The 137,080-nt window shown below is 35.7% G+C and overlaps 2 protein-coding genes and 1 long non-coding RNA gene across 6 annotated transcripts; 1 reads left to right on the forward strand and 2 right to left on the reverse strand.

The window, feature by feature from the left end:
- Positions 1-29,027: 29,027 nt before the first annotated feature.
- Positions 29,028-29,797, reverse strand: LOC141717153 (uncharacterized). The gene is made up of 3 exons (XR_012573542.1): positions 29,783-29,797; positions 29,573-29,649; positions 29,028-29,162 (listed from the first exon to the last, which is right to left on the reverse strand). It is a non-coding gene; the product is annotated as an uncharacterized LOC141717153 (long non-coding RNA).
- Positions 29,798-75,081: 45,284 nt separating this feature from the next.
- LOC141720941 (DNA (cytosine-5)-methyltransferase 1B-like) lies at positions 75,082-83,863 on the forward strand. The gene is made up of 12 exons (XM_074523644.1): positions 75,082-75,408; positions 77,475-79,116; positions 79,383-80,898; positions 81,091-81,255; positions 81,392-81,578; positions 81,749-81,860; positions 81,935-82,082; positions 82,170-82,367; positions 82,460-82,738; positions 82,826-82,987; positions 83,109-83,327; positions 83,474-83,863. The coding sequence occupies exons 1-12, from the start codon at positions 75,366-75,368 to the stop codon at positions 83,609-83,611; spliced, it is 4,809 nt and encodes a 1,602-aa protein (XP_074379745.1). The 5' UTR covers positions 75,082-75,365; the 3' UTR covers positions 83,612-83,863.
- An 808-nt stretch (positions 83,864-84,671) lies between these two features.
- Positions 84,672-102,978, reverse strand: LOC141720942 (uncharacterized). 4 transcript variants are annotated; one of them, XM_074523647.1, is made up of 22 exons: positions 102,883-102,978; positions 102,483-102,755; positions 97,811-97,873; positions 96,362-96,711; positions 96,189-96,270; positions 96,002-96,079; positions 95,861-95,920; positions 95,519-95,623; positions 94,990-95,100; positions 94,714-94,755; positions 94,531-94,623; positions 94,265-94,446; positions 92,497-92,774; positions 92,295-92,410; positions 92,156-92,198; positions 91,988-92,079; positions 91,499-91,547; positions 90,526-90,596; positions 90,299-90,418; positions 89,769-89,866; positions 87,217-87,262; positions 84,672-85,061 (listed from the first exon to the last, which is right to left on the reverse strand). In XM_074523647.1, the coding sequence occupies exons 2-22, from the start codon at positions 102,618-102,620 to the stop codon at positions 85,011-85,013; spliced, it is 2,268 nt and encodes a 755-aa protein (XP_074379748.1). In that variant the 5' UTR covers positions 102,621-102,755; positions 102,883-102,978; the 3' UTR covers positions 84,672-85,010. The 4 variants fall into 4 exon arrangements, with proteins under 4 accessions (XP_074379748.1, XP_074379746.1, XP_074379747.1 ...); XM_074523645.1 differs by having other exon boundaries at positions 92,295-92,416; XM_074523646.1 differs by having other exon boundaries at positions 92,295-92,416; positions 102,483-102,693; positions 102,883-102,962.
- Between the last annotated feature and the right edge of the window lie 34,102 nt (positions 102,979-137,080).

The following is a 137,080-nucleotide window of genomic DNA, read 5'->3' on the forward strand; positions in this document are numbered from 1 at the left end:
TAACATACTTGACACCTTTTAGAATCACTAGTCACAAATTAAATCACCCTTCTATCCTTAATTCCAAACTTTCTCACGGCATCTCTGAACTCTGTCATAGACCCAAACTTCATCCCCACCCGCCACCTTATAATCTCATCTTTTTGTCAATACCTAACAGTGGTCCTGATTTTCTTCCTCTTCTTGGGGTTTGGAGGCCCAACATAACCAATCCTAACATTCTCATATTCACTAGAAGATGACTCTGATCTTAGTTCATCAGAAGCAAAGTCATAGTCATCATCACTCATATTGTTAGGATTGGTTACTCTAACATCAGACTTAGATTTGTTAATGGTTAATGACTCTTTAATTTTTTTGCAATTCTCTCTATTAGTTCTGAGTTCATCTTCACTCTCTCCAAACTCATTATATAGACTATCTTCATCAGGATCAGAGCTATCTGTTTCTACATTATATTCAGGATCAGATGGATCACTGTCATCACTATATTGTTTTTCTCCTCCCCCGTTATCAGTGCCATAAATCACCTCATCTATCTCATAATGATCCACATACAGATCAATTCGACCTAAAGCTCTATGTATCTCAACCATCTCTCTCACTAAATTATCATGAAATAATAACCTTGTACCATTTTCCCATATTTTCCCATCAGTTTTGAAGTACACTAACTCACTAGGGTGATACCTAAATTTACCAGCAAACTCATCCAAATCTCTAAAAGATATTAAATCAGTGTCAAAATCCTCTACGCCTCAAGCCTTCTATTGAGAAAGCTCCCACTCTTGAGCTTAAGCCTTTACCTGAACATTTGAGGTATATTTTTTTAGGTGATGCATCTACTCTGCCGTTATTATTGCATCTGACCTTTCAGGTAGTGATGAGGAAAAACTTTTGAGAATTCTGAGAGAGTTCAAATCGGCAATTGGATGGACTATAGCAAATATCAAGGGAATCATCCCTTCTTACTGCATGCATAAAATTCTGCTAGAAGAAAGTAGTAAGCCTATAGTCGAGCAGCAAAGAAGACTTAAATTCAATCATGAAAGAAGTAGTAAAGAAGGAAATTCTGAAGTGGCTAGATGCAGGGATCATTTATCATATCTCTGACAGTTCATGGGTAATCCCGGTTCAATGTGTACCAAAGAAAGATGGTATTACTGTGGTAGAAAATGAGAAGAATGAGCTTATTCCTACAAGAACAGTCACGGGATGGAGAGTCTATATGGACTACAGGAAGCTAAACAAGACCACTAGGAAGGATCACTTTCCCTTACCCTTCATTGATCAGATGTTTGACAGGTTGGCTAGTCATGAGTACTATTATCTTCTGGATGGTTATTCGGGTTATAATCAAATTTGTATCGCTCCAGAAGATCAAGAGAAAACTACCTTTACTTGTCCATGCGGTACATTCGCCTTTGGACGAGTTTCTTTCGGTCTGTGTGGTACACCAGCCACATTTCAATGATATATGATGGCCATCTTTTTTGACATGATTGGCCAGAATATGGAAGTGTTCATGGATGAGTTCTCAGTCTTTGGCGATTCTTTTGATGAATGCTTGCAAAATCTCGGACATGTTCTCAAGAGGTGCGTTGAAACCAATTTAGTTCTCAATTGGGAGAAATGTCACTTTATGGTGCGTCAAGGCATAATTCTCGGGATAAGGTTTCTAGTAAGGGTCTTGAGGTGGATAAGGCCAAGGTGGGGGTCATTGAGAATCTTCCCCCACCTATTTCTGTCAAGGGAATTCGTAGTTTTCTTGGTCACGCAGGTTTCTATAGGCGTTTCATCAAGGACTTCTCGAAAATTTCAAAGCCATTGTGCACTTTACTAGAGAAAGATGTCCCTTTCAAATTTGATGACGAGTGCCTTGCAACGTTTGAGACATTGAAGAAGAGTCTAATCTCGGAACCAGTCATAACTACACCTGATTGGAATGAACCTTTTGAGATGATATGCGATGCAAGTGATTATGCAGTTGGAGTAGTTCTTGGGCAGTGGAAGAACAACATATTTCATGTGGTCTACTATGCTAGTAAGACTCTAAATGGTGCTCAATTGAATTACACTACTACGGAGAAAGAACTTTTAGCTATTGTCTATGGTTTTGAGAAATTTCGATCTTATCTACTTGGGACGAAGGTGACAGCTTTTACGGATCACGCCGCCATTCGATATCTTGTCTCGAAGAAGGACTCTGAGCCTAGATTAATTCGATGGGTTCTTCTGCTCCAAGAATTTGAACTAGAGATCAAGGACAGAAAAGGAACTAAAAATCAAGTTGCTGATCATCTCTCGCGATTAGAGAATCCTAATGCTACTTCATTGGATAAGACATTGATAAATGAGTCTTTTCCCGACGAGCAGCTGTTTGGAGTGCAAGAAGAAGAGCCGTGGTTTGCAGATATTGTGAACTACCTTGTGAGTAACATCATACCTTCCGTCTTATGCTCAAAGGAAGAAGTTTCTACATGAAGTGAAGTGGTATATGTGGGATGAGCCATTTCTTTTTCGCCAAGGAGCTGACCAAATCATCAGGAGATGTATTCCTTACAGCAAAACAGGGGGGATCTTGCGAGACTGACACTCAACGGCTTATGGAGGAAATTATGGTGGAGAAAAGACAATAGCTCGTCTCTTTAAGCAGGTTTCTTTTGGCCGACATTGTTTAAAGACGCTCATCAGTTCATTTTGAAATGTGATCGATGTCAACGTGTGGGTAATATGTCCAAGAGGGATGAGATGCCTCTTAATGTGCTTCTCGAGGTTGAGGTCTTCGATGTTTGGGGAATTAACTTCATGGGGCCATTTGTCTCATCTTGCAACAATCAGTATATCCTATTGGTATTTGATTATGTTTCGAAATGGGTTGAAGTTAAGGCGTTGCGGACGAACGATGCGAAAGTGGTGCTTAATTTTCTTCACAAGCAGATATTCACAAGGTTTGGAACTCCAAGAGTCATAATCAGTGATGAGGGGTCGCATTTTTGCAATCGCAAATTTACTGCTATGATGAAAAGGTATAATGTGAATCATCGCATTGCTACGGCTTATCATCCTCAGACAAATGGTCAAGCTGAGGTATCTAACAGAGAGATCAAGCGCATTTTAGAGAAAGTAGTGTGTCCATCAAGGAATGATTGGTCTTTAAAGCTTGATGAAGCTGTTTGGGCGTATAGAACATTATATAAAACTTCATTGGAAATGTCGTTGTTTTAGTTGGTCTATGGTAAGGGGTGTCATTTGCCGGTGGAGCTTGAGCATAAAGCTTATTGGGCTTTGAAGAAATTGAATCTGGACTTGGATGCTGCTGGAAAGAAAAGGATGCTTCAATTGAACGAACTTGACGAATTTCGACTTCAAGCTTACGAGAATAACAAAATATACAAGGAGAAAGTCAAGAGGTGGCACGATCGGTGTCTAGTGATCAAGAAATTAGTGCCAGGGCAACAAGTTCTTTTATTCAACTCTTGTCTCCGTCTTTTTCCTGGAAAGTTGAAGTCAAGATGGTCAGGTCCTTTCATAATCAAAACTGTGTTTCCACATGGAGCGGTGGAAATTTTTGAGAATGATCCGGCCCAAGCGTTTAAGGTAAATGGTCAGAGGTTGAAGCATTATTATGGTGATACGGCAACCCACGAGGTGGTTAGTGCCGTTTTATTATCTACTTGATCTCGAGATTCTACGTCGAGCTAGCGACGTAAAAGAAGCGCTTCCTGGGAGGCACCCAAGTATGTTGTACATTTGTAGGTAGAGGAAGCAAGAAGAAAAGAAAAAATTAAAAAAAAAATCAGGGCCAAATATGGAAGCTGAGTGCGCCCGCGCTGTTCTAGCGCGCGGCCGCGCCGTTTTTCCAGTAGCTGAGCGCGCCCGCACTGTCTGTAATAACCCCAATTTTTGGAATTTTTGAAACCCTTATGAATAGTGTTTTGCTGATTATGCTGAATAAGAAAACTTTTCATGCCACACTATGTAGGGGTTCTTTTATTGATCTTCTGGGATATTATTAGTACTCTATGTGGTATATAAGTGTATGTAAAGATCGTCAGAATCCAAATCCGAACACTTTGATTTTTCCCGAAAATCCACCAGATACCGAAAGAATTGAGTATAAGGTAACATAATTAAAAGGATTTAAATTCAAGGATTATAAGAGAGGATCATAAAAGGAATATAATGTATTGGGAAAGGTTAAGAAAACCTAAGTAATAAGATCCCGGGTATGATCCCTCAAACGATAAACGAAAATGAAAGTTAAGCGAACCGGATAACAGATCAGCGGTCATTAGCCAAGTAATTAAAAGCTAATCAAAGAGATTAGCGGGGATGATTTCATCAAACCAATGAGAAGAGGACAAAGGAGGGAGGGTGACATCACATAGTGACATAAGCATGACATAAGGGAAGGAATTGTTATATGATTGTGAGCCGCACAATATTTACCATGATTACAACCTAATTAACAAGCAAAACAAACACAAAAAAATCAAAAGCAACCAAAACAAAAACATTTTCTTCTTCCCTCACTCTTTGCTCTCGGCTTTTCCATGAAAAGCAAAGGAGAAAATTTCAAAAATAAAGCTACACACCTTCATAATTCAAGAGGTTTGTTTCTTTAGCTTCCATAATTCATAACTAAGATGAGCCATAAGTTTAAGCTCAAGATTCCATGTTTAACATAGCTAATCAATTCATCAAAGTTCTTGGTAAATAGTGTTTTCAAGAAACTAACTTTGTGTTTTCTTATGTTTTCTTCAAGATCCAAGCTTAGTAAAGATAGTTAGTGGTTATTTAAGGCTTCCTAAGTGATTCTCCACTCTCCAAGGAAGGTATAACCCCTCCAAACCCTAACATTACTTTGAGAATTAGGTTTGGTTTTGTTTGTTATAGTTCATGAGAGCATGATTCTTGTATGTTTAGAGTTTGGATAGAATTATTATGATTTTGGGTTATAAATCTTGGTTGTTGGTTGGTGAACCTTAAGTATAATTAGTAGCTCTTGTTTGAGATTGAATAAGTTGGAAAAATCATGAGGTTATGGACTGAGTTATTAAGGTTTGGATGAATTTTGGTGGTATTGGTGGTTATGGGTTGATTTGTGGTTGATTTGTGGTGGATTGGAGTAGTTTAAAATTTGGTAATCGCGTAAATATAGCCGTCGTAATGTCCGATTTACTTTAAGACTGTTTTGTTCTTAACAATCAGGACCCGTGAACTCACTGTTAGGTTTTGACCATTGCCATGATTAGATAGTTCATGTTACGAGCTTCGTTTTGATATATGATTCGTTTGAATCCGATGTACGGTTTAGGAGAAACGACCGTTTTAAGTAACGGCATTTCGCGACCGAACCATTACCCCTCGCCTTACTTTGAAACATAGGTTAAAGACCTTAAAGGACTAATTGGGGTATGAAACAATTATGTTAAGTGGATTAGGCAGTTGGTAAGGTACTCACGAAAAAATCGCTTTAAAATTCTTAATAGTTAATTTATTAAAAATGGTGGAGCTGAGGGTACTCGAGCGACTTAAGTAAATCGTTAAGCGTGAAAGCGAACGTTAGGACTCTAAATGGTTAAAGTCTAGTTTCTTAAGCGACCGGGGTTTAATTCCGACTTATGTTGTTGTTCATAGGTTATCGGACCCACTCTAAGCTTAAGTCTATCCGGGAGCACTCAGGCAAGTTTTCTACCCGTTATACTGTTGTTGTGATGTATATATGTATATGCATTATCTTGTGATAAGTGCATGATTGTTATTAAAAAATCTTGCAATATATTGGAGCATGTGATATGATATTTATATGCATGTTTATTTCGTAATCTTGATATCTAATTGTTGATTCAATACTTATTAGTTGCATAATATCTATGCTAGAGATAAGCAGTAGTTGCGTATACCCTGAGGATAGGGGACCCAAAGGTGAACCCTTTTCTAAAACCGGGAGTAGATGTTCCCGAGTATATGATATATATATAGTTATATATATATTGATATAGTTTTCAAAACTATTAATCGAATAAGGTTTATTCGATAACTTTATATTATTTAATGAATATTATTTTGAATATTCATTCGAGGGCTTATGACTCCGTTTATTTTATTAATGAATATTATTTTGAATATTCATTCGAGGACTTATGACTCCGATTATTTACTAATTAATATTCTTTATTTTATTAAAGAATAATGTTTCGATAATCAAACTCACTTTTGATTACTCAAATAAAGATATTACTTTCGTATAAGTATATCTTTGGTTATTTAATATTCATTTCAAGTATAAGTTTTACAACTTCTACTTCAATTATTTTTATAAAGATTATTCTTTATGGGAATATTATTTAAATAATAATATTAAGATATTTTCTAATATATTGGGACTGATTTATTTTAATAAATCAGCAGTACTCCAAACATTCTTAAAAATGTTTTCGAGTCTTCAAAATGATTTTTAAAGTTTAGAGCGGATCCCAAAACTCGTTTTCAAATTTAAGATCTTCCTTTTTGAAGGGGACTTGAATACTCGTTCAAAAATCTAAAGGATCCGGCTATGTGGTGTATTTTATATTCGCAACGAGGTTGCCGTTTTGATAAATGAATTGATTACTTACCCAACATTCGGGAAGTAAGTCCATCTATTTGAGTCGGCATAAGCAACATGGGCTCAGTGGGCGTCCATGAAAGTGTAAGTGGCTCAGTGGGAGTCCATCAAATGCGTAAGTGGCTGAGTGGCAGTCCAGCATAAGGTCCTATTACGACCAGGGTGATGACCAGTGGGGAATTCGTCCGTCTACTAGTAAAAAAGGTTACTTATTGGTATCTTTGCCTGATCAGCAAGATATCAGGTTTATTCCAAGGTTTTCTCCTTTCCAAATTCATTGGATATTGCAACTCTGTTTATAATTTTCATAACAGAGGTCTTCAAGGAGTGTATGAAATGTATATATATAGGTGTATATATATATCGGGACTTAATGAAGTATCTCGTAACTTCATTATTTATAATGATATTCAAAGATTGAATATATTCAAATCTTGTCTTGTAGTCTCATCTATGTGATGAATTTTTGAAACTAATTATAACTTGAACGGTGGTAATTCAAGTAGTATTCGGAAAAGATATAAGTATATTGGAGTATCTTGTAACTTCATCTTTTCAACTTATATCTGGTTAATGATTATCTTATGCATGACAAAGATTTTCACAAAAAAACGTTGAGACAAGGTTAGATATATGAGATCACCTTGCAATGATATTTTTATACAGTTATAAACTGGAACTCTGTGTATATTATGCATGGAAGAGGACTTCCAAGATTTTGAAAAGTATATATATATATATACATATATACTGAATATTTTGTGACTTGGTCGCGTTAAGATATCAAACTTGGTTCATTTATTCTTGACCAAGACTTTCAGGAGTACTATGAGAATGCTCATATATTGTTAATTATTATACATATTATTTCGGTGGGTTTGTTGCTCACCCTTGCTTTCTTCTTTCATCACACAACAATAGATAGACAAGATGAACAGGATCAAGCTCCCAATTCGCGAGCAGATAGGAAACACTCCACAGTTTCCTGTAGGCGTTGATGCCGTATAGCTGAGGTAGGATCTACCAATAGGCTAGGCTTTCAAATTTCGATGTACCAGACTTATGTATATTTATGAATTGTAATAATGGCAAAGAATATGTAAATTATTCAGAAACTCTTTTTAAGGTGAAATGGTTTATAATTGTGGAATAAAATGACTTGTGTTATTTTTGGTATTCATCTCTGAGACTATAACTTGTGGTGTGTGTGTATATTGTGGGGTCACAGTACGCAGTAGTTGGTTGACTGTTAAGATTAAGTATTGATAAGGGAAATGGAACTCGTGACAACCTGGATCCCCGACCCCGGATTTGGGGGTGTTATAGAAATGGTATCAGAGCTAAGCGTTATAAACCTCAGAGATGATGTGACGCTAAGATAATAAGTTCACTAAGATAATAAGAACTCTTGCCAAGTTCATAGTCGGGCTACCTAACGTAGTACTGACAGTTAAAACCCTTATGGGAACCCTTATAAATATCGTGATAGAAGCGTAGTTCATTATCGTATATGGTAGCGGGACTCCGAACCCTGAGGTTGAGGAGCAACAATGCGATGATGTTTTATTACTAATTGGAGATCAGATTATGGATCCGATAGAGCGTCCTAACGCGGGACCGGATGATGTTCATATTGAGGATGTAGCGGTTGAGGATATTGTCCTAGAAGGGATTGTTGCTGAGAAGAATCCCGTGGAGGATCCTGATAAGAATGAATAAAGGACCACTGATGAATTGATGACCATGGTTAGGTCGACTACCAGAGGTAGGATTGGTCGGTCACTACCAGAGGTTCGTTCAAGTTTGTAAAGATAGTAGCCCCCTTTAACGCGGCTTACTCGTAAGACTGAGAAGTTTGAATGGACAGAGAAATGCGAGAACAGCTTTCAAGAACTGAAGCAAAGATTGGTGATGGCCCCTATGTTGGCATTGCCGGATGGAAAAAGGAGATTTTGTGATTTGTATTGACGCTTCGCATAAGGAATTAGGGTGCTCTTATACAGCACAACAAGGTACTCGCGTACGCGTCAAGAAAATTAAGGGAATATAAAATTCGATATCCCCACCCATGAGCTTGGGCTCGTGGCAATAGTTTTTCCCTAAAGATTGGAGGCACTACTTGTATGGAGAGAAGTGCGAGATTTACATAAGCCATAAGTGCTCTAGTACATTTTCACGTAGAAAGAGCTCAACATACGCCAGAGGAGGCGGTTAGAGCTAATCAAGAATATTGATTGAGAGATTCTTTATCATTCGGGGAAAGCCAATGTGGTGGCTGATGCCCTTAGTAAAAAGGAGAAACTCATGATGATAATATCTTTGGGAAAGTTGATAAGAGATTTTGAGAAAATGGAAATAGATATGAAGGTAATCGGAGCCGGTACCGAAAAGCTGTTTGAGATTGCAATACAGTCCGAATTATCGGAAAAGAACATATTGTGCCAGAAAAAGTGATGAATGAAGGCAGAGAGCCAACAATTAGATAAAAGATTTATACCGAGAAAGATGATAAGGGAATAATGAGGTATTCCTATAGAATTTGGGTTCCAAATGTTCAAGAGCTTAAAGATGAGATCTTAGATGAAAGCTAGTTTGAGGAATAAGATTTAGAGCAAAACCTGAACGTGATAGTCGGGGAGGTTGACATCAAGATAGAAGGAACCCATAGCATAATGAAGTGGAAAACAAGGATTTTTAACGTATAAGATAACCCCGATTATGGGAGAAGGTTGGAACAGTTCATACTGAGAAAACAGAAGTTGAACAAGATAGGGAGAATCAGGATGGTACTCCTATTGGGAAATTCATGGACCTGCCTAAACAGAACTTAGACTATTATCCCCAACCACCACCCCGAGGAAATAATGTGGCGAGAAATTCTCTCAGGACCTTTAAGTCGCTAAGCTCTTAGAGTTCCAAGGAATAAGCTGACCCAGTCGAGGCAAGAGCCTGGCTAAAGGAAATATAGGAATCATTTGAAATTCTAAATGATTGACGAATCACAAAAGACTGTTTTGTCACTTACCCTCCTAAGAGAGAGGCCACCCGCTGGTGAAAGGCCAAGGAAGGCACGGAGCAAGAGATTATAATAAACTGATTTAAGTTCAGTCAATTGTTTTCAGGAAATTACTTCCCAAGGTTATGGAGATAGTGTAAAAGCTTTAGAGCCAGAACAAAGGCAGACGAGTATGATGAATTATGAATCTAAGTTATAAAAGTTATCAAGATTCATTCTGAGGACACGAATCCAGAATGACGGGATGTTTGAAATCAATGCTTATGTTGTGTTGGTTCATGAAATAATGATAAGAGAAAGGAAAATAAAAAGAAACTGAAGTGGAAAGGAATATAAAGGCAATAGAGTTTGAGGTATGATAAGGGAGTTGGGTATGAAGAAACCCTAAAGACTCGTAGCAATAGAAATAGAAAAGTATGTATTCGTCAGGATGAGGGTGATTCACCATGAGTTAAAATTGATGGTTGAAGGCATAAGAGATACATATATTTTATCCCCTGTAAGTTGGGAGGATTCGAGGAAACCTTGAGATAGTTCGAAGGATAAATAATGAGACACGGATAGACTGAAGAGACAAGAAAGTAGGAAATTAGGAAAATTGGATGAAGGGAGTGACCTTCAGGAATGTGAAGTGTAAGACCGGTGGCATGATACCCAGAAAGGGAGACACCAGGCATGAAAGACATCCCAACATTGAGATGACTGTTGAGATAAACAACAAAAGTAAATGAGGAATTATTAAGAAGAAGTTCACGTTGAACACGACCAATATCTTCCAGGACATCCCTGTTGTCATTACCAAATTAGGAAAGAAAAGCGGGTAACCATTGTTATCTTTTGAAGGCCATATGTGTTGACCTCAGTTTGAATAAGGATGCTATTGTGAAATTGGTATAGACTATCGAGGTGGGAATGATTGAATAAGACACCCTTATCAGGGATATATGACTTGATTTATCCATGGGAGGATGCATGTACCTTTTTAAAGGTGGAGTTAAGGATAGAACATCGGTAACTTGAAACGAATCCTAGGGGAATGCATAAAGGTTGGCATCCACCCTTAATAGGGACAGCATGAGTTTTGACAGTATGAATTGGAAAGGATCAAGGTAACAACAACCTTTAAAGATCAGTAAAGAAATTTTTCAGAAGTACATAGACAATGGTTCTAGTATTAGTAAATGGTATTTTGATATGCCCTGTATCTAGAGAATACAGGAGGAACGATTTAAGGATAACCTTAGAGGTTTTACAAGGAGAAAGGTAATATTCAAAATTCTCAAGAATAGAAATGTTGATAAAGGAAATATGACGTAATTATAATGATGCCAAGTGGGGCACGTGTTAAACCATGAGAAAGTATGGGTCGAACCAGTGAAGGTCGAAATTGTTCAGGGCAATTAGGGCCTAAGATAAAAGATGTTCTAAGTATGATTGAGAGTCAGTCGTGATAGTGATTAACCTCTAAAGACTGAGGTAATAACTTATGGAAAAATGATGATATTTTTTTTTTACTCATCAGATTTTAAGGAAAACATCTTCACATGAGCAGTGATTGAAATGAGGTAGAAAATTTATTTGGAGGTGGTTAAAATGACATTGACTGTAAGGAAATTTTACTATCAGGAAAGGCCAAAGAGGTGGCCGACACTTTAAAGGTAAGAGGATAATTATAGGCGCTAGTGCCAAAAGAATACAGTGATGATGGTTAAAGCTGTAAAGGTTGTATTATGGTTTGGTAGATTGACATTCCTTCTGATGACTATGCAATACCCAACCGTAATAGTAGTTGGTAAAGGTTTAATTCGTGTAATCGCCATGAGCGGGCTATCCATCTCAGAAGGTACTATCTTGAGATAAGCCAGGACCATGTTTCAAAAAGGACTAGACGAACCTTTGAGTTAAGTCTTCTATTTAAGGCATATGATTAAGAATGGTATTAACCTGCTATCGTTGTATTGATTGAAACTCTTCTGCAATTTTATCTGCTTCATATCATGAAAGTACGTCAGAATTTGGAGTGTTCTTCATGAATCATGAATGGTGATTATGTTACCTCCTTAGAAGAGTTCGATACGATATGTATGGACTCCGTATGGTTAGCTATTAAGACCTCATGGAAAATGAATGACGACAGTAGGTCAGTGGTGGACCATAGTAATACAACAATGATTCTGCGAGTAATGAGCTGATTACAACCGTGAGAGTTGTATTGGAATGGATGTTGAGATTGAGTACCACTAATTGGGTCGTGTTGACATATAAGTTATCTTTGATAGAAAAACTAGGTCTATTATTTACCTATTGAATATTTATTCCTTCTTATCAATAGAGAGTCGTATTACTATACGAGGAAGGTTGCGATGCAAGCATAGAATTCTAGTAACGATGATGTCTAGAATGAGATCCCAGATTCAATTTTTGATATCGAGGGAGTTTCAAAGGTGATTGTGTATAAGCTCGAGGAAGAGCATGGGTCCATAGAATGATGGACGGAATAGAAAAAATATTTAAGCATGTGAAATGCGATGCGATAATACTTGATATATATACACATATGTTTTGTTCTCCTATGATAAACCTCTATAGTTCAGAGGTAGGTTCCAAGCCAGATATTTTGTGGCAGTATATTTTTTCATATATATAATTCTCTTCAATTCATTCTTTTCTCTTCTTTTCATTTCATATAAACTGAGAAGAACAACCCTTCCAGAAGGGGAGGTATTGCCGAATGACTTTCTATTTGTGTGATAGAAGCCGAGTAGGATACCAGCTGCTGTTTAATTGCTTGTCAAGTACTAAAGGTTGGCCACCTTCTGTACTAACGATGTAATATAACAAGTGTTCATGATCATAGTGATCTCTCAACAAATTCCTTTACTTCTATATGATTGATCAAACTTTGGAAAATAGAAACAGCTGAAAAAGGAGTAGTAAAGTTATGGTGGTATCCGGAATGGAAACACATTCGTGATACTAAGGTTGATGTGGTTATTAAAGGGTTATAGAACGCTAACGAGCAAAAGTATAACCAGTATAATATTAGGAATGGAAGGTAGTAGCGATTACGAATTGGAAAAGAATGGGTATTGAGAAGCAAAAGCTCTAATGCTAAAAGCTATAATGAGAGTCTGTGCAAAAGACTTGAAAGAATTTGGAATGATCACTTAACGCGGATTGAGTTTTCTTACGACAATAGATCATATGTCATTATCGAGATGTCGCCTTATGAGATCCCTGAGGGAAGAAAATGTCGATCTCCCTTATGTTAGGATGAAGTTGTAGAGCGCAAGATGCTCGGACCCGCAGTAGTCCAAAGGACGAGGGATATAATATATTTAATCAGAGAACGGCTGGTAGTAACCCAAGATGGACATAAGAGGTATGCTGATTTGACTTGAAAGGACAAAGAGTATGAAATAGGGGACCTAGTAATGTCATCGGTACCCTTGGAAAGGATTGATGAGGATTGGAAAGAAAGGAAAGTTTAAGTCCATGAATTATTGGACCCTTGAATATATTAAGACGTATTGGGAAGTTAGCATATGAGCTAGCCCTACCCCCGAACATGTAGCAAGTCATAACGTGTTTCACGTATCAATATTAAGGAAGTGTAATTCAGATGCCAGATAAATAGGGGCATATGAGCGCATAGACATGCAACCAGACGTAACCTATATGGAGCAACCAGAAAGGGTTATAGACTGAAAAAGGGACAAGTGCTTAGGAGAAGAGTTATCAAACTAGTCAGAATTTGATGGTAGAACCACAATGTAGAAAAATTACGTAAGAGTTAGAAAGTGCAATGCTAAGAAAGTATCCCTACTCATTTTCTATCTGATTCCGGGACGGAATCCTTTTAAGGAGGGGAGACTGTAATAACCCCAATTTTTGGAATTTTTGAAACCCTTATGAATAGTGTTTTGCTGATTATGCTGAATAAGAAAACTTTTCATGCCACACTATGTAGGGGTTCTTTTATTGATCTTCTGGGATATTATTAGTACTCTATGTGGTATATAAGTGTAAGTAAAGATCGTCAGAATCCAAATCCGAACACTTTGATTTTTCCCGAAAATCCACCAGATACCGAAAGAATTGAGTATAAGGTAACATGATTAAAAGTATTTAAATTCAAGGATTATAAGAGAGGATCATAAAAGGAATATAATGTATTAGGAAAGGTTAAGGAAACCTAAGTGATAAGATCCCGGGTATGATCCCTCAAACAATAAACGAAAACGAAAGTTAAGCGAACCGCATAACAGATCAGCGGTCATTAGCCAAGTAATTAAAAGCTAATCAAAGAGATTAGTGGGGATGATGTCATCAAACCAATGAGAAGAGGACAAAGGAGGGAGGGTGACATCACATGGTGACATAAGCATGACATAAGGGAAGGAATTATTGGATGATTGTGAGCCACACAATATTTACCATGGTAACAACCTAATTAACAAGCAGAACAAACACAAAAAAATCAAAAGCAACCAAAACAAAAACATTTTCTTCTTCCCCCACTCTTTGCTCTGGGCTTTTCCATGAAAATCAAAGGAGAAAATTTCAAAAATCAAGCTACACACCTTCATAATTCAAGAGGTTTGTTTCTTTAGCTTCCATAATTCATAACTAAGATGAGCCATAAGTTTAAGCTCAAGATTCCATGTTTAACATAGCTAATCAATTCATCAAATTTCTTGGTGAATAGTGTTTTCAAGAAACTAACTTTGTGTTTTCTTATGTTTTCTTCAAGATCCAAGCTTAGTAAAGATAGTTAGTGGTTATTTAAGGCTTCCTAAGTGATTCTCCACTCTCCAAGGAAGGTATAACCCCTCCAAACCCTAACTTTACTTTGAGTATTAGGTTTGGTTTTGTTTGTTATAGTTCATGAGAGCATGATTCTTGTATTTTTAGAGTTTGGATGGAATTATTATGATTTTGGGTTATAAATCTTGGTTGTTGGTTGATGAACCTTAAGTATAATTAGTAGCTCTTGTTTGAGATTGAATAAGTTGGAAAAATCATGAGGTTATGGACTGAGTTAGTAAGGTTTGGATGAAGTTTGGTGGTATTGGTGGTTATGGGTTGATTTGTGGTTGATTGGAGTAGTTTAAAATTTTGTAATCGCGTAAACATTGCCGTCGTAATGTCCGATTTACTTTAAGACTGTTTTGTTCTTAACAATCAGGACCCGTGAACTCACTGTTCGGTTTTGACCATTGCCATGATTAGATAGTTCATGTTACGAGCTTCGTTTTGATATATGGTTCGTTTGAATCCGATGTACGGTTTAGGAGAAACGACCGTTTTAAGTAACGGCGTTTCGCGACCGAACCATTACCCCTCGCCTTACTTTGAAACATAGGTTAAAGACCTTAAAGGACTAATTGGGGTATGAAACAATTATGTTAAGTGGATTAGGCAGTTGGTAAGGTACTCGCGAAAGAATCGCTTTAAAATTCTTAATGGTTAATTTATTAAAAATGGTGGAGCCGAGGGTACTCGAGCGACTTAAGTAAATCGTTAAGCGCGAAAGTGAACGTTAGGACTCTAAATGGTTAAAGTCTAGTTTCTTAAGCGACCGGGGTTTAATTCCGACTTATATTGTTGTGCATAGGTTATCGGACCCACTCTAAGCTTAAGTCTATCCGGGAGCACTCAGGCAAGTTTTCTACCCGTTATACTGTTGTTGTGATGTATATATGTATATGCATTATCTTGTGATAAGTGCATGATTGTTATTAGAAAATCTTGCAATATATTGGAGCATGTGATATGATATTTATAAGCATGTTTGTTTCGTAATCTTGATATCTAATTGTTGATTCAATGCTTATTAGTTGCATAGTACTTATGCTAGAGATAAGCAGTAGTTGCGTATACCCTGAGGATAGGGGACCCAAAGGTGAACCCTTTTCTAAAATCGGGAGTAGATGTTCCCGAGTATATGATATATATATAGTTATATATATATATATTGGTATAGTTTTCAAAACTATTAATCGAATAAGGTTTATTCGATAACTTTATATTATTTAATGAATATTATTTTGAATATTCATTCGAGGGCTTATGACTCCGTTTATTTTATTAATGAATATTATTTTGAATATTCATTCGAGGACTTATGACTCCGATTATTTACTAATTAATATTCTTTATTTTATTAAAGAATAATGTTTCGATAATCAAACTCACTTTTGATTACTCAAATAAAGATATTATTTTTGTATAAGTATATCTTTGGTTATTTAATATTCATTTCAAGTATAAGTTTTACAACTTCTACATCAATTATTTTTATAAAGATTATTCTTTATGGGAATATTATTTAAATAATAATATTAAGATATTTTCTAATATATTGGGACTGATTTATTTTAATAAATCAGCAGTACTCCAAACATTCTTAAAAATGTTTTCGAGTCTTCAAAATGATTTTTAAAGTTTAGAGCGGATCCCAAAACTCGTTTTCAAATTTAAGATCTTCCTTTTTGAAGGGGACTTGAATACTCGTTCAAAAATCTAAAGGAACCGGCTCTGTGGTGTATTTTATATTCGCAACGAGGTTGCCGTTTTGATAAATGAATTGATTACTTACCCAACATTCGGGAAGTAAGTCCATCTATTTGAGTCGGCATAAGCAACATGGGCTCAGTGGGCGTCCATGAAAGTGTAAGTGGCTCAGTGGGAGTCCATCAAATGCGTAAGTGGCTGAGTGGCAGTCCAGCATAAGGTCCTATTACGACCAGGGTGATGACCAGTGGGGAATTCGTCCGTCTACTAGTAGAAAAGGTTACTTATTGGTATCTTTGCCTGATCAGCAAGATATCAGGTTTATGCCAAGGTTTTCTCCTTTCCAAATTCATTGGATATTGCAACTGTGTTTATAATTTTCATAACAGAGGTTTTCAAGGTGTGTATGAAATGTATATATATAGGTGTATATATATATCGGGACTTAATGAAGTATCTCGTAACTTCATTATTTATAATGATATTCAAAGATTGAATCTATTCAAATCTTGTCTTGTAGTCTCATCTATGTGATGAACTTTTGAAACTAATTATAACTTGAACGGTGGTAGTTCAAGTAGTATTCGGAAAAGATATAAGTATATTGGAGTATCTTGTAACTTCATCTTTTCAACTTATATCTGGTTAATGATTATCTTATGCATGACAAAGATTTTCACAAAAAAACGTTGAGACAAGGTTAGATATATGAGATCACCTTGCAACGATATTTTTATACAGTTATAAACTGGAACTCTGTGTATATTATGCATGGAAGAGGACTTCCAAGATTTTGAAAAGTATATATATATACATATATACTGAATATTTTGCGACTTGGGCGCGTTAAGATATCAAACTTGGTTCATTTCTTCTTGACCAAGACTTTCAGGAGTACTATGAGAATGCTCATATATTGTTAATTATTATAAATATTATTTCGGTGGGCTTGTTGCTCACCCTTGCTTTCTTCTTTCATCACACAACAACAGATAGACAAGATGAACAGGATCAAGCTCTCAATTCGCGAGCAGATAGGAAACACTTCGCAGTTTCCTGTAGGCGTTGATGCCGTATAGCTAAGGTAGGATCTACCAATAGGCTAGGCTTTCAAATTTCGATGTACCAGACTTATGTATATTTATGAATTGTAATAATGGCAAAGAATATGTAAATTATTCAGAAACCCTTTTTAAGGTGAAATGGTTTATAATTGTGGAATATAATGACTTGTGTTATTTTTGGTATTCATTTCTGAGACTATAACTTGTGGTGTGTGTGTATATTGTGGGGTCACAGTACGCAGTAGTTGGTTGACTGTTAAGATTAAGTATTGATAAGGGAAATGGAACTCGTGACAACCTGGATCCCCGACCCCGGATTTGGGGGTGTTACACTGTCCAAGCGCGCGGCCGCGCTGGTTTTCCAGAAGTAGAGCGCGCCCGTGCTGTCTCAGTGCACGGCCGTGCCGGGTCTGATTAAGGCGGCAGTTTATTAAGAGAAAATCGGGATTTTAATTCCAAAATCAATTCTAACCCGATTTTTACTCTTCCACACCCCATAATTCCCTCTCCCAATCAATTCCATTATTGCCATAATTCCCATAATCAATCCCACTTCTATTTCTTATTAAATTCACACCCCTCCACCTATAAATACATACACTTACATACATCTTCTCCACCAATTCACAAACTCTCAAACACATATTCTCTCTACATGCTTAAGCTTTTATACACTTTTTTCTATCCGATGGAACTCAAAAGATAGAGAACTCAAGTTGGAAGCAGCACCACCGATTCATCATCTGCTGGTGGTATGAGGCCTAGGTTTTCTACTCCTGAGGCTGAGGAGGAGTATACGAAGCTTCTCTCGAAGCCTATTTCTAAGGAGAGAGGATTTCTGCCATCCGGGAAGGATGGTAAGTTGTTGGAGATGATTCTCGAGATGGGCTGGGTACCTTTTTGTGAGGCTCCCGCTGCTGTGCCCATGAGTATTGTGCGGGAGTTTTATGCCAATGCTAAAGCGGAGAAGAATGGCTTTACGGTGGAGAAGGGGATGACTGTTGAGTACAGTGCTGAGGCTATCAGAACAGTGATTGAGCAGCCTGCGGGGAAGGTGGGACAGGACACTTGGAACGATAAGACTCCGGAGGACTTTAACTTGGATCTGATCGTTGCTACTCTATGTGTGCCTAAGACTCATTGGAAGTTCAAGAGGGGCATTACTGATTACTCCGCGTTCCATGCTTCATGCATGAACAGGTTTGCACGAGCTTGGAACTCGTTTATTTGTGCTAACATCATGCCATCTTCGCATGTGCATGAGATTACTGTGGAGCGTGCTCGTCTGCTATGGGGTATTCTTCAGGGTTATTACATTGATTTGAAGATGGTGATCTATCAGGGGATCTTGAGATTTTTGAGGGGTGGTACTACAGGTGCTATTCCTTATGCGTCCATTGTGACAAAGTTGTGTGTGGCGGTTGGTGTTTATTGGCCCATACATGAGTATTTGCAGCTTTCTAGTGCTCCTATCGACAGTTCTACGCTGCACAGCATGGTTGAGTGGTATGGCGCCAGCCCGATCCTAAGGGGCTTGGTTATTCTTATGATCATCTACCATGAGGACGTCCAGCCCCTCAGTCATATGTCGGTGGTACACAGCAGGCTAGTAAGGCGGCTTGGAGAGCCAAGTTTGGCGAGGAGGTCGGTCCACCGCAGCAGCAGCAGGAGCAGATATGGGAGCTGGTTTGAGTTCGATGCATTATAGGCGTCTTGCGAGGAGGATGGATGTGATGCACGACATCCACAGTCAGTTTGCACGCGATCTCACCCAGGCACTTGGGACTGCATTTAGAGCTACGTGAGTTGACATCCAGTGGCCAGTTTTTGGTCAGGATTCCGTGTATCCACCTCCGGACACACCTGACACTCCACCCGTTAAAGGTGATGATTCTGATTCTGAGTAGGTATGCCTGATTCCTTACTATTACCTTCACTGAGGACAATGAATATTTTAAGTTTGGGGGTAGTAGTCTAAGGAATATGTTTGTGTGAGTCTCATATAGTTTGCATGTTCATGATAGTTTTATTTCATATAGTTGCATATATTTTGTCATGTAGTTTTTTTTAATATTTGGTAGTTTTTATAATAATTTGTTCATGTAGTTTCATGCATTTACATTATACTATGATTCCCTTAGATAATTTTTCCGATTAATTGGTGATATTGATGCTAGTGTAGTGATGTCATATTTAATAATGTTAAGTCTTGTTGGATTGATTTGCATGCTAGATACATTTGTATTTCACTAAGTCTTATAGGTTGCTACCGTGCTAGATCATAGTCATGATTTGTTGGTTTTTCGAGATTTAATTGCTTGTTTATATTTAGAATTTAGAATATTCTCTTAATAATAAAAGACATGGATATTTAAAAATTGGAGGAAATTGGATTTCATTGCTAATTGTGTGGCTAGGTGTTAATTGGCTAGTAGCCGGCTCATATTTTTATGAGTATTCTATGGTTGAATGAGATGGAGCGAAACGCACTCATTCAAAAATTGAAAAAAAAAAGAAAAAAAGTAAGTGTTATGTATAATTGATCACGAGTGGGCTCTTTAGTACTCGAGTTATTAAGTTCTTAGAGGACTTTGTGCCTAGTGACCTAAGGCTTCTACAGTCTGGGATCCGCTAACCTAACGCTCGCTACAGGGGTGCTATTGTATAAGTCTTTTGTAGACCTCACTTATTGCACGATCAAATAAGTATATGAGTTTTGTCTTGTTTAAATAAAGCATGAATCCATGATTAACTCCGATATACGAATTGAAGTGTTATAAGTTATTTTGAGTCTAGCTTTTATTCTGTGTATAAACTTGCGGTTGTCTTGATAAGCAGTGAGTCATGGTTGTCGATCTAGTTGTGATAGTACATATGTAAGCATTTGCACACACGCACGTCTCTGGTATATAAATTGATTTATGAGATTTGACAGATTTTTATGAGAATAATTGCATTTGTTGAGGTGTTGCTAGTTTATTGGTTTAGTTATGCTTTGGGGATCATTGCATTTGATATTAGTTGCATTCATGCATTTTTATTTCTTGTTCTTTGAGTCTGTTTATGCTTGAGGACAAGCATCGATTCAAGTTTGGGGGTGTGTTAAGTGGCATTTATGACACTTATTTATGCTCTAATAAGCTTTGAGTTGGTGTATTTGTACTCAAGTTATTTGTGTTTTAACGTGTTTTCAAGTGTTTTTGCATTTTAGGCATTACTTTGTGAATCAGGTGAATTAGCATTATTTTGATGCTAATATGGTATTTAGAATGTGTTGGAATAAAAGTTTGAAAGACTAGCTCGAAGCTGCAAGGAATAAAGAAAAGAAAGAAAAGAATTTTTGGCAGAAGGCAGGCGCCCCCGCGCTGGTATTGCGTGCGGCCGCGCCGGGGGAAATGAAAGTCAGCGCGCCCGCGCTGGGTCGGGAGTTAAAAATCCTGATTCTTGTGTAATTCGAATTCTGGACTCCTGGGAATGCATGGACTGCTATATAAACATAACTTAGGTCGTTTATATATATATATTCAGAGATTCAGAGTTTTCAAGACATCAAGGAAGGAGAAGACGGCAAGAGACCTTTTTGGCACAATTCAACGAAGGCAAAGACGATCTAGTTTATTCTTGTGAATCTTTGTTTTGAGTTGTAATTTAAATGCTTGTTTCTTGTTGCTGAACATATATTCTTGTGTGTACTTGGTTTTATTTTTCATATAAAGACTGCGTTTGATATATCATGTTTTCATGGGAACCCACGTTGGCGATGAGTTCGATTATGGGCTAATCGTTATTGTGGGGTTCTAGCGGATTTATTTATGGATTTCTTTAGTTAAATTGTTTGATGCCTTAGTATGTGGTGATTGTATGATATCCTAGTTATGGTTGTGCTTATTCATCTTGTGAGCGTCGCGTACTTATAAGATAGCGTGTTAATTCTTAATGAAGCGAAAGTGAATTTAAGGATTTAGAACTTGCCATGTGTTAGGTATGAATACAATACAGAGGGGGGGGGGTGAATGTGTTTTGCCTTAAATGTTTGATTTTTGATCGACTCAGGCTTTAGCAGTTGGTTGTTACCAATGATTTAGTAGAATAGATGTTAAACATAAATAATTGTGCAAATATATAAAACAAAGATCTTCAAAACTCACTTAATTTTATATTAAAAATCAAGCAGTGTTTTGCTACAAAATCTCTAAGTTCTTGTTTTAGAACTTAGCTTCTTTCTTGAGAGAGAACACACAATTTTCTATCTAGATTGTTACATTTAACTAGAGGACCAGTGTTAACTTTATAACTCAGTTAACTGCTGGTTTACACAGTGGATAATAAACATGTTGTTAGCTTTTCTAAACTGTCACTTGTCATTTTTATTTATAGAAAAGCAAATCTTCCATTTCTGGCTTAGCATATCTTTAGCATCCCGTGTTTACTTTAATCTCCTCTGTCAGTTAATCTTTGTCATTGATCTTGCACATCTCTCAAGCTGCTTTTTGTAGATTTGTCAATCCAGTTGTGTGAATTGTTTGTTGATCTGCAACCTTGGATATTAAACTGTTCTGCAATTTTGTACTTAGAGAAATTTCTTCACTTCGAGATCTCCAATTAAGCTGTAGAGAACTCGACATCTCGATAGGCATGTTGGCTTGTCGATATCTCTGAAACTTCATTGATGTCTTGACTTATCGACAACTCTGAGTTCTCTAGTGAATTTTGGTTTATCGATAACTCAGAGTTCTCTAATGGACTTTGGCTTATCGATAACTCAGAGTTCTCTAATGAATGTATACTTGACGATATCTCTGAGTTCTCGAATGGGTATCTGACTTATCGATATCTCCAATAGCATTTCCTGAGTTCTCGATAGGCAATTCCTGAGTTCTCGAATGACTATTCATGAGTTCTCGATAGGTCTTTCTGAGTTCTCGAACGACTTCTCTATAACACTAATTATGTGACTTGTAGAGCTCTTGACTTGAATGTTTTTCACCAAAAAGAATTATTCAACTCCAAGCTTCTTCATAATCCTTCTGAGGCATGACCTTCTTGATCTTCTTCCAGATAGAATTCTTAGGCTTGACACTGTTTAGAGAAAAATGCTCCAGTCTGCTCCATTTACATTTTACAGCCATTAAGTGTTACAAGTATGAATTACAGATTAAGGTTACAATACAACTAATCTTAGGGTTGTCAGTATGACTTAGTCTTGTTATGATACAGGCATGTCTTGCACAACACCATGCTAGCATAGGTTCATGTATTGTTATTCATGATTCGTAGGTAATTTTACCCATCTTACTTGCCCTATGTAATCACGATAGATAACTTGTGCTTAAACCGTTATGTTGTCAAATTCTATAGACATATAGGGTCTCAATATAATTGGTGCCTATTCAGCTTCTATCTCTTTTGTGGATGTCTGGTAGAATGGTACTCGTGCAACGAAAGTTGGCGTTTATCAGTTTTGTGTTGTCTGATTAGTGTCATCACCATTACAAGCTAAGGTTGAGAATAATAAGGCTATTGAATGAAGTATTTAATGAAGTTAGAATCCCATGTTTTTCATATATATTAATCCATTCTACTTTATTCTCTTAGTTATAATTGTTAGCATAATTCTTAGTTATAAACATTCTCACTTGTTGTGATAACTCGAATTTTTGAGCCCACGCTATGTAGTGCATGAGAAAATGAGTTTCGGAATTGATATTACGACTATACGTACCAAATGAGTGTATGTAAACGCTATTAGTTTTCGAAGAAAATGAACTTTGAAAAATGACCGTATTTACGACTTATCGAGGATTACGGGAATCACAATATAATTACGAGATTAAAATCCTACGGATTTATATTCAAGTAGGATAAATAAAAATATAAGGAATAAATATGAAAGGAATTACATCGCGAACCAACTACGAGTAAGTATTACGGAGAACGTTTAAGTAACCGAGCGAACGCGTAAACGATTAAATAAACATAACGCACTAACTAAACCATGATAAGGAAGTAACCATGGTTACTTCATCAAATAGTGAGCTACCCATAGGATGACCAAGCTAGCTAGAAAATAGTGAGCTAAGGAAGCTAACCTTGTAGTTAGCTTGTAAGCTAGCAAGCTACAAAGATATGTCCATGGATTTGGCAACAAGGAATAAACCTAGAATGCTATCCTAGGAAGAATAAAATCAAGTTGCAAGATATCAAGTCATCTTCCAAGAAGCAACCTATCCAAAGCATCCAAGAGAAGCAACCAAGTAGTATAAATACCCTCCCCCCATCCCCATTTTAGCTCCCATTCGGCAATTTGAAGAAAAAAGGGAGAACTGGAATTCAAAACTCCAAGTTCAAGCTCTTGTAAAATCACCCAATTAATTCCCAAGCCTCCTAGCAAATAAACTAAGGTAATAAAATTCTTTCATCTCTTTTTTTATCAAGGTTTGATGGGTGGAATAAATTTAAGAAACTCACAAGTGAATAGTGTGAATAGTAACCTCTCTTTGGTTTCTTGATTTCAATGGTGGTTTAGGTTCTAAAAATCATACCAAGCACTTCCAAGCCTCCACCATCCTCAAGAACACGTCTCAAGCTTTCAATAAAGGTAAAAATCTTTGGCCCAACTTTATTTAAGGTTTACTTTTAAGATCCATTTAGTATATGGTAGTAAACCTAGTTTACTAAGTAGTATTGATGAAATCTTGGTGTTTAAGTTAAGTAGATTAAATTTGGTTGTTGTTGCCTCAATAACATGATGTTCTTGATAGGAGTTTGTGTGTTGATGATGATATGATGATTGTTGGTGGTTTTGTTGATAGTTAGGGCGCAAACGAAACCCCGATCGTAAACGTAACTTCGTAAAACCAACAAACCGTAACTTTACGTTTCTGCAGAAAGTCCCAAAGTTGTAAACTGTATATTTTTGAAAAATAACCTTTTTTAGGATATAAAATGTTATAAGGATCGTTTGGGCACTTGAATCGCTTGATTTCGATTTACGGATCAAAAGTTATGGTCGTTTTAGTAAAAGTGATTTACGCGACAAAAACTGCTACGAATTACGAACTTTGAAAATATAAAGGATAGACTTAAATGTATTCATAAATCATGAAATTATTACAGAGAGTAAAATATTGAGTTTCCTAACTGCCATAAAAATTTCAAGTCAAAATAATGATTTCTCAATTTTATAAAAATGTCGGAGCCGAGACCGCGCGAGTAGAAACCGCAAGAATCCTTAAGCGGAGCCGACGACGATAATGAGAATGAACCCAAGGTACTTAGGAAAATGAAGTGACAATAATGTGAATATGACTTAAAAGAAATATTGAAGGTAGTATGAGTTGAGAGGGTGCAAAATGAGTAGCGCATAAGTGCGAGATACCGTAAATTAGAATGGAACCTAACGAAATGAAATGTGTTTATGGTTATAGATTTCCGAGCGGAACCTAGAGCATCCTCCACCTCGAGATACCCAGGCAAGTTTACAAACCCAACTCCATTTTTCTGTTGTGTTGTGAAAGGATTTTTTTACTATCATCACTTAAATACCATGTTTGCCATGATACGTAGTTGTTGAATTTTCGCATAATGTAGCGATGTTGTACGATAAGTATATATCGTGAAATCTTATTTCGCTTTAAGCGTGACATATTATATAAGACCGAGGATCGGTCGGGATTTAAGATAAAACCCAGGAATCATTTCGGAGATATTATAGGACGGGTATAAGTCCATAATAGTATGTTTTAAAGGGACTCATCATCCATTTACGAAACATTATAACACCTCGAACTTTTATTAAAATGATTTTCCCAACAATCATATCCCCTCAACTATATTTTATTGTTCGGATAATAAATATTATATATGTATTCCTTTATTATGGGAATAGTATACTCCAACGTTTATTTATTTCAAACCCGATTAATCATTTAGATAACTAATTATGTAGACACAAACTAGTTGATGAATATTATTTTAAATAAATCTTTTAGAGAATAAACTCATTCGAGTTATGATTAATATCAATTATCATTTAATCATTTATAGACTACTATTATTATTTATTAAAGGGTTTTATCATTGATTTAAAAATCATAGATCCTGATATAAAACATACTTTCTAATTTAAAAGTACCATTCGAATAATTTCAGATCGTCGGTGAATATTATCCCGACTTATTAATATTTTGAATATAGTTTCAAGGAGAAAATTTTCCCCCTTATTAATTATCTGTTGACAACGATCAACTCACATCCTTAGTACTTCCTCCGAAACTTTCGGAAGTACCTATATATATATACAGTAAAGTTATGTCTATCAACAAGCAAAACGCTTGGAGGAACTTCGATGTGGTTCGAGTTCTCGAGACATGATGGGATTTCCTAAAGGACAAGGGAGGGGTAGAATCCAAGTACTTCGTGTATTGGATAGGCTATTAGTACCGTAGGAGACGGTATAATATGTACCTATGAACCTGCGAAGTGTGTGTATACCCGAAATGAGGACACATAGCCCGTATGCGGCAAGGGTGATACCCGAGAGATGACGGTTTCATCCTTCTACTAGTAGAAAAGGTTACTATTTCCGTAGTACGACTGATCATCGTATGCGGTGGCTCCATTGAATGTCCAAATTCTTCCAATTGGAATTGAAATTCAATACCATAACCCAAGCCTAGGTGCTGGGATTACTATTAAGGTATTCGCAGGTTATTAAAACCCCCCTTAAAGAATTATTTTCGTAAGAAGGTGTGTGACACCAAGGAAAACTATTTTCAAATAAAACATATATATAATATATGATGTTATCATACAGTCATTTCCATATTGTACATTATTATGCTGAGCATTATAGCTCACACTTGTTTTATTAAATTGACACAACACAACAGTGAATCAAGATGCCTGCCATGAGAACCACAGCCAGGAAACGGGTAGGAAATTGCCAGTTGTTCCGTAGATTGTTTGGTGTTGTACCACAGGTAGTCAGAATAAGTTGGATTAGTTTTCAGTTGTTTATAGTTCGGCTTATTTATAAGTATGATTTATGTTAGATAAGAAACAAAAAACGTATATTTGGCCGGCGGACTAGCCTTACCTAAAGGTCACTCCCCGGTAAGATTAATTACTTTTGGATTGTAATAAATATCACTTGATGGTTAAAAATTACTCTAGTTATGATGGTTCATTTCGAAGATAATAACCTGTAAGTGTGTGTGTGATAAGTGTGGGGTCGTGAAGCGTGAGTATTTATTTATTGTAGTGTGAGTTGTGTGAGTTTTAAAAGAGATGTGTCCTAAGTCCATTCATGTATGATGATTTAGGAATAACTTTTATGTAATCTGTTTTGATTTCATTGATATTAATAAAAGACTTGTTTTGGTTTTATTGCGGGCTTTATCTATTTAAGTGTTTAAATAAGATATACCATAGTTTAGAGTAAAGCTTTTTATGGATTATGATGAGATCATAATAATGAGACCTAAAAGATGATAACTCTAAATTTAAATAGTTCCTGGTCGTAGGATTACTAACTGGTAATTACTAATCCGCAAAGATCGGTACATACTATGCTTGCTTCATTATGAAGGATGTCTGTTCTCATAGACATTTGTGTGGTGACACTATAGCTAGTATGTAGGTGCTTATTATAGAATAAGTTCATTGAACATGACTCACACAGCTGAACAACAGATAGATTTCACTCACGTGTCAGTAGTTATTCACATAGTGATATTTGTACAAGTATCCTTAGACTTGAGGACATCATAGTCATCTTGTGTACACTGAACTATGCTTTGGTTTAGTTCTTAGTCTCCAGGGACAATTATAAGGGCTCTACTGGGTATAGGAATTTGTACACGAAGATAGTGTATGATCAATAAAGGATCTACCCCTTCCAGTGAAGGAAGAGAATGTTCAATGCTGATCCACTTATGCTAGTTCAGGAATCTCTGGCCAGAGTGAATGAAATTAGAAAGGAGTTTCTAATTTACATTAAATAGAACTAAGCATAGTGAATGGGAAAGCAAATGATTAAATAAGATAGGCTTGACACAAGTTCCATGCCTTATATTTAATCATGACATTGCAGGGTAGAAGGAATTGATTGTACGGTAACTACTCACTGAATATCTTCTTGGTATTCTAAGCAGTGAATTCGTATTATCCGGATAGTCGCGATATGCTGAGAAGTATCCCTCACGATGTAGAATAAATATGATTAATTTAATAATTAATCATATTTAATGAATTAGAGAATTTATATAAATAATGATAAAATAGTTTTAATATTATTTATTTCTACTACCGGCTTAATATTGAACCTACATGGTCACACCATAAAAGAGAATGATTTAAAGGTGGAGGAATTAATTAATAATGGCTGGTAATTATTTATTTGTGAAATAAATAATTAATTAGCAGATTTAATAATTGATTAAATGAGATTTAATTAATTCTTAATATTATTAAATTAAGAATTTAATTTTGGAAATTAAATCAAGTGAGAGAATTATTTTTCTAAAGTGTTTAGAAAAGGGATTAATGATTAAAATATGTTTTAATTATTAGTTAATTGGTTAATAAGAATAATCAATTAAAGGGTTAATAATAATAATATTTTATGGAAAATTTTCAGCTGAAAATTTTGCCTATAAATATACTATTATAAACCCTATTTGCCTCAACCCAAATAAAAAAACCCTAATTCTAAAGTAGAAATAGAGGGAGGCAACTAATTCTCTCAACCTCTTCCTCCTCCATTACAATGATCTCTTGGTGGATACCGGTGGAGTGCTTCACACTTGAGGAGCAGCTGCTAGGGATCTCCGCTCATCGTTCTTGGATCGCTATTAGAGACCTCCATCTTTCCATTAACGTAAAGCTTCTTAAGGTAAACATACTGAACTACAAATTAAATATTATTTTTCGAATGGATCCTGCGGAGGGTTTCAGTTTTTTTTTAAGATTTAAATTTACGTTTTCGTTGCGTTTATGTGCTAAAAACCCTTCAAGTTTAAGATGGCGTGGCTTCCGAGACTCCTGACCCCGGGTTTTGGGGCGCCAGAGAAATGGTATCAGAGCCTTGGGTTATCAAATCTTGGAAATGATAGGATATAAAATACGTAGACATAAGAATAATAAAGTAATCAATTAGAGCTCAAGTCGAGTTCGTCGTCGGGCTACACGGGTAGTCTTGACTGTTTTACCCTCAAGGGAATTTCAACTCTAAGTTAGTAACACCTTGCCTATTGTGTCAGATACCTGTGGAGCCTAGGAGGGAGGTTGATCTTGTTGATGATGTCATGATTCCTGAGCGTGACCCTATTCCCGAGCCAGAGAGCCCACCCATTGATGATTCAGACAATGACCCTACTGAGGAGGTCCTAGAGGAGGAGACTGAGCTTCCTGTCCCCGTAGCTAATGGCGTAGTCTGGAGAGATGTAGAGATGTACCCACACCAGGCTATTCGCTCTCCTACACCACCCCCAAGGATCCAGAGCCCTATGTCCTATACTGATGATGATGAGGAGGAGGCGATACGCGCACAGTTCCATGAGGTCCATGACATATCCTTTAGCGACCCAGATTCACCTCTACCACCACCGGCGACCATGCATGTAGCCGTACACGACTGGATAGTGGGTCAGTATAATGCTGAGATCACTGCGGCATCTGCTCGCATTGCGGATTTATGCCAGGAACTGACAGCTGAGAGAGCCACCTGACTAGGATACCCAATTCACTCAATATTTGCTTACACAACCTTAAACTTAAATAATAATATATAATTCTTACAGTATTCCAAGTATTATAACCAAAGTTCACGATACAACCAAAAGTCTATTACACAAGCATTATTCATTAAGATACTATACGCGTTCATCATCTACTAAGCCTTAGTTCATCACATACTTATCCTTTCCCGAACATCCTTCTCCAAAGTTCTTTCCTGTGGAAGTTAGTGACATAAACGAGTGAGCTTAAAAAGCTCAGTAAGCATATATAGTAGAATTCAACTGAGGTTTATCCAAGAAATCAAAGTTCATCAAACAAATATTCGAATAAAGAGACATGAAAGTTACTACAATCAACAAAAATTCATCATATAGTTCTCACAAGATTAAAACTGAGTATTCAAGCATGACAAGTTCATCAATTCATCAAGTTGGGATCCCAGCCAGCTAAACAATTGGTTTAGCTTACTTCCAAAAAAAGGAAGTATCATCATCAGTTCATCAAGTATCAGTGCAAGAATACTCATTTTCCATCAGTGAGTTATCAGTCCGATCAAATCAATCATCATATAAGAATCAAAACATCAACAGTGAAATACAGTAAAATAGTACAGTATATACTTACCTTAAATCGCTTTTAATACAACTTCTAAAACAATTTCTTTCTCGAGTCTCAAGTCCCTTTATTCTTGACTTAGTACCCTAACAACGTCATTCACAATTCTCAGTAACATGATTTTATTAATAAATTAAAATCTAAATCTTACCAAGTAAATTCTAATATTTACTTAATTTAAATAAAAATGATAATGGATGAGGGCGTAGGAAGACTTACCAACTAAGGAGCTTTCTTTTAGCTTCGTCCTTCCTCTTTATAAATAACTCACTTCATTATCTTATAGGTAGTGAAACTTTACTACTTCTTTTCTTTTTCGATGTGGTACTCAATTTGACAAGTTTAAAAATAAATTTTCCATTTTCCAAAACAAGTCGCAAAAACGGACAAGTAACTCCCAAGGCAACCCCCATGCACACAGCAAACTTGAATCTTGCTCAAGGCAAGGTGCACACAAGTGCACTTGCACCTTGGCAACAAATTTGCTAAAGACTTCCCAATTTATTCTAGTTTATCTTCTATTTTCTTTCCAATGTGGGACTATGACACTCTCATATGCTCTTACATCCCAAGTCCCACATTGTCTATGTTTTGAAGAGACTCACTTCCCTCATCTGTAAAAACAAGGCTTGGGCAACACAAGCCTTAGCTAAGTCTTAACATTCTTGGTTCCCACATTGACAATGAATAGACACAAGGCTACACTCTTCTCCTATATAAAGGATGGGGTAGCAAATTATTTATTTTTAACAAGTGTTAAAAGGATTTTACTTGGCTTCTATAAGTCGAAATCCTTAAATAAGCTAAAAATTCTTTTTATTAAGATTACTAGATTTTGAGTTTGATCTGATCTAGTCCAATTTAGTCCCACATTGACTAGATTATGCTTATAAGACTTACTATAACTCTATATAACTCACACAATAGTGTCGTTTTGAGTTATAGTTTAGAGACAAGTTCAAATTTATCCCACATCGAGAGAGTTTTGAAAAGAACCACCTCTCAATTCTATTTAAGATTATGGGGTTCAAAGTATTGAAATCATATCAACTTATATATTTGGGGCTCTTTATAGCCGAAAAATATAAAATATTTGGAGCATTATTAATGCAAGGAAAATTAGTTCAAAATTTTAAAATGCAAGAAAAATACAAGGCACTAAAATGTGTTTGGATGTTTAAAACATGATATTATTTAGTCCCACATCGAAATGGGGTGAAACTAGGCATCTAACATTCTCTATATAAGTAGGTGCAAGAAATTTTTAGAATCATATTTTGTGCACTTGGAACATTTGTTATTTCATTGAACTAAGTTCACTTGTCCCACATCGAGGGGATTAAAGTGAAGGTTCCCTTACTTCTCTATATATGCACACATTAGCTTAGCATAATATGCTAAGCTCGGGGCTAACACATGTTGGCTCTTTGAATTAGTTCAAAATTTTCATCTTTTCTTCCTTGGGCGCCAAACCCTCAATTCTCATTCCTCTCAATCTTTCCGCGTTTCTCTCCCTTTCATTCCTTTTCTTTGGCCCTTGATTAATTTCGGGCTTGACTTATAGTTAAATTTTATGGGAGCTTCGATCAAAGAAGCAAACCAACACTCAAGATTAAAATAAAATTTTATACTAAGTATTATTATTATTTAAACAACTTAAATAATATAATAAGAGTACTTTATTATATTATTCAATCAAATGACTTAGGATATTACAGATAGTGACTGAGAGACTAGTGACTAGATGTAGACCTTGAAGAAGGCTGGGTGACTTGTCACCAATTTTGATAGGATAGCTAGTAGTAGATAGCGATCCTAGCCTTTCGGGGTACACGGCTTATGTATTTTCATTTCAGTATTCAGAGCTAGTAGTGATAGATTGTAATCAGGCATGTATGAACTCGACTAGCTGTTTCATCCCCCAAGATATAAATGGGAGATCTTATATATCTAAGCAGTTATTAAGAAATGATGTCTATATTATTGCACTTTATAAAATCTGTTAGATAATAAATGACATACTTACATATGAATAAAATAACCTAACTGTTATAATTATGTGACCAATTCTCTTTATCAGAACAATGTCACCCCGTAGAAGAGGAACCAGGGCACAGCCTGCAGAATCTGTTAACCAACAACGAGGTGACCCAGTAGTAAATGAGGAGAGTGAAGAAGACCTAGACTATAATGAATATGATGAGGAAGAATATGCAGAAGAAGAGGCTGAGGATACCCATCAGGGAGGAAACCTCATGAATGAATTTATGGAACTGCTAAGAGCAAATCTGAACCAACAGCCTATTCCACCACAGCCCCATGCTGCCCAACCGACTGCAGCTACTGCATTTAGAGCCTTCAAATCTCTCAAACCCCCAGAGTTTCTAGAATTTGCTGACCCCATTGAAGCACGGGCCTGGCTCAAAGAAATAGAAAAGTCCTTCGAGATACTAGGTGTTGAGGAATGACATAAGACCATTTTCACTTCTTACATGCTGAAAGGAAAAGCTAACTATTGGTGGTAGTCCAAACGAAACCTAGAAACTGATGTTGTGATTCCATGGGATAGATTTACCCGACTGTTCTTAGACAAGTAGTTCCCTAGGTTTATGGAAACCCAGATGGAGATTAGGTTTCTGGAGTTGAAACAGGATAAGATGACTGTGGCAGAATATGAGGCCAAATTTACTGAGTTGTCTAGATTTGTGCCTGAGTTTGTGAATACCGAAGAAAAGAAAGCACGAAGGTTTCAGCTTGGTCTGAAACAATGGATATAGAACCGAGTAGCAGTGTTAGAGCTGACAGACTATGCCACCTTAGTACAGAAAGCCTCGATTGTTGAAGCTGGTAGTGAGCAGATTATGAAAGAAAAGGAAAATAGAAAGAGGAAAATAGGAAGTCAAGGGATAGGAATCGGGAACGGGAGCCTTCTAGGCAGGTCTGTCAGGGGAGCGGTGTCACAACCTGCACGAGGCCCCGGATTCAGAAAGGCCCCGAGTGAGAGCGTTGGCCAAGGCGGCGGACAATCTAGGGCAACATTCCATAGCCAACCACGTGCCCCAATACCAGAGTGTCAAACCTGTAAGAAGAGGCACCTTGGAGTGTGTACCCAGATAAGAGCCCCTCTGAGATGTTACTGGTATGACCAAATCGGACACCTTGCCAACAGCTGCACCCGGTCTATTGTAACATTTTCCAATGTGGAAAGGTAGGACACATGAAGAAGGATTGCCCAACGTTAAAGCCCCCAGCCTCAGGGATGAGCAAAGCTGCATCCAACCGATCCCCAGCTGCTAGGACCTTCAACATGACTGTTCAGGATGCTGTCCGAAACACTAACGTGATAGCAGGTATCCTTTTTGTTAAATTCTGAACATGCAAATGTCCTATTTGATTCTGGAGCAACCAAGTCTTTTATATCTCAAGATTTTGCTAAAAAGTTAAAACTTAATGCCATACCCTTACGTGAGGTATTACGAGTGGAAATAGCAAACAGAGAAATAATCCTTGTAAATCAAGTACACCCTAAGTGCAAGTTGAAATTAGAAGGGAAGATCTTCGAGGTCGACCTAATCCTATTCGCGTTAGGAGAATTTGATGTAATCTTAGGAATGGATTGGTTATCCAGTAACGGAGAGCAAATAGATTGTGAATGGAAGAAAGTAAAGATAAGAGTGCAGAATGAGAAAGAAGTAGTGTTTAAAGGTCAACGACAGAACCAGAAATTTTTGACCATGCTTCAGGAAAAAAGATTTTTAAGGAAAGGTAACAAGGCCTATTTGGCTTATGTGGTAGATACCAAGAAGGAAGTCCCCAATATACAGGACATACCCATAGTAAACAAATTCGAGGATGTATTTCCAGAAAACTTACCAGGATTACCACCTGACCGAGAAATAGAGTTCGCTATAGAGTTAGCACCAGGGACGACACCAGTATCCAAGGCCCCATATAGGTTAGCCCCAGTTGAGATGAAAGAACTAGCTTCTCAACTGCAACAATTATTAGATAATGGAATGATAAGGCCCAGTGTGTCACCATGGGGAGTGCCAGTACTATTCGTAAAGAAAAAGGACGGCAGTATGAGATTATGTATAGACTATCGAGAGCTGAATAAACTGACTATTAAGAATAGGTACCCTCTTCCCAGAATTGATGACCTATTCGACCAACTCAAAGGAGCTGTACATTTTTCCAAAATAGATTTAAGAACAGGATATCACCAGTTAAAAATCAAACCGGAAGTGTTAGGTCCCAATTTGTTTATAGAAGGGGGGGTTGAATGCAAACAATACCGTTTAATCGAATAAAATACGGAATAAAAATGTGAAACAAAATTCAAGTTAAATAAAACTTTTATTAAACTTGAAAGGTGTTACAACTACGGTATCGGTTACAAGGGATTAATCTCAAATCAATTATTACAAATCTAGAATAAATTCGACATGAACTTTTTCTATTTTTGCAATTAAAAGATCAAATGCTAAATGCGATTTGAGATTAAGTTCTAAGGATTTTAATCCGCTAGATTGATACACAAGAACAAGATAAATAATTCTAGTGGATTGGATTTAACTTTTCAATCTAGAATTTTGATCTTGAATAAAGCAGATGAAAAATAAAATGTTGAGCCTTTGTTTTCTGCTGAGTTCTTAACTTGTGTTTTCTGTTGAATTATTGCATGAATATCTTCTGATGTGTTTTTGTTGTTTAAGTAAACAGAACAATCCAGTTTACTCAGCAAGACTTTCGGCAAGACAATCAAATGAACTGGTATGACAATCCATTTGAACTGGTAGGACTTTCGGTGAGACTATCCTCTTGAACTAGCATGACAATCCCAATAGCTAGCAAGACAATCAGAATGAACTAGCAAGACTTTCGGTATGACTATCAATTGTCATACCGATTGTCATAGTAGTTCAAATCACATTGTCTTACTGAATTATTAATAGATTTTAATCTAATAATAATTCTGAAAATCCTTAATATTAATTCTGAATTAATTAATCAATTAATCAATTAATTCAATTAATCAATAAATTAATATTTGCAGATATAATTTATTTTCTTAGTTAAATTATTTGACTTAATTAATTAATAGAGAATTAATACTAATCTTAAGCAGCAACCATTCTTCTGAAAATCTTCTGAAAATTACTGTCAATTATGAATCAATTCCACCACTTCAATGTTGACACTCGATGTACTGTCTGGTTCATGAGTGACTAACTTCCGTGACGTTTCTTCAAGCCTTGACCTTGATACTCTTGATTTTCTTCAGATTAAATCCTTGTAATTAATTGATACCCTAACGAGATCTCTGTCACTTGATTAAATCCACAATCTTGATTTATATCACTGAGGCTTGATCAATTTCTTGAGCTTCTTCCAGTGAATTAAGTCTTCAAGTCTGTAGATGAATAATGTTTCTTAACCCTTTGACAGATGTTACTTTGTGAGATCTCTCTGACGATAGATCCACTATTTACTTATTACATTCTTATTTGAGTTGAGTTATATCCTCGAATATACAAATAGGCTATGCCATATGCCTTTCAATCTCCCTCTATTTGCTTGTTAGACAATAACAACAAATACCTAGAGGATAACTTAACTAACAAATAAGAAAAAGATATCAACAGTAATGCAAAGTAAATAGCAGAAAAGTTCTGGATTATATTTAACATTTTCCAGATTCCAAAAGAAATTTACAAGTGAATACAAGAAAGATGTTCCTCTAGCCTGAACATATAACTACATTAGACTATCTTGATTCATAAAGCTCTAATCATATTACATTGAGTTTTGAGCTAATTGACTTCAGTTGTCTTCTCTTCTGACTTCACCTTCTTCTAAATCTTGAAGCAACTCTTTGTCAAAGACACGATCCTTTTCTGAAGTGAAGCTTGCTGGTCTGACTGGTTGAACTCCAACTGACTTCAGCTTATTCTTGATCTGATTGTACCTTTTAATATTCTTTTCACAATAAGCTTGAATCAAATCAGCAGCTTGAGTCTTCAACATGGATGAGTATCCAGCAGTTCTTAAATGATGTTCCATCCAGACCAGATGCTTAGCTGAGTAGTCTTTAAGAGATTGTACATCTAGCTGACAGATTTGAAGACAATCAGACTTAAAGAATCTCACCTGATGAGGATTGTTGACCACTTGAGGACTAGCCCTGCTGGCAAACTCTTTAAGCCTTTCTCGAAGAACTTCATTCAATTCTGAGCTTCTTTTTACCTTGTTGAGAAGAACCCAAATCTCTGACAAAGAACGATTCTCAAACAGATGAAGTGACACCTTGAAAGATCCTTCACTCTAACAATATACAAAAATGCTCATCTCATTTAGGGATCTATCAAAAGCAGTTGTGATCCTTGAGACTTCAGTCTTGATAGCATTCATGTACATGTCATTGTTAGGATTTGAGATTTCCAGCTTGTCAAGAAGATGTAGAAACTGTCTATCATTGTTAGTGCTCAGCTGAGGCATATCAAGTACTCTCCTAGCTTCATCCCATTTTTCACCAATCTTCAGTCTGACATCTCTTCTCCTTTCTTGAGCCTTAATGTCATGAAGACGTTGCTTTTGAAGAGTTTCTGTTCTTTGTATGTCTTTCCTCATGTCAATGATCTGGGAGACCTTTTTGAGTTCAGCTTCTTTTCTTTTCATCTCTGACTGCTGCTGCTGAAACTCTTTCTCAAAGATAGGATCCACTATAGCTTCCTCTTCCCATTCTCCAAAATCACTTTCCTCTTCAGCTTCAAATAAACCATCTTTATCTTCCAAGACTGGTTCAGTGGGAATGTCAAAAATATCAAAGTCATCATGTTCTCCACTGTAATAGACATCATCAGCCTTTCCTTTGTCCCCAGCAGAGGTATCTTTTTCTTTCCCCTTTCCACTACTCCCTTTCTTCTCCCCCTTAGTTGAGGGATCCTCTACTGACTTTCCCTTAGATCCTCCATGACCTCCATCACCTCCCGAGCCTGAGCCTCCACCAGACGGCCCTTCAAACTAAGTCATTTGTTCTTCATTGGGACAGTGAGAATTTTTGATCATGTAGTACAGGTGCTTCATCCCTTCATTCAGATGTTCCATACCTGTCTCTATCTTCAAAAATCTAGAGGAATCCAGTGAATGATTCATTTCAACCAAATCTTCAAGAGAAGTCATCCTTGTATGTAGAGAGCAGAAGTCAGAAATGTCATCAGCTGATAAAGTTGGAGTTTCCTGAATGGAATTGAGCTTTGGTGTGACAGTGTTCTTGAGATCTGAGATATCATTCCTTATGAGTGCCAGCTGATTGTTGACAGAGGTGGAAGAAGAAGACCGTTCAACCACTTGTGCTTTGAATGCTTGAGCTTCAGCTTGACTTTTAGCAAGTTCTTCTTTTAGAGCAGCAATTTGAGCTAACAGGTTTACAGTATCAGTGTCTGTGTGTGCTCTCACCTGAATTTCACTCGTGTTTGGTTCACTCACCTCACGTGCTTGTGTTTCTCTCAATATAATTGCTCGTGAGGAGTCTTCCTGTTGCTGCTCTTCTGTACCTGCAGTTAAAATCACCCTAGCCTCTTCAAGAGAGGTCAGTGGTGGTGCAATGGGAATTCGCGAGTCCCGATCCTCATTCAAACCTATCATTTCATGTGAAATAGATGTCTGAATTGCTTCAGGGATAGATTGACCGAGTTGCCCTCCACTTTCTCCAGATAAATCTACGAGTGGAGAATCCTGTGAGGGAGCCAGAGGTGTTTGATCTGGGAGGGGAGAAAATGACTCTATTAAGGGTGGCTGAGAGTCAGATTTTCCCTCAGAAGCATGTGACTGCTCTTCTGCCGTAACTATGGCAGGCACTGTAACAGACTCTATGTGCACTCCTCGCTCTGTGTCCTGAGTATCATCTGTGGGTATGTATGGTTCCATTGTGAGTAATGGAATTGTGCTTGACTCAGTACAAGATGCCATGGCCCTATGGCGAATTTCAATAGATTCATCCTGTTGAGAGAATGTCTCTAGTAACTGTTCATTGGCCATTTCAAAGTCCATGTCCTGTTGGGAGGACAAAGATGGGCTTTCAGATGCCTCAGTATAAGTTCTTCTTTTCTTTGGAGGAGGCAGAGCTGAGGGTTCACTCACATTTAACAATGCACTACTTCCTATTAACCTTCTGGGTAACATTTTAGACAGTGGGGGAGAGGTTGAGATAGAATGTGACTCTGTGTTTGGCTCTATGACCTGGGATTGAAGCTGTGGTTCTACAACTTCATGGTCAGCCCTATCAACCACTGGGGGTCTTTCAACAGAAGTAGGAATGGAGTGAGAGTGAGGAATTACTACCTGTAAAGGAAGAGCATCTGATGTTGGAGGAGCCTGGGTGGCTTGAACCACTGGAGGTTGAGGTTGCTGTTCATGACCGGGAAGATTGAAAATAGGTAAAGGAATATAAGTGGCCATGAAAGCAGATACAAGTACTGGAACTTGCATGAATTTAAAGGTTGTATCTTGGCGGGTGTAAATCTTTTTGCTTACTGGAGGGGGTTCGGTTACTGCAGAGTTAGCAAAAAGGGCTTTGTGTTCAGGTGTGAGAAGATGATCTGCTATAAGCATGAGAAAACGAGCATAGTAACATGATACCCTACGATTTGTAGAATGATCACGTAAAGCAGTAGTGAGACGTCTCAAGAGAATGGGAAAAAGTAGTTTGCCAAAATTGATCCTTTGATTGAAAACAACCGCAAGACCAATATACTGCAGAGTGGAAGTGATGTTGTGAAAGTTGGATTTAGTGCAGTTGGCAAACACTTTAGAAAGAGTATCGAAGAAAATATCCCATTCAGACACCAAATTGGATTTTGAAAGTTTGGTTAAATTGATCACCCCCTGATAGTGAATAGCATAGAAAAAGTTTGTGATATCATTTTCAGAGGGTAAATTACAGAAATTGTCCAATGGAAAATTTAACGCCTGATTGATGACTGATTCATCAACTACATACTGTGTGTTTGCCACGGTGAATGAAAAAGATTTTGAATCATCGGCCACAGTAGAGGTTATGCAAATCAGTCTAAGCAGATCGACATTTAAAATCACATTTGATTTAATAGCAGAGCTAACAATCGAATGGTCATTTAAAAATCTAATCCAAGGCTTAAATTTTTCCACATCACATTTTTCCGGATTAAAATAACCAACCTGATTATGCGCGATAATTTGGAAATTGAGAGCCATTTAAAATAATAATAAGACACACACTTTCAGAATTTTAAGAATAATATTAAGAAAATTCGAATTAATTAAATTAATTTAATAATTCGAATTAAATTAATTATAATCAAAAAATTTAGAAAGGAATGTATCTCGTTAAAATTCCTAACTCACAAACACAGATTTGAAAAACCAAAAGACACAAAACAGAAATTGAAATTAAAATTAAAAAAAATACCCAAATTCAACACACACAAACTGATTTTGAAAGGAAAAAAAAATTGATTCGAGAAAAAAAAAATTTGAAAAAATTTTGGCAGCACTCCTTTATGTATATACTTGTATGTATATATAACAGGAGTAAATTGCTGAGTAAGAACTCGAGCACAAGAGTAACAATGGAGATCTGTTGGTTCGAAGAGAGAGAGAGAGAGAGAGAGAGAGAGAGAGAGAGAGAGAGAGAGAGAGAGAGAGAGAGAGAGAGAGAGAGAGAGAGAGAGAGAGAGAGAGAGAGAGAGAGAGAGAGAGAGAGAGAGAGAGAGAGAGAGAGAGAGAGAGAGAGAGAGAGAGAGAGAGAGAGAGAGAGAGAGAGAGAGAGAGAGAGAGAGAAGAGAAACTGTTGAAATTTGAAAAATAAAATGAACTGAACTGATGAAAATAAAAAGAACAGACACAAAAACCATTAAGTAGTATAACTGGTATGACAATTCGGGATTGTCATACCGATTGTCATACCAGGTAAAAGAAAGAAAACAAATAAAAGAAAAAACACTAAATTTATAACTGGTATGACAATATGATAGTCATACCGATTGTCATACCAGTATAAAAGAAAAATATATATATATAAGTTTATAACTGGCAAGACAATTGATAGTCATACCAATTGTCTTGCCAGTATAAAACTATACTGAAAAACACTAAAATGACAATTATATACTGAAATGACTTTCAGCAAGACAATTTCAATTGTCTTGCCGATTGTCATTCTGGAAATAAAATGTTTACAAACTGAATTAATATGTATATATGTGTATATATATAAGTACTGAAATGATTTTCAGCAAGACAATTTTAATTGTCTTGCTGATTGTCATTTCAGTAGAAAGACAATCAAATATGTACAGAAAATATGGAAAACTGAAATAAAGTCTTATATAAATAGTAGGAATTCAGAAAATATTTACAAAATTAAAATAATTAAAATATTTCAGAGATAATAATATTTTCAGTCCAAAAATAGATTTCTTTTGAATTTTAACAAATTAAATTCATAGAAAAATATTTTTAGAGAAAATAAAATATTCCGAGACATTAAAATTAACAATTTGAGTAAATAAATAAGATAAGATAATAAAAATTCCATAGAAATAAGCAAGACATATGATAAAATGATAACATAAATTTGTAAATGAATTTTTCCTTTATAAAAAATTCATTTGTAACTTCATTCAAGAACAGATCTCAGATATTAACTAAATTAATCACTAAAACTATTCAACATGCCCAATTTACCAACTAATCTGGTAAATGTGGATTCATCAAGTGGTTTAGTGAAAATATCTGCTATTTGTTCTTCTGTTGGAACAAAAAATAGTTCAACAGTACCACTCATGACGTGCTCTCTAATAAAATGATACCTGATGTCAATGTGCTTTGTCCTCGAGTGCTGCACAGGGTTGTTGGTGATGGCAATTGCACTTGTATTGTCACATAAAATAGGAATTTTGCTTAATACAGAGCCATAGTCTCGTAGTTGGTTCCTAATCCATAAGATCTGAGCACAGCAGCTTCCAGCAGCAATATATTCAGCCTCAGCCGTTGAGTTGGAAACTGTTTGTTGTTTCTTGCTGTACCATGAGACTAGCCTGCTTCCTAGGAATTGACAACTCCCTGAGGTGCTTTTCCTATCAACAACACTTCCTGCGTAATCTGAATCTGTATATCCAACAAGGTTAAAACCAGATTCTTTAGGGTACCAAATACCTAGATTTGGTGTTCCGTTAAGATATCTTAAGATTCGTTTAACAGCAACGAGATGAATATCTCTAGGATCCGCTTGGAACCTTGCACATAAGCATGTAGCATACATAATATCTGGTCTACTTACAGTAAGATAGAGTAACGAGTCAATCATACCTCTATAGCTTGTGACATCTACCTTAATGGAGTTTTCACATGGTCCAAGCTTGACAGCTGTAGTTGATGGAGTCCTTGCTGATGCAGAATCCTCTAGATTGTACTTTTTGAGGAGTTCCTTGAGATACTTGGATTGACAAATAAATATTCCATCTAACCTTTGATTTACTTGTAATCCAAGAAAGAACTTCAGCTCTCCCATCATGCTCATTTCAAACTTGTTGTGCATTAACTTAGCAAATCTCTTACAGAGATTATCATTAGTAGACCCAAATATTATATCATCCACATAGACTTGGACTAATATAGTATCATTCTTATGTTTTTTAGAAAAGAGAGTTTTGTCTATGACACCTCTAATAAAGCTATTTTCAATAAGAAATTCAGAGAGAGTGTCATACCATTTTCTTGGAGACTGTTTGAGCCCATAGATAGCCTTGAAAAGAAAGAAGACAAAATCCAAATGATCTGGATCTTCAAAACCAGGAGGTTGCTCTACATATACCTCTTCATCCAACTTTCCATTTAGAAAGGCGCTCTTGACATCCATTTGATAAACTTTAAAGTTTGAGAATGCTGCGAATGCCAGAAATATCCTGATGGCCTCAAGTCTAGCCACTGGAGCATAGGTTTCATCATAATCAATGCCTTCAGCTTGAGAATACCCTTTTGCTACCAGTCTTGCCTTGTTTCTTGTAACTACACCATCTTCATCTAGTTTATTCCTGAATACCCACCTAGTACCAACAGCTTTCTTGTGTGTAGGTCTAGGTACAAGTTTCCAGACTTGTTGACTTTCAAACTGATTGAGTTCATCTTGCATAGCAATCACCCAATCTGGATCAGTTAGTGCTTCTTCAATCTTCTTAGGTTCCATCTCAGAAAGAAATCCTGAGAACAGACACTCATTTTGAGTAGCACGTCTAGTTCTGACTCCAACATCTGGATCACCAATAATCAACTCAAAAGGATGAGCTTTATTCCAGACAGTCTGTCTTGGTAGATTTGATCTTGATGATTCGCCTTGAAACTCATTTGGATGTTGTGTCCTACTAGATGATCCTTCAGCATCTCCCCCTGAGTTGTTGCCATGTTGACTTGAAGATTCTCCATCAGTAGCAGTGGTATCTCCATTATTGCCAAAGTTTCCATCACTATTACCTTGAGTATCATCAAGATTAACAGGTTCTTCACCAGCAACAACCTCAGGTTCTTGACCATGTTCTGATTCTGAATCTGACATATCATCAAACTTCAGTTTCTCAGAAGGATCTTCAGTTTGGATACTAGGGAGTTTAGTGTCATCAAATGTAACATTGACACTTTCAGTTACTTTGTGTTGATCAATGATATACACTCTGTATAATCTTCTTCCATATCCAACAAAAATACCCTCATATGCCTTTGCCTCGAATTTACCACGACGCTCATCTCCATCCTTGAGCACGAAGCATCTGGCACCAAATATATGAAAGTATTTGATAGAAGGTTTCTGCTCATTCAAAATCTCATAAGGAGTTTTCATGAAGTCTTTGTTGATTAGAGTTCGATTCTGAGTATAACATGCAGTATTGACAGCTTCAGCCCAAAAGTACATTGGAAGACCTGATTCACTTAACATCGTTCTTGCAGCTTCAATCAATGTACGATTCTTCCTTTCTACCACTCTATTTTGCTGAGGGGTTCTAGGAGCTGAAAATTGTCTGGTAATCCCTTTGTCTGTACAGAATCCATTGAGAAGTGAATTCTTGAATTCTGTTCCATTATCTGACCTTATTGCTCTAACAGGGATGTTAGAATCTAACTCAATCATCTTGATATGATCAATCACAACTTGTGGTGTTTCATCCTTAGAGTGAAGAAATAAAACCCACGAATACTTGGAATAGTCATCAACTATCACAAGACAGTAACACTTCTTTGACATCGAAAGGACATTAACTGGTCCAAATAAATCCATGTGCAATAATTGCAGAACACCAGTTATGGAAGATGTGTCAGTGCCTCTGTGACTTGCTTTCTTTGACTTTCCTTTCTGGCAAGCCTCACATAGTCCTTCTGGAGAGAATTCCAGCTGAGGCAGACCTCTTACCAATTCTCTTTTTACAAGAGAATTCATTGTTTTGAAATTGAGATGAGAAAGTCTCTTGTGCCATAGCCAACTCTCATCTGACGATGCCTTTGCATAGAAGCAATTGACTTCAGGATTGCTCCCAGAGTTCATGTCATCTACGAACAGATTTCCTTTCCGGATTCCCATTAAGGAGGGATTTTCACTTTTCTTGTGCAGAATCTGACACTTCAGCTTGTCGAATAAAACATTGTAGCCGTTGTCACAGAACTGACTAATGCTAAGCAGATTGTGTTCAAGTCCTTGCACAACATACACATTTTCAATGATAACATTTCCAGCTAGCAAACAGCCATATTCCTCCGTTAAACCTTTGTTGTTATCTCCAAAGGTAACCACTGGGCCAGCTTTCTCAACCACATTTGATAGCAGGGCTCTATCTCCGGTCATATGTCTTGACGATCCGCTGTCAAGAATCCACACTACTGGTTGTACCTGTTTAATGCCCTGTAATACAAATGGATTAGACCTTCTTCGGAACCCAAGCTTGGCTGGGTCCGGCATACTTGTAAAATTGGCCTTTATCAGGCAAAACAACATTCTTAATTTTAATATTCTCAACGTTCTCAATGACTGAACATTTGACCTTGTGAACAGCCTTGACAAATTTCTGTTTAGGCTTAGGCACAAATGTCTCCTTTCTAGCTTTAGGAGGACTAGCAGTCTTAGACCTATCATGCTTTCTATTATTCACATGCTGACGAGGAGTAGTCTTATCATTAGAAACATGCTTACCATTAAAATAAGCAAACATCAGATTAAAAGCACAAGACATACAATCAGGAACACCACATGCTTTATGAGAGGGATTAACAATAGGAAACTTATGCATGGTAGACATGGCATTTGTGTTATCCAACTCATGTGTGTCTGAGTTAGTCTCAGTTGCTTTCACAACCTTGACTGGAACTTTTGACACACTTGACTTGGAGACAGCTTTCTCATTAGCATTATCTTCAGCACGGATTTCTTCTTGAATAATAAAAGAGGTCTCATCAAATGGTTCAGCAATTGATTCTTTATAGAGGGGTTCATCAACACCCTTAAGCACATGTGGTACTTCCCTGCCTTTAGCACAGACATGAGGAGGGGAGTTTATGCCTAATTTTCCAATAGCAGCATTGTAATCATAACCTATACCAGATGTTTGATTAACAGCTTGCTTATTGTAAAACTCTTTGGACTTCGAACAAGAATTAAAGTAAGTTTTAACCTTAGCCTCAAGACCGGTGATCTTGTCTTTGAGAATAGTTTCAAGTTGTCTATAACAGTCAACTCTATTCTCTAGAAAAGATACTTGTTCTTTTAATTTATCTTGATTAATGTGCACAAGTCTTAATTCATTGACCTCTTTCTCAAGGTCTTTAATTTGTTGATTTAACAATTCATTATCACGACGAGCACAATCTAAGGAACCTCCTAGATGATAAACTAATTCAGTATCAGTAAATTTTACCTCTTTTCTTGACGATGAGGTGTTTGCATCACTAGCCATGAGAGCAAGATTCCCAACTTCTTCATCATCACTGTCAGTATCATCCCAGCTTCTTCCCTTTGCCAGGTAAGCCCTTTCAGATTTACTCTTTTGATTAGAATCGTAAGAGTTCTTCCTTGCTTGTTTTGGCTTCCTGCATTCTGTGGCAAAGTGTCCCAACTCATTGCAGTTGAAGCATCGAATGGTGCTTCGATCAACCATCCCTGTTTTATACCCACCACTGCTGGTGTTAGAGGATGAAGATCCACCTTTCTGGAATCTGTTGTAGTTGGACTTGTACTTGAACTTGGGATTCCTTTTGATTCTGACATTTGAGAATCTCTTGACAATCAGGGCCATTGACTCATCCTCCAATTGCTCCAGTTCTTCCAAGGAATAATAATCATCTCCTGATTGATTTGTAGTAGGAGGATCAAATTCTGCTACTATCACATTATCTTCAACCTTGGAAGACTGTACCATTCTTTCTGACTGTTGAGATTGTTGTTGATATTGTGGTTGTTGTTGTTGTTCATCAGCTACTAGAGCAGTAGACGTGCTGACCACTCTTCCTTTCCCGTAAACTTCCTTCTACTGAATCTGCTCCAACTCATAAGTCTTTAACACACCATAGAGCCTTTCCAAAGAAATCTCACTCAGATCTCTTGCTTCTCTTATGGCAGTGATTCTATGTTCGAGATGAGTTGGCAGTGTTAAAAGGAACTTTTTGTTGACCTCCCTGATGGAATAGTATTTACCATTAATGTTCAGGTTTTTGATCAATGAATTGTACCTCTCAAACACTTCAGTGATTCCTTCTCCTGGATTGGATTTAAAGTATTCATACTCAGAGGTTAGGATTTCTAGCTTGTTCTGCCTAACTTCCTCTGTGCCTTCATTAATAATCTCAATAGTTTCCCAGATATGTTTGGAATCTTTACAATTCATCACATGTCTATTCATCAAGGGATTAAGGGAATCTACTAAAATTAATTGAAGGCTAGCATCCAGGGAGGCTTCTTCTATTTCAACAGGAGAGAAATCCTCAGGATCTTTCACATAAGTTCTCGCTTTGGTGATCACCACATCATTTTCTATTACCTCTGGTTCAATAACCATAGGAATTTTTGGACCCTTCTTTAACACTTGCAAATATTTGGGATTAGCCACTTGTAAAAACAGTAGCATCTTCTTCTTCCACATAACATAATTTTCTTTATCGAAAAGTGGAATTTTAACGGTTCCAACTTTTTGTGTAGTCATTATAAATTTTTTGAGTGAATAAAAAATTCAAGAAGTGAAAGAAATACAAAAGTCTAGGATCTAGATTTGTACGTTAATCAAAAGGCTCTGATACCAATTGTTAGGTCCCAATTTGTTTGTAGAAGGGGGGGTTGAATGCAAACAATACCGTTTAATCGAATAAAATGCGGAATAAAAATGTGAAACAAAATTCAAGTTAAATAAAACTTTTATTAAACTTGAAAGGTGTTACAACTACGGTATCGGTTACAAGGGATTAATCTCAAATCAATTATTACAAATCTAGAATAAATTCAACATGAACTTTTTCTATTTTTGCAATTAAAAGATCAAATGCTAAATGCGATTTGAGATTAGGTTCTAGGGATTTTAATCCGCTAGATTGATACACAAGAACAAGATAAATAATTCTAGTGGATTGGATTTAACTTTTCAATCTAGAATTTTGATCTTGAATAAAGCAGATGAAAAATAAAATGTTGAGCCTTTGTTTTCTGCTGAGTTCTTGACTTGTGTTTTCTGTTGAATTATTGCATGAATATCTTCTGATGTGTTTTTGTTGTTTAAGTAAACAGAACAATCCAGTTTACTCAGCAAGACTTTCGGCAAGACAATCAAATGAACTGGTATGACAATCCATTTGAACTGGTAGGACTTTCGGTGAGACTATCCTCTTGAACTAGCAAGACAATCCCAATAGCTACAAGACAATCAGAATGAACTAGCAAGACTTTCGGTATGACTATCAATTGTCATACCGATTGTCATAGTAGTTCAAATCACATTGTCTTACTGAATTATTAATAGATTTTAATCTAATAATAATTCTGAAAATCCTTAATATTAATTCTGAATTAATTAATCAATTAATCAATTAATTCAATTAATCAATAAATTAATATTTGCAGATATAATTTATTTTCTTAGTTAAAGTATTTGACTTAATTAATTAATAGAGAATTAATACTAATCTTGAGCAGCAACCATTCTTCTGAAAATCTTCTGAAAATTACTGTCAATTATGAATCAATTCCACCACTTCAATGTTGACACTCGATGTACTGTCTGGTTCATGAGTGACTAACTTCCGTGACGTTTCTTCAAGCCTTGACCTTGATACTCTTGATTTTCTTCAGATTAAATCCTTGTAATTAATTGATACCCTGACGAGATCTCTGTCGCTTGATTAAATCCACAATCTTGATTTATATCACTGAGGCTTGATCAATTTCTTGAGCTTCTTCCAGTGAATTAAGTCTTCAAGTCTGTAGATGAATAATGTTTCTTAACCCTTTGACAGATGTTACTTTGTGAGATCTCTCTAACGATAGATCCACTATTTACTTATTACATTCTTATTTGAGTTGAGTTATATCCTCGAATATACAAATAGGCTATGCCATGTGCCTTTCAGGAAGATATACCGAAGACTGATTTTCGCACTAGGTATGGACACTATGAGTTCTTAGTTATGTCGTTTGGGTTAACCAATGCACCCGCGGCCTTTATGGATTTGATGAACAAAGTGTTCAAAAAGTACCTGGATATATGTGTGATAGTTTTTATCGATGATATTCTGATCTACTCAAAGACAGAGCAAGAACACGCAGAACATTTGAGGATAGTCTTAGAAATCTTGAGGAATGAGAAATTGTATGCCAAGTTTTCGAAGTGCGAGTTTTGGTTGAGAGAAGTTCGGTTTTTAGGACATGTGGTGAGTAGCAAAGGAGTTTTAGTTGACCCAACCAAGATAGAGGCGGTATCCAATTGGGAAAGACTCAAGATGATAATGACATCGGAGGAGTTGATTAAGGAATTTGAGAAGATGGAAATTGACGTGAGGATGACCGGTAGGGGAACGGAAGGATTATTTGAGATTAAGCTAGTGCCAGAGCTGACTGAAAAGATACGAATATGTCAGGAAAAGAAGATGAATGAAGAAAGAGGAACCTTGATCGGTGAAGAAGTAAGATGCGAGAAGGACGAGAAAGGGATCATGAGGTATGCGTCCCGAATTTGGATTCCAAATGTGCAAGAGTTAAAGGATGAGCTGTTGCACGAAGGGCACAACTCTAGATATTCAATCCACCCAGGAAGTACGAAAATGTACCGTGACCTTAAGGAATATTATTGTTGGCCTAACATGAAGAGAGAAGTAGCAGAGTGGGTCAGCAAGTGCTTGACATGCCAGAGAGTGAAGGCGGAACATCAGCGACCTAGTGGACTATTACGACCCCTAGAGATTCCGGAATGGAAATGGGAGCACATAGCCATGGATTTTGTGATGGACTTACCAAGGACAAAGACTAATCACGATGCAATATGGGTTATCATTGATAGACTGACCAAGTCCGCACACTTCCTACCAATCAACGAAAGGTACACCGTAGACAAGTTGGTAGATATTTACTTGAAGGAAATTGTAGTGAGACATGGCGTTCCTGTAGCCATAGTGTCAGATAGAGACCCGAGGTTTAATTCCCGATTTTGGAGAAGCTTCCAGGAATATTAAGGCACCAGACTAAACATGAGTACCGCTTACCACCCCCAGACCGATGGACAAAGTGAACGGACTATTCAGACCCTAGAAGATATGCTAGGAGTGTGTGCCATTGATTTCAAAGGAAATTGGGATGACCACTTACCCCTGATCGAATTTGCTTATAACAATAGCTACCACGCTAGCATAGAAATGCCCCCGTATGAAGCTCTCTACGGGAGAAGATGTCGCTCTCCCCTGTGTTGGGAAGAAGTCGGAGAACACAAGATATTAGGACCAGAGTTAGTCTAGCAGACCAGAGAAATGGTAGGACTCATCAGGAAAAGACTGGTAGCAGCCCATGACAGACAAAAGAAGTACGCCAACCAGACCAGGAAGGATAGGGAATATGAAGTAGGAGATTATGTGCTACTAAAGGTATCTCCGTGGAAAGGAGTGATGAGATTTGGAAAGAAAGGGAAGTTGAGTCCCAGATTCATAGGACCCTTTGAGATTTTGAGGAGAATAGGACCTCTAGCTTACGAGCTCGCCTTGCCTCCTAATTTGCAACAAGTACACAACGTGTTCCACGTGTCCATGTTGAGGAAGTACCATGCCGATGCACGATATATAATAGAGTACGAGCAGGTAGATTTACAACCAGACATGACCTACATCGAGCAGCCAGTAAGGATAATGGACCAGAAAGAACAAGTGCTGAGGAACAAAACGGTGAAGCTAGTTAGGATCTTGTGGAGAAATCAAAATGTTGAGGAATCAACTTGGGAACTTGAAGACGCAATGAGGAATAGATATCCCCACTTATTTTCTAATTGATTCCGGGACGGAATCCTTGTTAGAGGGGAAGACTGTAATAACTCAAAATTTTGAGACCTTGTAAAACGTTTAATGAATGGTAACCCTGACAGACAGGAAAAAATTTTGATCCCACACTATGTAGTGCATGAGAAAATGAGTTTCAGAATTGATATTACTACTATACGTACCAAATGAGTGTATGTAAATGCTATTAGTTTTCGAAGAAAACGAACTTTGAAAAACGACCGTATTTACGACTTATCGAGGATTACGGGAATCACAATATAATTACGAGATTAAAATCCTACGGATTTATATTCAAGTAGGATAAATAAAAATATAAGGAATAAATACGAAAGGAATTACATCGCGAACCAATTACGAGTAAGTATTACGGAGAACGTTTAAGTAACCGAGCGAACGCGTAAACGATTAAATAAACATAACGCACTAACTAAACCATGGTTACTTCATCAAATAGTGAGCTAACCATAGGATGACCAAGCTAGCTAGCAAATAGTGAGCTAAGGAAGCTAACCTTGTAGTTAGCTTGTAAGCTAGCAAGCTACAAAGATATGTCCATGGATTTGGCAACAAGGAATAAACCTAGAATGCTATCCTAGGAAGAATAAAATCAAGTTGCAAGATATCAAGTCATCTTCCAAGAAGCAACCTATCCAAAGCATCCAATAGGAGCAACCAAGTAGTATAAATACCCCCCCCCCCATCCCCATTTTAGCTCCCATTCGGCAATTTGAAGAAAAAAGGGAGAATTGGAATTCAAAACTCCAAGTTCAAGCTCTTGTAAAATCACCCAATAATTCCCAAGCCTCCTAGAAATAAACTAAGGTAAGAAAATTCTTTCATATCTTTTTTATCAATGTTTGATGGGTGGAATAAATTCAAGAAACTCACTAGTGAATAGTGTGAATAGTAACCTCTCTTTGGTTTCTTGATTTCAATGGTGGTTTAGGTTCTAAAAATCATACCAAGCACTTCCAAACCTCCACCATCCTCAAGAACACATCTCAAGCTTTCAAGAAAGATAAAAATCTTTGGCCCAACTTTATTTAAGGTTCACTTTTAAGATCCATTTAGTATGTGGTAGTAAACCTAGTTTACTAAGTAGTATTAATGAAATCTTGGTGTTTAAGTTAAGTAGATTAAAGTTGGTTGTTGTTGCCTTAAGAACATGATGTTCTTGAGAGGAGTTTGTGTGTTGATGATGATATGATGATTTTTGGTGGTTGTGTTGATAGTTAGGGCGTAAACGAAACCCCGATCGTAAACGTAACTTCGTTAAAACCAACAAACCATAATTTTAAGTTTCTGCAGAAAGTCCCGAAGTTGTAAACTGTATATTCTTGAAAAGTAACCTTTGTTTAGGATAGACAATGTTATAAGGATCGTTTGGGTGCTTGAATCTGATTCTGATTTACGGATCAAAAGTTATGGTCGTTTTAGTAAAAGTGATTTACGCGACAAAAACTGCTACGAATTACGAACTTTAAAAATATAAAGGATAGACTTAAAAGTATTAATAAATCATGAAATTTTTACGGAGAGTAAAATATTGAGTTTCCTAACTTTCATAAAAATTTCAAGTCAAAATAATGATTTCTCAATTTTATAAAAATGTCGGAGCCGAGACCGCGCGAGTAGAAACCCCAAGAATCCTTAAGCGGAGCCGACGACGATAATGAGAATGGACCCAAGGTACTTAGGAAAATGAAGTGACCATAATATGAATATGACTTAAAAGAAATGTTGAGGGTAGTATGAGTTTAGAGGGTGCAAAATGAGTAGCGCATAAGTGTGAGATACCGTAAATTAGAACGGAACCTAACGAAATGAAATGTGTTTATGGTTATAGATTTCCGAGCGGAACCTAGAGCATCCTCCACCTCGAGATACCCAGGCAAGTTTACAAACCCAGCTCCATTTTTCTGTTGTGTTGTGAAAGGATTTTTTTACTATCATCGCTTAAATACCATGTTTGCCATGATACGTAGTTGATGAATTTTCGCATAATGTAGCGATGTTGTACGATAAGTATATATCGTGAAATGTTATTTCGCTTTAAGCGTGACATATTATATAAGACCGAGGATCGGTCGGGATTTAAGATAAAACCCGGGAATCATTCCGGAGATATTATAAGACGGGTATAAGTCCATAAAAGTACGTTTTAAAGGGACTCATCGTCCATTTACGAAACATTAAAACACCTCGAACTTTTATTAAAACGATTTTCCCAACAATCATATCCCCTCAACTATATTTTATTGTTCGGATAATAAATATTATATACGTATTCCTTTATTATGGGAATAGTATACTCCAACGTTTATTTAATTTAAACCCGATTAATCATTTAGATTACTAATTATGTAGACATAGCTAGTTGAGAAATATTATTTTAAATAAATCTTTTAGAGAATATACTCATTCGGGGTATGATTAATATCAATTATCATTTAATCATTTATAGACTACTATTATTATTTATTAAAGGGTTTATCATTGATTTAAAAATTATAGATCCTGATATAAAACCTACTTTCTAATTTAGAAGTATCATTCAAATAATTTCAGATCGTCGGTGAATATTATCCCGACTTATTAATATTTTGAATATAGTTTCAAGGAGAAACTTTTCCCCCTTATTAATTATCTATTGACAATGGTCAACTCACATCCTTAGTACTTCCTCCGAAACTTTCAGAAGTACCTATATATATATATATATATATATATATATATATAGTAAAGCTATGCCTATCAATAAGCAAAACGCTTGGAGGAACTTCGATGTGGTTCGAGTTCTCGAGACATGATAGGATTTCCTAAAGGACAAGAAAGGGGTAGAATCCAAGTACTTCGTGTATTGGATAGGCTACTGGTACCTAGGAGACGGTACAATATGTACCTATGGACCTGCGAAGTGTGTGTATACCCGAAATGAGGACACATAGCCCGTATGCGGCAAGGGTGATACCCGAGAGATGACGGTTTTGTCCTTCTACTAGTAGAAAAGGTTACTATTTCCATAGTACGACTGATCATCGTATGCGCTGCCTCCAGTGAATGTCCAAATTCTTCCAATTGGAATTGAAATTCAATACCGTAACCCAAGCCTAGGTGCTGGGATTACTATTAAGGTATTCGCAAGTTATTAAAACCCCCATTAAAGAATTGTTTTCGTAAGAAGTTGTGTGACATCAAGGAAAACTATTTTCGAATAAAACATATATATAATATATGATGTTATCATACAGTCATTTCCATACTGTACATTATTATGCTAAGCATTATAACTCACACTTGTTTTCTTAAATTAACACAACACAACAGTGAATCAAGATGCCTACCATGAGAACCACAGCCAGGAAACGGGTAGGAAATAGCCAGCTGTTCCGTAGATTGTTTGGTGCTGTACCACAGGAAGTCAGAATAAACTGGATTAGTTTTCAGTTGTTTATAGTTCGGCTTATTTATAAGTATGATTTATGTAAGATAAGAAACAAGAAACGTATATTTGGCCGACAGACTAGCCTTACCTAAAGGTCACTCCCCGGTAAGATTAATTACTTGGATTGTAATAAAAATTACTCTAGTTATGATGGTTCATTTCCAAGACAATACCTGTAAGTGTGTGTGTGATAAGTGTGGGGTCGTGAAGCGTGAGTATTTATTTATTGTAGTGTGAATTGTGTGAGTTTAAGATGGCGTGGCTTCCGAGACTCCTGACCCCGGGTTTTGGGGCGCCACACTTGTTATCGTCTTAGCATTGAATAATAACCATACATTGTTGCTTAGGTGCGTAATTAGATAGTTAACCAATACAGTCTATGTGGGATCGAATATTTTTATATCTTATACTACTTGCGAACTCGTATACTTGCGTGTAATATTAGCGCGTGTTTAGCGACTAACATCTGGAATGCGGAGCACTTGTGAAAGTATTATCAGTTGGGGGCGGCTATGGCCCTCTCCTTTCTATGATTGATTTTATGTAATAGACTTGTAGCAAATAAATTCCTCCTAGCCTGGGGGTAGTATATATGACTACGTACCTTGGAATTGATTCTCATATAAAATCAAGAGACATGTTCTAAATCCGTAGCAGAAGCAACAAATAAAGTATTTGTGGTCGAATAAAGCAAAAGCCTTAGGATATGCCATGTTTAACAGGTGCGTCCTCAATATTGTGACTTAGAAAATATTTTGATCTTCAAAATATTATGCATTCTAAGATGGTATTTACTTTTTAGGGCGCGCCCTAATGGTAGAAGTGCCTCATATAGTTGTTAACTTAGGAAATTTTACTTGCAAAAAAATCGAAGAATTAATGACAAAATAATCTGAAATCCAAAGCTATGAGGCATGCCTTGGAATTGGGTGTGCCCTAAATTTGATGACAAGGCGTGCTCCAAAGATTGATGCCCCATATATGCTTATTGAAGGCATGTAATTGGTAAGAATAAAAGCAAGATATGGTAAAGCCAGATAATTGTCATAAGAGCAAAACATGCAAAAAGTAAAGTACTTAGTTTTTACAATTTGCACAACTTTAAAAGAGGGATGGCACCTCAAGTAAGGATTTAGTTGAACATAATTTAAAATAGAGCCTTAGGGCGCGCCCTGTGTATCTTCACTTGGAGGAATTACTTGAAGAGGATCGGACCTATCAACTTCAGGCACGTCCTTGTCTTAGTTTGAGAGCGCGCCTGTGACGTCTTCTTCCAAACCAAGTTCAATCCTCCTTTCTTTGATTTCATCGGCATATTCCTTCTTGAAATTTTCCATTTCTACAACGATCTCCTTGCCGAACTTTTCAAAAGAATAATCTGGATCATTTACCACGAACCCAATCCTGTAGAAGTGAAATCCACAAGCAAAGGCGTCATCTGTAATCTCCCTTTTTTCATTCAACGAGTCGTCCCTCTGATGCCCTTCGAGGTACTCTATCTTGAGCTTTGTCTCTTCAAGTTTGGTATGAAGAAGTTCAGCTTTTTTGTTTGCAATCTCAAGTTGGGAACCCAAGTTATCCATCTTCCCTTTGAGAAAAGAGATTTGGGAGTCTTTCGCTTTAATGTCCTTGGAATTGAGAAGATCCTTATCTTTAAGATTGTTTTGGAGAATTTTATTATCTCCCTGCAACCTTTTGAGGCACGCCCTTTCCTCCAATAGGTTATCCACAACCTGAGTGAAGTGAAATAAAAGCTAGCAAGAAGCCTTGACTGAGGCCCTAGTGGATTCCTCCAAATCCATTACATGCCACTTATTAACCTCCTCATCTGTGACATAAAGGGATCCAAGGGGGCCTAGGTAGTTGAGGTCCATGGAAGTAGGATTAGAAGGTGCACTTTCAATCTTGGGTTTTTTGGAGCGCCCTATTTCTCAGTGAGATCTATAATCGTTTCTTTCGGAATAAGAGTCGATTGGGAAACATGAACAAGAATGGGGGTGGAATACTGAGTTTTCTGGGCATCTTTCTTCTGCACCCTTGCCTTCGGATTATCACCAGGGCGCGCCCCAAATGACTTTGGGATTCTAGGAGGGGCCATATTTGTGCAAGAATCAAGAAAATTTATTAGTGCAATAAAAAGAAAACTACATAATCTTCAAAAATTTATAACTGCTAAATGAAAATAGTAAATATGTGCAAATAGAGGAAATTATAATGGATCATGATTAAAGAAAGGGCGCATTCCAGATTGAAGGCGCGCCTCTTTAAAAAGCACTTAATGTAACAAAAAAGAAGTATCCCAAAGACATATCATAACCTTTGGCACATGAACATAATCATAATATGTATTCAAGATAAAGCAGAGGACGTGCCCAAACGCAAAGGCGCGCCTTATTTAAAAGTGCTTAAATTAACAAGAAAAAACAAGTTCAAACCTATAGGAATGTCACTCTGAAGAGTGGTGTCTTCAAATTATTCTTCTTCTACTTCATCATCACTGTCAACATCAATGACACGTGAAACTGTATTACCCTTCCTAAACTTAACATACTTACGCTTGGTCCCAACCAAATCCAAAAGAATACCAGCTCGTATTAGGTTATATTTTATGACAAGAGTTTTTAAATTCCATTTCTCTGCGGAAATCCTAAGTACAGCTTCTGCACGAGCTTTGGGCTCGCCCTCTAGCTCTTGCACATAAGGTTTGTCTATTATATAAGAAGCGTAAGATATAAGAAGAAAGAAAAAACTAAAAATAGAGAGATAATGAAAGTTAGGGCGCGCCCTTACTTGGTTCCGTGTTGAACTGAATCCTATTTCTGGGAACATCGTATAAATAGAAGAAATTCTCCTTCCATCATTTTTCGTGGCTAACCTTCCCAGATGAAAGGCCTTTCTTGTTATGCTGTTTATTGACTACTAAATAGTAGTAGCCATGATCAGACTTACGGAGGCTGAAGAAGTGGCTGACTTCTTCCATGGTGGGTGAGGGAAAACCTAGATCCATATATAATATATACAAGGCCAAGACAAATTTGTAGCTGTTGGGTGATAATTGAGGAGGTGTCAAGTCGTACAACTCGATTACATTCCTAAGATAGGGGTGTGAGGGCGCGCCCACACTAAGAGAAACTAGTTTGGGCCTGGTCACCATCCTAGGAATTCTAAAATTTAACCATAGTTAAAAATGTGAGGGCGCATCATGCTCTGGGGGTGCGCCCAAATACCTTCCATATCATAAAACTCCATCAGCCATTCTAATTGTTCATCAGTTGAGGCCGAGGACAATCCTACACAAAATAGCTTTCCATGTTCCTTCCTGAAACGCTTCTTCACTGCTTCAGTATATGGTTCATATTTACTCTGTTAGGCCTCAATGATACTATAAAAGGGGGTTGAATATAGTATCTACAATCAATTCGATTATAAACACAAGTATGTAATAGAAAACAAGTTTATTCAATATATCAAACTCTGTTACAGTAGGTTTAATCTACTCTCTCAGTGATGTATGATATCACTTAGAGCTGCTAGGGTTACTATGAATAATATTCTCATGAATGATAACACTTATAGTATAAACCTTAATATGTGTTTATATACTACACAGTTACAAGATATCTCCTAATTGATATGATAATGATTTTATTTCCTAGAATACATCAATTAGAGATTATCTACTGCAGTCTTATAGTTGTCCAATTTTTCATGCATATCTTTACTTGTTTAATCCAGATCGTCTCCTGTAAATCAGCTGCTTTCCTTATCTGAAGTGTACCCGCACTTAAGTTCTGATTTAAGTTCTGACACCTTAAGTTCTGATAACTTCCTATCTTCAGCAAGTTCTGATTTCTAGTTAAGTTTTGATACTAACTTCTGAAACTAAACAAACCAGATTAGACATGACATCACAAATATATCTAACAATCTCCCCCAACTTGTAAATTATGAAAAATATACAAGTTAATAGATTTGATGATGTCAAAAACATTTAAGTACAAATGTAATGAGATATTATTTTAAACAGCTAAATACAACTTACAGTACATGTAGCTTTTACCAAATTCACTGGATCAATCTGAATCCATAGTGATTCCTTGTAAAGTCTGTTACCAGTTTGTCCTTAGCATTTCTCAGAACTTCAACTAAATGTGCTTTAACTTGCATCAGTTCTTCATCTTCATTATCACCAATCTGATAAATGGCTGCTCTGAGTGTAGGAATTGATGTTCGTTCAAGCCCATCTCCGAGTCTGATAACTTTGGGATGTGAAGAGTCTTCATTATAGTATAGACACTTTCCCTTCAGAATTACTTCAATCTTGGCAGACTTCTTCTTCATAGAAACTTCCCATCCATCATCTTCATTGATTTTTGGAATGTATTCAGAAGCTTTTGCACCAGAAATTCTGAGAAGATCTCTTATAGCCTTCAGAATGTAATCTAACCATATTCTTGTAACATCAGATTTTACTTCCAGAAGGTAGTGAATATGTTGAAGCTCTTTGACAGACTTCTTTAGCACATCAGAATCTGCTAGTCTCTAAGTTCTACCATCATTGAGAAACATGATCATTTTTTCTTTAACTTCTGATTCATCATGAGTATCCATGACAATTTAAGCAGACAACACTTTTTCAAGGTGCTTTTGTTTGATTTCTTCATATGGCTTATCTGTCAAAATGAAAGGTTCTCTGAGAGCAACTTCTACTCCTGTTTGTCTCTTTTCTTTGTCAGAACCTAATCCAAACTTGTCTTTAGCTTGTTTAGGTCTAACCCCAAAAGATACAAGCTGATTCAGCATTAGATTGGTCTTAGGTTCCACAGGAGTAGCTTTGTTCCATAGCAGCTTATTTTTCTGATCAAGTGTTAAGTTGTCTATGTCAACTTGAGCAGTGTCAGAGGTTGATGTCTTGATGAATTGGTCAGGATTTGCAGTTTTATCTGTAGCTTGCTGTTCTGAAATATCTTCACTCTGAACAACTTGAGCTATGTCAGAGGTTGTCTTAGATTCTTTCATCATCTTCTTTCTCTTCAGAGTTTCAACTGTTTCATCTTCAGCAGCAGCATCATCAAAGACTTGAACCATCTTGCACACATGATCCATCAGAATTTGAGGAATCTTCATCTTCTGTTTCTTGACTGTCTCCCCAACTTTTCCTTTTCCCTTATCTTTGGGATCAGTAGTAGTTTGAGATCTAGTCCTTGATCTAGAAATCTCTGTGGCAGATCTTTCTCTTATCACCATCCCTTTTTTCTTTTGGCCTTGATGGCTTTTTAGCATCAGAAGCTTCTGACTTGGGTTTGCTCTTCTCAGCAGCAAGCAAATTTACCTTCTTCTTCTCTTAATTCCTTTAAATCCACTCTTGAATTATCCTTAAGGAATAGTCTCTTGGCCAATTCTTCTTCAACAAATTGAATTTTGGGATCTTTGTTGAAGAATGTTGCTTTCTTTCCTTTGAATTTCAAAGTCTGCAAAAACTTCTGTGACTCTTGACTTCTAGCTTGGACTATCTCATCAGAAGTAGTTGACAGAATTTGATCATCAGTATTTGAAGTATCAGCATTTGTGATTAACAAATGAGTATCCTGGTTTGTTGGCTTCTTTCCTTCCTTATTCCTCCCTTGCATAGCAGCTCTATGAGAACTTGTCTGTTGAGTGGGAATTCTTCTCAGCTGCTTCCCTTGACTTTGACCTCTACTCTTTTCAGAGTTTTCCTGGTCATCTCCATGATCATCCTTTTTCTTCAGTATTTGGCTTGGTGAGCATTTGGACTTAACTACCTTCTCCCCCTTTTTGGCATCATCTGTCAGGAGTAGAGAAAGAAGGGGTTCCACAGAAGATTGGATCAAAACATAAATAGTGGGCACGGTAAACATGCAGTAATTATTGCACACATGCACATACCAAAACCAACACACAACCCACTAACAAATGATTATGACTGTTTTTATCTTACCTAATTATTTTGCTGAGAAATATAACCGTTATAGTAAATACCAAAAATAAGTCAAGTAAATAAATAATGCCACGCAAGCATCAGGATTTGCATCAGAACTTAACAATTATCAGAATTTAATGGTCATCAGAACATGGCTTCTGTACTCAAAAAGTGAATGACTATTTCTGTGTTTCTTCACACAAATACTGACTGGTTTCTTCAGAGTTTAATCATCAGAACATAATCAGAACTTGTCCTCAGAATTTATGCAAATAATACTTAACTGTTTATCAGAAACAACTTAATCACCACAATAATTTTCATCATTCATGTGGAGTGATAGTGTGTGTATGTGCAAATGATCAGATAAAGATTAAAGTCTGATAAACTTCAGTATATCTTAAAAATAAGGCATAACTAAGAAAAATGCTTAAAATCTGTCTTGAATTGTGAAGTCTATTGTAGAATAAAGTTATGCAAGAATCCACCTCAACTATTTGTGCTTATTTTATGCATCTTTTGAAGTTCTTTTGACAAGGGCTTCTCAGTGGAAATGAGTTACAACTGCCATCAGAATTAATGTTGTTATCAGAATATCTATCCAGTAATCAGAGAATGTGAAAAGTCACCAAGAAAAATTAATTTGCTTTTTTAATTCATATAACTTAATACCATCAATACACTTGGATCTTCCCTTTCACATAAATTACTCTAGATCTCAAAGTAGTACATGATTTCAATTTTTTTATTTTCTTCAGATAAGTGAGGCTTATCAAGCATGTAGTTCATCCTTAAGATTTACTGACATCAGAATTTGATAGATAAGAAGCAATAATCTATTTTGTGAGTTAGTAATAAGATATAGGAAGTAAATTCGACTAAGATCAAAGTCAGAATTTGCTTGTGTTATTGGTTTCCACATAAATAACTAATTCAAACATGGGATACATAGTTTGTTAAAGACTATTAAGTCAGCATCTAACAAAATAATCCTCATTGGATTAAATAGTCACTGAACATTCAAAACACTTTCAGAGTTTATAGAGTCACATTAGATTAAAAGCAGTGTTTAATATGTTACAATTTAAGCACAGATTACATTGAGATAAGAGAATCCATAAACACTGATCATAAAGTCTGATGTATGAGAACAAAAACTAAACAGATTTTGAGAAAGAACCTGAAACCATTTCAAGTTCATTTACCAGTCTTGTAAAAGTAGCTTCACATAGTGGTTTTTTGAAGATACCTGCTAGTTGTTGATCTGTTGGAACAAAATGCAATTCCATTGTACCTTCCATCACATGTTCCCTTATGAAATGACACATAATACTGATGTGCTTTGTCATTGAGTGTTGAACTGGATTTCCTGTTATAGCAATAGCACTTTGATTATCACAGTAAATAGGTATTTTAGAAAATTCTAACCCATAGTCCATTAACTGATTCTTCATCCAAAGAATCTGTGCATAACAGATTCCTGCAGCAATATATTCTGCTTCTGCAGTTGATCTGGAAATTGATTTCTGTTTCTTGCTAAACCAAGAAACCAATCTGCCTCCAAGAAATTGGCAGCTTCCACTTGTGATTTTCCTGTCAATTTTGCATCCTGCAAAATCTGCATATGAGTAACCTATTAGCTTAAAGTCTGATTTTTTGGGATACCACAATCCCAAATCAGCAATACCCTTAAGATACTTGAAAATTCTTTTTACAGCTATAAGGTGAGGTTCTCTTGGATCTGCCTGAAATCTTGCACATAGACAGGTATCATACATGATATCAGGTCTACTTGCAGTCAAATATAGAAGTTAGCCAATCATACCTCTGTAGTTAGTAATATCTACTGATGCTCCAGTGTCTTTATCTAACTTTGTGGGTGTGGCCATGGGAGTGGATGCAGTTGAACTGTCTTGCATTCCAAATTTTTTGAGTAAATTTCTGGTGTACTTGGATTGATTTATAAAAGCACCTTCTTCAGTTTTCTTGACTTGAAGTCCCAGAAAATAGCTAAGTTCTCTCATCATACTCATTTGATATCTTGACTGCATTAGCTTTGAAAACTTTTCACAGAGTTTGGCATTTATAGAACCAAAAATGATATCATCAACATAAATTTGGATTAAAAGTAAGTCCTTGCCTTGGTTGATATAGAACAGAGTTTTATCAATTGTGCCTCTGGTAAATCCACTTTCCAGAAGAAATTGTGCCAGAGTTTCATACCATGCTCTTGGAGCTTGCTTTAGGCCATAGAGTGCTTTATCAAGTCTGTAAACATGATTAAGAAATTTTGGATCTACAAATCCTGGAGGTTGTTCAACATATACCTCTTCCTCTAATTATCCATTGAGAAAAGCACTTTTCACATCCATTTGAAAGACTTTAAACTTCTTGTGAGCAGCATAAGCCAAAAAGATTCTTATGGCTTCCAATCTATCAACTTGAGCAAATGTTTCATCATAGTCAATACCCTCATGTTGTGAGTAACCTTTAGCAACCAGCCTTGATTTATTTCTTGTAATTATGCCATCACTGTCAGTTTTATTTCTGAACACCCATTTTGTACAAACAATTGTTCTGTTATTTGGTCTTGGTACTAGGGTCCAGACTATATTTCTTTCAAATTCATTTAACGCTTCCTGCATTACTTGCACCCAATCAGCATCTTGAAGAGCTTCTTCCACTTTCTTTGGTTCCGTCTGAGATAGAAATGAATGATAGAGACATTCATTTGTTGTTGTTGTTCTAGTTCTGACATCTGCTTCAGGATCTCCAATTATTAACTCAGGTGTGTGTGATTTAGTCCACTTTCTTGCATATAGAAGTTGATCTCTAGAACTGGATCCTCCCCCATGATCCATACTATCTCCATCAGCATTTTCTGATGCTCCCCATGAAGTTATGCTCTCTGAGATTCCAGAATTTGAGTTGGATCCTTCAGGAATTGAAGAATTAGAGTTTCCATAATTGTCAGAATTTGGCTCATCAGAACTTGATGAATCAGAACTTGAAGAGCCAGTGACTGGTTCTGATGCTTCTTGAGAGTCTTGAGATGTGGTATGATCATCAGCTTGCTCCCCCTGCGCAGGTGCATTTTCCTTTGGAGTAGTTACCACAGTTTCAATGACATCAGAATTTAACCCGTCAGAACTTACAGGATCAGGATTTAGGTCATCAGAATTTACATCTTCATTTTCAAAATCTCAGCTGATCATGATCATTGAAATTTCAAGTCCAGTAATCTTCTTATCATCAAAAGATACATTGATATATTCCATGACAACCCTTGTTCTTAAATTGTAGACTCTGAAGGCTTTTGTGGAAAATGGATATCCAACAAAAATTCCTTCATCAGCTTTTAGATCAAATTTTGACAACTGTTCGGGATGAGTCTTAAGAACAAAACACTTGCATCCAAATACATGAAAGTATTTCAGATTTGGCTTCTTTTTCTTCACCATCTCATATGGTGTTTTCCATGCTTGTTTATGAGTGTAGCATTCTGTATAAAACAAGCAGTTTGCACAGCTTTAGCCCAAAAATAGGTTGGTAGCTTTACTTCATCAAGCATAGTTCGTGTAGCTTCAATAAGAGTCCTGCTCTTTCTTTCTACAACTCCATTCTGCTGTGGAGTTCCAGCTACAGAAAATTCCTGCTTTATTTCTTGCTCTTTGCAGAACTCTTCCCTGATTGAAGTCTTGAACTCAGTGCCATTATTACTTCTTATTATTTTAACAGAATCTTTGACTAACTTATCCAGCTGTCTGACATGATCAGTTAGAGTAGATGCAGTTTCATTCTTCTTGTGCAAGAAATACACCCAAGTGTATCTTGTGAACTCATCCACTATAACCATAGCATAATTCTTCTTTACAATAGACATGACATTGACTGGACCAAATAGATCAACATGCAGTAAGTGATAAGGCTCAAGAATTGAGGATTCAATTTTGCTCTTGAATGAAGATTTTCTTTATTTTGCCTTTTGACATGAGTCACAAAGACCATCAGGAGCAAATATTGATTTTGGCAGTCCTCTCACAAGATCTTTCTTTACTAGCTCATTTATGTTAAAATTTAAATGAGAGAGTCTCTTGTGCCAATTCCAGCTTTCTTCAATTGATGCTCTACTTAAGAGACGGATTGCAGAACCATCATAATTTGTTGAAAGTCTGGCTTCATATATGTTACCATGTCTGTAACCTTTCAGAACCATTTTGCCTGTAGAATTACTTTCAACTTCACAGTGTTCTTCATAAAAATCCACATGATAACCTTTGTCACAGATTTGACTCACACTTAGCAGATTGTATTTAAGTCATGAGACAAGAGCTACTGTTTCAATTATGACATTCCCAAGATTGATATTGCCATATCCCAGAGTCTTTCCCATGTTTCCATTTCCATAAGAAACTCCTGGGCCAGCTTTCTCCACAAAGTCTGATAGCAGGGCTTTATTTCCAGTCATATGTCCTGAACATCCACTGTCCAGAACCAGGATATTTTTCCTGTTGCCCTGCAATCACAAATACCACTATTGATTAGTTTTAAGGACCCAGACTTTCTTGGATCCTTTGGTCTTGTTAAGTTTGTTAGCATTTGCAGCGGATTTAGTTTCACAGTTTATGCTAACATGCTTTTTATCAGACTTTATATCAGACTTTACATCGAAATTTACACTAGAAGGAATTACACTAACTTTCTTTAAAGAAGGTTTATTTCATAATAATCATAGTACAAACTATGATATTCCTTACAAGTATAAATAGAATGCCATAAACTACCACAATGAAAATAAGGATTTTGTGGTTTAATCCTAACAGACTGACTCTTAACTCCTGATCTAGGAGGTAAAGAGAGGTAAAGAGTTTATATCTTTATTTTTCCTGCAAAAAGAAGTAAGATGGTTAGAGTTTCCACAATTATAGCATTTATTTCTAGGAGCATTAGGAACAGGCATATAATTATTACGTTTATTCACACCTTCCTTTCCATTTCTATTTTTCCTAGCTTTCTTTACCTTGTTCACATTTTTAATCTCTTTCAGCTTATACTTAAGCTGCTTCTTTGTCATTAAGCCAATGTTCACCAAAGTTGGTTTATCATGTTTTGATTTGTCAGAAGTTGACTTTTCTTTGACTTCTGTTTTAGAGTCTTTCATCTCTTCAGAATCAGATACAACAGTTTTTGCAAAAAAATTAACAGGATTTACCTTTGGCTTTACAATCTGTTTGATAGCAATTGGCTTAATTGGCAAAGTCCCTTTCTCACTTTTACCATCTTTATAACCTAACCCCTATTTCCAGTTTCCACTACTTAGAATATTTTGAGTTGTTCTGCCTGAGTTAGTCCAAGCCCTGATAATTTCTCTTTCTTTTTCTAATTCAGTTTTTAGATAACCATTCTGTTTAAGCAATTCATTCTTAACATACACAGCATTATCTCTCTCTGCCTGAATAGTGTTCATCTTGATTAACTCTTCTTCAAGATAGCTATTTCTGTTATTGTACTTTAGATTTTCAGATTTTAATCTTCTGATCTCTATAACTAATATAAATGTTTTTCAGAAATAATCTCAACTCAGTAATATCTTCTATATCAAAAGCAAGAGTTGATAGAGGTACCTTTAGTTCATCAGCATCAAAACTGCTATCAGCATTTGCCATTAAGGCATATTTTACCTCTTCTTCAGATTCTGAAGTGTCTGCCCAGTTTTTTTTTGTGATAAGTGTCTGGCCTATATCACCTTTTCCTTTCTTGCAATCAGGAGAGATATGGCCTTTTTCACCACAATTGTCGCATTTGACATTTGAGTTGTCTCCTCTGTCAGACTTTTCTCCTTTGCCTTCAGTCTTTTTGAACCCTTTCTTGTCAGAACTTCCACCTTTACTGGAAAACTTCTTACCCTTTCTGAATTTCTTGTAGGCTATCTTTTTGATACCCTTCACCATAAGAGTACACAGTTGCATCATCTCTGCATCAACATCCACTTCAAATAAATTTTCAAGTTCTGAATCATCATCATCAGAATCTGATGACTTTGAATTAGACTGTATGATGAGAGCCTTTCTTTTTGCCTTCCTAGAGACAATTGGCTTTTCTTTAGTCTTTCAAGCAACTGTCTTAGACTTCTCTCCATGCCTCTTCTTTCTTTGCTCCATCTCAAGTTCATGAGTCTTGAGCATCCCATAGATTTCATCAAGAGACATATCAACAAGTTCATAGTTGTCTTTTATTGTAGTAGCTTTCAAATCCCACTTTTCAGGAAGAGCTAGTAGGAATTTCATATTTGAATCTTCTTGATCATATTCCTTATCCACTAGTGACAGATCATTCAACAGCTTTGTGAATCTGTCATATGTATCAGTTAGTGACTCATCAGATTTTGAGTCAAAGTGCTCATACTCGTGTGTAAGTATTGTTTTCCTGTTCTTTTTGATGGCATTGGTTCCTTAACATCTCACTTCCAATGCATCTCAGATTTCTTTTGCAGTCTTGCATCCAATCACCCTGTTTGACATGACATTGTCAAGTGCACTATGAAGCAAGTGTCTTACTTTTGCATTCTTGCCTAGTGAAGAGATGTCTTCAGTGGCGAGTTCTCTCTTTTCTTTGGGAATCATCTTATGTGGCTCATTCCCAACTGTAATAGAAAGCTTTGTAGGCTTGTGTGGACCATCATAAATTCTGTCTAAATATTCTGGATATGTAGCTTCCAGAAACATGGCCATCTTCACACTCCATACAGGGTACTCAGACACCCTGAGCAAGGAACCCTGATGGTTTCATATCTACTGGTGTTTTGAATGGGTTGAACCTTTGCAGGTTCTTGAGGGTCTGTATTTTTGCTTGATCAGACATGATTGATTGTTTGTTTGGATCTTAACTGTTTGTAAGCTTAACAGATTGGCTCTGATATCACTTGTTAGGCCTTAATGATACTATAGAAGGGGGTTGAATATAGTATCTACAATCAATTCGATTATAAACACAAGTATGTAACAGAAAACAAGTTTATTCAATATATCAAACTCTTATACAGTAGGTTTAATCTACTCTCTCAGTTATGTATGATATCACTTAGAGCTGCTAGGGTTACTATAAATAATATTCTCGTGAATGATAACACTTATAGTGTAAACCCTAATCTGTGTTTATATACTACACAGTTACAAGATATCTCCTAATTGATATGATAATGATTCTGTTTTCTAGAATACATCAATCAGAGATTTTCTACTACAGTCCTATAGCTGTCCAATTTTTCATGCATATCTTTACTTGTTTAATCCAGATCCTCTCCTGTAAATCAGCTGCTTTCTTTATCTGAAGTGTACCCACACTTAAGTCATGATATAAGTTCTGACACCTTAAGTTCTGATAACTTCTTGTCTTCAGCAAGTTCTGATTTCCAGTTAAGTTCTGATACTAAAATCTGAAACTAAACAAATCAGATTAGACATGACATCACAAATATATCTAACATACTCCAATCAAAATCTACTTCACTATCAGAAACCTCCCAATGCTCGAAGGGGACAGGTGAAGGTGCAGGAGAGTTAGAGAATTGAAGTATGTCTTCATCGAAGAAATTTATTTTATCTCGAAGAAGTGAAGAATTTCCTTCAGGCGCGCCTTCAGTGTCAGGTGAAATTGGATTGCCCGGTGATGAATGAGAAGATTGGCTTGGGGAAATGGATTTGTATGAAACCTTTGAAGGTCCATCTCCCACATTTACCTCGATCCCTACCCCTCTGTATATATCTGAATTCAATTCTTCGAGGCAATCATCTAGATCATTGTCTGCTGGAAGTGGTGACCTTTCTTTAGAAATCAGCTTTTTCTTTCCTTTTCTTTGAGGTAAAGGGATAGTATCCAAGGAAGAGTTATCTGAATAATTTTCCATAAGTTTGCCTTATTTAGATTCTTGAATAAGGCGCGCCACTCGTTCCAAAAATTTGGGAGTTCTGCGAGTGTCTGGAAAATCTAATTTAAAATAGGTATTTGGGGAAGAATATATCCCGAGTTTGGTGAGAAAGTTTTTGAATGGATGAAAGGGAGAAGACGCGCCCTCGTCTTTCGGCTGTCAAAACAAAAGTAACAGTCTATTGAACGCGCGTCCAAAGAAAAAATAAGAAAGAGTAAATGACAGGAAAAAGATTACAAAGAGTAGAAGGCACGCCTTAAAGAGTAATGACGCGCCTTGATTAGCACATTATCGTAACAAGTGTCAAAATAGAAGAAAAACATGGGAAGATGACGCGCCTTAATAAGATGGTGCGCCCTATTTGAGAGGGGGTTTGCCCATATTTGGCCTAGACTAAAAGCTGATCTCATGAAAGTCCTTCAAGGAACGTCATATGCTAAGATGGCGCGCCCTAAAAAGATAATTATTTGTATTTTCACTATGAAAACCTAAAAAGTATATTCCATAAGAACCCCTTTTAGGGCGCATCCTAACAAACTAAATTGGGCGCGGATGGTAATTAAAATAACGGTTGGAATTCCAAAAACATGAATTTAAATTTTAAAATCCTATGATTACTGATCTAAAACTATACATACGATATAGATACACATATGCATACAAGTATATAACAATATGAAGAACACATAAATAAGAAATGAACAGTCATGTCAAGAAAAATGGCAGATTTGATGAAATCTGAGATTTAAAAAAAGAATCAAGTACCTTATTAATTAAAGAAGAGATTGATCGGAGAAAGCTGAGGAAATAGTGAAGAACGAGCCGTTTCTGAGCAGGAGAAGTTCTAATTGCCACTGATAGTAAATATTTTTGGGAGAGAAATAGATAAAGAGTAAAGTAAAAAATAATTACTTGCTTGTATTTATAGCAAAAGGAGACGTAGGGAAACTGTCAATCATGTCGATCTCGTTTTCCGAGAAAAAAAGGAATTGTTTCAAATTCAAAGAACGCGCCTTATTGGAGGATGCCCTGTTCGGAAAATAAAGTTTACGCAAATTTTTAGCAGATGATGATGGAAGATAAAAATTTCAATCCCATTTTCAATAGTATATTGAATTTTGGGGGTAGTTGTTATGCCCAAAATTTGGTATAAAGTAATATTCGGGTCAAAAGCAGGTCAAATAGATGAAGTTAAGACATTCACGCCTATAATCGAGGAAGATTAGGGCAAGCCTTCTAGTCTTAGAAATGTAGAGGCACGCCCTTAGCATAGTACGAATCAGGGATACCTTGAAGGATGAAGGCGCACCCTAAAGCTGAGAGGAATAAAGAATATATTTAATCAAAGGACGCGCCCTTTATTTGTATGAGGCGCGCCCTCTAGTTACCTGAAAGAGAGATTTAACTGATTTCTGAAGGTGGCACTTATCCACAAGTATTAGGGCGCGCCCTAAGTAAAGAAAGTAGCTTTGATGGGGCTTCAACATAGTTACTTGGAAGGATTCTTTGGATGATTCAAGGAGTAAGAAGATTATTATTACTAACCTATTTTATGTAGGTACTCTACTGAAGAACTCCTTCCTGTAATATAATCACAAGAAGGCGGTGTCCGTGGTCAGAGACCTCCAGGGTATGCCTGGATGGAAGGCCTCCTCCTGTAGTCATTGAGTGTCCTCATTGGGGATGTGGGGTAAATTCTGGTGTGTGTTTTTCGAGCTCTGTCTTTGTAGTCAACAGGTGACCTCGTTGGGAGACTTCGGAATATCCTGCACTTTGCACCCAATCCCTTATCCTGCAATATAGTAGGGGATCCTTATTTGGGGGACAAGGATGTGTCCAACATTTGGGGTGAACCACGGCTATACCTGCGTCCACGGATTAGAGAACGGCTGGTAGCGGAAGATTATCCTTGGCCAGGAAGATGCCTTATCCGTGAAGTCTTGAAGTTGTGGACGAGCCTTGGGCCTTTCTGGTTGGGCCCCATCGGCGGACATTCCTAAAATTAGTAGAAGACGGTTTCCAGTAGGTTTCCTACTGGGGCTCAGGACGAGAAATCTAAGCCCATTAGGTTTCTTGTTGCCTAAGAACTACGTTGACTTGATTCCCTATAAATAGGAATACGTAGGCAAATTGCAAGGGGTCTGAGGTTGAGAGCGCAAAGGAGCCATCAAACACTGTTCACATTTTTTGACGAGAAACCTGAAGGGTTTCGAGCACATAAACATAACGGAAACAGTAATTAAAAATGTAAAGAATTAGAATTTTTAAAACCCACCGCAGGATCCATGCAAAAAGTAGATATTTAATTCTTAGATCAGATTGTTTACCTAAAGAAGCTTTACAAATTGGTTGAATAATGGAGATCCAAAGATTGTTCAATTACCACGCATCCCGCTCTCGCGATCTACGCTTTATCGGTATCCACGCGAATGCTTGAACTCAGGGATTGGATGTGTACTAGCACAAACTCATTTCTTCTTGCTCTCTCCATCTTCTCTCTTGGTGGCTAGGGTTTTAGTAGATGTCTTGCGCACAAAATCAGCCATACAAGAGATATTATATAGAGAGTAGAAAAAGAATTATAACTCTTAACTAATTAGGAGTTATTATTAATTCGAAATTCCTATTTTTATAATAATTAAGTCATACTTAATTATTTAACAACTGAATTTCATAATTAATATTAGTAAATTTGAATATCATTATTTATCTAATTAATTAAGTCATACTTAATTAATAATTTGAATTACTTTAATATAATTTAAATCTAATTTAAATTAAATAATCCTTCAAGCATTCTTTGTGTGTGACCCTATAGGTTATTATTACGTTGGCAACGGATTTTAAATCTAATTTAAAATCGTAAATAATGAGCGACATCTAGTAATACATCATTGCTACCCTAGTAATAATAATTGAATCAGTGATCGATTAAACCTTTTGTGAATAATGTACAATGTAATATAATCCCTTTAACCACATATTATAGATTAAACTAGAGGCATGTAATGTGTCATCCTCATCAATGTTTAATCCATGTTTCCTTGATCAATGAGTAGACTATCATATCAAATCAACATTTGAGTGTGGCCACGCATTTCATAGTCTAGCTCACACAAGAGGCCAATAATATCACTCCTAAAATTAGGAGGGTTAAATCCTTTCTAGATCATTCATATTTCTCATACAATTCATTATATACCCGAAATACACTTTTATCATTATCCAGTCAAAGGTAACTTTTAATGTAATCAAAGTATATTAATTCTCGTATAAAAATATAATGATTTCAAGTCTAAGGACCATTACATCATTATCACAGTGAGAATTACTAATGATACAACATACATGTAGAATCTCATATTGGGTCTGTCCAGCACCATGTACATATACATCTGCCTGTGTTTTAGACTTTAGTATCACTATACCTATGATCAATGAGATGTGATCATCAGTCAACAAACACACCAGTTTAATGCATTATTATTGTCCCTTAATAATAATAATTGACTAGGGACCTTTGGGAATATTGATATTATTCTCATAATCTCATTTCTAAGTCACGTACTTAGAGGTATAAAATTCATATCATATTCCAAGGATATTTATTAATCTAACATTTATATCGCTGTATATTAAGAATTAATAAATTATAAAAAGAATAATCGATAGAACATAAATATTAATAATCCAAATATCTTAAACTAAAACATCATAATGTTGTCTCTAGGGCACTAACACTAACAATCTACCACTTACACTAGAGCCAATCACCCATGTATCTAATACTCATGGAACTGGTATGACCATCGTGCTTCTGTTGCGACAAAGCCTAAGTCAGTGGGTCTGTAACATTATCATTACTATGCACTTTACATTTAATTCTCATTGATCATTAATCTCACTAATAAGGTGATATCGCCTAAAGACATGCCTAAACAGTCTCCTTGGTTATTTCAAAAATATCAATATATTCGGCTTCCATTATGAAATCATCAATATTCTTGCTATGAACTATTCTAGCTAACATCACTTATATTTAGACAAAACACAAAACAGACATAAACACGTAATCATCCTTGTCTGTCCAAAAATTAGGTTCAGAAACTAGCATCAGTGTAATCCTTTACAACTAGTTCCCTATTTTCTCCATACACAAAAAATAAATCTTTAGTCCTCTTTAAGTACTTAAGAATATTCTTGACAACTATCCAGTGACCCTCACCTGGATTAGACTGGTATCTTTTCGTCATGCTCAAAGCATACGAAATATCAGGATAAGTACATATCATTGCATACATTATAGATCCAATTGCCGAAGCATATGGAGCTTTTCTAAGACGGCCCTTATCATTTAATGATTTAGGGCAGTCATCCTATGAAATCACTATCTCATGAGACATCAGGACATATCCTCTTTTTGTCTCCTGCATCCTAAAATGATGCAATACTTTATCAATGTATGTACTGCGACGAGATCTATTAATCTCCTCAATCTATCTCTATAGATCTTAATTCCTAATATATAGATAGCATCGCCTAAGTCTGTCATCGAGAAACTATTTCTCAACCAAGTCTTAACAGCCTGTAGAGAATGTATGTCATTCCTTATTTATTCTATGTCATTTATATATAATGCTAGGAATGTCACATGGCTCCCACTAACCTTCTTGTAAATACATGGTTCATCTTCATTTTGAATAAAGACAAACTCTTTGACTGTTCAACAAAATGAATATTGCATCTCCTTGAGGCTTGCTTCAATCTATAAATAGATAGAAGCAACTTACAGACCATCTTAGCAAACTTTGGATCGACAAAACCCTCAAGTTGTATAATATGTACATCATTTTCAAGGATCACATATAAGAAAGCGGTTTTGACATCCATTTTCCAAATCTCATAGTCAAAGTAAGCAGATATTGCTAGAAAAATCCCGATGGACTTGACCACAGTAACTGGTGAAAAAGTCTCATCATAGTTTATACTATGAATTTGTTTGAAACCTTTTATAACTAGTCGCGTCTTATAGGTCTGTACTTTACCATCCTTTTGCAAGCAAATAGAGAGCCCCCCCCCCCCGTTTGAGCCATTATGAGCCAGAAAGCGTACCGGCAGTTTGAGTCGCGAAAGGTCTAATAGAACTTAATTATATTCTATTTATGTGGAATTCACAGCTATCATTCCATCCGCCCTTTATCAAGCTATAAGTAAGTCTACCCAATTCTTTTGCCCTTTACTTTCCCTTTAGGTAGTGCATTTCGGTTAAATCGATAGAGGGTAGGTCCCGCTATTCCCGGACAAGAAGGACATTCTTACCGGGCGATCCCGAAATTTGCCTAATATTTTTGACGGAAGCTTTTGGACCTAGCAAAAATGACTCTAACTTTGCACAAGCAAGCGCACCCGGCGCTGCTATTGGCATAACAACTGGTACACCATAGGTTGGCCCAACCCAGTCATGTTGTTTTAATGAGCTAGGAGCTTGTGTTGCTCTTGTCTGTTGTAGTTCCTCTTGTCTTTATGAGGAGAAAAAGAAGTTATGCCCTCTTTTAGTAACAATATTTGCGCCAGAGAATGTTCGCCTTTTTCTTTATTTCCCGAACGAAGTGGTTGGCCGATAAATGTGTTGATAGCTCACTCAAGTGTGGGTGAACTCGATTTCTTCCGGTTAATGAAAGCACTTCAGCCGCCTCCTCGAAGTGATTTGTTAACCACGTTTTCCCTACCTCAAAACAATGCTCCTCACCAAGTGCTCTTCCTTGGTAACACAACAATGAGTAGTTCGATCCAGGAACCCACCCCCTCGATAGCAGGATGCCGGCCGAGATGGAGCTGGGAACCAGTCCCTTTTTGGTAGTATCGGTGAACTAGATGACCGCGGCGGTGAAATCTGGGGCGGAGGACTTGTAGTATCTCTCTAGATCTGGCAAAAACGAAAGACCCCCTAACATTATTCGAATGGAGGCTGACCGTCAAGCCCATTTAAATCAACTCATGTATTGTGTTAGATTTGTCTTTTGTGTCTCTGTCAAGTAATTGTAAATGGCTATTATATAACCCATTGAGTTGCATATTCTTTAGTCGTTAAAAGTCACGTCACTTAAATAAAATATAATATTAAATATATACACTTGGGTCATCGTATTCTCTTATCAATTAAGACAACATAACTTATACAACTCTACACCTTCGACTACTAATATAAAATCTAACGAACAGTGTTACAAAAGTCTTACTCAGTTAATGAGCGTTCTATATAACCAATACCTTATAAAAAATGCTAAATGTTTAGTTACAAAATTAAGTTATATAAAATATTCTAATTGTTAAGTTATCATAAAAACCTAGCATAGTAGCCCGTGTAAAGCACGGGCCACATTTTATTTCATGTATATTGTTAATATTTCTAACGGTAGATTTTTTATATTAATCTTCTCCACATTTCTCAATTTTTTAAATGTTAGTTCAGATAGTTTTACGGTAATTATATAAAAAAAATTCATGCTCTACAATCCTATATATAGTATTATAATTTAATATAGTTATGTAATATATGTTGTTTATTAGTTACCGAAATCCACTTTTAATAGTATTTAGTATGAAATTTAGTTTCATTTTTTTATTTCACCCCAATCTCGGATTTAATTACTTGCAACTAAATGATAAAATAAGATTTATTAATTACTTTAACTTCATTGATTTCACCCTAATCCCAAATTCAAATCTCTTTAGCTACATATTTAAATAATATTTATCATAAATATTTTTTTATTTCACCTAAATTTCGAATTCTATAATTTACAAAGGTACATGATCTCGAGTTTGATTATCTCCAATTACGTGATTAAATAAGATTTGTAGCTACATGAACTTTTCATATCAATCTACTATACCTATTTTTTTTTGCAGAAATCTACTATACGTATCATGATTTATTTAAAGGTTAGTAATTGCTAACTGTTCAATTAGATTTACAGTCCTGGGTATGTTTTAATTGTATAAAACATTTGTTTAGTCTCCACGATCTTATATATAGTAATATAATCTAATAACGTAATATATCATTTTTGTTAAAAAACAAATTCCACTTTAATGATTTTTAGGAACAAATTTGGTTTAACTTTCTTTGATTTTGCAGGTTTGAATCCTTGCAATTACATTATTAAACAAGTTGTATTAATTAGTTTTACTTCTTTTATAACATTTCAGTCCCACATTGATAAAAAAAATGGGATCCCTGTTATTTTAATAAAGCAAAGCACTGTACTAAGTCTGCCAACAAATCATGATTTTTTTGGGATCTGCGGTAGGATTTTGAATTACCCAAGTTGGGTGCATTTAGGCCGGTAGGTTCGGCTTTATTTCGGACTTGGAATTGGGACTCACAAGGTTTTTGAAAAAGACCAGGATTTACACGAGTTGTCATGTCTTTGACTTCGTACCAATCTCAAATTTGATTCTCTTTAACTGCATTCTTACATATCATTTTTTAAAGCCTTTTTTAATTTAACCCAAATCTCGGGAACGATTATCTGCAAGGAATAAATGATGTAGAGTTAAAATGTGATATATAATATTTCTTAAAATTTATTTATTTTTTAAATTTATTATATAATAATTGTTTTTTCTATCTAGTTTTTTTATTTGTTCATGATGTGGTCAATTTAATCCCAATGAAAAATATTTTTATATGTTAATATGATCAAGACGATATATAAATAGTTTCGGGAAAAAGGAGTGTCTAAGTAATTTAATGGAAAAAGGTATATAGGTAATTAAGAAATATGTTTAAAAGTAATGTTCAAGACATGTTATTAATAATTTTAATAATTATATCAAATGTTGTGTTGGTATAGTGGCTGTGAATATAAAATAAAAAATTCTTCATATACGAGGTTATAGGTTCAATCCCAATTAAAAGTATTTTTTAATATAAATATAGTTAGAAGGGTATATTAATAACTTACTAAATAGATTGAAAAACCGTGTTCATATACATAATTTCTAATAATCTCTTCCATTTTATATCTCGTTGAATCACATACATAAATTAAACACTTGATGATAACTAATTTTTTTTATGAACAACATAATTGAAAGCAGCATACTGAAATTACATTAGCTTCATAATTTTAACAAAATTAAATATGGACAGAAAGAAAGAGCTTAGAATGTTTACAAAATAAAAAAAAAATATATGTACATGAAGAGTTCAGAAAGTTTATATAATAAAATTGTTTCTCTGGTCTGAGCCAATTTACCTTTTAAAAAATTATGGTACAATAAATTAATCTCTTACGTACATGTATATTTTCACAAATGTACTTACTATTTCTATTTGCTCAATTTTATGCAAATACATATTTCTTAAAAACAATACTTTGTTATATATATATATATTTTTTAATTTATGTGTAAATGAAATTCATAACATAAGAATATTTTAGTAAATAATAGACCCTAATAAAATGAAAAAATAAAATTATAAATTACTATTTATTGTTTAGTACAATCTGGTTTCATTCATTTTACTGAATCACATACTTTTTTGAACATCAAAATGAAATATAATGATTTAAAAAAAATTAATATTTAATTTAGTTCTTACATTTTCTCTGTTCCTGTCCAATTGAGAACCCTAATGTTAACAAATAGCACAATCCTAACAATCATTTTCACCCCGTTAATAAACAGTAACATTAAACACCAGAGGGGCGTGTCTTTTCAATAATTAAGCGGGAGACGCCATTTTCAAAACTTTACCTGAAAAGGTATAAATGTTTCCCGCTCATAAAATGTTTGTGTATATATAGCCATACCCAGATCACTCTATCTCCAATATTTACAAAAGGGTCACTAAAGATATTTTCTTTTTCACCTATTCTTAAGACCATTTGTGGTTTTTGAATTTTTGTTTTGTGGGCCTTTTGTTTTGATTTGCAAAATGGTCTCTTCATCTGTCATGGCAACTTCACCTACTGATGCAGGTAAATAAACTTGTGTATCTATATATTGTTTAATGTGTTATGATTTTTGGGGGATCTCTCTCTGTCTGTGTGTGTGTTGTTTGTGCAATTGGCTGTTGCATTAGGTCTGGATAAGGGTTTGATTTGATTGTGTTTTTCGATTTTTTGGGGTTTCAGTCCGTGACCTATAGGCTGATAGTTAACGAGTACACTTGATTGTATGAGCTCACAACAAATTTTGTGTATTTATCGTTGTTCAATTTGTTTAATTGGATGAAATGTGTGTTGATTTGTTTTGTATGATTGGATTTAGAAAGAAAGTTGAGATTGGGTTGAATTGGATTTGTTTCCATTAGGATTTTTTTATGCAAATGTTGATAAGTCGGCGGTGAAGAGAATTTAATTCTGTTATTTAATTTTGAAGAGATTGAAACATTGTTGTTGTTTTTCCAGGAATGATAGACTGTGGTTTTCATATTTGATATTTGATTCTGCTAATCAAACTGCTTGGCAAAAGATAATTAGTATTAGTAAATCAGAATTTAGGTAAATCTAATATATGTTTGTTAATTTGCTGTGATGTGTATGCTAATAATTAATAAATACGGTAATTTTAATGAATGCAATGTACGGTATATTTTCAAAATTCTTATCGTATGTATAAACACAAGCAAAACATTTGTGCCAAAACACGCGCACAACATAACTTCTAGGTTTAAGCACACACACAACGTAACTTCCATGCATAAGTACGGATACAACATATATCCAATCACACATGATAACATCTATGCATATACTTTCTCTGGTATATGCAATTGAATCAATTTGTTATTCCAGTAAAAGCAATAAATAGTACATAACATTTAACAAGCAAAAAAGATGTGCAAATGCTACAATTCATGCTTTTATTGATATCAGTTTGTTACCTCAATTTTTAATATAAACACTTTTGTTGAAATCTGAAGTTAAGTCTTTTGAGTTAAAAAAATTATTATATTTCTAACATGATATCTTTTTCTTATGATGATATACATATACAAGTTTTGATCTATGTTACTCGGACTCGGCTAGAAGTGTCCGACATAGACATGTGTCCAAGTATTGGACTTAAAAACATTTTGAAAAATATACATGTTTTTTGCCTAAAATAAGTGTCCGAGTCCAAGTGTCCATGTCCAAGTGTCCATGTCCACACACGGGTACTCAAAGGTAAAATGCAGAGTCCGAGTAACATAGGTTTTGATGTGGATCCTTCTGCTGTTTCCATTTCCTACCTTAGTTTAGGATGAAGAAAAAGTAAAAAAATTGAAAGGCGTAGAAGTTACGGATGGAACATTTAATTGATCAATAATTTGGCTTAAATGCTTCATTTGGTTAAGCTGGTTGTTGATTTATATTAACATTACGGACTAAATGCCTACTATAATGCAATTTTCCTAATTCAGGTTTTGTGGGATATTAGGTGAATAGGTGATCACTGGGTAAAATATTAGATAAAATAATTAATATCGGGTATTTGTGCTACCCACAGGATAGAATATGAACTTAATTTAGGGTTCCAGTTACGCGAGCCACGTGCCTCTTCGCCATATATAAGCATTTTGTAGTTTCCAAATAGAGAAGCAAAATACTATGAAACAATGATAATTTTACGGTTAATGTTTCCGTCCGTATTCAAAAGAATGTGTGTTGGCAAATGGTCAAGTCAATCTTTATTCTTTATATGCTTTGATTGTCAGTGATGTATATCATTCGAAACATCTGCATGCTTTTACAATTATTGATGTATAGTATACAAGACACATTATGCGGAATCACTCTCTGTGTATTATTCTGTAACATCTGATGGCATCCAGTGACGCTAGTCAGTTTGTGCTTTTAAACTATATAAGTTGTTTATATCCTTTACTTGTCATGCTATACAAATTCTTTCTTCTTTCTGTTACTCCCATTTTTTGTTTGCATTTCTTCTCTCTACTGCTTAAGGATTTTGTTGTCATTCTTCTTATTATCTTTCTGTAATTTATCTTGTGTTTGACTTTCTACTCATATATCCTGCAACTAAATGTAAATGCCTATACCAGGAATTGAAATGAAGAAAAATAAACGGAAGGCTGCAGTTTGTGATTCTGAGGAAGGAGCAGCAAGTGCCCAAAAGAAACAGAAGGCACGCGTCTCACAGAGTAGTGAGGTAGCTGTCGGCTCTCACAAAAATCCAAAGCTAGCTACTGCTGCTGCTGCTAATGATAAAAAGAAATCTGTGAAGGTAACCAAAAAAGTATTAAGCACCAAAGCAAGAAAGGGTCAGGGTTTGGATAAAAAAGATGTGGCTGTGCAAGAAGCACATGTCTCACAGAGTGGTGAGGTATCAACTGGTTCCCGAAAAATGCCCAAGCGAGCTGCTGCATGTGCAAATTTTAAAGAGAAAGCTGTCAAAATATCCAAAAAAGCATCAATAATTGAAATGAAAAAAAAACGTTGTGTAGATGACGAGGAAGTGGCTGTGCGGCTAACAGCTGGACAAGATGTTGGCCGGCCATGCAGGAGACTTACCAATTTTGTTTTACATAATTCTGATGGTTTACAGCAGCCCTTTGAAATGTTAGAAGTTGATGATGTTTTTATCTCTGGCCTGATTTTGCCTCTTGAAGAAAGCTCCCAAAAAGATGAGTGTAGCATCAGATGTGAAAGCTTTGGGCGAATTGAAGACTGGGCCATATCTGGTTATGAAGACGGGGTTCCAACCATATGGGTTTCAACTGATGTTGCGGATTATGATTGTGTCAAACCATCAGCTAGTTACAAGAAGCATTATGAACACTTTTTTGCCAAATCTACTGCTTGTATTGAAGTGTATAAGAAACTGTCAAAATCTTCTGGAGGAAATCCTGATTTGAGTCTTGATGAGTTACTTGCCGGGGTTGTTCGTGGAATGAATGGTAAGAAGTGCTTCTCTGGTGGTGTATCTATTAAAGATTTCATTATTTCTCAGGGTGATTTTATTTACAATCAACTAGTTGGGTTGGATGATACATCTAAGAAGGATGATCAGCAATTTCTTGAGCTACCTGTCCTTGTAGCCCTAAGAGACGAAAGTAGAAAGCATGTAAATGACTGTCAAGGAAGGAATGCATGCACAAATGGAACACTTAAGATTAGAGATGATGAGGACAAAAAGGATTGCGGAACAGAGGAAGAAGAGGATAAAAAAATAGCAAGATTATTGCAAGAAGAAGAGTTCTGGAAGTCAATGAAGCAGAAGAAAGGTCTGGGTCCAAGGGCTTCCACCAAATATTACATAAAGATTAATGAGGATGAGATTGCAAATGACTATCCTCTACCGGCATATTACAAGACAGCCAACCAAGAAACAGATGAATACATAATTTTTGATGGAGGCATTGATGCTTGTAATACTGATGATCTGTCTCGAAGTATGCTTCATAACTGGGCATTATACAACTCAGATTCAAGGCTTATTTCCTTGGAGCTTCTTCCAATGAAGCCCTGTGCTGAAATTGATGTCACAATATTTGGATCAGGAGTGATGACTGAGGATGATGGATCTGGATTCAATCTTGAAACTGACACATCACATTCTTCATCAAGTGGATCAGGAACGACAAATGTTGATGGAATTCCTATATACTTGAGTGCCATAAAGGAATGGATGATTGAATTTGGATCCTCAATGGTTTTTATATCGATACGCACAGATATGGCCTGGTATGCTGCCTTTTTTTAGTAAACATATGTGTTATTTTTTTTGCTAGTGTCTAAATTACAATCATTATTTCCTTTTAATTATAGTATCCTAATATTGGACACCACAGTGTTAGATTAAGCTATTATTTTTTGAAACAAATTCAAGCAAAGCAATTTCTTTTTAACAAACACAAGACAGAATAACTCAGCTGCTTTAAACTATGACTTTCGTTGATCACATTTCTTCTGTCATGAAGCTTCTAATTGTTATTATGTCTATCTTACAGGTATAGGCTTGGCAAGCCATCAAAGCAGTATGCACCGTGGTACGAGCCAGTTCTTAAAACTGCCAGGGTTGCAATTTCCATTATCACATTATTAATGGAGCAGACCCGAGTTTCTCGTCTTTCTTTTATGGATGTCATCAAAAGAGTTTCTGAGTTTGAGAAGGGTCATCCTGCTTACATTTCCTCTATTCCAGCAGTCGTTGAAAGATATGTTGTTGTCCATGGACAAATAATCCTGCAGCAGTTCTTAGAATTTCCCGATGAGAAGATTAAAAAGTCTGCATTTGTGGTTGGTCTCACAAAAAAAATGGAAGAAAGGCACCACACCAAGTGGCTTGTGAAGAAGAAGAAGATTTTGCAGAGGGATGAACCAAACTTAAATCCTAGAGCAGCAATAGCCCCTGTGGTATCTAAGAGGAAGGCTATGCAGGCAACAACGACAAGACTAATAAACAGAATCTGGGGTGAGTTCTATTCAAATTACTCCCCGGAAGTTATGAAAGAGGGAATAACTAGTGATGACAAGGAGGATGAAGAAGCAGCGGAGCAAGAGGAAATTGACGAGGAAGAGGAAGATGAAGAGAAGGAAACATTTACGGCTTCAGAAAAAATTCCCACACCCAACTCAACGCCAAGAAAATCGAAATCAAACTCTAAAATGAAGAAGGACATACGTTGGAATGGGAAGCCTGTGGGTAAGCAATCATCTGGAAAGGTGCTTTATAAACAGGCAACCCTACATGGAAATATGATTGCTGTTGGGGGTGCTGTTTTGATAGATGACGAATCTGCTGAACTTCCATCCATCTATTATGTGGAGTACATGTTCGAAACTTCGGATGGAACAAAAATGATTCATGGAAGAAAGTTGCAACAAGGATCTGAAACGGTTCTTAAAAATACGGCTAATGAACGGGAGTTATTTCTTACAAATGAGTGCATGGAACTTGAACTAATGGATGTTAAAATGCCTGTTGTTGTTGACATACGGCCGAGGCCTTGGGGACATCAGTACAGAAAAATTAATGAAAATGCTGATAAGGTTGATAAAGCCAGAGCCGAGGAGAGGAAAAATAAGGGATTAGAAACTGAATACTACTGCAGAAGTTTGTATTGGCCAGAGAAAGGTGCTTTTTTCAGTCTTCCTATTAATTGCATGGGTCTGGGTTCTGGAATCTGTAGCTCTTGCAACACAATAAAGGATTGCACTGAAAAAGATAATTTTACAGTGAACTCAAGCAAGACAAGTTTTGTGTACAAGGAAACTGAGTATTCTATTCATGATTATCTCTATGTAAGTCCTCATCATTTTGGTACAAAAAGGGCAGGGCATGAAACCTTTAAAGGTGGAAGAAATGTCGGGTTGAAAGCTTTTGCAATATGTCAGTTGCTCGAAATTGTGGTGCCCAAGGCACCCAAGCAACCTGATAACTGTTCTACTGAGGTCAAGGTAAGGAGATTTTTCCGGCCAGAAGACATTTCAGATACGAAGGCATACGGCTCTGACATTAGAGAGGTACGCGTAAAACTTATATTAACTTCTCTTTTTTGCTAGATACAATGCTTCCTTGTGTATTTTATTGTATAGATTCTAATCTTTTACTGATAAAGACTTAATAATAAACTTCCTGTTGCATGTTACTGAGTCTTTTATGCATTTGGATGTAAATTTCCTTCGTTTCTAATGGCTAGAAATGGGTACACTCAGGTTTACTACAGCGAAGAAATACACACCCTTCTTGTCGAGGCAATTGAAGGGAGATGTGAAGTGAGAAAGAAAAGTGATCTTCCATCATGTGATGCCCCCACTATATATGAACATGTGTTCTTTTGTGAATATCTATATGATCCTCATAAAGGGTCTCTCAAACAGGTATATTCTCTTGCAATTATATATATACATATAATATATATATTATTTATTGTATTGTGGTATATTAAAACCTTCATATAAATTGCTCTAGTTATGCGTTCATCTTTGTAAAAACACTTCTGTTACTTTTTAATAGTTGCCCCCAAACATCAAGTTAAGGTGTTCAGCTGCAAAGGGTGCATATGATTCTTCGAGAAAGAATAAGGGAAAATGTAAGAAAGGGGAGAATGATTTAGATGCTGAGAAATCAAAAGAGAATTGTTTGGCTACCTTAGACATTTTTGCTGGTTGTGGAGGCCTGTCGGAAGGATTGCAGCAATCTGGTCTCTCTCTCTCTCTCTCTCTCTCTCTCTCTCTCTCTCTCTCTCCCCCCCCCATATGTGTGTGTGTATACACATGTTATTAAGTACACATATTTACTGCAAGTTGTAATGTATGACCTCTTTTGAGGATTAAACCTAGGTCTGACTACGAGCTTCTTCCAAAATTGCAGGTGTTTGTACAACAAAATGGGCTATTGAATATGAAGAGGCTGCGGGAAATGCATTTAAACTCAATCATCCAGAGGCTATGATGTTCATCAATAATTGCAATGTCATTTTAAAGTAAGCACTCTTACCAGACGGGTTTCTCTCATTCGTTATCAGGAGCTAGTTTTCTAAAGTTACTTACGATGCAGGGCCATCATGGATAATAATGGAGATGCAGATGATTGCATTTCAACGCCAGAGGCTGCAGAATTAGCTGCTAAATTAAGTGAGGAGGAACTAAAGAATTTGCCATTGCCAGGACAGGTAGACTTTATCAATGGAGGCCCCCCATGTCAGGTTTGTGAAGTTTTTTGCCTTGTCCTTAAAAAGTGCAGTAGTTGCTTGTATTAGTTCACTTTGACACGTTGTTGATGCAAATTGCAGGGATTCTCTGGGATGAATAGATTTAACCAGAGCTCTTGGAGTAAAGTACAATGCGAGATGATTTTAGCATTTTTATCCTTTGCAGATTATTATCGACCAAAGTACTTTCTTCTTGAGAATGTGAGGAATTTCGTGTCCTTCAACAAGGGACAGACATTCCGTCTAGCTATTGCTTCACTTCTTGAGATGGGTTACCAGGTGAATTTCAGTATATGAGTTCATAGATGTTAATATTCTACTGCTTTGTTTTGAAATGTATATGACATTTAAGTGATTCCTTCTGTACTCAGGTTCGGTTTGGCATACATGAAGCTGGAGCGTTTGGAATTCCTCAATCGAGGAAGCGTGCATTTATATGGGCAGCATCTCCTGAAGAAACTCTTCCAGAGTGGCCAGAACCGATGCATGTCTTTGCTGCACCAGAGCTAAAAGTTGCATTACTTGGAAACAAGCATTATGCTGCTGTCCGCAGTACTCAAGCTGGGGCACCATTTAGAGCTATCACTGTGAGGGATACAATAGCAGATCTTCCGATGGTAACCAATGGGGCATCTAAGACAAGTTTAGAGGTACTCATTAGACAAAAGAACGATTTATCTTTAGTAATATATCAAGTGACATCTATTTTGGCTAATACCTTATTTCCTCACATGCAGTATCAATGTGATCCCATCTCATGGTACCAGAAGAAAATTCGAGCAGACGTGATGGTCTTGACAGATCATATATCAAAAGAAATGAATGAACTCAATCTTATTCGTTGTCAGAGGATTCCAAAGAGAAGAGGTGCAGACTGGCAAGACCTTCCCGATGAAAAGGTATTAATTAACATAGTACCTGTTAATAAAAAAAGTAATCAAGCCACATTATAGTCTTATTATGTATATGTTTGCAAAAAAATTGATCTGCCAGTTTAAGGAGATGTTTATTGTCATGTAGGTCAAACTGTCAACTGGGCAATTAGTCGATTTGATTCCATGGTGCCTTCCAAATACAGCCAAGAGGCACAACCAATGGAAGGGGCTGTTTGGAAGGTTGGATTGGGACGGAAACTTTCCCACTTCTGTAACTGACCCTCAACCAATGGGAAAAGTTGGAATGTGCTTTCATCCTGAACAGGACAGGATTGTAACAGTCCGAGAGTGTGCACGTTCCCAAGTAAGTTCTCTCGTCAGCATTATATCTATGCAGAGCCTGCGACACACACTTTTACAGTTAAACTGTTGTGCAGATATCTAGTTTTTGTAATTATTGAAATCTCCACTAATCTTAAAATTCTGTTGTTGGGATTTTTATCATTACAGGGCTTTCCAGATAGCTATCAGTTTTATGGTAACATTCTACAAAAGCACCGACAAATTGGAAATGCAGTTCCTCCTACTCTGGCATTTGCACTTGGGAGGAAACTCAAAGAAGCATTGGAGAGCAAGGGGACCATGTAATCTCACATTCATTTTCTTACTAGTTTGATTGATGCTGCAGCCTGCAGACAAATTTGTATATCAAAATTTTAATCTTCATTCCTTTGTTTTTGTGCTTGCAAAAGAAGCAACTAGAAGCTGTATAGGTCTTTTCAAGTATTAATTCATATACCAGTTCTACAACAATATACTCATGTATCATTCTTTCTTTTTTTATCGTTGACATCCTCGTAATACAATAAATTTAATTGATAAAATAAGTTGTATCGTATGGTTTCCTGGTAACTGCTTTCGTGTTTCTGTGGCCCAGAACATTGACAGAGGAACACAGTATATTCTTGGGGAGTGAGGGGAAGTTTTTTTTTCAATGTTCTTTCATTGTGCAAGCAAATATCATATATGCATATCACAGAAACAAGCAGGACAGTAGATAAATAGAGTTGTTCATAAATAAAACTCGAGCTTGATTTACATTAGTAATCTTGGCTCGGTTTCATTTTTTTTTAATATGAACTCAAATTTGAACATAAAAATATGTTAGACTAATAAACAGCCCGAGCAAAGGATTAGGCTTGTTCAGCTCGAACTTGCTCGTCGAGCTCAAGCCTCGAGATAAGCTCAAACTTGTTTAGCTCATCGACTCACATATTTATATAATTCATAAATAATTAAATCATGTTATTAGAAATCTTAATTTCCAATCTACCATTACATTAGTACCGATGTACAGGTTCATCTCAACTCTAATAAAGGTTGGATAATTAACTATTTTTTTAATGAACATGCTGCAATTAGAATCTTAGATACATAAAAACAAACGAAATGCATTTTTTAATACTTGGATGGTTTGTTTTTTGCTAAATCAAGTGCAACGTTGACCGCCCATCGATCAATTAGTCAATTGTAGCTGCAAGTCTGCAATGCGTATTGCTAGTGATCTTATGTAGTTGAACTGAAGTACCTTCTGGTGGTTTAATGTTATTAAATTCCACTTGGGTCTTGGGCAGATCATGAATTATTCTACTCAAGAAACTCTACATATTGTAACAGTTTTAGAATGTAATATCAACATACAAAAAGAAAAAAAAAGACACTTCTTTTTATGTATTCAATCATATCTAAAAAGCCCTAGCAAAAAAAATCATATCTAAAAAGCAGTTCTCACTTGTGTGTATCCCTCTAACAAAACTTGCCATTAACAGTTTTTTCCCAATATCGGTATTCAGAGTCGGTACAAACATGCGGCAAAATATATACATACAGATACAGTACAGCGATGAATCCTTTCATGTCAACAACGACAAAATTGCCACTAAATGAGCTGATTCTTCACTGTAAACTAGCTGAAAGAAGAGAGCTCTCCAATTTCTACTTGCACTATACATCAACTACTCTTCTGCATGGTGGAGATAGCGGTGCCTCACTTGTTAAAGAACAGAACTTTCTTTTTTCCTTTCTTTTTGTTACCAGCCTGAAAGAAGATTCAATTCTCAGTCAAATACATTTCTGACACAATAAATTCAACAGAACAGAGTCATAAAGAGCAAAAGAAAATAAGAAAATCACATGACAAAACAAACTTGGTCATGTTATAATAATTTTCCTCGTTCGGAAAAGTAGTTCTAACCCATACACTGACGCCAAAATGCGAAACAATTAATGTAACTGCATCTAGATGCGCCTTTCAATGCACATGATCTTTTTCACTTCTGAAAAAACTCCACCAAGTTGCTAAATTTTCCTATCGAAGATGTGTATTGTTAAATTTTTTTAAACTTCATTGTTAATTAACTGATTATCTAAAAAAAAAGTATACTACAGAGATTAATCTAATTATTTTATAATATATTAATAGAAAAACTTACTAGTTGGTAGAAGAATTTAAAACTGATCCAACTAAATTGAAAAAAAAACACCTAATAATCTTGACTGTTTTTAAAAAAATTATAGTTATGAACATAATTACAATTGACAAAATTAAACATAAAAAATTAAAAATATATATACGATATAGCAATTTTTATTACTTAATCTAATATGTGTTCACATTTATCAACTTGCAAGTTCAGAACTATATAAATGTACCCAACAAATAAATATTAATAAATTGCCAAATTGATCAGAAAATTACCTTTAAATTATTATAAATGTAAGTTTTTCAACTAGTTCACCGTAAAATTATTAAAGGTAAAGAATATTGCAAAAAGAAACTGAAAAAACAAAAATATGGAACCAGATATTCAACTTGACAAATTAAATATTACAGTCAAATTAAATTAATGAACGTACATATATACATACATTATATATATAAGAGTGCGTAACAAAGTTCAGAAGGGCAGAGAGCTACTGCCACTGTACAAATGTACACATAATATTTGCATAAAATATCTATACAGGATTACAGGTTCTTCTATATTATTCAAAGTGATCCGTTTCCAACTACCGTTTTTATGCTTGTTTAAGAGAATACTAATTACCTAATTACTTGTGGGACCAGGACTTTAATGCTAACCCATTAAAGTATGACCAGTGACAGACTTAAATGCTAAAGAGGAAACCTGGGTTTCAACACAAGGATCTACGCCTGTGATTTTTTGCTAAAGAAAAAATAGAGAAATTTATCTTTGAACTTCCACTTAAGCATGTCAACAGAAAGGTTCGAGTGCTTAACTAAACATATGACACTTCCAAAGACCCTGAGCAGAAACATCGAGGGACATGAATTACATTTACAAGTAACTTTATGAATATAGGTAAAAAGAATTAGAATTATGATTAATGAAAAAAGTGAGTAAAGATACAGGAGACTCAAAAGTGAGTCAAATTATAACCCATGCCATACACACGAATCCAACACTGGCTGAATTAAGAATATGCAGACCTCTTATTTGACCTCGGCAACATAAATCAAAAAGAAGCAACCATGAACGGAACTGACCAACATGGATTACGGCTCATATTGCCTATTATATATACTCTATATTTTCTAGTAAAATCCCTCTGCCAATCGTTTTTCCTCTATCAGAGTCGGAGTGTCTCATAGTCGAGCTTATATCATAAATACAGATAAATGATAAGCTCAAAGGAGCTCTGAGCATTAGAATATTAGCACACAGAACCAAGTCAAAGGAGCTCTGGTTCGTTTCTATGGGATTAAATTTTTTCTTTATGCGGTCAATCATTTCCTTCGCGACTCTTGTTTCAAACTGGATCAACTCAAATCAGTTTAGTTTTGCTTATAATGACGCCCAAAATATTTTTTGGCGAAGGACATCATGTAGTAGATAAGATTTGTCTAAACGCTATTTGTTTAATATGGAAAAAAATGGGCTTCATATGCAAAGATATACTGCCTCGGTTTTATGTAATTTCAATCCTTTAGAGAATTATATCAAGAAATATTACATTATCCTGGACACAGTCATTGCTACGAGGAACTAATATTTATCAATCTACAACTGCACCATTCAAACTCTCAAAAAAAACACACAAGATTTTAGACATATTGAGAGCCAATGAGTATTACAGTGCTTATAGAGAAAGCAGCAGCGAAATACCCTATTTATATGTTCAACTAATACACAAACGCTAATAATCAATATCCTGGACAAGCAAAGACTTACCCGCACGATGAATAATCTCAGTGTTAGAACAATAGTGTCTCTTGCACTGTAGAGAGGACATTAAGTTAAGTTAATACAAAATCACATAAAAAATGCAAATATATTGCCTCACAAATTGACAATGTACAATCAGGTACTCTACCAATAATTAATTTAGATGATTTTCTAAGCTTTCCTTAATATGGTGTAGAGAGTAAATAAATAAATATATAAGTAAATAATGGACCAGGTGATGTGTTACATAGATACATATTACTTAAGCAGCCAGGTATATCATAATCATAAACAGACAAAAAATATACACGTGGAGAAGAAACAAGTTTTGCATATTGATCAAAACATCCTGAAGTTCTCAAACCATTTGTTTTGAGAAGTCAGAACTCTGACACGAGTATATATATAATGTTGCAAAAATTGAAGGAAACACCATGCCTAACCAGCTAACTGGGGACTCAATAATATAAGGGTTTGTGGACTAGGCTGCACAGACATGTCTTCCAGTAATCTTTTTAGACGTTATTTATTTCACAGTAGTGTTACATGAATGAATGTGAATTTAATTTAGAGGAATGAACGGAATTCACTGCTCATGCAGAAGACTGCAGAGGAAAGAGCTGGCGCAAACAAGAGCACAGCCTGTTTCTTTGGAGGAATGCACAGGGAATAAGATATCTTTTCAGCAGAAAAAACTATTGCTTCCTATATTTATTCTAAGGCCATGTTTCTTTTAACTTTTAAGGGACTATACCCCCCTACTAATATCTTATTCATTCTAAATTTGAAGGACAATTCTCCATATAGAACATGAGCTAGATTTTGCCATCTTTTGGTTGGTTTCTATGGGATTATATAACCGTTTATCACTAGGTATTATATCCCATAATAATGAGCTAAAAATATGATCAAAATCTAGTCCCATGAAATAATAGTCCAACTTTATAGTAAATAAGGTAATAGTCTGGGGATTATAATCCCTGCAAACCAATTTCCTAAGTGTTCTAAAAAATATCAAGTACAGTCGCGTAACTGAGAGATCTTGAAAGGGAATTTGTGTAATATGTCCCAAAATCATGAGTTAGTTTGTAAACATGTCCCATTTTGTTTCATAATTATAAATATGCCCTAGAGTTAATTTAAACTCATATATAACTCACATATATGTATAATTAACTCATTAATATATAATTTTTGTACTAAAATGCCCCTAATATATTATACAACTTAATAAATCACTTCTTATAATGAATTATGAACATTGAACATAAAAGCTTTGATTCTATATAATTTTTTTAAAGATACGAGGAGAGTACATGGTTGACTAATTTTCTTATTACCACATTCCTTCAGATTAAAACTTCTCTATTTAAAAAGTTAACTTGGTCATTTGCAAAAAAAAAAAATAACTTGTTCTCATAGTATTCTTTTTTTTATGAAAGAACTTCTCATAGTATTTCATAGTATTCTTAATTGTTACTCCCTCCGTCCCACTGGGTAGTTTACATTGGGGGACGGGGGATCGGCACACATTTTAAGACTCCCGTAAAACATGGTTTCCTAAATAATTTTAAATATTTTTTTTAAATTTAAACTTTTATATAGAAAAAGAAAATTTTAAAAAAATTATAAAACTATATTTTATAATAGCCTTAAAATGCGAGTAAAGCATGAAACAAAAGTATGTAAAAAAATCTAGTGGGACAGAAGGAACACATTTTTCTTAGTGTACATAAAAATAAAAAATGGTAGCTAACGAGTCCAGGCTAAGGGAACTATCCCAAACCCAGCAGCAGCAAGTTAGCAACCTCATTGATTGCCGTATCAATGACACTACAAGAATCTATCACGGGGATTTATGCACTTCCTACATGGTTAAAACAAGTGTTTATATCTCTCTCCTATTCTCTTTTTTCTGTGTGTTAGTAATATTTTTTATTTAGAGAATCAGTGTGGATAACTCTGATAATGCATATGCATACTTTATGAGTATGACTCTGAAGTAGCTCATACAAAGTACTAGTAATGTCCGGGATTTATAACAGAAGTGCAAAATTTTCATAAGGTTATATATGTCATTTGGAAATATAAAGTTACGTACTTAACTACGGTTAGGCTACTAAAATTATAAAAAAAATTGAATATAGGATATATTTATAAATGTAAATATAATTGGGATATATCTATAAATGAGTTTTTATAAGGGGACATATTTATAAAAAAAAACATCTTTTAATGCACAATCATACTAGACAGACACTTTAGTGATTTAAGCAGTCAAAGCATATCATAAATCTGAATTGGCGGCGACCATTTTAACACTTGAAAGAAAGATTGATCGACGTTTAGACCTAACCAAGGACTTTTGAAATGGAGGAAATATCAAAAGCACAAATTCTAATATTATCTTGGCTACTCCCATAACGACTGTCTGACATGTGTTGTATGTCAGCCTCCACTGCATGCTTTAATGTCAAGTGTCATTAATGTGCATGTCTGGGACAGCATACATTATATATAATCATTAGAAGTTTTGTATGGCTTATGTGACTACTGACCCGCCAATATCATCTGGGCTGTTTTCTGCTTGCAGAAGGTGTTCAACCCCACCTGATATTATTGAAAATTCCGTAGGATGTCCACATGGTACATTAACCTGGAACAGGGGAAATGATTTACGAGACAAGTTTCAAAGTACTATCTTTGATACTGAAAAGCAGACATCAGTCACATACATGCTTTTACAACTGATACTACTAAAAATTTATGATAATTTCAGGAAAAACCAATTAGACTTGGGAGTTGATGAGAGTTCAGGTTACAAATGATACATTCAATTGGTAAGACTGAACAGAACTTCAGATCTAAACTAAATACATAGTCAGCAATATACACAATAATTGCATTCCAATATTACCTAACAAACTAACATGTATAAGATTCTACTCCAATAACAGAAAACTCTCTATTAGTCTATTTAGTTCATGTTGATGATGAAAATAATAATAAAACACTGCCCACCCCTTTATTTTAACTGTCATGCCTAGCAAACCTCAAGAGTCAGGACAATAAGGATAAGATAGCATACACTAGTGGCTGATGAAAACTTTTCTGTCACCAAACTCGTACTGCTTCCAGTACCCTTAATATTAAATCCTTCTTTCTTGACAACCAAAATAGCTGGTTCCCACATATCAAGATAACCCACCTGTTAGAGCAAAGAAAATTTTACGAGACATAAGTTTATTCCTCAAAAAAAGGTATTTTTATGACCAACCAGATGTAACAGATTTTCAGAGATAATATTAATCATACCGACTGAGATATCCTATAAGAAGCTTGGCCAGCCTGTAAGTTTCTCCTGATGATGTTGTGCATTTCAGGATCTGCAACCAAAAGGTAAATCAGGCACACACATTTAGTAAGATATAAACACGAAACAAAATATAATATAAAAGAGCTATATTTATTATGAAGTCATATGATGCAAATATTAAAGTCACTAGAAATTCTAGAAAATGAAAAACACATTTTGAATGATGTAGGACAACTGAAGAACAAGCACTACACACAGACAAAATAAATAAAAAGGCTTCAAGCCAATATTGTAACTTAAAGGCAAGGGGCACACGTTAGATATTATTTTTAACAATCTAAGTGGCATGTAGGTCGTATTCAGTGCATAAATCTCCCCAATTAAGCGAAAAATCTTGCTACTCAAATCCACGCATAAGCATCTTAATATATGTAGCATAAGTGTCTAGAAGGTCATCCATAACAAATTTAAAGCATACAACTAATTGCATAATAATATGTAGGACACAATAACATCCATCACCTTTGTACATAAAGTAAAGAAGCAAGAGACCTTAAAGTTCCATAGAATTGTAGATAAAATAAAATATCATCGTATTTCACAGAATGACTATAGTATCCCTGTGAGGCAGACCCAGGATTACAAGAATTCACAAGGTCACCAGTATATAATGTTCTCCTGACAATGCACTTAATTTACACACATAATATTTCACTTGTTGAAATTATCCACGAGTCCAACTTCCAAACTCATGAAATCACGTCAACGAATAAATTGAATTCTACAAGATATATCTTCCATTTTACCCTTTAATTGAAGGAAATGCTGGCCTTGGCAAAAGAAAAAACCAAATAATTTGCAAATTCATGCAAGAGCAATTTCATAGATCCACTACAAATATAAGTTTACCCAGTTTACTTTTTATTTGCTAAATCTTAAATGATGTATAAATATCTTAGATAGTAGGATTACCACATGCAATCTTTCTGTTCTCATTGGCGAAAACCTTAACAAGCTCACCCTGCAAATATGAAAGGAATAAGCTATCTTAGAACTGTAAAAGAGCCTGACTAATATAATTAGTTAGTACAATTATGGGATAGAAAAAGAAACCATATAGTTATGACAATAGTACAACTGAAAAATCATAGAACAATAACCCACGTGGACAGGAACAGAAGAAGCCGACCAAAGAAGATAGTTTCCTTTTCCTCATAAGAGACTCTACCCAGATTTTTCAGCTTCATCCCAACATCCTCTTTTTCATAAATTTAACTTAAAGAGTGCTGATTATCTAAATAATGTGATATTATTTCAATTTAGACTTTTCAAATCATGGTAATAGTTTATCGAAACCTTGGGAAAATAAGGATATTTTTGTATAAATGTATAGAACTCGATCACTTCGATAAATATATGTATTGCTAGATTTGCAAACTTTGTTTCTTTTTTATCTAGTACCTTTCGCTTCCTATCATCCATGGGTTGGACTTCAATGGCAAGATAATTATCCACATCATCTGCGTTAACAAGGTAATTTGGTTGTTTTGCCCCTGCAATAAGGAACTCTGTAAGATAAAAAAGCATGTTACAAAAGAACGTAAGACAATTAAAAGGACAAAACAGTACCATCAATATAATTAACAGATCCGTCTTCTAAATGGCGCACCCACTACAAGCTCACAAAAAACATATATTTAAGGAAATGTCATTACTAACTTAGAAATTACAGCAATAAAATAATGAAATCTCTAATGATAACAAGCACCTCAAAATTACAACTTGTGGTTCCATTTATTGAGTATCCACTTGCTTGGAGCTCTTGGCCTGGATAAGGTTCCCCAGAAATTTGGAGGCCCTCTACTGCGGGTAATGGGTCGTCATCTGCAGCTAAAAATTGCAAGAATTCAGGTTATAAAGTGAAGAGCAGCGCTTAAAGCATAGTATAGTACTAAGAGTAGAATTGTCACCTTCAGAGAAGGAGGAAGAAGGCTCCTCAAGAACTGGAGGTAGATAAGGAGAATATGAGGTAATGTGATCATCTGCTGTATAAGGCGAGTTTCTAGAACTCCAATTAGCTGAAGGATCTCCAATTTGTTGCCCATCCATGTCTGGGTCATCCATCTCTATGCTACTAACAGTATCACTAAACTTAACTTGTTTATTTAAGGTTATTTCACTGTTACGAGGAAGTGAATCACTCGGGCTGACCGTAAGCTGTTCAGGTACAACTTGGGATGCAGGATTCCTGAAAGGAGAAAAAGAATGAATTCAGAGTCTAATTAAACAAAATCCGAACAATCATAGACAGAAAAGCTATCTCACAAAAATTTACATAAATTCGAAAATAAAAACTCTTCTGTCTTTAATGCAAGTAAAACCTTACAATATAACCCTCCCCCCCCCCCAAAAAAAAAGGTGGTAAAACTTTCCAACCACATAAAAAACACAGTTCAGGAATTTTGCAAATGAACAATAAGGTTGCTGTTAGTGTCACGTCTCAGGCACAAAAAGGGCTATAATCTCACCACGAATATTTCTCAATTTTTAAGAAATAAATTATAGACAAGGACCCTGTAAGAAAACAAAGTCATATCCCCACTGCAAGAATCTACGGGGCAGATAACATAGAAGCACTGTAACACACCTAACCTGCACAACAAACAGTTAAAGAGGCAGCAATGGTAAAATGTGGCCTCCAGTCAACTACCTAACAATTAATTGTAATGCTAGGGAAGATATATACGAAAATCACTCTAGAAAAACATTCATCCTAGGGAAGATCTAGGTCTCATCGCATAACCCACCCCTGGTTAATGAACACCACAACTCCAAGAAATAAATCAGTGATACACAAAGTCAAAAGATGCAGTTGTTCCATTGCACTCGACTGCAAATTATCTCCAGAGCAAAGACCGACCAAAAACTTTAACCTTTGGAGCATTAGCATTATCACTAAAAGAGGCCAGCTAATTTGAAGATGGTTACTGAGAGAGTACGAAGAAAGAATTGGCAAACAAGATTTCAGAAATCTGAATTACTACACAGAGTTAGAAGAAAACGAGAGTAGCATATAGGAGAACATTCTAGACTTCCTATAGCGTTTGATTTTATAGTAGTTGTTCAAGACATGGAAAGATCATTCCCAACAGGATATAATAGTTGGAAATTATGCTAGAGAAAACAACCCCCAGAGAGTAGAATTGAGTGGAGGAAGGGAATAACAAATTGCACAAAGAAATGTTACTCTGAAGTAACAACAATATATCCTTCATATCACGCGGGTAGCTTATAAGGTCTAAATGAAACAAACCTAAGCAAAAGTATAAATTCAAAAGTGCCAACTTCAAACGGATATATAGTATGAACAGGATGTGAAGGAGGTTGAAGTTGAACCTGTCTGCACTTGTCCATGAAATAGATTTAATTATTAAGTACCAAATAGTTTCCCAATTCATCATTATGCTACTGCTATTTTAAAATGTTATGACCATGTTATGACCAAGGGTTCGGGACATACATATATACGATTAAATAAGATCTTCGCGAGTACACTCTTAAGAGCTTAGTAAAGGTTATCTACCTCATGTCGGGATACAGCGAAACAATATTATGGAGATTACATATTAGACATGGTAAACGGGAGTTTCAATGAAACCAGAACCCACCAACAGATGTTGATGATTGCGACTGTAATAACAGTTCACAATTAGCAGTCTCCATTTTGACTCGGCTCACCTGCTTGAAAGAGCTGAATATCTCCCGAAATCATCTGTCTCTAAATTCTTTGCAACACCACCATCTAAGATGCTCTGCTGATCTCCCAATATATCCCAATCTCTATCTTTCAAAGGGCCAGATGGCATTGCTAGCTCTTCTTTAGAATACACTGGCTGGGGCATCATGTCAAGCTCATTTTGCTGTCAGAGAAACAAAGTAGATCACAAAGTGCATATTAAACAAGAAAACTAGAGACGTGAACATATAGACATTGTCAATCCTACCAGAAGGGAATGAGATGGTGACTGAACAAAGCTTGTCAAGTTTGTATCAGAACGCCATGGTGCAATTTGATACTGAGACTCCTTTAGCTTTGACTGTCATATTTGAAAATGACCAACTTGTCAGGCCAAGTAGTCATGGCTTTTAAATTAGTAATTTATAACTGACATAACAGCTACCCATACCTCAGTAATAATTAGTTGCTCTTGTAAATGTTTAAAAATAACCTGCAAAGACGAGAATCAAGATAAGTCTCTACTCCAACAAGGGGCACATCTGGCGGCCGCAACCCAGAGGTCAGCCCCTGGGAAGGCATACCTAAAAGCAGCACATCATTTACACTTAATTTTGCAATTATATTTTAAAAAAGGGAAAAGTCTCAGAATGCAGCTGTGCTCAAAGCCTCAAACGAGAAAAGTTTTTGCTCTACATTATCAAAAGAAGAAATAAAACCACCTTACCTTAAGATTACTAACAATGGACTGAGCATCAGCTACTGATGGCGGAGAGAAATATTCTGCAATAACAGGCACTAAAGAGGATACAAATGTTGATCTCTCTTGCTGAGCTTCCTGTTTTTTATTAGAAAAAACAGTAACAAAAGAAACTAAATACCTTTGACGGAGAAAATACTAGCAGGTTTCTTTAGAACCTGGAAAGAAACTATCTATTTGAATTAATTACGTAAGCAACTTGGAGAAACTCTTGACAAAATATATGTTGTGATTCCTATAAATTTTTGATAAATTTACAACATATCTAAATTTCAAACCAAGATATTATGTACAAGAAACAAAATTTCATTTGCCTTCTACTCCTAGACATGCTATGTTACTTCGAATCTTCGGTTTTGGCTGACGCAACCATGTCAACCAGAAACATGATAGCAGAACTCTTTTTCTGTGTCAGACACTGAAATGGGACACTTGCTTCAGACTAAAAAGATTGACCACTAGAAGAAGACAATCAAAGTTTGAAAATATTGAAAACCTGCAATGCATACGAAAGACGTATATTTTCCTCAACTATGTCTTGTCTATAAGAGATTGCTTTAGACGCAGCATCAACGAGTTCTAGCTGTTGTTGATCAAATGCCTATACCCAAAAAAAAATATTAGGGTAATATTTGCCGTCAAAACCTAATGTCACATGAAAAAGAGGACAAATAAACAAAGTGTTTGAGAAAAGAGAGTTTACGCAAGCAATCAGGTAAAACTTTTAGACAGAGGGATGGTTTACATGTATGTGTGTGTGTGTGTGATTGTGCGTGCCCGCACAAAGAGAGAAAAGCAAGGTGAACAAAGAGTAAAAAAGGAGAGTTTAGTTCCTTACCATACGCATGTAAGCAATACGTTTCTCCAAAACATTATTCTCATTACGTTGTTGTACTTCCTGAACAAAAAAACAAAAAATATGAGAAATTAAAGTAATAAACTATAGTACAAACTACAAACACTGATTACAACTACTAACCTTCACTGAATATTCAGCAAGATGTTTCCGTAACTGCGAAATCTCAGCATCATTTTCTCGAGCCTTAACAATTAATTCCTAAAAAATTACTTAAAAAGTGAGGGAGTGAAAATATCATGTGAGATCTAGCATCCAGTGCAAAAGACAAGATTTACTCAATAAATTTGTTTAAAATATAGGAAAGCACCTGCTTAAGTGAGCTTCCAGGATCACCTATATCAGCCATTGTCATCAGTCCACGACGATCATACTCTCCCTCCAATTGATACCTAAATTATGAAAATGTCATTGCTGTAACTGTCTATCACTGAATTCATTCTCAAATGTGTCATAACACTGCTTGAGATAGCTATCAAATACCTTCTAGAAGAAAATGAAGTTGTAGATGGAGAAGAACGCTGAGAGATGGCACCATTGTGTAATTCTGTCTGACCGGAAGGAAATGTATTTGGAGCTTCACTGATCTTGCTGCTCTCAAAGCGGGTTTCTCCATAGTCTTGTATCACAGAATTGATGATGTCGCGAGTTACTTCTTTCCTTAGACCTAACGTACCGGATGGACCATGTGCAGAAGAGTTATTCAGGCTACTGTCTCCACCTGGTGAATTTGCCGAATGATAATTTGATCGGTCAATTCCTGGAGATCCATGGGCACGGCCATCCCAGTTATCAACTAAATGAGGGTTTTGAGATGTCCAACCATCCATTTTCTGCACCATATTAAAGAAAAATATCTAAAATGAAGGTTATTTATTAAAGCATATAAATAGTACAAATTAAAAGGAGGATACTACAGCAAAGAGATGCACAAGCACAAGGAGAATAATAAAAAATACAGAATCCGACTGTAATTCTCATAAATATAAATAGAAGACTAGTGACTATTTTCAACTTGCAAACATGGATTAAAGCTGAAGCTACATACACTGCTGATCCCTAATATCACTAAATATTTTAGCGACCGACTACAACTAGTTGCAGCAGTTTAACACTGGATTCTATATAAGGTTATTCAGAACCCTTATAAATGCTCTCAACTCTTATACATCAAAAGCTTACACTATGCATATGTGGTTTAAATTCAAGTGGCAGAGAATGAACTGGCAGAGCAAGCTGAGCAAAAGAATTATATTAAACATTAGCTTTATCAGGGAGCTTCTTGAACAGAAACACAGATAGAGTGCAACCTCCATCATCTCCACTGTATACATCTTATGACTATCACCCATCTTCCTGCGCTATGACAAATGAAATAATGTCGATCATGATGCCGATACTTAAAACCATGCAACGCCTATTTTTGAGTATCAAGTGTCCGACACATACTCAAGTCAAATTAAAGAGCCAGGGTAAATAATAACAGAGACTAACATAAAAATATTAGATATATAACCTCGTTGACTTTATTTTTTTAAAAATTTAATTTGTTTCGATAGTAGCTTTGACCTGATTTTAAGCACAAATCTCCTGTCAGTATCCACAAGACCTTTGTCTATGTCAAAGACCAAAATCAGCCATCATTATTTTCTATATCCCTTTATTCGCCTTCATTTTACGGCCAAAGAAACTAGACTACTGACTTACTATACAACCTTGCGTATAAAAAAGAATTTTTGAACCAAGTTAAGCACAACAAATCTTTTGACAAACGATTATTTCATATGGCATTTTACATGTAAAAACATTTATTTCCACTACATCTAATGAATAGAAAAGAAAATGCAAATAATACAAAAAGAAAACGGAAGGGAACCAGAGTGAGTAAAAATAGTAGTCTCCTAAGAAATACCAGTATATCATCTCACATACATATTTTTCAATTTCATGATGCTTTCTCAGAAGTTCAGACTTCAAGCGATTGTTCTCTTCCACCTGTTAAAAGACATAAAATATAGCATAAGCAAACTAAAGCAGTAGATTATTAAAACAAGAGCGCATTGGTCTATAAACGCCATTTTCTCTCCTTATCCAATAGTTTGGGTGATGGTGAGACTACCGGATATTGTCGTTAAAATTCTCTCCTCACAACTGCAGATAAATTCAATCTAATTGTAACTCTGAATGATCTCCATAACAAGATAAAATGTGTGTTTATTAGCCATAAATACAACTTGAACCAAAATCTTAATGGTAAGTATGACCTGAACTTGTCAGGTAACATGATGATTTATTAACAACAAGAAATGTTAGTGATAAGTATGACCTAATCTTATCCTGTAAGATGATGATAAACTTACAACAAGAATCATATAAGATAGCAATGATATTTCAGAAATATTAATTATTTCAAAATATTGGCATGGCTACTAACTACTGGGCTTCCACAGCCTAAGAAACTGTTGACCCCAAAGTTCATGGGTTTGTTTGCATTGGTCTACTTTAACTGTGAGGTGCCAACACAAGACATCCTGAGATAATGGGGTGCCTACTATACTTTGACAGTATGATTTTTTTTATGGTTGTCAATTAATCAACTATGTAGAAGAAAGTTCAGTGGTTATAGTGAATAACGAGCAAGATAGAATATACTCTCTTGATGCGTAGCAGTAAATGATAAAGTAGATCTCAAATTTTCATAGCGTTTAGGAAAATGTCTATGAAAATGTGCATTGGCATAGTATTTAAAAGCGCACTGTAAACATATGCGAGAAGCAAACCGAGGCTTCTTCGCATCATGTAGGTGAAACAATGCGACTAAGCTTAAGTGAGCGCATCAAGCACTTAAGTGTGAGGTGAGGTGCAATCCGAAAGCTCACTAAAATAAACGAAGCACTAAATTGAAAACTGGCATTTTTTAAAAATAAAAAAACCTGAAGAGTATAATAGGAATGGTCATCAAAATCAGATTTAGCAGTTTTAAGACCCAGAATATATCTAGACTTTCCAAAATAAACTCCAAAGGCATCCATTTCATACATTGTTACCTTGAGTTTTGCACACATTTAAAGACGTATAAAAAAGATAGTTGTGCATCATCTTATCGAAATTTTCTTATTCAGCACTAGAGTTAAAAATACTTTCATTCCAGAATTCGAAAATCTTATGCAGAACTATCTTTTCTATACTTCTTATAATAGGCTAATAGGTATTTGTTACAAGAAGTATGAGATGGAGTACGATAAAAACACAAAAGATTAGAATAGAATAAGTGTCCAAGGATCCTCAAATGTCACAATCACATGGATCATCAAATGTCAGCAATAAAGGAGTTGTGTCTTTGGATTAGTCATACCCTAAAAGGCGCTTACTATATGTGGAGAAACCCAACGAAGACATTGAGGGTTTGGAGGATCATTACAATAATCTTGATAAATATTTTGAGAACCCGTAATAAGAAGATGATTTATTATCTTACAAATAAATCACTTATGTCGCTAGTTTATCTCCTTATTCCTTACAACTCTTTATAGTTACTAAACTTTAATGTGACTCGTTTTATAATATAATTGTTACTATGTTTGTCAATCTTATCATGTTTTAGCATCTACATAGTATGCATACATTTTAACTGTTTGTCAATCTTATCATGTTTTAGCATCTACGTTTTATGATTTAATTGTTACTATATTTTAGAATCCTATAAAAATATATATATATATATATAATTATATATATATATATAGAGAGAGAGAGAGAGAGATTTTAAGTATTCTGCATATGTTTGCGCTTCGATGTGCGTTGCGCATCTAGTAACTATGACCGTGATAGTTACGCTTTTAAGTATTCTTTATAGAAAATAGGCCTTATTCTTGTTTCTAACATATTTCATGCTCGTCATGCATCCAATTTGTATCGGAACCACAAAATCCAACCACTCTCCCACCCCAACATGAAGCCTTTAGTCAACAATTTTTTTTTAATGCTGATCAAGCCCTTGGTCATTGGCAAATTAAAGCTCACATAGTGTCTTCTCACTTAGAAACTGAGGTAAAATCTTGCTAACTTCATGGATAGTAATCTCATTATTGAGCTGCAACTAATAGAATGACGATTTAAAGAAGGAACATGAACGATTATATGACGAACAGAAGAAGACCATAGCACATCGAGATGAGAAAACCTGTGAAGCCGCATATTGTGAAAGATAAATAAACTAAGAATACTTACACACATGCTTAGAATTTTGGTATCCCCAACGTGGATTTATCGATCAAACTTAAACGATGAAGAACTTGTTTCTTCTCAAATTAATATTATAGCTCTTCCACTACGTGAGAAGCTGAAGGGTTTGACTTGATAATTCTAATAAGCCTTTGCTTAGTAGATGTTAAACGGACTTCCTAACACAAGTTTACGAACAACATCTACCATTGCCTTTCGTGAATTTATGTCATCAATTGTTTGTCCCAATCTCATACATATAAATTAAGTTAGGAGATTATAATTAAATTAAGTTCTTGAAATAAACTCAAAAGTATTTGGGCCTTAGTTCTCTGCACAAATTTATTAAGAATTATGAGATTTATTCAAGTACTGTAATCCCCACACTGAAGAAGACTAATAAAATCGACCATTAACTATTTAATTTAATTATAATTCATGGATCTCTTTTGTAGTTCGAAATCCTTGGATAGAAGATTTATTGTAGTTAATCCACCCAAGCCTATTTGTTTATAGTTTTAATATACCATTCTTCTCATCTGTTAGTATTTTATTCTTGCATAAAATTGGTGTCACGAATCAGGTTTCTGCTATCAGTCTTATAATTTGTTGGAAGTTCTGTTAAAAAATTAACTCTTCGGGTAATATAAAACATCAGTGTTTATCTAGATCGCGTTCTTCGCGATTTCTGTTCATCGCGGTTAATTTTGTTCACAGTGTAAAAAAGGAAAAAAATAGTGGATATCTTTGTTTCCTAATATAAGGTAACCTATATTCTTATTTTTGACAACTCTATTATCGAATATCAAGTTTTTTGAATATTTGTTGTTAATGTTCTTAACTCGTCTACAAATTTGACGTGGTGATGTAAATAGATACGTTAGTTAGGTATTTAATACTATCTATGTATAAGAGTATTTCTGCTTGAGAATTTCTATAATCTAATAAAAACATTGTAGAACTTAGATATATTATAATAATAATAGTTTTTTAATAAATTAAATATATGATAGGTATTTATTAGGAATCTACAAAATTATGAATTGGGTTTCATATTAGATACATGGTGGTTACTTATAAGAAATCTACAAAATTATTGACGGGGTTTCGCCTTTTCACATGGACATGCACTGATCATACCTTAATTAGAATTCAATATATAAAACAACAAACATTGACAAATGTAAAAATTTATTTGTCTGATCCATTGCTTGACCCTTTTGTAAACTCGTCATGCACTCTTCCACATTCCACAACACATGCGCATGCTAAAATATATCTACTAAACATAAGTACATAACTATCAACGCCAACTACAAGCTTGACTGAATTCTAACCAATACTCAAACTTGCAACGCATGTTTCAATGGGCTGCAGAGCAAGGATTAAATGGTTACATATTAATAATTTTGTTTTATTATTTAAAAATACTATAAGTTGTACACAATCACATCACGATATGTTAAACGTTTCTATCATATTTTGGGAACTCGTATGTAAGTCAAGTATGTTATAAAACTTTCAATAGAAAGGAATGGTTTTTGTTGATAATATATCGAGTCCTAAATTAATACTTTCAAATAGGTGCAAAGAAAATTAATAAACAGTGTGCAAGTTAACTCGATTTTGTTCTTACATGGTTCTCATGTTCTATAATTTTTAATTAAAAGAATATAAACGTATTGTGTAATGGTAGTAATGGGCTGCGAGTCTTACATATGTATTGTACACCTCACATACTGAACAAAGTTGGTACAACTTATTGACTATTTTCATCTTTTCAATTGAGTGCAATCCATAGAAATCTCTTGCATGCACTTATAAATCCTAGGTGTTGTGGACTTTACTTGAACAATCTCCTCAAAATCATCTTTAATTTTTTAATTTTATAACCTCCTAAATTCTTGTGATCCGCATATTAAAGCAAAAAAAACCTTTTTTTTTATCTTTTTAATATGGTCAACCAGATGGTTTAAAACTTATACCAATGCCTGCCCCAAAACTTGAGCTTTCGACTATCACCTGCTCTTATTACCAAGATGAGAGTACAAGAGGGGTATCCGCTAGGCTAAACACCGCGAAATTATTTATTTCCTTTTTCCATAAGTAAAGCTCAAATAAACACTATATGTCTCTTCAATTATCTGATCCCGATAAAATATATATTCGATCAATATATAGATTCATGCCTATTGTATAATTAAAATTCCAAATTAATTTCAATCATATTCAATAGTACACATGATTCTTACTCAGCTAGCATTCCGCAAAGTACCAATACACACAAATTCTACTAATTTCCAAATTTTAACAACTACAAACCAAATTCAGAAAACAAAAATAACACGATCCTCGAAAACATAAAAAGGGCAGCTAGTACCTGTTGTTTAATAGTAGCCTCAGCAGCTTCAACTGCTTTCATAACCTGAAACAATGCATCACTACTATCGTTGTTGTTTACGCCATTAATCCCCAATCCCGCAAACTGATGAGCCAAATCACTTCCTCCATTCTTCATTTCTCACTAATTTCTACACATAATTTTTCCGCAAATCACTTCAAACTCGACCGAGTTGACTCGGTATACACAACTGGCGAATTTGTATACGACGAATTAAAGCAATCAAAATTGTGTTCAAGTCAGAAAAAAACCCTAGAAAAGAAAATTAAGAAATAATTACTGGAAAATTGATGAAAAGGAGTGAAAATAAAAGGAAAGTGATGAATTAAAGTGAATCTGTAAGGAGGAAATATAGATAGAAATGAATATATATATATACCCGTTGTGTGTCCGACCAGAATCCCCGTGTGTTTGAGAGCTTTGGGTCTTGTTGGTGTGCTGAGTTGATTGCTTAGTCTTCCCTTTTGGAAAATTAGGCATTTACAACAAAGTTTCTATATTGACTTTTTATTTTTAATTTTTTAGTAAAATTAGTAAAAATATTTTGAAAAATTAGTTAGATATTAATTAGCTTTTTTGCCATAAAAGCCTTAAATTTTATTGAACACTTAAATCGTTCAACAAAATATAATGAAAATTGGGGTGGACACTACACGATCAGTTATATAATAATTTTATCGTGTCACGGAATGTGCGACCTTTTTCGTGAACCGTTTCACAAACCTAAATTTAATATTTTTGAAACTCAAACTTGCTAGAAAAACTCGACACTTCTTTATCACACTTTCAAAATATGAGAAGTACATGAAAGAGTTACGAATAACTTGTACAATTTGCAGGCAATCAGACTCGACCACAATGTTGTTATGATTGTTACTCTTTATATAGCTTAAAGCCTCACGGATCCCTGAAATATCAGCCATGTCTGGATTAGGTTGGTCCCGTAAGCATTTGATCTAGCCTCCATCAACATTCCCTCGTAATCTCGGACAGCAAATGCGTAACTAAAATAACGTGATTTCTCAAAAATGGATGCATCAATATTTACCTTAATGATGTTAATCTGAAGTAAGTTCTGGTGTTCATTACCATCTTCATGGGACACGTATCCCATAAATGTATCAAATATTCGATCTTGAACACTACACCATTGGTTAAATACTGAAAACGTTGAATCCACCATTTTAAAGCAATTAATTAAATTGTTCTAATTCCATATAAGTTTATTTCTGCTCTTCCAAAACATCCAACATCTCATGAATATATTAACTTTGAGTTTTTAGATTTTTCTCATTCATATTTCTGTATTTACCATTATAATGATTGTTTTGAATTTGTAACAAATAACTTGCAATACTTAAATTATTGCATGATGTAAAAGAACATAGGAATATAAGTAAGAGCAAATATATACCAATATTAAACAATTAAAATGGTGTTTTTTTCACAAACTAATTAATATTCTTTATGTTAGTTCAAATATTGGATATGAGTTGGCCATAATAAGCCACAACAACAATTATTAACCAGGTTAGCTATTTTCTAAATATAATTTATAATTTTTCACAATTTAGTAAAATGAGTTGGGTTAATTAGGGAAATAAAAGTTAATTGCTTAAATTGTTAAAAAAATTGTAAGTTTACTGGTTTATTCAGCCAATAGCTCGTTGATTTATGTTGATTATGCGCTTTAGATATAAAAGATTAAATTAAATGAAATTATATCAAATGTTTAAATGTCACGTAAAAATGTTAATTTACACCATATTGATTATAATTGCTTTTTTTTTGTTTTATTGGTCATTGGTAACAATATTTAAACTTATCTTCAGATATCAAATGTCTTGTACAAGTCCACTGACATAGTATGTCATAAACAGTTATCGTGATGTCCATAAACCACACCAAATATATTTTATAAAATGAGTTATCCGGGACGTTAAGGATGTATCATGTAAGACTTGAGCAGGTTGTGTAGACTTGGTTATCTGGGTTGGTTGGGTTGAACTACCTTTTGCACTTGAATCAACTTCAACACGAGTTAGTAGTAAATAACCCTAATCAAATTTTAAATTAGTATATGTAACTCTTATAAATGACAATAAATAAAATTAAAAATAACTTACATTTAAATATGTCCATGTCATCACATTTATACTTGTCTTCATCAAAAATAATTTTTATTTTCTTTTTCACCATCATCATCAATTTCAATGTCATTTTCATTTTCTAAATTAGTGTTATTCCCAAAGAACTAACAATGAGATTTACAGAATGGGGGGTTGAATGTAAATCTCAAAACTTTTTCAAGTTTTGAGCAGTTTATAAACAAAAGTGTTATGATGAACAGATGTGTGTGAATTACTTTGAGCAGGTGCAGACAGATGTATATTCAAGACACAAATGTAAAGAACACAAAGGCTTCAAAAACTTTTCTGGTGGATTTGTTGTTCCACCAGAGATGTGTATTTCAGAAAATCTGTGATACAAAGAATTGATCACAGCTGCTTCCTAGTACAAATTAGATGATTTTCTCTCTAAGTTTTTCTAAACAGCTCTGGAAAATTCACATCTAATTACTAGATGCTACTTGGTTTATATATCACCAAGTTTACAAGTGAAAACAAAGATAAAATACAATTATAAAATAGTTCTTCACATGTTTCTTCTTCATTTCTCTATCCAATGCAATCTAAGATAATCTGTGAATCTTTGAATACTTCATTGTTTGCACCAGAATGGAAATGCTGCTTTTTCTTGATTCCTCCAAGAGGCTACCACATTGTAATTGTCTCTGTCAACCCATGTGCCTCTGTCAGCTTATGAATTGTCACTATCAACTGCTATGGAACTAAGCATCCGTTGAAGCTTTCATCCGTTGATGGCTTTATTCGTTGATGTTTTAGTGACATCCGTTGATGCTTTAACAGTTGAAGCTTTATCCGTTGATGCACTCATCCGTTGATGGATGTTATCCGTTGAAGCTTTAGAGACATCCGTTGAAGCTTTGTTTCTCATCCGTTGAAGGCCTTTAATCTATCAGTTGATACTACTTTATTTATACAAAATTACAAGGCATGAAATATTTACAATTAGCCCTCCTATTTGCATATCCACTAGTAGTCAACATGACTTATAATTTCCAATAACTTCTAAGAATTATAACTTAAATGTAGAGACTGAAATGTGCTACAATACTAAACTTATTTCTAAGTAAAGCTACTCCATCAACGGATAGCCAAGATGGTCTTATCCGTTGAGGCTACAAACACTAGATTTCTACTTAAGTATTTTGTTTAACTTATCATCAACCTAATACACATATTCCTAACAATCTCTCCCTATTTATGTCTACTAGAATTTTAGGCATAAATTCAGGGTTAACTTGATGATAACAAAACACTTAACAGATATATGAGTTGAAATTAAGTAGAAATTCAAAAGTACTGCAAAAGTGTATGTACTGAGATAGAATTGAAGATTTACAGTGTTTCCAGGGGTGCTCCTTTAGTCTGAGCAAGTCATTTTCTTTTCCTTTGTTCCCTTGTTTTCTTCCCTAGCCTCCTGTCATTTTCCTCTACTTGGAGTTGGAGTTGTCTGTAGAATTCAGCTTCATCTTCTCCACTGATGTCCAACTTAGATTGCATGTCCTTGAGAGTTTCATTACTGGCAATTTTAAGCTGGTCTTCAAGTCTGAAAAATCTTCTGACTCCTTTGTTGTCTCTGAACTCCATCAACCAATGAGGTGATTTATGAATTGTGGTTTCATGCTCAGGGATGAGTAATGTTCTAGGCAAGGAATTTGACTCCCACCAATTCTTCCTTATGCTGGCAATCTTGTTGAGAATCTCAGTTTTGGCAGTCCTGGTAAAGCCAGTATCCCTTTTGATAGCTGAGTAGACTCTAACCAAGGTAGAGTAGCCCTTATTTAGAATTCTTTGTAGAGGCCAAGTCCTTTCCACATTTCCTTTATATTTGAACACTAGCCTTTCTGGTAGCTGTTTGTAGGCACTTATTCCCCTTACTTCCTCCAGCTCATCCAGGAAGAGTTCAATATCTGTATGTTCTTTTATGTCACAAATGTGAACATAATCATCCTTTGAGGCTTGTGGCTTAGGCTTAGGTTTATGTTTTTGAGTGAATTTACTTGAGGTTAGGGGAGGTGTTGATTTGGATTTTCTTTTCAGTTTCTTTGGTGGTGGAGAGGTAGTTAGGAAGGTAGGCAATTTGATGGTGTCCCAATCAATAGGTTCCTTTTTAAGAATGATTGTTTCACCTTGAATGTTTATACTGGGATCATCCACAACAGGTTAAGGAATAGAAGGTAGTGGTTTAGATTTTGATTGGATTTCCTCAGTGTCATCTTCACTCTTCCTTTTTGCCTTGACCTTCTTTCTGTTCCCTTTTTGTCATTCCTTTCTTTCCTCACTCTCACCAACCATATTCCCCATATCCACATTTATGCTTTCAGTCTTGTCTCCCTCACTCTTGTCTTCAATTTTCTTCGTTTCTTCAATTTAACTTGACTTTAGCTGTTTTTCAAGCTTTGTTTGTGCTCTTTTGTCAGCCTTTAGCTTTTTAGCTTCTTCATTTAGCATCTTGGTCTCTTCCCTCTTGGATATTGAGAATTTGGGATGTCCTTGCATCACACAGATGCTCTTTCCCTCTCTATAGATGATAGCCATATTTATTCTTTCCACTACATCCTTGGTCTTTTTGTGCTTTATGATGTTACTACCCAAAACTTTGTCTTCATCAGGCTTTGGAAGAGGAAAATCCACCTCTTTTAGTTGAGCAAAGCTTAGAGGGTTCTTTATAGAGTCCTTGTTGAATCTAGTGGTTGGCTTGAGTACCATAGACTTCAGGTTCCTGAAAGAAGTTTCTCCAACCTTATTCCTCCTTACTGGCTTGTGCTCCATTGTGATTGGCTCAACTTTTGTGCTATGTTTCACAGATAAGGATTTTGTAGTTGAAGAGCCAAACACTTGTTGCATCCTTTCATCAATTTTTCTCCTTTGCTCTTTCACCTTCATCTCAGCTGCTGCTAGCTGGATTAGATCAATTCCATCAAGCGTTGCTTTGATTTGAAGTGTTGGAGAAGTAGTGATGGCTGGAACTAGCACTTTTGATATTTGTATATGTGTAGATGGCTCCCCTTCCCCTTCCCCTTTATTCTCCCCCTTTTTGTTATCATCAAGGAGAGGGGTCAAGCCCTGTGCTTTAGCCAGTTGCATTAGAAGACTAGTCTGAGACTGTTGATTTTGAAGAATGGTGACCACGGAGTTTTCAATGGCTTGAACTCTTTCCTCCAATTTGGCCATCTTCTTTTCAGCATCTAATTCTCTTCTCAGTCTCAGTAATAGTTCCTGCATGGTACCAAAGGGCATGATTGAATCCAGCTTCTCAGAATTGTAGGACTTCAAGTCAGCTATATCCTTCTTGAGTTCATCCACACTTAGATTCTGTCTTACTTGTTGTAGCTTCATGAGATGTAGAGAATCTAGGTGGGCTTGAAGAATAGCCTTGGTACCAGCATTTGAAGTTTCCTGAATGGCCTTTTGGATATACATGACTTGTTTGACTAAAGATACATTGAAATGCCCCGGTGTAGACTCTTTTGTCAATGCCCATTCAAGTAATTCTGGAATAGAACTTGGGCCTTCAGCTCCCCCTATGTTCATGCTTCCATCAAAAGAGTCAGAGTCATCATCATTAGAATTTACCCCAAATTCTTCATATGGCTCACCAGTTGTAGAAGACATCCTATTGACAGCAGCTTTATCCCTTTGTAGGGATTCTGAAGTATGTACTAGATTTCAAGTCTTTTCTGCCTCCTCATTGCCCTTAATAGCCAACAGTTGATAGGCTGACACAGGATGAGTAAAAGTGTCAGCATCCAAGGAAATGTTATCAATTACAGCTTTGTAATGTTGCTGAAATTGTCTTTCCTTTTCAGCATCATCCACAATCATTGACTCACTAGCAATGGCTGGATCCACCCTTATACCTCTTGTACCTGCTTTTCTCTCAATTTCTCTATTTTCTTGCATCAGGGGCTCCCCCTGGCTTACACTCCTCACACCCTCACCTTCACCTACTAAGGTGGTACTCCTCTCACTTTCTTTTGCCATGCTGGAAGAAATAGCATGCATATTTAGACTCTCAAGCTCTCCTTATGCCTGGGAGCAACCCAGCCTCTCACTCAAGTTTTCACTCCCTTCCCTCAATCCTAGAAGTGATTGTACAGTAACCATGTCTTCTACACTTGGAATTAATTCAGTTGTTTGTGTAGAGACCATCAACGGATAAGGAGTATCCGTTGAAGTTGAAACTGATGGTATCAACGAATAATTGTTGTGAAGCTTATCCATTGAAGAATAACCACTTGTCAACGGATGAGGAATATCCGTTGAAGAAGGAAAAGAAGTAGAAATTGAAATTGACATAATTGTTGAATCTGTGTGGATTAATTTTAATTTAGGTGACACAGATTCTTCAGCTAAGTCTGAAAGAATTGGCTGATGATCCAACAAATCATCTAAAAGATGATGATCATCAGTATTTGAGTGGGGCTCCTCCCTGAGTTGTAAAGAGGGAGAATCAGGAATTGATGTGAATATCATGTCCACATCCAGAGATGGTGATGGAGAATTTGGTGATTGATGTGTGTCAATTTTGAGAGAATGGAGCTGTGACTCCATATTTGTTGGAGTCACATCAAGCTGAATTTGAGAAGGCATAGATAGAGGTGATTGTATATGTGCAGTATGTGCACCCTGTGTGGAAACTAGGGTTTTGACCCTCTTTCTTCTTGTGAAGGCTTTTACAGGTGAGTGTGTGGCTTCAGTGTCCCTCCCTTTTTTGTTCTGTGTCCCTGGTTGGGGACTATTTTCAATAGCTGCACCCTTTTGGGAGGATGCAACTAGTGATGAGTTTGAATCCTTTTCAACCACCACAGTCTTTTGAGAAACTGTGGCTTGGCTAGCTTGGGTACCACTCACCTCTCCTACCTTATTCTGGGGGTTTTCTTGATGTTCACCCCTCCCCTCACCACTAACACCCTGTACACTCCCCTCAAGGTTCATGGTAGGTGTTACAACTGTTGTCTTTTGAGAGACAACAGAGGTGGCTTTCTTTGACTTAGTTTTTGAAGCTTTAGGTTTGGTGGCCTTGGTAGGAATCTGTTGGGGTATTGACACAGATTCCATGGCCACACTTGAAGGCAAAAAAGTGAAGGAGTTGAAAGAAGTAAGCGTTGAAGAAGTATTTACCTCACTTACCTGAGGTGCATTCATGATTGGTAAGTATACCAATGACACTTGACAGTTGAGGGTAATTCTCAAAAGGTCTGCAAAGACCCTCTTCTCTTGTGCCCAACATTTGAGTTTATTACTCTCATTAGTTATGACCAAACCTTCAGCAACATGTTTAGCCAATAACATAAAGAATCTAGCATAGTAGATGTTATGAGGTCTATTAGCCTTGTTACCTAACCTAGTACCCAATTCTAGCATAACATAATTGCTAAAATTAAAATACCTATCATAAACCAGCATATAGAGCATATTAACAAGGGATGAAGTTATTGCATCAAAATTACTAATTTTCCCAGAGAAAACCTTGATAAAGGCATCACCAAGAAAACTCCATTCTTTCCTAAGGCCTTTTCTCCTAATACTGCTTAAACTAGCAGAATCAAAGGAATAGCCTATGGAATCTAACATGCTAGATACATCATTATCAGTGTGTGGTGTCATGGCATTAATTTCAGGTAATTTAAAACAGGGTTGTATATCATCACAGTTAATACAGTAATTCTTACCTTTGAGAGAGAAAATGATGGTCATATCAGTGGGGTTGAACTCTGCAGTTGTCCACATTTCCTCAACTACCTCACAGTAAATCACTGGGGCTTCCAGCATTGCATAGCTTAGTTTGCAGTTTTTGATGAAGTCCATCATCTTGTGATAATCTGAGTGGGCTTCATTCTTTTCCACCAAAGCTACGAAATTGTTTTTCTCATAGACAAACCCAGATTGGGACATAATCTTTACTACTAGTGCCATTGTTGTGAGTAGAAGTTGCAGAGAAAGGTTGAGAGTTTTGGGAGAGAAAAAGAGTAAAAGCTTTTGAAAATTGCAAGAAAGCGTAAAGTGAAATTAAGAATTCAAAGGGGCTTTTATACTTTCTCAAATTAAAACATAAAGAGAATGATTAAACAATATTTTTAAGTAAATTACAGCCGTTTGAGAATAATAAAAAAACTGTAAGTATTCTAAAACTGTCTTTAATACAAATACATACAACTGTGTATATATGTATGTATCAACGGTTAAGTAAATAGAATCAACGGCTATGACTCACTCAAAACGACTGATGTGACACTTCAACGGATGAGATAAACAGTTATCCGTTGAAGATTAGCACAATTTTATCCGTTGAAGGATAAAATTACCAGAAATGTATTTGTCTCTCAACGGATAATGGACATCCATTGATAGAACAATTTTGGCTTTCAATGGATATTCTATAGAATAAACTTTACTAAAAGCCAACTTTTTCTTGCAACAAATTCATTTCAGGCTACAAAATAAATTACAATTAGAACATGAATTTAGGAATAATTAAGCATACCTAGCTCACTTACTAATCTTGTGAATGTTGATTCATCAAGTGGCTTGGTGAATATGTCTGCAATTTGTTTTTCACTCGGAACAAAATGAAGTTCCACTGTACCATTCATGACATGTTCCCTTATGAAGTGGTACTTGATGTCAATGTGCTTGGTTCTTGAATGCTGCACTGGATTTTCAGTAATGGCAATGTCACTTGTGTTGTCACAGAATATTGGTATTTTGTCAACATTTAGCCCATAGTTAAATAGTTGATTCCTCATCCATAATATCTGTGCACAGCAACTACCAGCAGCAATGTACTCAGCCTCAGCTGTTGATGTAGAAACATAATTTTGCTTCTTACTGAACCATGACACAAGCTTATTCCCTAGAAATTGACAGGTGCTAGTTGTACTTTTCCTGTCTATTTTGCAACCTGCATAATCAGGCTCTAGGTGCTTGCTTTAGTCCATAGAGTGCTTTCAACAGATAGTACACATGGTCTGGAAAATTTGGATCTTCAAACCCTGGAGGTTGACTCACATAAACTTCTTCCTCCAATTCTCCATTCAGAAATGCACTCTTGACATCCATTTGATAGACTTTAAAATTGGCATGGGCTGCATAGGGTAGAAAATTTTTGATGGCTTCAAGTCTTGCAACAGGAGCAAATGTCTCATCAAAATCTATTCCCTCTTGTTGAGAGTAGCCCTTGGCAACCAATCTAGCTTTATTCCTTATGACAATGCCATGTTCATCCATCTTGTTTCTAAATACCCATTTTGTGTCAATAGAACTTTTGTTCTTTGGCTTGGGTACCAGCTTCCATACTTTGTTCCTCTCAAATTGGTTTAGCTCCTCTTGCATTGCTAATATCCAATCAGGATCCAATAGAGCTTCTTCCACTCTCTTAGGTTCCTCCTGTGATAGAAAACTACTGTATAGACATTCATCTTGAGTAGCCCTTCTAGTTTGCACCTTAGATGTTGCATCACCAATTATTAGTTCAAACGGATGATTCTGGGTCCATATCCTTTGAGGTGGTAGATTAGCTCTAGATGAGGTTGCCTCAGTATTGTCATGATGTGAGATAGAGTGTTGATTGGTTGAAACTCCCCCTGAGTTATTGGTTCTTTGTAAGGAACTGGGAGTTCTATCAATTAATGATATAAATTGATTATCCGTTGATGAACTATGATCAACGGATGCTCCATTATGTACTTCAACGGATGATGCACTTTGTCTTTCAACGGATGTTGCATTACTTCTGTCAACGGATGCTGAATTATGACTTTCAACTGATGCAACATTTTGTGCATTATCCAAAGGCAGATTTTGAATCCTTTTTGAAGTGTCTTCTCCATCATTCTCATCTTCACTATCATCACAATATATCTCAATATTGTCAAATTTGAGTCATTCATGATGTCCCTCATCTGTTAGTCCATCAATCTTTTTATCATCAAACACAACATGCACAGATTCCATAACAATGTTGGTTCTTAGATTGTAGACCCTATATGATTTTCCAGCAGAATAACCAACAAAGATCCCTTCATCAGCCTTTGCATCAAACTTTCCTTTGTGATCAAGTTGGTTCCTTAGAATGTATCATTTGCAACCAAAGACATGAAGGAAGTTTAAGGTTGGTTTTCTTCTCTTGAACAATTGATAGGGAGTCATGCCTTTTGCCTGATTGATTAGAGAAATATTCTGAGTGTAACATGCACAGTTAACAGCCTCAGCCCAAAAATATGTTGGGAGTTTTGACTCTTCAAGCATTGTTCTTGCAGCTTCAATTAATGATCTGTTCTTCCTTTCCACCACACCATTCTGTTGTGGAGTCCTTGGAGCTGAGAACTCATGAATGTCCCATTTTCTTTACAGAACAGCCTCATGGTTTAATTCCTGAACTCAGTTCCATTGTCACTCCTGATATTCCTTACTTTGAAATCTGGATGGTTGTTGACTTGCTTGATATGATTGATAATGATTTCACTAGCTTCATCATTTGATCCAAGAAATTAGGTCCATGAAAACTTTGAGAAATAATCTACAATCACTAGGCAATATCTTTTCCTTGAAATTGACAATACATTGACTGATCCAAAAAGATCCATGTGTAGCAGTTGTAATGGTTCATCAATTGCTGATTCAAGCTTCTTACTGAATGATGCTCTCTTTTGCTTTCCTTTCTGACAAGCATCACAAAGTCCATCCCTTGAGAATTCCACTAGAGGCATTCCTCTAACTAAGTCCTTTTTGACTAGATCATTCATTGTTTTGAAATTCAAATGGGACAGCTTCTTGTGCCATAGCCAACTTTCATCTTGACTTGCTTTACTGAAAAGATAAGTAATTGATTCTGCATCTGTAGAGTTAAAGTCAGCCAAGTACACATTCCATTTTCTAACTCCAGTTAGAACCACTTTGTTGTCCTTTTTACTGGTGACAACACAAGCTTCAGAATTGAAGGAAACAGTATTCCCTCTGTCACATAGTTGACTAATGCTCAATAGATTGTGTTTGAGACCATCAACTAATGCAACTTCATCAATGATGACATTTTCTTTTGAAATCAAGCCATTTCCCATAGTGAACCCTTTGCTGTCATCTCCAAAGGTTATGCTAGGGCCAGCTCTCTCCTTGAACTCTGTGAGCAGGGTGAAATCTCCTGTCATGTGCCTTAAACAACCACTGTCCAAGTACCATAAATTCCTTCTTTTTCCCTGCACACAACAAAATCAAATCAAGTTGGTTTTAGTACCCAAGTTTCCTTGGGTCCAGCCTTGTTAGTCTTTTTCCTAGACTTCACACTTCCTGCACCTTTTGACTTAGGTAACTTTGAGTCAACCTTGATCTCAGATGTAGTTGGTTGAAGTGTAGGGTTAGTCACATAATCATTTAGTACATTTGATTGAATTTGATAAGGCATAGATTGTGCAAACATATTATTCCACATAGGCATGTTGTATGGCATTTGAGGCATTCTAAATGCAGCAAAATAAGGATTATTATCATATGGCATGTTTGCAAAATGTGCATGTGAATTCTGTTGAGACATAACAGGCATAGCATGTAGTGGTGACATAGACATGTTAGGCATAAAAGGAGTTAAAGGTATGGGGGCATTCTTAACAGATTTGCAGTTAGCAGATAGATGATTAACACTACTATAATGCACACAACTTTTTCTAGGAGCATACTTATCAGGTGTATAATTGTTGTGTTTGTTAATCCCTACCTTCCCATTTCTATTAGATTTTCTTTTAGTTTCTTTTTTATCCTCAACCAACTTAAGCCTATTTCTCAACTGATCTAAAGTCATGTGTCATATATTCACCTTACTGGCATCTTTGGATGTGCTAGCTTCTTCTTTGACAAAGTTCTTGGAAGTTGAACCAAACTTCTTACTGAGATTTGTCAAATTATTCCTTTTAGAATCATTTGCCTGTTTCAATTGATGAGCCTTCAACGGATGCTCATTTTCTTCCTTCAACGGATGACTTTCATCATCCGTTGATTCCATATCCGTTGACAGCCCATCAATTAACTCTATTTCCTTTTTGTTTTTCTTTCAGGCATTCTCACAGAGTAATTCAATTCCTTGAACCTTGACAATTTGAGCACTAACATCCCTAGATGTTTTCCAGGCCTTGATTACCTCTTGCTCACGTTCTAGTTGTCTGGAAAGAACTTCTACTTTCTTAAAATACTCTTCTAGTTCACTCTCAACAGATAAGCATTTGATTTTAATCTTCTCAAGCTCAATTACCTTACCCTCTAACACAACATTCCTATCACTTAAAAATAAATTATTCTCTTTAATTCTTGTGTTCTCTTTAGCCAGTGATTTAAGGGAAACACGTAAATGATATAATTCATTGGACATATCATTTATAGCTTCATTGCATTCATTTTTAGAAAGCTGAGAGAGGTCAGTAGTAATTACCTGGTTGCTTGATGAACTAGTTTTATTTTCATCAGAATTAGCCATCAGGGCTAAGTTGACATATTCCATATCATCATCTTCATTGGCTCCATCAGCTGCCCAGTCATTTTCCTGAGTCAGAAAATCCCTTTCCTTTTGTTTGAGCAATTCGAAATATTTCTTTTTGTAATCCACTTGCTCAAATTTCTTCTTTTCAGAAGTTGGCTTTCTGCACTCACTAGCAAAGTGTCCATTTATGCCACAGTTATAACACTTGAACTTAAATTTGTCCACCATGTTCTTGTTTGACTTAGTGGCTCTAATGTTTTTATTGAATTTTATCTTTGCAAACCTTCTGGACAAAAAAGCCAGATGTTCATCAACATCATCAGAGTCATCTTGACTGGAATTGTCTCCAACCTCAGCAGCTTGCTCCTTTCCCTTGCTTGATTCTGATTTGCTTGTGCCAGTTTTGAGACTTGGCATTGTCTTTTCTTCATTCCTGGCTTCAATTCTCTCATTTTCAACTACAAGTGTAACTGATCCACCTTTTCTCTTTCCCTTCTCCAACAGCTCATCTTGCTCCATCTCAAGTTCATAGGTCTTCAAAATTCCATATAATCTTTCAAGTGTGAAGTCCTTATAATCTTGAGAATTCCTTAGTGAAACAGTCATAGGCTTCCATTCCTTTGGTAGAGACCTCAGAAATTTTAGGTTGGAATCCTTGACTTGGTACACTCTGCCATACAGCTTCAATCCATTCAACAGTTTCTGAAATCTATTGAAGGTATCATTCAATGATTCTCCTTCTTCGGAATGAAAATATTCATATTATTGAATGAGAAGCTGCATTTTATTTTCTCTAACTTGTTCAGTACCTTCACAGATAAGTTACACAGTATCCCAAATTTCCTTAGCAGTTTGGCTGTAAATGACATTATCAAACATATCTTTGTCTTGGCCATTAAACAGAATGTTCACGGCCTTCTTGTCCTTGTGAACCTCTTCAATATCTTCATCAGTCCATTCTACTTTTGGCTTGGGAATAGACTGTCCAACAGCAACTGTGGCAGTGGCAGCTGTGGCCACTTTGTGAGGGATGTGAGGACCATTCTCAATGCAGTTGATGTAGCATTCATCTTGAGAGAGAAGATGTAGATGCATCTTCACTTTCCAGCGATGATAATTACCTCTTTCCAGGATTGGAATCTTCACTCCAATATCCTTCTTACTCATGATGTTAGTAGAATAGATCTTTAAACTCTTTGTATGTCAAGAGCTCGCTCTGATACCAATTGTTATTCCCAAGGAACTAACAATGAGATTTACAGAAGGGGGGGTTGAATGTAAATCTCAAAATTTCAAGTTTTGAGCAGTTGATAAAGCAAAGTGTTATGATGAACAGATGTGTGTGAATTGCTTTGAGCAGGTGCAGACAAATGTATATTCAAGACACAAATGTACAGAACTCAAAGGCTTCAAAAACTTTTCTGGTGGATTTGTTGTTCCACCAGAGATGTGTATTTCAGAAAATCTGTGATACAAAGAATTGATCACAGCTGCTTCCTAGTACAAACTAGATGATTTTCTCTCTAAGTTTTTCTAAATAGCTCTGGAAAATTCACATCTAATTACTAGCTGCTACTTGGTTCATATATCACCAAGTTTACAAGTGAAGACAAAGATAAAATATAATTATAAAATAGTTCTTCACATGTTTCTTCTTCATTTCTCTATCCAATGCAATCTAAGATAATCTGTGAATCTTTGAATACTTCCTTGTTTGCACCAGAATGAAAATGCTGCTTTTTCTTGATTCCTCCAAGAGGCTACCAAATTCCAATTGTCTCTGTCAACCCATGTACCTCTATCAGCTTATGAATTGTCACTATCAACTGCTATGGAACTAAGCATCCATTGAAGCTTTCATCCGTTGATGGCTTTATCTATTGATGCTTTAGTGACATCCGTTGACGCTTTAACAGTTGAAGCTTTATCCGTTGATGCACTCATCCGTTGATGGATGTTATCCGTTGAAGCTTTAGAGACATCCGTTGAAGCTTTGTTTCTCATCCGTTGAAAGCCTTTAATCTATCAGTTGATACTACTCCATTTATACAAAATTACAAGGCATGAAATATTTACAATTAGCCCTCCTATTTGCATATCCACTAGTAGTCAACATGACTTATAATTTCCCATAACTTCTAAGAATTATAACTTAAATGCAGAGACTGAAATGTGCTACAATACTAAACTTATTTCTAAGTAAAGCTACTCCATCAACGAATAGCCAAGATTGTCTTATCCGTTGAGGCTACAAACACTAGATTTCTACTTAAGTGTTTTGTTTAACTTATCATCAACCTAATACACATATTCCTAACAATTATTTTCAGTTTTTTCTCCTCTTTCAGCATTAGTCTCATTTATTTCTAATAATTTAGCAGCAATTTCACATGTTTCATTTTGATCAAGGTCTCAAACATGATATATTAATTTTCTTTTCCAGACATTGGGCCTGTTTGGGTAACCCAAATAAGTAGCTTATTGGCTTATAAGCCCGTAAGTACTTATCGACGAGTGTTTGTCGACCCAACTTATAAGTTGGATTTACAACTTATAAGCTAATAAGTTGTATGTTAGTAACGACGTACTTTTTCCTAACTTATTTTGATTTTTTATTTTTTTTATTAATTTTAGTTTTAAATATATGTTTTTAAATATTATTTGAATTTAAAATTCACAAATTTAGATAATTGTATTTAAAAATTATTTATTATATTTCATTTAAGTAAAAAATATTTTGACTTATAAATAAACTATCCAAACACTTATATAACTTATAAGTTTTCATCTACTTATCACTTATAAGTAACTTATGCATTTTAAGTCATAAGTTACTTATTTTAAGATTTCCCAAACGGACACATTATTTACCCCATCACCACTTTCATTATCTGATATGCTAACAGAAACATTTATACCATCATATTCTTCAACTTCAAAAACATCTTCAATTTTATGTTCATTGATATCTCAAACTTATCATCTCTTTCTTGATTCTGTGCATCATCTTTTATCAAATCTAGCAACTCGAAATAACTCAAGTGATCAACATCAAAATTCTTACAAATTTTAACTTTGTCAGTTTCCACTGATATACTTTAAATTGGAAGAGCTCTCAATTTTTTTGTCAAAATGAATCTTTAACTTTGTTGTGTCCATTATGTACAAGTACATTATATAGTAAGATAATATCATTAGATAGAGAATATGTAGCACCGATAAATCTTCTATAAATTTAACTATAAGATTATGACTTTAGACTAAGTGCCCGTTTGAGAAATTTTCAAATAAATAACTTATAACTTAAATTGAACAAATGACTAACAAGTGTTTGAATAATTTTACTTATAAGTCAGATTTTTTTTTTACTTAAATGAACTAAAATAAATAATTTTTAAATATAATTATCTTAATTCATGAATTTTAAATTAGATTAACATTTTAAAACATATTTTTTAAAGTTAAAGTTAATAAAAAAATGAAAAATCAAAATAAGTTGAGAAAAAATAAGTCCTTAGTAAGGGCTCGTTTGGGGTTTCTTTAAAAATGTAACTTATAACTTAAATTTGAAAAGCGTCGTATAAGTGATATGAAACTTGTAACTTATAAGTCATTTAGGTGTTTGGATAATTTTACGTATTAGTTACTTATAAGTTGATTATGTGTTTGGCAAATCATACCTTATAAGTTATTGTTAATCCCTAACAATACAACAAGAATTACAGAAGGGGGGGTTGAATGTAATTCTGGCTACTTTTTCAGATTTTAAAACAGTTCTAACTTGATAAATATAACAGTGTTTGATTAGAAGTTGTGCGAAATAAAAAGATGATTGAAATAAAAAACACTAAGTAATAAAAACAAAAGCTTTTAAAACTTTCTGGTGGATTTGAAAGTATCCACCAGATATATATATATATATCCAATGAGAACCCTGTGAAGCTTGAATTGCTCACAACTGGTTACAAGTTTGAACAACTAAAGCTACAGAGAAATGCTTACAAGATATAGCTTGATATATTTCTCTGAAAAATGTATCTGCTTAGTTCTATAGATGTTCTACTTGCTACACTTGGTTTATATATCACCAAGTTTACATGATAATAAGACAAGATAATATAACAAAATATATATAGTCTAACTTCATGCTACTTCACTACTCTATTCCAGCATCGTTGAATATCTTCACAATTACATGGAAATGGTAATGCTTCTTTGTTCTCAAATTCCTGCTTAAAAGGGTGCCACATTCCTTTTGCAAACACCCGACGCATGTGACTGTGTTGTCACTGTCAACGGCTATTTGAATTTGATCATCCGTCGGGTCTATGTTTGTCATCCATCGGGAAGCTTTGTTGATCATCCATCGGGAGTCTTGTAGATTATTCGCCGGGTGTCTATTTGTCACTTGACTCCATTTCACTTATACAGAATTGCAAGACATTTCATATTTACAATTAATCAACCTATTCTGCATATCAATCTAGTAGCCAACATGACTTACAAATCCCTAAGCAATCTACTTGACTTATACATGTTGTTTGCAGAAATGTGCTACAGTTCTTATTGTTATTCCCAGTGGACTAACAATGAGATTTACAGAAGGGGGGTTGAATGTAAATCTCAAAACTTTTTCAAGTTTTGAGCAGTTTCTAAGGCTAAGTGTTTGAGTGATCAAATGTGTGTGAATTGCTTGAAGCTGATGCAGACAGATATATATTCAAACACAAATGTAATGAACACAAAGAACTAAAAAAAAACATTTCTGGTGGATTTATTGTTCCACCAGAGATGTGTTATTTTAGAAAATCTGTGATTAAATCACAGCTGCTTCCTAGTACAAACTAGATGATTTTCTCTTTTTGATATTTCTAAACAGCTCAAGGAAAATTCATATCTAATTACTAGCTGCTACTTGGTTTATATATGTAATAACCCCAATTTTTGAGAAATTTTGAAACCCTTATGAATAGTGTTTTTGCTGAATGAGAAAACTTTTCATGCCACACTATGTAGGGGTTCTGATATGGATATTCTGAGATTTTATTAGTACTTTATATGGGATATAAGTGTATGTAAAGATCGTCAGAATCCAAATCCGAACACTTTGATTTTTCCCGGAAATACACTAGATACGGAAAGATTTGAGAAAAAGGTAACAGGATAAAAAGGATTTAAATTAAAGGATTATAGGAGAGGATCATAAAAGGAATATAATATATTGAGAAAGGTTAAGGGAACCTAAGTAATAAGATCCCGGGTATGATCCCTCAAACGATAAACGAAAACGAAAGTTAAGCGAACCGTATAACAGATCAGCGGTCATTAGGCAAACGATTAGGAAGTTAATCAAAGGGATTAGTGGGAATGATGTCATCCAACCAATAGAAAGAGGACAAGGAAGGGAGGATGACATCATGAGGATGACATAAGCATGACATGGGAAGGAAGGAGGTGTGGTTGAATGAGAACCACACAAATTCAAGGGCAAGAAGGTAATTGACTAAAGAAAGCACAAAAACCAATCAACCAAGCCAAGTAAAATCATTTTCATCAAAAATCAAAAAGCAACCAAGGCTTGTTCTTGAAGCTCTCGGCTTTTTACTATTCATTAGGCAAGAATTTTCAAAAATTCAAGATCCAAGCTTCCTAAATTGGTGAGTAAATTCCCTAATCATCTTCATGCTTAGTTAGGGCTATACCATGAGTTTAAGCCATCAATTCCTTCTCAATCTTCTTCATTTAATCAAAGAAGAAGACTATGAATAGTGTTTTCAAGTTTTTAACTTGAAGTTTTTCTTGTTTATCTTGAAGATCCAAGCATTCTTAAGACTTCTCAAAGCTTCTTAAGGCTTCCTAGCTCCTCCCACCACTTCAAGGAAGGTATACCATCTCCAAACCCTAGATTCCTATATAATATAAGATGATTTTGATTAGTAGGGTGCTATGGTAGCTTGTTGTTGTGATTAGAGTTTGGGATTTGAAATGGTAGCGAAATGGAATGGTAAATGTTGTGGTTTTGATTAAAAGAACTTAAGTATGATTAAAGTTAAGTTTAGGCATAAGTATGAATGATTAAATTGAATTGGTTGGGGTTGTTATGATGTGATAAGGATGGATGTTTGTTGTATGATGGATTTGAGGTTGGATTTGAGGTTGATTTGGAATGGGTTTGAATGGTTTAAAATATTGGAAATCGCGTAAACATAGCCGTCGTAACGTCCGATTTTCTTTGGACTGTTTTTGTGCATAGCATTAGGACCCGAGAACCCCCTGCTAGATTATGAACACTGCCATGTTTAGATAGCTCATGTTACGAGCTTCGTTTTGATATGTAGTTCGTTCGATTCCGATGCACGGTTTAGGAGAAACGACCGTTTCAAGTAACGGCGTTTCGCGAACGAAACTTTTCCCCTCGCCTTACTTTGAAACATAGGTTAAAGACCAAAAAGGGTTAATTAATGTATGAAACATTTATGGTAAGTGTGTTAGGAAGTTGGTAAGACACTCGCGAAGGAATCGCTTTAAAACTCGTAAAGGTTAAATTATTAAAAATGGTGGAGCCGCGGGTACCCGAGTGACTTAAGCAAATCAGTGAGCGCAAAACAAGCGTTAGAGTCTAAGTTAGTTAAAGTATAGATTTGCAAGTGATTTTGGTTTAATTCCAACTTACTTGTTGTTTATAGGTTACCAGACTCGTCCCGAGCCTTTTATCACCCCAAGTCGCTCAGGCAAGTTTTCTACCCGTTATACTGTTGTTGTGATGTAAATATATGTATATGCATTATCTTGTGATATTGCATGATTGTTATTAGCAAATTTTGCGATATATTGGAGCATGCTAATATGGTATATATGCATGTCTGTTTCGTAATCTGGTTATCTATCTGTTGATTTCAATGCTTATAGTTGCATAATACCTATGCTAGAAATAAGCAAGTAGTTGCGTATACCCTTAGTATAGGGGATAAAAGGTGAACATATTTCTAAACCGGGAGTCGATGTTCCCGAGTATATTATATATATATATATATATTTATTTATATATATATATATATATATGGATATAGTTTTTAAAACTATTAATCGAATAAGGTTTATTCGATAACTTTAACTTTATTTTATTATTGAATATTATTTTGAATATTCATTCGGGGACTTATGACTCCTTTTATTTATTTATCTGAATATTATTTGAATATTCATTCGAGGGCTTATGACTCCTTTTATTTATTTATCTGAATATTATTTGAATATTCATTCGAGGGCTTATGACTCCTTTTATTTATTTATCTGAATATTATTTGAATATTCATTCGAGGGCTTATGACTCTTTTATATTATTAGTGAATATTATTTGAATATTCATTTGAGGATCTATGACTCCGATTATTTGCTGAAATATATTCTTTATTTTATTAAAGAATAAGGTGTTAATAATCAAACTTATTTTTGATTATTCAAATAAAGATAATACTTTCATATAAGTATATCTTTGGTTATTTAATACTCGTTTCAAGTATAAGTTTTAATACTTCTACTTCAATTATTTTTATAAAGATTATTCTTTATGGGAATATTATTTAAATAATAATATTCAATCATTTTCTAAATATTCTGGGGACTGATTTACTTCATTAAATTAGCTTTACTCCAAACACTCTTTAAAGTGTTTTCGAGTCTTCAAAATGATTTTTAAAGTCAGAGCGGATCCCAAAACTCATTTTTATATTTAAGATCTTCTTTTTTAAGGGGATTTAAATACTCGCTCAAAACCTGGGGAATCCGGCTCTGTGGTGTATTTTATATTCGCAACGAGGTTGCAGTTTTGGTAAATGAATTGATTACTTGCCCAATGTTCGGGAAGTAAGCCCATCTAATTGAGTCGGCATAAGCGACAGGCCGGGGTACGGTCTATTATTGTGTAAGTGGCTGGGTGGCAGTCCATCAACGCGTGAGGGGCTGGGTAACGGTCTAGTGCGAGGTCCTAATGCGGCCAGGGTGATGACCGGTGAGGAATTCATCCATCTACAGTAGAAAAGGTTACTTATTGGTATCTTTGCCTGATCTGCAAGATATCTGGTTTATGCCAAAATTCTTTTCCTTTCCAAAATTCATTGGATGTTTCAAACTCCGTTCATACTTTACATAACAGAGGTTCCAGGAAATGTTTAAGAGATATATATATGTGGATATATACATATCGGGACTAAATAAAGTATCTCGTAACTTTATTTCATTCAATAATATTTCAAAGATTGAATCTATTCAAATCTTGTCTTGTAGTCTCATCTATGTGATGAACTTTTGAAACTGGTTATAACTTGAACGGTGGTAGTTCAAGTAGTATTGGGAAAGATATAAGTATATTGGGGTATTTGGTAACCTCATCTTTTAAACTTATATCTAATTAATAATTGTCTTATAAATGACAAAGATTTTCAGAAAAACGTTGAGACAAGGTTAGATATATGAGATCACCTTGCAACGATATTTTTTTTATATACAGTTATACACTGGGACCTTGTGTATATTATGCATGGAAGAGGACTTCCAATATTTTGAAAAGTATATATGTATATATACTGAATATTTTGCGACTTCATCGCATTAAGATATCAAACTTGGTTCATTTCTTTTGACCAAGACTTTCATGAGTATTATGAGTAGGCTCATATATTGTAAATCATTATACATATTATTTTGGTGGGCTTGCTGCTCACCCTTGCTTTATTTCTTCATCACACAACAACAGTTAGGAAAGATAGCCAGACTCCAGCAGACCCAGCGCAAGCGCGTGGGAAGCGTCCCGCGTCTTCCCGTTGATGTTGTAGCTGCTATAGCTGCAGAGGTAGATCTATTGTAGATCAGACCATCTACTTTTGAGAATCAATTATGTATAATTATAACTTGTGGCAGATAATGGCAATTAACTGTAAATTTATCAAGTAATCATTTTGGGTCGTAATAACTTTTAAATTGTGGATTCAAAGACTTGTACTTATTTAAATTTCATCTCTGAGACTATAACGGGTTGTGGTGTGTGTTAGTGTGGGGTCACAGCATAAAGTTATTTATTATTAATTAAGTGAAGTGATATTGTGGAAAGAAAGACCGTGACGACCCGGATCCCCGACCCCGGATCTGGGGGTGTTACAGAAATGGTATCAGAGCTAAGCGTTATAAACCTCAGAGATGATGCGTCGATATAATAACAAACTCACAAAGATAATAAGAACTCTTGCCAAGTTCATAGTCAGGCTACCTAACGTAGCACTGACAGTTAAAACCCTTATGGGAACCCTTATAAATATCGTGATAGGAGCGTAGTTCGTTATCGTATATGGTAGCGGGACTCCGAACCCTGAGGTTGAGGAGCAACATCGCGATGATATTTTATTACTAATTGGAGATCGGATTGTGGATCCGATAGAGTATCCTAATGCAGGACCGGATGATGTTGATATTGAGGATTTAGCGGTTGAGGATGTTGTCCTAGAAGGGATAGTTGTTGAGGAGGATCCCATGGAGGATCCTGACAGGATTGGATAAAGGACCACTGATGAATTGATGACCATGGTTTGGTCGACTACCAGAGGTAGGATTGGCCGGTCACTACCGGAGGTTCGTTCAAGTTGTAAAGATAGTAGCCTTTAACGCGGCTTACTCGTAAGACTGAGAAGTTTGAATGGACAGAGAAATGCAAGAACAGCTTTCAAGAACTGAAGCAGAGGTTGGTGATGGCCCTTATGCTGGCATTTCCGGATGGAAAAGGAGATTTTGTGAAGTGTAGTGACACTTCGCACAAGGGCTTAGGGTGCGTGCTTATGCAGCACGGTAAGGTAATCGCGTACATATCAAGACAATTAAGGTAATATGAAATTCGATATCTCCGCTCATGAGCTTAGGCTCGTGGCAATAGTTTTACCCTAAGGATTGGAGGCACTACTTGTATGGAGAGAAGTGCGAGAATTACCTAAGCCATAAGTGCTCTAGTACATTTTCACGTAGAAAGAGCTCAACATACGCCAGAGGAGGCGGTTAGAGCTAATCAAGAATTATGATTGGGAGATTCTTTATCATTCGGGGAAAGCCAATGTGGTGGCTGATGCCCTTAGTAAAAAGGAGAGACTCAAGATGATAATGTCTTTGGGAGAGTTTATAAGAGATTTTGAGAAAATGGAAATAGTAGTGAAGGTAACCGGAGCCGGTACCGAAAAGCTGTTTGAGATAGCAATACAGCCCGAATTATTGGAAAAGATCATATTGTGCCAGAAAAAGTTATGAATGAAGGCAGAGAGCCAACAAATAGATAAGAGGTTAATACCGAGAAAGATGAGAAGGGAATAATGAGGTATTCCTACAGAATTTGGGTTCCAAATGTTCAAGAGCTTAAAGATGAGATCTTAGATGAAAGCTAGTTTGAGGAATAAGATTTAGAGCAAACCCTGAACGTGATAGTCAGGGAGGTCGCCATCAAGATAGAAGGAACCCATGATATAATGGAGTGGAAAATGAGGATTTTAAATTAAAAGATGACCCCAATTATGGGGAGTAGGATGAAACATTTCATACTAAGGAAACAAAAAGTCGAGTAAGGAAAGGAGACCCGAGATGGTACCCCTATACGGCAATTCATGGACCTGTCTAAAGAGAACTTAGACTATTATCCCCAACCACCACCCTGAGGAGACAGTTAGGTGAGAAATTCTTTCAGGACCTTTAAATCGCTAAGCTCTCAGAGTTCCAAGGAACAGGCTGACCCAGCCGAGGCAAGAGCCTGGCTAAAGGAAATATAGGAATCATTTGAGATTCAAAACGATTGATGAACCACAAAAGACTGTTTTTATCACTCACCCTCCTAAGAGAGAGACCACCCGCTGGTGAAAGGCCAAGGAAGGCACGGAGCAAGATATTATAATAAACTGATTTAAGTTCAGTCAATTGTTTTCAGGAAAGTACTTCCCAAGGTTATGGAGATAATGTAAAAGCTTTAGAGCCATAACAAAGGCAGACGAGTATGATGAATTATGAATCTAAGCTGTAAAAGTTGTTAAGATTCGTTCTGAAGACGCGAATCCAGAATGACGGGATATTTGAAATCAATGCTTATGTTGTGTTGGTTCATGAAATAATGATAAGAGAAAGGAAAATAAAAAGGAATTGAAGTGGAAAGGAATAAAAAGGCAACAGAGTTTGAGGAATGATAAGGGAGTTGGGTATGAGGAAACCCTAAAGACTCCTATTAATAGAAATAGAAAAGTATATGATCGTCAGGATGAGGGTGATTCACCATGAGTTAAAGTTGACGGTTGAAGGCATAAGAGATGCATATATTTTATCCCCTTTAAGTTGGGAGGATTCGAGGAAACATTGAGATAGTTCGAAGGATAAACAATGAGACGCGGATAGACTGAGGAGACAAGGAAGTAAGAAACTAGGAAAATTGGATGAAGGAAGTGACCTTCAAGAATGTGAAGTGTAAGACCGGTGGCATGATACCCAGAAAGGGAGACGCCAGGTATGAGAGATATCCCAACATTGAGGTGACTGTTGAGAAACAACAAAAGTAAATAAGGAATTATTAAGAAGAAGTTCACGTTGAACACGACCAATATCTTCCAGATCATCCATGTGATCATTACCAAATCAGGAAAGAAAAGCGGATAACCATTTTTTTTTTATCTTTTGAAGGCCATGTGGATTGACCTTAACTTGAATAAGGATGTTATGGTGAAAAAAAGGTATAGACTATCGAGGTGGGAATGATGAATATGATAATCTATCAAGGATATATGACTTGATTTATTCGTGGAAGGATGCAGGTGCCTTTTAAAGGTGGAATTAAGGATAGAACATCGGTAACTTAAAATGAATCCTAGGGGAATGCATAAAGGTTGGCATTTCACCCTTAATAGGGACAGTATGAGTTTTGACAGTATGAATTGGAAAGGATTAAGGTAATAACAACCTTTAAGAATCAGTGGAGAAATTTTTCAGAAGTATATAGGCAATGGTTCTAGTATTAGTAAATGGTATTTTGATATGCCCTGTATCTAGGGAATACAGGAGGAACGATTCAAGGATAACCTTAGAGGTTTTACAAGGAGAAAGGTAATATTCAAAATTCTGAAAAATAGAGATGTTGATAAAGGAAATATGACGTAATTATAATGATGCCAAGTGGGGCACGTGTTAAACCACGAGAAAGTATGGATCGAACCAGTAAAGGTCGAAATTATTCAGGGCAATTAGGACTTAAGATAAAAAATGTTCTAAGTATGATTGAGAGTCAGTCTTGACAGTGATTAGCCTCTAAAGACTGAGGCAATAACTTATGGAAAAATGGTGATATTTTTTTTTCTTCTTTTTCCCATCTGATTTTAAGGAAAACATCTTCACTCAAGCAGTGATCGGAAATAAGGTAGAAAATTTATTTGGAGGTGGTTAAAATGACATTGACTGTAAGGAAATTTTACTATCAGGAAAGGCCAAAGAGGTGGCCGACACTTTAAAGGTAAGAGGATAATTATAGGCGCGTGTGCCAAAAGAATACAGTAATGATGGTTAAAACTGTGAAGGTTGTGTTATGGTTTGGAAGATTGACATTCCTTCTGATGACTGTGCAATATCCAACCGTAATAGTAGTTGGTAAAAGTTTAATTCGTGTAATCTCCATGAACGGGCTATCTATCTTAGGAGGTCCTATCTTGGAATAAGCCAGGACCATGTTTCCAAAAGGACTAGACGAACCTTTGAGTTAAGTCTTCTATTTAAGGCATATGATTAAAAATGGTATTAACCTGCTATCGTTGCTTTGATTGAAACTCTTCTGCAATTTTATCTGCTTCATGTCATGAAAGTACGTCAGAGTTTGGAGTGTTCTTCATGAATTGTGATTGGTGGTTATGTTAACTCCTTAGGAGAATTTGATACGACATGTATAGACTCCGTATGGTTAGATATTAAGATTTTATGGAAAAATGAATGACGACAGTAGGTCAGTGGTGGACCATAGTAAGGCAGCAATGATTCTGCGAGTATTGAGCTGATTACAACCGTGAGAGTTGTATTGGAATGGGTGTTGAGATTGAGTACCACTAATCGGGTCGTGGTAGTGTATAAGTTATCATTGATAGACTAATTAAGTAGAGTATCTACTAGTGAATAATTATTCTTTCTTATCAATAGAGAGTCGTATTATTATACGAGGAAGGTTGCGGTGCAAGCATAGAATTCTAGTAACGATGATGTATAGAATGAGATCCCAGATTCGATTTTCGATGTCGAGGGAGTTTCAAAGGTGATTATGTATAAGCTCGAGGAAGAGTGTGGGTCCATAGAATGATGGACGGGATAGCGAAAATATTTAGGCATGGGAAATACGAGGCTATAATGCTTGATGCTGATATAAATACGTATATGTTTTGTTCTCCTATAACAAACCTCTATAGTTCAGAGGTAGGTTCCAAGCCAGATATTTTGTGGCAGTATATTTTTTTCATATATACAATTCTCTTCAGTTCGTTCTTTTCTCTTCTTTTCATTTCATGTAAGCTGAGAAGAACAACCCTTCCAGAAGGGGAGGTATTGCCGAATGACTATCTATCTGTGTGATAGAAGCCGAGTAGGATACCAGCTATTGTTTAATTGCTTGTCAAGTACTAAAGGCTGGCCACCTTCTGTACTAACTATGCGATATAACAAGTGTTTATGATCATAGTGATCTCTCAACAAATTCCTTTACTTCTATTTGATTGATCAAATTTTGGAAAATAGAAACAACTGAAAAAGGAGTAATAAAGTGGTGGTAGTATGCGGAATGGGAACACATTCGTGATACTAAGGTTGACGTGGTTATTAAAAGGTTATAGAACGCTAACGAGCAAAAGTATAACCAGGATAATACTAGGAACGGAAGGTAGTAGCGATTACGAACTGGATAAGAATGGGTATTGAGAAGCAGAAGCTCTAATGCTAAAAGCAATAATGAGAGTCTGTGCAATAGACTTGAAAGAATTTGGAATGATCACTTAATTCGGATTGAGTTATCTTACGACAATAGATCATATGTCATTATCGAGATGTCGCCTTATGAGATCCTTGAGGGAAGACAATGTCGATCTCCCTTATGTTAGGATGAAGTTGTAGAGCGCAAGATGCTCGGACCCGCAGTAGTCCAAAGGACCAAGGATATGATAGATCTAATCAGAGGACGGCTGGTAGTAGCCCAAGATGGACATGATAAGTATGTTGATTTGACACGAAAGGATAAAGAGTATGAAGTAGGGGACCTAGTAATGATATAGGTATCCCTTGGAAAGGATTGATGAGGTTCGGAAAGAAAGGAAAGCTAATTCTACAATTTGTTGGACCCTTGGATATATTAAGACGTTTGGGAAGTTAGCATATGAGCTAGCCCTAACCCCGAACATGTAGCAGGTCGTAATGTGTTTCACGTATCAATGTTAAGGAAGTGTAATTCAGATGCCAGATAAATAGAGGCATATGAGCGCATAGATATGCAACCCGACGTAACCTATATGGAGCAACCAGGAAGGGTTATAGAGTGAAAAGGAACAAGTGCTTAGGAGAAGGATTATCAAACTAGGCAGAGTTTGGTGGTAGAACCACAATGTGGGAAAATTGACTCGAGAGTTAGAAAGTGTAATGCTAAGAAAGTATCCCCATTTGTTTTCTATCTAATTCCGGGACGGAATCCTTTTAAGGAGGGGAGACTGTAATAACCCCAATTTTTGAGAAATTTTGAAACCCTTATGAATAGTGTTTTTGCTGAATGAGAAAACTTTTCATGCCACACTATGTAGGGGTTCTGATATGGATATTCTGAGATTTTATTAGTACTTTATATGGGATATAAGTGTATGTAAAGATCGTCAGAATCCAAATCCGAACACTTTGATTTTTCCCGGAAATACACTAGATACGGAAAGATTTGAGAAAAAGGTAACAGGATAAAAAGGATTTAAATTAAAGGATTATAGGAGAGGATCATAAAAGGAATATAATATATTGAGAAAGGTTAAGGGAACCTAAGTAATAAGATCCCGGGTATGATCCCTCAAACGATAAACGAAAACGAAAGTTAAGCGAACCGTATAACAGATCAGCGGTCATTAGGCAAACGATTAGGAAGTTAATCAAAGGGATTAGTGGGAATGATGTCATCCAACCAATAGAAAGAGGACAAGGAAGGGAGGATGACATCATGAGGATGACATAAGCATGACATGGGAAGGAAGGAGGTGTGGTTGAATGAGAACCACACAAATTCAAGGGCAAGAAGGTAATTGACTAAAGCAAGCACAAAAACCAATCAACCAAGCCAAGTAAAATCATTTTCATCAAAAATCAAAAAGCAACCAAGGCTTGTTCTTGAAGCTCTCGGCTTTTTACTATTCATTAGGCAAGAATTTTCATAAATTCAAGATCCAAGCTTCCTAAATTGGTGAGTAAATTCCCTAATCATCTTCATGCTTAGTTAGGGCTATACCATGAGTTTAAGCCATCAATTCCTTCTCAATCTTCTTCATTTAATCAAAGAAGAAGACTATGAATAGTGTTTTCAAGTTTTTAACTTGAAGTTTTTCTTGTTTATCTTGAAGATCCAAGCATTCTTAAGACTTCTCAAAGCTTCTTAAGGCTTTCTAGCTCCTCCCACCACTTCAAGGAAGGTATGCCATCTCCAAACCCTAGATTCCTATATAATATAAGATGATTTTGATTAGTAGGGTGCTATGGTAGCTTGTTGTTGTGATTAGAGTTTGGGATTTGAAATGGTAGCGAAATGGAATGGTAAATGTTGTGGTTTTGATTAAAAGAACTTAAGTATGATTAAAGTTAAGTTTAGGCATAAGTATGAATGATTAAATTGAATTGGTTGGGGTTGTTATGATGTGATAAGGATGGATGTTTGTTGTATGATGGATTTGAGGTTGGATTTGAGGTTGATTTGGAATGGGTTTGAATGGTTTAAAATATTGGAAATCGCGTAAACATAGCCGTCGTAACGTCCGATTTTCTTTGGACTGTTTTTGTGCATAGCATTAGGACCCGAGAACCCCCTGCTAGATTATGAACACTGCCATGTTTAGATAGCTCATGTTACGAGCTTCGTTTTGATATGTAGTTCGTTCGATTCCGATGCACGGTTTAGGAGAAACGACCTTTTCAAGTAACGGCGTTTCGCGAACGAAACTTTTCCCCTCGCCTTACTTTGAAATATAGGTTAAAGACCAAAAAGGGTTAATTAATGTATGAAACATTTATGGTAAGTGTGTTAGGCAGTTGGTAAGACACTCGCGAAGGAATCGCTTTAAAACTCGTAAAGGTTAAATTATTAAAAATGGTGGAGCCGCGGGTACCCGAGTGACTTAAGCAAATCAGTGAGCGCAAAACAAGCGTTAGAGTCTAAGTTAGTTAAAGTATAGATTTGCAAGTGATTTTGGTTTAATTCCAACTTACTTGTTGTTTATAGGTTACCAGACTCGTCCCGAGCCTTTTATCACCCCAAGTCGCTCAGGCAAGTTTTCTACCCGTTATACTGTTGTTGTGATGTAAATATATGTATATGCATTATCTTGTGATATTGCATGATTGTTATTAGCAAATTTTGCGATATATTGGAGCATGCTAATATGGTATATATGCATGTCTGTTTCGTAATCTGGTTATCTATCTGTTGATTTCAATGCTTATAGTTGCATAATACCTATGCTAGAAATAAGCAAGTAGTTGCGTATACCCTTAGTATAGGGGATAAAAGGTGAACATATTTCTAAACTGGGAGTCGATGTTCCCGAGTATATTATATATATATATATATTTATATATATATATATGGATATAGTTTTTAAAACTATTAATCGAATAAGGTTTATTCGATAACTTTAACTTTATTTTATTATTGAATATTATTTTGAATATTCATTCGGGGACTTATGACTCCTTTTATTTATTTATCTGAATATTATTTGAATATTCATTCGAGGGCTTATGACTCCTTTTATTTATTTATCTGAATATTATTTGAATATTCATTCGAGGGCTTATGACTCCTTTTATTTATTTATCTGAATATTATTTGAATATTCATTCGAGGGCTTATGACTCTTTTATATTATTAGTGAATATTATTTGAATATTCATTTGAGGATCTATGACTCCGATTATTTGCTGAAATATATTCTTTATTTTATTAAAGAATAAGGTGTTAATAATCAAACTTATTTTCGATTATTCAAATAAAGATAATACTTTCATATAAGTATATCTTTGGTTATTTAATACTCGTTTCAAGTATAAGTTTTAATACTTCTACTTCAATTATTTTTATAAAGATTATTCTTTATGGGAATATTATTTAAATAATAATATTCAATCATTTTCTAAATATTCTGGGGACTGATTTACTTCATTAAATCAGCTTTACTCCAAACACTCTTTAAAGTGTTTTCGAGTCTTCAAAATGATTTTTAAAGTCAGAGCGGATCCCAAAACTCATTTTTATATTTAAGATCTTCCTTTTTAAGGGGATTTAAATACTCGCTTAAAACCTGGGGAATCCGGCTCTATGGTGTATTTTATATTCGCAACGAGGTTGCAGTTTTGGTAAATGAATTGATTACTTGCCCAATGTTCGGGAAGTAAGCCCATCTAATTGAGTCGGCATAAGCGACAGGCCGGGGTACGGTCTATTATTGTGTAAGTGGCTGGGTGGCAGTCCATCAACGCGTGAGGGGCCGGGTAACGGTCTAGCGCGAGGTCCTAATGCGGCCAGGGTGATGACCGGTGAGGAATTCATCCATCTACAGTAGAAAAGGTTACTTATTGGTATCTTTGCCTGATCAGCAAGATATCTGGTTTATGCCAAAATTCTTTTCCTTTCCAAAATTCATTGGATGTTTCAAACTCCGTTCATACTTTACATAACAGAGGTTCCAGGAAATGTTTAAGAGATATATATATGTGGATATATACATATCGGGACTAAATAAAGTATCTCGTAACTTTATTTCATTCAATAATATTTCAAAGATTGAATCTATTCAAATCTTGTCTTGTAGTCTCATCTATGTGATGAACTTTTGAAACTGGTTATAACTTGAACGGTGGTAGTTCAAGTAGTATTGGGAAAGATATAAGTATATTGGGGTATTTGGTAACCTCATCTTTTAAACTTATATCTAATTAATAATTGTCTTATGAATGACAAAGATTTTCAGAAAAACGTTGAGACAAGGTTAGATATATGAGATCACCTTGCAACGATATTTTTTTTATATACAGTTATACACTGGGACCTTGTGTATATTATGCATGGAAGAGGACTTCCAATATTTTGAAAAGTATATATGTATATATACTGAATATTTTGCGACTTCATCGCATTAAGATATCAAACTTGGTTCATTTCTTTTGACCAAGACTTTCATGAGTATTATGAGTAGGCTCATATATTGTAAATCATTATACATATTATTTTGGTGGGCTTGCTGCTCACCCTTGCTTTATTTCTTCATCACACAACAACAGTTAGGAAAGATGGCCAGACTCCAGCAGACCCAGCGCAAGCGCGTGGGAAGCGTCCCGCGTCTTCCCGTTGATGTTGTAGCTGCTATAGCTGCAGAGGTAGATCTATTGTAGATCAGACCATCTACTTTTGAGAATCAATTATGTATAATTATAACTTGTGGCAGATAATGGCAATTAACTGTAAATTTATCAAGTAATCATTTTGGGTTGTAATAACTTTTAAATTGTGGATTCAAAGACTTGTACTTATTTAAATTTCATCTCTGAGACTATAACGGGTTGTGGTGTGTGTTAGTGTGGGGTCACAGCATAAAGTTATTTATTATTAATTAAGTGAAGTGATATTGTGGAAAAAAAGACCGTGACGACCCGGATCCCCGACCCCGGATCTGGGGGTGTTATAATATATCACCAAGTTTACAAGTGAAGATAAACTGTAAAATACAATTGAAAAAATTCTTCACATGTTTCTTCTTCATTTCTCTATCCAATGCAATCTAGAGTAATCTGTAAATCTTTGAATACTTCCTTGTTTGCATCAGAATGTAAATGCTGCATTTTCTTGATTCCTCCTAGAGGCTTCCACATTCCAGTATGTCTCTGTCAATCCATGTGCCTCTGTCAGCTTGTGAATTGTCACTATCAACTGCTAATGAACTAAGCATCCGTTGAAGCTTTCATCCGTTGATGCCTTATCCGTTGAGGCTTTATCCGTTGAAGCTTTATCCATTGATGCAATATCAGTTGAAGTCTTTATCCATTGAAGGTCTTATCCGTTGATGGATATTATCCGTTGAAGCATTTATCCGTTGATGGATATTATCCGTTGAAGCATTGTTTCTTATCCGTTGAAGGTCTTCAATATCCGTTGACACTTCTTCACTTATACAAAATTACAAGGCATGAAATATTTACAATTAGCCCTCCTATTTGTACATCCATTAGTAGTCAACATGACTGATTATTTCCTAACAACATCTAAGAATTACAGCTTGATACCAGAGAGTGAAATGTGCTACAATACTAAACTTATTGCTAAGTAAAGCTGCTCCTTCAACGGATAGCCAAGATGGTCTTATCCGTTGAGGTTACAAACACTAGATTTCTACTTAAGTGTTTTGCTTAACTTATCATCAAACTAATACACATATTCCTAACAATCTCCCCCTATTTATGTCTACTAGAACCGTAGGCATAAATTTGGGTTTAGCTTGATGATAATAAAACACTTAACAAATATATAAACTGTAACAAAGCAGAAATTCAAAAGTGCTACAAGAATGTATATGCTGAGATGGAATTGAAGAATTACATTGTTTCCAAGGGTGCTCCTTTAGCCTGAGCAAATTACTTTCTTTTCCTTTGATCCCTGGTTTTCTTTCCTAACCTCCTGTCATTCTCCTCTATTTGAAGTAGAAGTTGTCTGTAGAATTCAGCTTCATCTTCTTCGTTGATATCTAACTTAGATTGCATATCCTTGAGAGTTTCATTACTGGCAATCTTTAGCTGATCTTCAATTCTGAAAAATCTTCTGACTCCTTTGTTGTCTCTGAACTCCATCAACCAATGAGGTGATTTGTGAATTGTAATTCCTCTTTCTTGAATGAGTAAAGTTCTAGGCAAGGCATTTGGCTCCCTCCAAGTTTTCCTTATATTGGCAATCTTGTTGAGAATCTCAGTCTTGGCAGTCCTGGTAAAGCCAGAATCCTTCTGTATGGCTGAGTAGACTCTAATCAAGGTAGAGTAGCCTTCATTCAGAATTCTGTGAAGAGGCCATGTTCTTTCCCCAACTCCTTTGTATTTGAACACTAGTCTCTCAGGTAGCTGTCTGTAGGCAGCTATTCCCCTTACATCCTCCAGCTCATCCAGATAGAGTTCAATGTTTGAAAATTCTTTTATGTCACAGATGTGAACATAATCATCTTTAGAGGTTTGAGGTTTAGGCTTTGGCTTCTGTGTGAATTTGATTGAGGCTTTAGAGGGTGTTGATTTGATTCTTCTTTTCTGCTTCTTTCATGGTGGAGAAGAGGTTAGGAAGGTGGGCAATTTGATGGTGTCCCAATCAATTGGTTCCTCCTTGGGAATGATTGTTTCACCATGAATATTCATGAAGGGGTCAGGTACAATTGGTTCAGGAATAGAGGGTAGTGGTTTGGATATTGATTGAGTTTCTTCAGTCTTATCTACCTTCTTTCTCTTTGCATTGACCTTCTTTCTTTTCCCTTTCTGCCATTCTTCCTTACTTCTTTCCTCCATCTCAGTACCAACCATGTCCCCCATAGCTTCATCTTCACCTTTGTCTTCAATTTCTTTTTGTTCCTCAGCCTGACTTGACTTTAGCTGTTTTTTAAGCCTTGCTTGTGCTCTTTTGTCAGCCTTTAGCTGATTGGCTTCTTCCTTCAACCTTTTGGTTTCTTCCCTCTTGGCTATTGAGAATTTGGGATGTCCTTGCATCACACATATGCTCTTTCCCTCTCTGAAGATAATAGCCATGTTTCTCCTTACAGCCTCATCCATGGTCTCTTTGAGATATGCAATACTTCTACCTAAAATCTTGTCCTCATCAGCTTTTGGAAGAGGAAAATCCACCTCTTTTAGAGGATTCTTTGTAGAGTCCTTATTGGATCTGTTGTTGGGCTTGAGAACCATAGGTTGCAGATCTTTGGAAGAAGTTTCTCCATCCTTATGCCTCCCTACTGACTTGAGTTCCATAATAATTGATTCCACTTTTGTGCTATGCTTCACAGATTGTGATTGAGAAGTTGTAGAACCAAATATTAGTTGCATCTTTTCATCAATCTTCTTCCTTTGCTCTTTGACTTGCAATTCAGCTGCTGCTATCTGGATTAGATCAATTCCATCTAGCTTTCCTTTGACTTGAATAGTTGGAGAAGTTGTGATGACAGGAACTAGCACTTGAGAGATCTGAACTGTTGTAGATGGCTCTCCTTCCCCTTCCCTTTTATTCTCCCCCTTTTTGTTATCATCAAGGGTAGAGGTCAAGCCTTGTGCTTGTCCCAGCTGCATGAGTAGATTTGTTTGAGTTTGTTGATTCTGAAGAATGGTGACCATAGAGTCTTCAATGATTTGAACCCTATCTTCCAATCTGGCCAGCCTCTTGTCAGCATCAGATGCTTTCCTCAGTCTCCCCAACAAATCTTGCATAGTACCATAGGGTATAAGTGAATCCAATTTCTCAGCATTGTAGGATTTCAGATCAGCAATGTCCAGCTTGAGCTCATCCACACTTAGATTTTGCTGGTAATACTGCAACTGCAAGAGATGCAGAGAGTCCAGATGAGCTTGAAGAATTGCCTTGGTACCAGCATCCTGAGTCTCCTGAAGGGCCTGCTGAATTGTCATGACTTGTCTGATCAAAGTGACACCAAACTCTCCTGGTGTTGATG

This window comes from Apium graveolens, chromosome 4 (genome assembly GCF_009905375.1).
Source record: "Apium graveolens cultivar Ventura chromosome 4, ASM990537v1, whole genome shotgun sequence".
Lineage (NCBI taxonomy): Eukaryota > Viridiplantae > Streptophyta > Magnoliopsida > Apiales > Apiaceae > Apium > Apium graveolens.

Coding starts and splice junctions, on each gene's coding strand:
- LOC141720942 (XM_074523645.1), bottom strand. CDS start 102,620: ATGAAGAATGGAGGAAGTGATTTGGCTCATCAGTTTGCGGGATTGGGG. Junction 96,712..97,810: donor ATCATGAAATTGAAAAATAT/GTATGTGAGATG, acceptor AATATGGTGCAG/AAAATGGATGGTTGGACATC. Junction 95,101..95,518: donor GTCTTTCGTATGCATTGCAG/GTTTTCAATATT, acceptor AATAAAAAACAG/GAAGCTCAGCAAGAGAGATC.
- LOC141720941 (XM_074523644.1), top strand. CDS start 75,366: ATGGTCTCTTCATCTGTCATGGCAACTTCACCTACTGATGCAG. Junction 75,409..77,474: donor AACTTCACCTACTGATGCAG/GTAAATAAACTT, acceptor TGCCTATACCAG/GAATTGAAATGAAGAAAAAT. Junction 81,256..81,391: donor ATAAAGGGTCTCTCAAACAG/GTATATTCTCTT, acceptor ACTTTTTAATAG/TTGCCCCCAAACATCAAGTT.